The 137,787-nt window shown below is 51.8% G+C and overlaps 8 protein-coding genes and 4 long non-coding RNA genes across 16 annotated transcripts; all 12 read right to left on the reverse strand.

Moving 5' to 3' along the window:
• Positions 1-1,785: 1,785 nt before the first annotated feature.
• On the reverse strand, positions 1,786-3,019 carry LOC148390227 (janus kinase and microtubule-interacting protein 3-like). The gene is made up of 2 exons (XM_088390855.1): positions 2,659-3,019; positions 1,786-2,579 (listed from the first exon to the last, which is right to left on the reverse strand). The coding sequence occupies exons 1-2, from the start codon at positions 2,869-2,871 to the stop codon at positions 2,463-2,465; spliced, it is 330 nt and encodes a 109-aa protein (XP_088246981.1). The 5' UTR covers positions 2,872-3,019; the 3' UTR covers positions 1,786-2,462.
• A 93-nt stretch (positions 3,020-3,112) lies between these two features.
• On the reverse strand, positions 3,113-5,802 carry LOC148390228 (janus kinase and microtubule-interacting protein 3-like). Its single transcript, XM_088389623.1, has 6 exons — positions 5,399-5,802; positions 5,161-5,274; positions 3,927-4,929; positions 3,742-3,840; positions 3,419-3,652; positions 3,113-3,298 (listed from the first exon to the last, which is right to left on the reverse strand). The coding sequence occupies exons 4-6, from the start codon at positions 3,829-3,831 to the stop codon at positions 3,113-3,115; spliced, it is 510 nt and encodes a 169-aa protein (XP_088245749.1). The 5' UTR covers positions 3,832-3,840; positions 3,927-4,929; positions 5,161-5,274; positions 5,399-5,802.
• Positions 5,803-19,167: 13,365 nt separating this feature from the next.
• LOC148390229 (uncharacterized) lies at positions 19,168-21,890 on the reverse strand. Its single transcript, XR_015861414.1, has 4 exons — positions 21,314-21,890; positions 21,090-21,136; positions 20,889-20,966; positions 19,168-19,324 (listed from the first exon to the last, which is right to left on the reverse strand). It is a non-coding gene; the product is annotated as an uncharacterized LOC148390229 (long non-coding RNA).
• Positions 21,891-22,511: 621 nt separating this feature from the next.
• Positions 22,512-23,745, reverse strand: LOC148390230 (janus kinase and microtubule-interacting protein 3-like). Its single transcript, XM_088390856.1, has 2 exons — positions 23,385-23,745; positions 22,512-23,305 (listed from the first exon to the last, which is right to left on the reverse strand). Exons 1-2 carry the CDS (start codon positions 23,595-23,597, stop codon positions 23,189-23,191), a joined length of 330 nt encoding a protein of 109 aa, XP_088246982.1. The 5' UTR covers positions 23,598-23,745; the 3' UTR covers positions 22,512-23,188.
• A 93-nt stretch (positions 23,746-23,838) lies between these two features.
• LOC148390231 (janus kinase and microtubule-interacting protein 3-like) lies at positions 23,839-26,532 on the reverse strand. Its single transcript, XM_088389624.1, has 6 exons — positions 26,129-26,532; positions 25,891-26,004; positions 24,657-25,659; positions 24,472-24,570; positions 24,145-24,378; positions 23,839-24,024 (listed from the first exon to the last, which is right to left on the reverse strand). Exons 4-6 carry the CDS (start codon positions 24,559-24,561, stop codon positions 23,839-23,841), a joined length of 510 nt encoding a protein of 169 aa, XP_088245750.1. The 5' UTR covers positions 24,562-24,570; positions 24,657-25,659; positions 25,891-26,004; positions 26,129-26,532.
• Positions 26,533-34,455: 7,923 nt separating this feature from the next.
• Positions 34,456-39,347, reverse strand: LOC148390232 (uncharacterized). Its single transcript, XR_015861403.1, has 6 exons — positions 38,751-39,347; positions 38,527-38,573; positions 38,326-38,403; positions 36,596-36,761; positions 36,395-36,472; positions 34,456-34,544 (listed from the first exon to the last, which is right to left on the reverse strand). It is a non-coding gene; the product is annotated as an uncharacterized LOC148390232 (long non-coding RNA).
• A 600-nt stretch (positions 39,348-39,947) lies between these two features.
• On the reverse strand, positions 39,948-44,646 carry LOC148390233 (janus kinase and microtubule-interacting protein 3-like). Of its 3 annotated transcripts, XM_088390822.1 has the most exons (12): positions 44,017-44,646; positions 43,565-43,758; positions 43,327-43,440; positions 42,093-43,095; positions 41,908-42,006; positions 41,575-41,814; positions 41,395-41,460; positions 41,265-41,333; positions 41,111-41,188; positions 40,821-41,054; positions 40,616-40,741; positions 39,948-40,246 (listed from the first exon to the last, which is right to left on the reverse strand). In XM_088390822.1, exons 5-11 carry the CDS (start codon positions 41,995-41,997, stop codon positions 40,625-40,627), a joined length of 894 nt encoding a protein of 297 aa, XP_088246948.1. In that variant the 5' UTR covers positions 41,998-42,006; positions 42,093-43,095; positions 43,327-43,440; positions 43,565-43,758; positions 44,017-44,646; the 3' UTR covers positions 39,948-40,246; positions 40,616-40,624. The 3 variants fall into 3 exon arrangements, with proteins under 3 accessions (XP_088246948.1, XP_088246949.1, XP_088246947.1); XM_088390823.1 differs by having other exon boundaries at positions 39,948-40,741; positions 41,581-41,814; XM_088390821.1 differs by having other exon boundaries at positions 39,948-40,741.
• A 7,245-nt stretch (positions 44,647-51,891) lies between these two features.
• Positions 51,892-56,120, reverse strand: LOC148390234 (uncharacterized). Its single transcript, XR_015861156.1, has 4 exons — positions 56,042-56,120; positions 54,032-54,197; positions 53,831-53,908; positions 51,892-51,980 (listed from the first exon to the last, which is right to left on the reverse strand). It is a non-coding gene; the product is annotated as an uncharacterized LOC148390234 (long non-coding RNA).
• A 1,548-nt stretch (positions 56,121-57,668) lies between these two features.
• On the reverse strand, positions 57,669-62,363 carry LOC148390235 (janus kinase and microtubule-interacting protein 3-like). Of its 2 annotated transcripts, none has more exons than XM_088390843.1 (12): positions 61,734-62,363; positions 61,282-61,475; positions 61,044-61,157; positions 59,810-60,812; positions 59,625-59,723; positions 59,302-59,535; positions 59,116-59,181; positions 58,986-59,054; positions 58,832-58,909; positions 58,542-58,775; positions 58,337-58,462; positions 57,669-57,967 (listed from the first exon to the last, which is right to left on the reverse strand). In XM_088390843.1, the coding sequence occupies exons 5-11, from the start codon at positions 59,712-59,714 to the stop codon at positions 58,346-58,348; spliced, it is 888 nt and encodes a 295-aa protein (XP_088246969.1). In that variant the 5' UTR covers positions 59,715-59,723; positions 59,810-60,812; positions 61,044-61,157; positions 61,282-61,475; positions 61,734-62,363; the 3' UTR covers positions 57,669-57,967; positions 58,337-58,345. The 2 variants fall into 2 exon arrangements, with proteins under 2 accessions (XP_088246969.1, XP_088246968.1); XM_088390842.1 differs by having other exon boundaries at positions 59,296-59,535.
• Positions 62,364-69,608: 7,245 nt separating this feature from the next.
• Positions 69,609-73,837, reverse strand: LOC148390236 (uncharacterized). The gene is made up of 4 exons (XR_015861140.1): positions 73,759-73,837; positions 71,749-71,914; positions 71,548-71,625; positions 69,609-69,697 (listed from the first exon to the last, which is right to left on the reverse strand). It is a non-coding gene; the product is annotated as an uncharacterized LOC148390236 (long non-coding RNA).
• Positions 73,838-75,385: 1,548 nt separating this feature from the next.
• LOC148390237 (janus kinase and microtubule-interacting protein 3-like) lies at positions 75,386-77,187 on the reverse strand. Its single transcript, XM_088390502.1, has 7 exons — positions 77,019-77,187; positions 76,833-76,898; positions 76,703-76,771; positions 76,549-76,626; positions 76,259-76,492; positions 76,054-76,179; positions 75,386-75,684 (listed from the first exon to the last, which is right to left on the reverse strand). The coding sequence occupies exons 1-6, from the start codon at positions 77,049-77,051 to the stop codon at positions 76,063-76,065; spliced, it is 597 nt and encodes a 198-aa protein (XP_088246628.1). The 5' UTR covers positions 77,052-77,187; the 3' UTR covers positions 75,386-75,684; positions 76,054-76,062.
• A 67-nt stretch (positions 77,188-77,254) lies between these two features.
• LOC148390238 (janus kinase and microtubule-interacting protein 3-like) lies at positions 77,255-95,511 on the reverse strand. 2 transcript variants are annotated; one of them, XM_088390503.1, is made up of 10 exons: positions 92,486-95,511; positions 91,104-91,269; positions 90,903-90,980; positions 88,956-89,044; positions 78,492-78,562; positions 78,251-78,355; positions 77,994-78,106; positions 77,796-77,912; positions 77,519-77,581; positions 77,255-77,432 (listed from the first exon to the last, which is right to left on the reverse strand). In XM_088390503.1, the coding sequence occupies exons 8-10, from the start codon at positions 77,862-77,864 to the stop codon at positions 77,307-77,309; spliced, it is 258 nt and encodes an 85-aa protein (XP_088246629.1). In that variant the 5' UTR covers positions 77,865-77,912; positions 77,994-78,106; positions 78,251-78,355; positions 78,492-78,562; positions 88,956-89,044; positions 90,903-90,980; positions 91,104-91,269; positions 92,486-95,511; the 3' UTR covers positions 77,255-77,306. The 2 variants fall into 2 exon arrangements, 1 of the variants encoding a protein (XP_088246629.1); XR_015861411.1 differs by having other exon boundaries at positions 77,256-77,432; positions 77,796-77,838.
• Between the last annotated feature and the right edge of the window lie 42,276 nt (positions 95,512-137,787).

The following is a 137,787-nucleotide window of genomic DNA, read 5'->3' on the forward strand; positions in this document are numbered from 1 at the left end:
TTATATTACTTTGCAACAATCTACTCGGTGACAGATTAGGCAGTATAATCACATATGTTAACTTCAGTGCCCACACTGTATTTATTTATGGTTATTTGTTAAATCAAGTACTGTTAGACATGAAATAGGAAGTGTTTAACATAAATGTTATGGCTACTCACCATTGTAGCTCGCTCCTGGTCAATGATATGAGCCTCTTCTTGCAGTGGAAAACTTGCAGCCAACAAACACCGTGGAACCTAAAGGAATGAAATTAAACATTAACATTTCGCCCGGACCAACATTCACACGTACAACGCAACGCGGCTACACTTCTGCTATTACAAACGTAAATCTCCTTAAACACAACGAGTGTTACTTACCGTGTACGCTCTAGGCAAAATTGGATGTGATGCAATTCCAAATCTATCTGAAACGGCAGTTAAAAGTAGAGTTACATCAAGTTTTCTTTTTTAATCAACACAATCATTTACAACCGTTGACCAGAAAGAATCGTCGAAATTCGACGTCCCCCACAAACGCCACGCTCACTCGCTTTTCAGGGCAACAAAAGTACTTCTTTTTAAAAACGATGAGTTGTACTTACCGTGTACGCTCTGGACGGTCCAGTTGCAAGCAGAAAATAAAAATATTTCTCTTGTTAGTCGTATGTTACCATCCGCTGTGTCTTTGTCAACATCGCCGCCATTTTCCTACTTCCTGCTGCGAGCCACGCCCACGGATTTAAATTTGGGCGGAAGCTCTTTCCATTGGCGTCGTTTTCGCGTATAGCAAATCCGATTGGTTGGGAAGGGTGCACGGTTATGCAGCCGAGGGGTCCTGTGATCGGTGGGATGTAAAGTAGGCGTCGACGTCACGTCCGCGTCACGTGACCACGACGTGGCAGACGTCATATAGCAACCGCTGTTTTGTTTAGTAGACTTACAGTTGTTATGCATTGACATAATAGCGCACACACCAAATAGATTTAAATAAATTAAATAATTCTTCTGCCCACTCTCTTTTAAACAAGTTAACTCTCCCCGCGGATTTGAATTCCGGCGAAAGTTACGCCCATCGACGTCACGTATGTCACGTGACCACGACGTGGCAGATGTCATATAGCAACCGCTGTTTTGTTTAGTAGATTTACAGTTGTTATGCATTGGCATAATGGTGTGCACTCAAAATAGATTTAAATAAATTAAATATTTCTTCTGCCTACTCCCTTTTAAACAAGTTAACTCTGCCCACGTCCATTGACGTCTTGTCTGCGTCACGTGACCACGACGTAGCGACGTCATATAGTAACCGCTGTTTTGACCAGTAGACTTAGTTATTATGCGTTGACATAATGGCGCACTGGTTAGCATGGCCACCTCTTAAGCATGATGATGCGGGTTCGACGCCTGATCAATGTTAGCATGGAGTGAGCTGAAGTGCATGGCGCTGAAGATTTGAATCTTTGAAATGCGCTGAGGTCTGACATATCAGGCAGAATGGTTTGCCATCACGTTCAACAAAAAATAGAAACTTTCCCACTCTGATTAAAACGTCCTGTGTTCATCTACGTATTTTCGTTTTGCTGTGCATCTTTTCCCTGCCATTTCGAGAGCCCAATTGACACTCATAGTTTAAAGAAATGTGTTTGCCCATCCTACTTTGTGGAATTTCACCACATGCGCTTTTGACCAAAATACCAAATTGAACTCAAGTGAAGCCAACACGCACCCCCCCCCCCCCCCACACACACACACACACACACAAAAATGTTGATATGAACATAAAAGAGCCGCATGCGGTTCGTGAGTTGCGGCTTGGCCAAACCTGTACTATACAACTTTATTTGTATAAAATTTTCACAACAGCTGTCACACAAACAAAGCGGGAAAAACCGAAGACGTGCGTGTTCCGCCCACGCTGGATTTATTTGCACCTTTGAAAAGACACCGTATTGCCGCAGATGTGGCAAAGAGTACTTTTGGGCATCTGAGACGGAAGGATGTCCAAAGCATCACGTCACCTGCTCTGGTAGGCATGGTGGTGGGACGTTGAGGTCAACCGCTTTGGGGTTGGCTGAATCTTTGATCGCAGGATGCCACACACTTGAAGACAGAAGCAGAAAAGCAGAGCTAAATGCAAAATGTACTCACCGGTGACTCCAATTTTTTTCCCCCCTGAAGAAACAGCTGGACGGGTGGCCCCGGCTGGCCAGTGGGACTCTTGTTATTCTGACCCTTTTTAATGCGCGTTTGGGGCAACAACCGTTTTTTGTGGCGCTCTCTTCTGGTTCAAAAGTGCCCTGCATGTGAATTTGCTTTTCCTGCCTTCTGATTGGATGAGCGCCGGTGTGACGCGGTGCCTCTGTCACCGTGGCGGGGGGTATACGTTGGCATCGGAGCGTCTGCCAACGTCTGAGACCGGCTGGCAGTGTATCGGAGGTGTCGAGTGCGGTGCCGCTGGAGCTCACTCACCAGCTGGTGTTAGGGCCACAGAATGAAGGCCAAGGAGAAGAATAGAAAGAGAAACAGAAACTTCTCCTCCAATTGTTTGATTTGTCTCTTCTGAGCTTCGATGAATTCTTTCAGCTCTTTGTTCCTCTAGGACGGACAAATGGAAAGTGGCATTCAAAAGCCAGTAAGCGTGCAAGTAAGTGCCGGGCTGGCTTTGGGCCCTTACCTGTTGCGCGCTGTGCAGCAGATCCATTCTCTCTTGGAGGATGCAAGCGTCGCGCTCCCTCAACTCGCACATCAGGGCTCGCTTCCATTGGTCCACGGCGCTCCTAAGCTCTTCTCTCTGATCCGCCGTCAGCACGTCATTCACGCCAGCGTGGCTGGCTTTTTCGCCGTCCGTGGCGGGGCAGTCCCGCTGCGGTAGCGCCTCGTACAACATGGCCTCCAGCTCCAGGATCCTCTGGGCCGCAATCCTCGTCCATCAGTGGTCCGGCGGGAGATTTGAGGGCGGCTTACCTTATGAGCCTGGTCCATGGAACACTTCCTGAAGTCCAACTCTTCATCCAGGTAGCCCTTCTGCTTGCAGAACATATCCTAGCACAGCTCAAGGTCAGAATTGTTGGGGCACATTGCCGGAGTTCCCCTTGGCTGATGTCGCGTGTCTGTCTACCTTCTCACTTTCAATGTCCAACATCTTCTGTTGAAGTGCTGACTTGGTCACTTTGATGTATTCTAACCACTGAGGAAAGGCTGCTGTCACATAAGCAGAATGCGAGAGCGTGCGTGGACGTGCGCGTTACCTTCTCGGCTAGGGTGAGAAGGGTCCTGGCGTGAATCACGACCACCTGCTCCTCGTTGGTGAGATTCTGCAAGAGCCCAAAGGCACAGCGTCAACAAGCTTCTTTCAGCGCAAAGCCTTCCAAAAGTCACATTTGAGCCGCCGAGTCTCGTGGAGTGCGAACATAAGGAGTTCGACATACACTTACGGCGTTATAGCCCAGGATGTCCAGCTTCTTCATCAGATCACTGATGACGATGTCCGGGGGAAAGGCGCAAGGAGCAATGTAAGGTGTTCTGGGACCTCGGGTTAAGGTTAGGGTTGCGAGGGACGCCTTACGTACGCTCACGCCCTCGGCCTCGCAGTAGATCTGCAAAGGGCTGAGGCCGTCTGGGAAACGGACTTGCAGAAACTTCAAGACGGGGGAGCGCCACTCCCTCTCCTGAAAGGCAGAGGCATGCATCCGTCCGTCCGTCCGTCCGTCCGTCCGTCACATCTCTGGCCTCAACACGCTTGTGCGAGTCTTCCCACCTCCAGCTCCAGGATGCGGAACTCAAGCAGTTCGTTTTGGTCTCGGATATCCTGGATGTGCTCTTTCAGACGCGCTTCTTCCGCCTCCATCCGCCTGACCTGAAAAGACAGTCAGACCTCATCTGCGGGGCTTCCCGACAGGTGTGACGCCAAGCGACTCCGCCCAGCGCCTTTCTTTCCGTCACCTTTTCGGCCAACTGCTGATTGCTCTGACGCAGCAGCTGCTTCTCCTCCACCCACTTGACATTCTAGAAGAGACAAACGCGTGGACAGCTTTGGAATGTTGTGTCATTTTCATCCACAAATTCTTTGGTTGACTGGAAAATGACATTTGCTTTTCTCCGCATTTTCCCAGCCACGTTCGGCCACCCACCCTGTTTCTCTTAATTAAAATGCTCGTGCAGGAGCCGAGAGTCAGACTTCATTCGTACAACGGATGGACTCTCCACCTGCAGGTGTCCAAAAGAAATTACTTGTCTCCCGTGTGGTTCTTGCAAAATAAGTTGGAGCGAGCGCAACTCTAACAGGGTGCATTTTGCCACTAGCTGCCTACGGACAATGACGTCGCGCTCGCGGCTCATGGTTGACGGGCTGAGCAGCCGGGCAAGTCCGTCGTTTTCAGCGCACAGCGAGTGGCAAAGGCGCTGACAAAACGGGAGCTTTGAGCTGCTGAAAACGGCAAAACAAGTCTAAAGCGTGTTCAAACGCGTGCGCACAATGCTCCTGCTTGAAAGGTCGGAATTTAAGGGGCCAATTTTTTGGATGGCGGCCGCCGGCCAAGCTTTGGACGGAAAAGGTTTCCTGGCGACAGCGAGCGAGCGCGGCGCTGCCGTACGTGCACCGAGTCGCCTGCCTGAAGACCTTGGACAAGTCGTCGATGATGTGCCGCTGCTCCACAACTTGAAGGAACTCCATTTCACCGTCCTGCTGGCCGCAACCGCGGTCCAGGTCATTGAGCGAACTAGGCCTTCTCTGTGGAACACAAATGCAGTGGACTCTGTTGGCACGCCGCCGTTGTCCGCGTCGACTTACCAAGCTTGCCATCTCCTCGTTCTCCTGGGTGACAAAGCGCACTTTGTTTTCAAGGCGACACAGCACCAGCGAGAGTTCTTCATTCTTCCTGCTCAGGCGTTTGTTTTTGTACAGGAGTGGCAGAAACTGGCTTTCTGTTTCTCTCAGTCGCTTTAGCTGCAAGCATGAAGTGCGGGATGTGAAAGACGCACAACACGCGGGCCAGAACGTATCCATTCCTTTTGCATCGGTTTGAACGGAATCGTGGCTTTGGCTCCCAATAAAAGACATCTACCAGGCAACCGACTCGCCGCGCCGCTCAACTAATAAGCAAGCGCAATGGGTGCCTCGCTGGATGGCGCGCATCAAACGTAGCGCAAACCTTCAAGCGTGCCGTCAATAAATTACCAGTTCATTGCGCTCTTCAGAAAGCAGGGCGTTTCGATCCTCCAGTTTCCTGATGACTGCGCTGAGCTCAGCGATTTTCAGATGAAACCGTCGCGTGTCCCGATCCTCCTGAGACTGAAAACGCCCCGCAACACACACACACAAGCACTCGTTCAAAGTTCAAAACTGTTTTTGTGCTACCTTCCTCCAGCAACGAACTAAGTCATGCGTACTGCAAGTGTGTGATGAGGTGGCTTACGCAATGAAGAGGATTGCTAGTAGCGGCGTTGACCCCACTTCCAGGGTAGTTTAGGCCCGCCCTTTGGGAATCCCTCAGGGCAGCGATCTGCTGCTCGGCAGCCTGAGTCTGCAGCTGAAGGCGGTGGACGTGGCCGGCCCCAGGGCTTCATCCAAAACACTAACCGCTCTGTCTTTCAGCTTGATCTCATCCGTCTGGATGTACAAACGGGGAGCGCTCAGGCAGGCGGGCAAACTCATTTGCCAGAATTGTGACAAAAACAAAGAGAGCAACCGGCCAATTTTTTTCTTGAATCGACTAGAACACCTTTGCTGTGACAAAAGCGAAGCGAGCAACCGGACATTTTCTTCTTGTGAAATAGAATAGAATAGAATGCCTTAGGTGTCATTGCACTGCAGGTATACAACGAAATTGGGAACATAGCCACGCACCGCGCATCTGATCAGTCCTACCAGTCGGCGGATCTCCCTCTCGCAGTCTCTCTTGGTTCGGCTCAGCTCCTCCCGATGCTGGTGATGAGCCGATCGGAGCTCGGCCGCTCGGGACTGCCAGGCCTGCTGGGCCGCTGCCAGGGCTTCTTCCGCGCTCCTGGTGGAGGCGACACCGCTCGGTCTCCCGACACCGCCGCGTCTCCTCCACCTCCGCCAGCAAAGCGCCCCCCCTCCTCACCTGAGCAGACATTGCGCCACACCGGGCCGTTGAGACCGCAACGGAGCGCCGCGACGCTTACTGGGGACAAGCTACACAATACGGTCGCGGCCGCATCGAAGCCCGACGTGGCGTGCGGATAGTCAGACACGGATAGAGCGGATCACCTTGTCCATGGAGCCGTCCCTCAGGCTGAGGACCAAGGCATTCAGTCGCTGGATCTCTCCATCTTTGATTTTGATCACTCTCATCAGCTCCATTTCATGCTGCCGCAGTAATGTCTCCCTGGTAATGGCTAACTCTTTCTGCTTCTCCTCATGGAGTTTGCTTTTGAGTTCCGTCATGGCGGCGGTGGCACGGTGGTGCTCCGCCCGCAGGTCCTGACTTCTCTCTCTCTCCAGACAGCTGACCTGACATGACTTAGACTTAGACTTAGACAAACTTTATTGTCATCTTGTCTGCACATGGTGCATACAAAACGAAATTCCGTTGCATACGTCTTACAACAAAGTAGTGATATTGCAGTTGAATAGAAGTAACATATCCTATGACAATATATATATATACATATACTATATATATATATATATATATATATTAAAAATAAGTATAAAGTGCAGCAGTGATAATTATGCAATAGTGCAAGTAGGCAAAACAGTATTCAAGAGTGTGCAGAGGAATGCTAAACCATGTATTAAACTTCTATTTAAAGGGTTTATACAAGTTCAGTAAAGTTGGTAGTGCGAGATAGTGCAAGATAGAGGTCCGTAGTGTCATAAAGTACAGTTCTGTGAATGTGTGATGCAGAGTTCAGTTTAGAGCTCAACAGTTCTAGTGTTCAACAGTCTGATGACAGCAGGGAAAAAGCTGTTGCAGAACCTGGTGGACCTGCAGCGGATGCTGCAAACCTCTTCCCAGAGGGCAGCAGGGAGAACAGTCCATGGTGGGGGTGTGATGGGTCATTGATGATGTTACGGGCACGGGACATGCAGCGCTGAGATGAAATGTCCTGAATGGAGGGAAGAGGAGCCCCTATGATCCTCTCTGCTGTCCTCACCACTCTCCTCACGTTCTTCCAATCGGAGGCGGTGCAGCCTCCACACCACACAGAGAGACAGCTTGTCAGAATGCTCTCTATGGTGCTCCTGTAGAACGTCCTCATGATGGGTGGGGGCAGGTGGGCTCTCCTCATCCTCCGCAGGAAGTACAAGCGCTTCTGTGCCCTCTTGACCAGTGCCGTAGTGTTCATAGTCCAGGTGAGGTCTTCTGTGATGTGGACCCCCAGGAATTTGGTGGTGCTGACCACCTCCACAGCTGAGCTGTTGATGATCAGTGGAGCGTGGTGAGGCTGTTTTTTCCTGAAGTCGACGATGATCTCCTTCATCTTCTCCTCATTCAGGATCAGGCTGTTTTCTCTGCACCAGCCCACCAGCTGCTCCACCTCCTCTCTGTAGTCCAGGTCGTTGTTGTCTCTGATGAGCCCCACCACCGTTGTGTCGTCTGCTGACTTCACGATGTGATTGGTGGTGAACCTGAGGACGCAGTCGTGTGTCATCAGGGTGCACAGCAGGGGGCTCAGGACGCAGCCCTGAAGGGAGCCTGTGCTGAGGGTGATGACATCAGAGGTGTTCTGTCCGACCCGGACTGACTGAGGTCTGTTGGTGAGGAAGTCTAGCAGCCAGTTGCGAAGGGGGGTGTTGAAGCCCAGGTGTTCCAATTTTCCTACCAGATGCTGTGGGATGATGGTGTTAAACGCTGAGCTGAAGTCCAGGAACAGCCTCCGCACATGGGTGTTCTTCTCCTCCAGGTGAGCCAGGCTCAGGTGAAGAACGGAGGAGATGGCGTCCTGAGTGGAGCGGTTTTGCCGGTCGGCAAACTGGAACGGGTCAAATAATAGGGGGAGTCTGGAAACGATGTGACCTTTAAGCAGCCTTTCGAAGCACTTCATCATAACCGGAGTCAGTGCAACAGGCCGGTAATCATTAAATGAGGTGATTTGAGGTTTCTTCGGCACCGGAATGATGGAGGCAGTCTTAAAGCACGCCGGCACTGTGGCTTGGCCCAGCGAGGTGTTAAAAATGTCTGTGATGACCCCAGCCAGATGACTTGCACATTCCCTGAACACACGCCCAGGAATGTTGTCGGGGCCAGGGGCCTTACAGGGGTTGACTCTCCTCAGGGTCTTCAACACATCGGCGGAGTCAAGGCAGAGTACCTCCTCTTCCTGATGGGGGACAGTTTTAACTGCTGGAGTGCCGTTTAGTGCCTCGAACCTCCCAAAGAAGTTATTTAGACCATTTAGAAAGTCAGCATCAACTACACCCACCGGGGGGGGGGGAGGGTGAGTTGTAGTCTGTAATCGCCCGTATGCCTTGCCACATACTCCTGATGTTTTTGACGTCGTGGAAACGATCCTGAAATTTTCGACTGCGGTCTCGCTTCGCTATCCTGATGGCACGGTTCAAGTTGGCTCTCGCTGTCCTCAGTGTCTCCTTGTCGCCAGACTTGAAGGCAGAGTTCCGCGCTCGTAGCGTTTGACGTACCTCCTCAGTCATCCAGGGTCGTTGGTTGCCCCGGGTGATGATATTCTTAGTGGTGCTGACGTCCTCGGTGCATTTGTTGATGTAGGCTGACACAGTCATGGCACACGCATGTCTAATCTACATCGGGAAAACTGGGAGGGAGGGAGGCAGGCAGGGAGGCAGGCAGGGAGGCAGGCAGGGAGGCAGGCAGTGTCTGTCTGTTGAGGTTTTCACCTTGTTCTTCTCCTGCTGAAGTTCTAACTGGACGTCCATCAGTTTGGTTCTCAGCTCGTCATTGGCGGCCTGAAGGGCGTCCGTTCGCTCCGCCTTGGCCCGCCCTGCCGGAGCTCGTTTGGACATCTCTTACTCGAGTCTCGCCCGGTCGTCAGTCAGAGATCACAACATTTGTACCTGGAGAGCACAAACGCAGCGCTGTTTTCCACTGGCTTCGAACTCAACTTCAATCGGTACCGTAACTTACAACATCATAAACATAGAACTAGCTTGACTTATTCATTGAATAAATGCATTTGGTTCTTCAAAACTGCATCACGCAACATAGCGTGACCGAGACGGCCGTTATCCACCTGCGTGAAGTTATTTGGTGAAATGAATGAGATGTTTAAGACACCATCGTTCTGTCTCTATGTAGATGAAGGTAAATAATCGATTGCTGAAGGTCCAAAGGTGTTGTGATAAACAAATAAACATATTAGTGATTAGTGACATATTTGTGATAAACATATTAGGCAGGATAATCACATATGTTAACGTGACTGCCCACACTGTATTTATTTATGGTTATTTGTTAAATCGAGTACTGTTAGACATGAAATAGGAAGTGTTTAACATAAATGGAAGACGAAAGGGGTACTCACCATTGTAGCTCCTGCTGGTCAATGATACGAGCCTCTTCTTGCAGTGGAAAACATACAGCCAACAAACACTGTGGAACCTAAAGGAATGAAATTAAACATTAACATTTAGCCTCAACCAACATTCACAGATACAACGCAACGCAAACTACACAAACGTAAATCTTTTTAAACACAATGAGTTGTACTTACCGTGTACGCTCTAGACGGTCCACTTGCAAGCGGAAAATAAAGATATTTCTGTTGATAATCGTCGTGTTTGTATCCGGTGTCTCGCTCAAGGCCATTGCGCCCACAGATTTGAATTTTGGCGAGAGTTCAGCCTATTGACGTCATTTCCGCGGTGTAATACCCGCATATCTGAAACGGCAAAGTTAAGAGTAGAGTTAAATAAAGTTTTTAGTCAACGCAATAATTTACAACCGTTGACCAGTCGAAATAATCGTCGAAATTTGGCGTCTGTGGCTGGAAGCAGACGCCGAGTTCGACATTCCTCCCAAACGCCACACTCCCTTGCTTTTCAGGGCTAAAAAAAAACAGTTGTAATTACCTTGTACGCTCTAGACGGTCAAGTTGCAAGCTGAAAACAAAAATATTTGCCTTGTTAGTCATCGTGTTACTAACAGCTGTGTCTTGTTTGCCAGAACTGCCGCTTTCCTACTTCCTGTTGCAAGCCACGCCCACGGATTATAATTTTGCCGTGAGTTCCGCCTATTGACGTCATGTCCGCGTCACATGACTGCGACGTAATATTATCTAAAACTGTTTGTGCGGTATTGTGTTGTTCTGTGCGGTATTGTGTTATTCTGTGCGGCGTCGTGTTGTTCTGTGCGGCGTCGTGTTGTTCAGTGCGACGTCGTGTTGTTCAGTGCGGCATGGTGTTGTTCAGTGCGGCATGGTGTTGTTCAGTGCGGCATGGTGTTGTTCAGTGCGGCATAATGTTGTTCAGTGCGGCATAATGTTGTTCAGTGCGGCATGGTGTTCAGTGCGGCATGGTGTTGTTCAGTGCGGCATGGTGTTGTTCAGTGCGGCATAATGTTGTTCAGTGCGGCATAATGTTGTTCAGTGCGGCATGGTGTTGTTCAGTGCGGGATGGTGTTGTTCAGTGCAGGATGGTGTTGTTCAGTGCGGCATGGTGTTGTTCAATGCGGCATGGTGTTGTTCAGTGCGGGATGGTGTTGTTCAGTGCGGCATGGTGTTGTTCAGTGCGGCATAATGTTGTTCAGTGCGGCATGGTGTTGTTCAGTGCGGCATGGTGTTGTTCAGTGCGGCATGGTGTTGTTCAGTGCGGCATGGTGTTGTTCAGTGCGGAATGGTGTTGTTCAGTGCGGCATGGTGTTGTTCAGTCCGGGATGGTGTTGTTCAATGCGGGATCGTGTTGTTCAGTGCGGGGTGGTGTTGTTCAGTGCGGGATGGTGTTGTTCAGTGCGGCATGGTGTTGTTCAATGCGGCATGGTGTTGTTCAGTGCGGGATGGTGTTGTTCATTGCGGCATGGTGTTGTTCAGTGCGGCATGGTGTTGTTCAGTGCGGCATGGTGTTGTTCAGTGCGGCATGGTGTTGTTCAGTGCGGCATAATGTTGTTCAGTGCGGCATGGTGTTGTTCAGTGTGGAAAGGTGTTGTTCAGTGCAGGATGGTGTTGTTCAGTGCGGCATGGTGTTGTTCAATGCAGGATCGTGTTGTTCAGTGCAGCATGGTGTTGTTCAGTGCGGCATGGTGTTGTTCAATGCGGCATGGTGTTGTTCACTGCGGGATGGTGTTGTTCAATGCGGGATCGTGTTGTTCAGTGCGGCATAATGTTGTTCAGTGCAGCATGGTGTTGTTCAGTGCGGCATGGTGTTGTTCAGTGCGACATAATGTTGTTTAGTGCGGCATAATGTTGTTCAGTGTGGCATAATGTTGTTCAGTGCGGCATGGTGTTGTTCAGTGCGGCATGGTGTTGTTCAGTGCGGCATGGTGTTGTTCAGTGCAGGATGGTGTTGTTCAGTGCGGCATGGTGTTGTTCAATGCGGCATGGTGTTGTTCAGTGCGGAATGGTGTTGTTCAGTGCAGGATGGTGTTGTTCAGTGCGGCATGGTGTTGTTCAGTGCGGAATGGTGTTGTTCAGTGCGGCATGGTGTTGTTCAGTGCGGCATGGTGTTGTTCAGTGCAGGATGGTGTTGTTCAATGCGGGATCGTGTTGTTCAGTGCGGCATGGTGTTGTTCAGTGCGGCATGGTGTTGTTCAGTGCGGCATAATGTTGTTCAGTGCGGCATGGTGTTGTTCAGTGCGGCATGGTGTTGTTCAGTGCGGCATGGTGTTGTTCAGTGCGGCATGGTGTTGTTCAGTGCGGCATAATGTTGTCCAGTGCGCCATAATGTTGTTCAGTGCGGCATGGTGTTGTTTAGTGCGGGATGGTGTTGTTCAGTGCAGGATGGTGTTGTTCAGTGCGGCATGGTGTTGTTCAATGCGGCATGGTGTTGTTCAGTGCGGGATGGTTTTGTTCAGTGCGGCATGGTGTTGTTCAGTGCGGCATAATGTTGTTCAGTGCGGCATGGTGTTGTTCAGTGCGGCATGGTGTTGTTCAGTGCGGCATGGTGTTGTTCAGTGCGGCATGGTGTTGTTCAGTGCGGAATGGTGTTGTTCAGTGCGGCATGGTGTTGTTCAGTGCGGGATGGTGTTCAATGCGGGATCGTGTTGTTCAGTGCGGGGTGGTGTTGTTCAGTGCAGGATGGTGTTGTTCAGTGCAGGATGGTGTTGTTCAGTGCGGCATGGTGTTGTTCAATGCAGGATCGTGTTGTTCAGTGCAGCATAATGTTGTTCAGTGCAGCATGGTGTTGTTCAGTGCGGCATGGTGTTGTTCAATGCGGCATGGTGTTGTTCAGTGCGGGATGGTGTTGTTCAGTGCGGCATGGTGTTTTTCAGTGCGGCATAATGTTGTTCAGTGCGGCATGGTGTTGTTCAGTGCGGCATGGTGTTGTTCAGTGCGACATAATGTTGTTCAGTGCGGCATAATGTTGTTCAGTGCGGCATGGTGTTGTTCAGTGCGGCATGGTGTTGTTCAGTGCGGCATGGTGTTGTTCAGTGCGGCATGGTGTTGTTCAGTGCAGGATGGTGTTGTTCAGTGCAGGATGGTGTTGTTCAATGCGGCATGGTGTTGTTCAGTGCGGGATGGTGTTGTTCAGTGCAGGATGGTGTTGTTCAGTGCGGCATGGTGTTGTTCAGTGCGGAATGGTGTTGTTCAGTGCGGCATGGTGTTGTTCAGTGCGGCATGGTGTTGTTCAGTGCAGGATGGTGTTGTTCAATGCGGGATGGTGTTGTTCAGTGCGGGATGGTGTTGTTCAGTGCAGGATGGTGTTGTTCAGTGCGGCATGGTGTTGTTCAATGCGGCATGGTGTTGTTCAGTGCAGGATGGTGTTGTTCAGTGCGGCATGGTGTTGTTCAATGCGGCATGGTGTTGTTCAATGCGGCATGGTGTTGTTCAGTGCGGCATGGTGTTGTTCAGTGCGGCATGGTGTTGTTCAGTGCAGCGTAATGTTGTTCAGTGCGGCATGGTGTTGTTCAGTGCGGCATGGTGTTGTTCAGTGCGGCATGGTGTTGTTCAGTGCAGGATGGTGTTGTTCAGTGCGGCATGGTGTTGCTCAGTGCGGCATGGTGTTGTTCAGTGCGGGATGGTGTTGTTCATTGCGGCATGGTGTTGTTCAGTGCGGCATGGTGTTGTTCAGTGCGGCATGGTGTTGTTCAGTGCGGCATAATGTTGTTCAGTGCGCCATAATGTTGTTCAGTGCGGCATGGTGTTGTTCAGTGCGGGATGGTGTTGTTCAGTGCAGGATGGTGTTGTTCAGTGCGGCATGGTGTTGTTCAGTGCGGCATGGTGTTGTTCAGTGCGGCATAATGTTGTTCAGTGCGGCATAATGTTGTTCAGTGCGGGATGGTGTTGTTCATTGCGGCATGGTGTTGTTCAGTGCGGCATGGTGTTGTTCAGTGCGGCATGGTGTTGTTCAGTGCGGCATGGTGTTGTTCAGTGCGGCATGGTGTTGTTCAGTGCGGCAAGGTGTTGTTCAGTGCAGGATGGTGTTGTTCAGTGCGGCATGGTGTTGTTCAATGCGGCATGGTGTTGTTCAGTGCGGGATGGTGTTGTTCAGTGCAGGATGGTGTTGTTCAGTGCGGCATGGTGTTGTTCAGTGCGGAATGGTGTTGTTCAGTGCGGCATGGTGTTGTTCAGTGCGGCATGGTGTTGTTCAGTGCAGGATGGTGTTGTTCAATGCGGGATCGTGTTGTTCAGTGCGGCATGGTGTTGTTCAGTGCGGCATGGTGTTGTTCAGTGCGGCATAATGTTGTTCAGTGCGGCATGGTGTTGTTCAGTGCGGCATGGTGTTGTTCAGTGCGGCATGGTGTTGTTCAGTGCGGCATGGTGTTGTTCAGTGCGGCATAATGTTGTCCAGTGCGCCATAATGTTGTTCAGTGCGGCATGGTGTTGTTTAGTGCGGGATGGTGTTGTTCAGTGCAGGATGGTGTTGTTCAGTGCGGCATGGTGTTGTTCAATGCGGCATGGTGTTGTTCAGTGCGGGATGGTGTTGTTCAGTGCGGCATGGTGTTGTTCAGTGCGGCATAATGTTGTTCAGTGCGGCATGGTGTTGTTCAGTGCGGCATGGTGTTGTTCAGTGCGGCATGGTGTTGTTCAGTGCGGCATGGTGTTGTTCAGTGCGGAATGGTGTTGTTCAGTGCGGCATGGTGTTGTTCAGTGCGGGATGGTGTTGTTCAATGCGGGATCGTGTTGTTCAGTGCGGGGTGGTGTTGTTCAGTGCAGGATGGTGTTGTTCAGTGCAGGATGGTGTTGTTCAGTGCGGCATGGTGTTGTTCAATGCAGGATCGTGTTGTTCAGTGCAGCATAATGTTGTTCAGTGCAGCATGGTGTTGTTCAGTGCGGCATGGTGTTGTTCAATGCGGCATGGTGTTGTTCAGTGCGGGATGGTGTTGTTCAGTGCGGCATGGTGTTTTTCAGTGCGGCATAATGTTGTTCAGTGCGGCATGGTGTTGTTCAGTGCGGCATGGTGTTGTTCAGTGCGACATAATGTTGTTCAGTGCGGCATAATGTTGTTCAGTGCGGCATGGTGTTGTTCAGTGCGGCATGGTGTTGTTCAGTGCGGCATGGTGTTGTTCAGTGCGGCATGGTGTTGTTCAGTGCAGGATGGTGTTGTTCAGTGCAGGATGGTGTTGTTCAATGCGGCATGGTGTTGTTCAGTGCGGGATGGTGTTGTTCAGTGCAGGATGGTGTTGTTCAGTGCGGCATGGTGTTGTTCAGTGCGGAATGGTGTTGTTCAGTGCGGCATGGTGTTGTTCAGTGCGGCATGGTGTTGTTCAGTGCAGGATGGTGTTGTTCAATGCGGGATGGTGTTGTTCAGTGCGGGATGGTGTTGTTCAGTGCAGGATGGTGTTGTTCAGTGCGGCATGGTGTTGTTCAATGCGGCATGGTGTTGTTCAGTGCAGGATGGTGTTGTTCAGTGCGGCATGGTGTTGTTCAATGCGGCATGGTGTTGTTCAATGCGGCATGGTGTTGTTCAGTGCGGCATGGTGTTGTTCAGTGCGGCATGGTGTTGTTCAGTGCAGCGTAATGTTGTTCAGTGCGGCATGGTGTTGTTCAGTGCGGCATGGTGTTGTTCAGTGCGGCATGGTGTTGTTCAGTGCGGGATGGTGTTGTTCAGTGCGGCATGGTGTTGCTCAGTGCGGCATGGTGTTGTTCAGTGCGGGATGGTGTTGTTCATTGCGGCATGGTGTTGTGCAGTGCGGCATGGTGTTGTTCAGTGCGGCATGGTGTTGTTCAGTGCGGCATAATGTTGTTCAGTGCGCCATAATGTTGTTCAGTGCGGCATGGTGTTGTTCAGTGCGGGATGGTGTTGTTCAGTGCAGGATGGTGTTGTTCAGTGCGGCATGGTGTTGTTCAATGCGGGATCGTGTTCAGTGCGGCATGGTGTTGTTCAGTGCGGCATGGTGTTGTTCAGTGCGGCATGGTGTTGTTCAGTGCGGCATAATGTTGTTCAGTGCGGCATAATGTTGTTCAGTGCGGCATAATGTTGTTCAGTGCGGCATAATGTTGTTCAGTGCGGGATGGTGTTCATTGCGGCATGGTGTTGTTCAGTGCGGCATGGTGTTGTTCAGTGCGGGATGGTGTTGTTCAGTGCAGGATGGTGTTGTTCAGTGCGGCATGGTGTTGTTCAATGCGGCATGGTGTTGTTCAGTTCGGGATGGTGTTGTTCAGTGCGGCATGGTGTTGTTCAGTGCGGCATGGTGTTGTTCAGTGCGGCATGGTGTTGTTCAGTGCGGCATGGTGTTGTTCAGTGCAGCATAATGTTGTTCAGTGCGGCATGGTGTTGTTCAGTGCGGCATGGTGTTGTTCAGTGCGGCATGGTGTTGTTCAGTGCGGCATGGTGTTGTTCAGTGCGGCATGGTGTTATTCAGTGCGGCATGGTGTTGTTCAGTGCGGGATGGTGTTCAATGCGGGATCGTGTTGTTCAGTGCGGCATGGTGTTGTTCAGTGCGGCATGGTGTTGTTCAGTGCGGCATGGTGTTGTTCATTTCGGCATAATGTTGTTCAGTGCGGCATAATGTTGTTTAGTGCGGCATGGTGTTGTTCAGTGCGGGATGGTGTTGTTCAATGCGTTATAATGTTGTTCAGTGCGGCATGGTGTTGTTCAGTGCGGCATGGTGTTGTTCAGTGCGGCATGGTGTTGTTCAGTGCGGCATAATGTTGTTCAGTGCGGCATAATGTTGTTCAGTGCGGCATGGTGTTGTTCAGTGCGGGATGGTGTTGTTCAGTGCGGGATGGTGTTGTTCAGTGCGGCATGGTGTTCAATGCGGAATGGTGTTGTTCAGTGCAGGATGGTGTTGTTCAGTGCGGCATGGTGTTGTTCAGTGCGGCATAATGTTGTTCAGTGCGGCATGGTGTTGTTCAGTGCGGCATGGTGTTGTTCAGTGCGGCATGGTGTTGTTCAGTGCGGCATGGTGTTGTTCAGTGCGGCATAATGTTGTTCAGTGCGGCATGGTGTTGTTCAGTGCGGCATGGTGTTGTTCAGTGCGGCATAATGTTCAGTGCGGCATAATGTTGTTCAGTGCGGCATGGTGTTGTTCAGTGCGGGATGGTGTTGTTCAGTGCAGGATGGTGTTGTTCAGTGCGGCATGGTGTTCAGTGCGGGATGGTGTCTTTCAGTGCGGCATGGTGTCGTTAAGTGCGGCATGGTGTCTTTCAGTGCGGCATGGTGTCGTTCAGTGCGGCATGGTGTCTTTCAGTGCGGCATGGTGTCTTTCAGTGAGGCATGGTGTTGTTCAGTGCGGCATGGTGTTGTTTAGTGCGGCATGGTGTTGTTCAGTGCGGGATGGTGTTGTTCAGTGTGGCATGGTGTTCAGTGCGGCATGGTGTTGTTCAGTGCGGTATCGTGTTGTTCAGTGCGGTATCGTGTTTCTCAGTGCGGTATCGTGTTGTTCAGTGCAGTATTGTTGTGTTGTTCGTATTGTGTTTAACACTTAGCCTCTAACACTTAGCCTCTAACACTTAGCCTCTAGCATCTAGAAGGTAAATAAATAGGAAGGAAGGACTCACCGGTGACGCCTTCGCCCACGTCCAAGCGTTGTACTTTGTATTTTCATCCTTCTGACAGTGGAAAACATAGCCAACAAACACCGTGGAACCTAAACGAATGAAAGAAAACTATCATTTGGCCACAACCAACATTCACAGATACAACACAATGTGACGTGCGGGGTTGAGGTTAAAGGTTGAGTGAAGGGCCCTCGTTTTAAACTACTTTTTTGAAAAGGATTGGGAACAAGTAAGACGTATTTAATTTATTTAATGGGAAGTAGTAAGAGCTATATAATTTAATCTATGTATTATATTCTATTGTATTGTATTCTGTTGTATTCTTTTGGATTGTATTCACACTAACCCCACTAAAACTTCAGCCCACAAAAACTCGCCTCTGGCGCCTAGCCTCTGGCACTTAGCCTCTAACACTTAGCCTTTAACACTTAGCCTTTAACACTTAGCCTTTAACACTTAGTCTTTAACACTTAGCCTAGAAGGTGAATAAATAGGGTTAAAGGTTGAGTGAAGGGACCTCGTTTTAAACTACTTTTTTGAAAAGGAGTGGGAACAAGTAAGACGTATTTAATTTATTTAATGGGAAGTAGTAAGACTTATTAAATTTATTTAATCTACTTTTCTTCCCAGGCAAAATTTGATGTGCTGCAATTCCAAATTTCCAAAGTGAATGAAGGAATGAAGTCCTTTAAATTATGATTTTATATAAATACTAGGCATTAACACAAAATCGACGGCACAAAATGGGCAGACTTTACTTGTTTGAAAAGGACTGGTTACAAGACAGACTTTTTTAATTTATTTAATGGGAAGAAGACTTATTTAGTTTAATTGATCTATTTTTGTTCCCTGGCAAAATTCGATTTGCTGCAATTCCAAATTTCCAAAGTGAATGAAGGAAAGAAGTCGTTTAAATTATGATTTTGTTTAAATACTAGGCATAGACACAAAATCTACGGCACAAAATGGGCAGACTTTACTTGTTTGAAGAGGACTGGTTACAAGACAGACTTTTCTGATTTATTTAATGGGAAGAGGACTTATTTAGTTTATTTAATCTATTTTTGTTCCCTGGCAAAATTGGATTTGCTGAAATTGTATTTTGCCAAATCTCGATTTGAGACCTGATAGGAAGTATTAAACGCTTAGTTAAATCAATACAAGTTGGTAATAAGAGCGAGTAATGTTGGTTGAACCGATGAATGAAGGTTGAAAGCAATTTAAATTATGACTTTGTATAAATACTAGATATTAACAGAACATCTACTGCGCAAAATGGGCAGAGTTTACTTGTTTGAGAAGGAGTGGCTTATTCAAAACTAAGATTTATGTAATCTGTTTGTTCCCAGGCAAAATTGGATGTGATGCAATTCCAAATTTCACCACATGATGGTGCCCAATTTTGACTTCATAGGACATATTAAACACTTAGCTTGTTATTATGTTCAAGGTAATCAGATTTGTTTATCATTCTAATGGCCTCTTCAAAACTATTCTGGATTACTACTTTGGATCTATTCTACATTACTTGGCAACAACATACTCTGTAACAGATTAGGCAGTATAATCACATATGTTAACTTGAGAGTGCCCACACTCAATCTACTTATCGTGATGTGTTAAATCAATTACTGTTAGACATTATTTGTCTGATAATCTACCAAATCTTTGAATTGAAGAATTTGTGATTTAATTAATAGCTTGTTCAGGGTAATCAGACTTGTATATAATTCTAATGGCCTTCTTTTGAAAACTATTCTGAATTACAACTTTGGATCTTATATTACTTTGCAACAATCTACTCCGTGACAGATTAGGCAGTATAATCACATATGTTAACTTCAGTGCCCACACTGTATTTATTTATGGTTATTTGTTAAATCAAGTACTGTTAGACATGAAATAGGAAGTGTTTAACATAAATGTTATGGCTACTCACCATTGTAGCTCGCTCCTGGTCAATGATACGAGCCTCTTCTTGCAGTGGAAAACTTGCAGCCAACAAACACCGTGGAACCTAAAGGAATGAAATTAAACATTAACATTTCGCCTCGACCAATTTTCACACGTACAACGCAACGCGGCTACACTTCTGCTATTACAAACGTAAATCTCCTTAAACACAATGAGTGTTACTTACCGTGTACGCTCTAGACGGTCCAGTTGCAAGCAGAAAATAAAGATATTTCTGTTGATAATCGTCGCTGCTCAGTGGCTCACGGCCATCGCGCCAACAGATTTGAATCGGAGGTTCGGGCAATTACGTCATATCCGCGGCACATGACTGCGACGTAATACCCGCTTATCTGAAACGGCAGTTAAAAGTAGAGTTACATCAAGTTTTCTTGGAACCTAAACGAATGAAAGAAAACTATCATTTGGCCACAACCAACATTCACAGATACAACACAACGTGCGGGGTTGAGGTTAAAGATTGAGTGAAGGGCCCTCGTTTTAAACTACTGTTTTGAAAAGGAATGGGAACAAGTAAGACGTATTTAATTTATTTAATGGGAAGTAGTAAGACTTATTAAATTTATTTAATCTACTTTTCTTCCCAGGCAAAATTTGATGTGCTGCAATTCCAAATTTCCAAAGTGAATGAAGGAATGAAGTCCTTTAAATTATGATTTTGTACAAATACTAGGCATTAACACAAAATCGACGGCACAAAATGGGCAGACTTTACTTGTTTGAAAAGGACTGGTTACAAGACAGACTTTTTTAATTTATTTAATGGGAAGAAGACTTATTTAGTTTAATTGATCTATTTTTGTTCCCTGGCAAAATTCGATTTGCTGCAATTCCAAATTTCCAAAGTGAATGAAGGAAAGAAGTCGTTTAAATTATGATTTTGTTTAAATACTAGGCATAGACACAAAATCTACGGCACAAAATGGGCAGACTTTACTTGTTTGAAGAGGACTGGTTACAAGACAGACTTTTCTGATTTATTTAATGGGAAGAGGACTTATTTAGTTTATTTAATCTATTTTTGTTCCCTGGCAAAATTGGATTTGCTGAAATTGTATTTTGCCAAATCTCGATTTGAGACCTGATAGGAAGTATTAAACGCTTAGTTAAATCAATACAAGTTGGTAATAAGAGCGAGTAATGTTGGTTGAACCGATGAATGAAGGTTGAAAGCAATTTAAATTATGACTTTGTATAAATACTAGATATTAACAGAACATCTACTGCGCAAAATGGGCAGAGTTTACTTGTTTGAGAAGGAGTGGCTTATTCAAAACTAAGATTTATGTAATCTGTTTGTTCCCAGGCAAAATTGGATGTGATGCAATTCCAAATTTCACCACATGATGGTGCCCAATTTTGACTTCATAGGACATATTAAACACTTAGCTTGTTATTATGTTCAAGGTAATCAGATTTGTTTATCATTCTAATGGCCTCTTCAAAACTATTCTGGATTACTACTTTGGATCTATTCTACATTACTTGGCAACAACATACTCTGTAACAGATTAGGCAGTATAATCACATATGTTAACTTGAGAGTGCCCACACTCAATCTACTTATCGTGATGTGTTAAATCAATTACTGTTAGACATTAATTGTCTGATAATCTACCAAATCTTTGAATTGAAGAATTTGTGATTTAATTAATAGCTTGTTCAGGGTAATCAGACTTGTATATAATTCTAATGGCCTTCTTTTGAAAACTATTCTGAATTACAACTTTGGATCTTATATTACTTTGCAACAATCTACTCGGTGACAGATTAGGCAGTATAATCACATATGTTAACTTCAGTGCCCACACTGTATTTATTTATGGTTATTTGTTAAATCAAGTACTGTTAGACATGAAATAGGAAGTGTTTAACATAAATGTTATGGCTACTCACCATTGTAGCTCGCTCCTGGTCAATGATATGAGCCTCTTCTTGCAGTGGAAAACTTGCAGCCAACAAACACCGTGGAACCTAAAGGAATGAAATTAAACATTAACATTTCGCCCGGACCAACATTCACACGTACAACGCAACGCGGCTACACTTCTGCTATTACAAACGTAAATCTCCTTAAACACAACGAGTGTTACTTACCGTGTACGCTCTAGGCAAAACTGGATGTGATGCAATTCCAAATCTATCTGAAACGGCAGTTAAAAGTAGAGTTACATCAAGTTTTCTTTTTTAATCAACACAATCATTTACAACCGTTGACCAGAAAGAATCGTCGAAATTCGACGTCCCCCACAAACGCCACGCTCACTCGCTTTTCAGGGCAACAAAAGTACTTCTTTTTAAAAACGATGAGTTGTACTTACCGTGTACGCTCTGGACGGTCCAGTTGCAAGCAGAAAATAAAAATATTTCTCTTGTTAGTCGTATGTTACCATCCGCTGTGTCTTTGTCAACATCGCCGCCATTTTCCTACTTCCTGCTGCGAGCCACGCCCACGGATTTAAATTTGGGCGGAAGCTCTTTCCATTGGCGTCGTTTTCGCGTATAGCAAATCCGATTGGTTGGGAAGGGTGCACGGTTATGCAGCCGAGGGGTCCTGTGATCGGTGGGATGTAAAGTAGGCGTCGACGTCACGTCCGCGTCACGTGACCACGACGTGGCAGACGTCATATAGCAACCGCTGTTTTGTTTAGTAGACTTACGGTTGTTATGCATTGACATAATGGCGCACACACCAAATAGATTTAAATAAATTAAATAATTCTTCTGCCCACTCTCTTTTAAACAAGTTAACTCTCCCCGCGGATTTGAATTCCGGCGAAAGTTACGCCCATCGACGTCACGTATGTCACGTGACCACGACGTGGCAGATGTCATATAGCAACCGCTGTTTTGTTTAGTAGATTTACAGTTGTTATGCATTGGCATAATGGTGTGCACTCAAAATAGATTTAAATAAATTAAATATTTCTTCTGCCTACTCCCTTTTAAACAAGTTAACTCTGCCCACGTCCATTGACGTCTTGTCTGCGTCACGTGACCACGACGTAGCGACGTCATATAGTAACCGCTGTTTTGACCAGTAGACTTAGTTATTATGCGTTGACATAATGGCGCACTGGTTAGCATGGCCACCTCTTAAGCATGATGATGCGGGTTCGACGCCTGATCAATGTTAGCATGGAGTGAGCTGAAGTGCATGGCGCTGAAGATTTGAATCTTTGAAATGCGCTGAGGTCTGACATATCAGGCAGAATGGTTTGCCATCACGTTCAACAAAAAATAGAAACTTTCCCACTCTGATTAAAACGTCCTGTGTTCATCTACGTATTTTCGTTTTGCTGTGCATCTTTTCCCTGCCATTTCGAGAGCCCAATTGACACTCATAGTTTAAAGAAATGTGTTTGCCCATCCTACTTTGTGGAATTTCACCACATGCGCTTTTGACCAAAATACCAAATTGAACTCAAGTGAAGCCAACACGCACACCCCCCCCCCCCCCCCACACACACACACACACACAAATGTTGATATGAACATAAAAGAGCCGCATGCGGTTCGTGAGTTGCGGCTTGGCCAAACCTGTACTATACAACTTTATTTGTATAAAATTTTCACAACAGCTGTCACACAAACAAAGCGGGAAAAACCGAAGACGTGCGTGTTCCGCCCACGCTGGATTTATTTGCACCTTTGAAAAGACACCGTATTGCCGCAGATGTGGCAAAGAGTACTTTTGGGCATCTGAGACGGAAGGATGTCCAAAGCATCACGTCACCTGCTCTGGTAGGCATGGTGGTGGGACGTTGAGGTCAACCGCTTTGGGGTTGGCTGAATCTTTGATCGCAGGATGCCACACACTTGAAGACAGAAGCAGAAAAGCAGAGCTAAATGCAAAATGTACTCACCGGTGACTCCAATTTTTTTCCCCCCTGAAGAAACAGCTGGACGGGTGGCCCCGGCTGGCCAGTGGGACTCTTGTTATTCTGACCCTTTTTAATGCGCGTTTGGGGCAACAACCGTTTTTTGTGGCGCTCTCTTCTGGTTCAAAAGTGCCCTGCATGTGAATTTGCTTTTCCTGCCTTCTGATTGGATGAGCGCCGGTGTGACGCGGTGCCTCTGTCACCGTGGCGGGGGGTATACGTTGGCATCGGAGCGTCTGCCAACGTCTGAGACCGGCTGGCAGTGTATCGGAGGTGTCGAGTGCGGTGCCGCTGGAGCTCACTCACCAGCTGGTGTTAGGGCCACAGAATGAAGGCCAAGGAGAAGAATAGAAAGAGAAACAGAAACTTCTCCTCCAATTGTTTGATTTGTCTCTTCTGAGCTTCGATGAATTCTTTCAGCTCTTTGTTCCTCTAGGACGGACAAATGGAAAGTGGCATTCAAAAGCCAGTAAGCGTGCAAGTAAGTGCCGGGCTGGCTTTGGGCCCTTACCTGTTGCGCGCTGTGCAGCAGATCCATTCTCTCTTGGAGGATGCAAGCGTCGCGCTCCCTCAACTCGCACATCAGGGCTCGCTTCCATTGGTCCACGGCGCTCCTAAGCTCTTCTCTCTGATCCGCCGTCAGCACGTCATTCACGCCAGCGTGGCTGGCTTTTTCGCCGTCCGTGGCGGGGCAGTCCCGCTGCGGTAGCGCCTCGTACAACATGGCCTCCAGCTCCAGGATCCTCTGGGCCGCAATCCTCGTCCATCAGTGGTCCGGCGGGAGATTTGAGGGCGGCTTACCTTATGAGCCTGGTCCATGGAACACTTCCTGAAGTCCAACTCTTCATCCAGGTAGCCCTTCTGCTTGCAGAACATATCCTAGCACAGCTCAAGGTCAGAATTGTTGGGGCACATTGCCGGAGTTCCCCTTGGCTGATGTCGCGTGTCTGTCTACCTTCTCACTTTCAATGTCCAACATCTTCTGTTGAAGTGCTGACTTGGTCACTTTGATGTATTCTAACCACTGAGGAAAGGCTGCTGTCACATAAGCAGAATGCGAGAGCGTGCGTGGACGTGCGCGTTACCTTCTCGGCTAGGGTGAGAAGGGTCCTGGCGTGAATCACGACCACCTGCTCCTCGTTGGTGAGATTCTGCAAGAGCCCAAAGGCACAGCGTCAACAAGCTTCTTTCAGCGCAAAGCCTTCCAAAAGTCACATTTGAGCCGCCGAGTCTCGTGGAGTGCGAACATAAGGAGTTCGACATACACTTACGGCGTTATAGCCCAGGATGTCCAGCTTCTTCATCAGATCACTGATGACGATGTCCGGGGGAAAGGCGCAAGGAGCAATGTAAGGTGTTCTGGGACCTCGGGTTAAGGTTAGGGTTGCGAGGGACGCCTTACGTACGCTCACGCCCTCGGCCTCGCAGTAGATCTGCAAAGGGCTGAGGCCGTCTGGGAAACGGACTTGCAGAAACTTCAAGACGGGGGAGCGCCACTCCCTCTCCTGAAAGGCAGAGGCATGCATCCGTCCGTCCGTCCGTCCGTCCGTCCGTCCGTCACATCTCTGGCCTCAACACGCTTGTGCGAGTCTTCCCACCTCCAGCTCCAGGATGCGGAACTCAAGCAGTTCGTTTTGGTCTCGGATATCCTGGATGTGCTCTTTCAGACGCGCTTCTTCCGCCTCCATCCGCCTGACCTGAAAAGACAGTCAGACCTCATCTGCGGGGCTTCCCGACAGGTGTGACGCCAAGCGACTCCGCCCAGCGCCTTTCTTTCCGTCACCTTTTCGGCCAACTGCTGATTGCTCTGACGCAGCAGCTGCTTCTCCTCCACCCACTTGACATTCTAGAAGAGACAAACGCGTGGACAGCTTTGGAATGTTGTGTCATTTTCATCCACAAATTCTTTGGTTGACTGGAAAATGACATTTGCTTTTCTCCGCATTTTCCCAGCCACGTTCGGCCACCCACCCTGTTTCTCTTAATTAAAATGCTCGTGCAGGAGCCGAGAGTCAGACTTCATTCGTACAACGGATGGACTCTCCACCTGCAGGTGTCCAAAAGAACTTACTTGTCTCCCGTGTGGTTCTTGCAAAATAAGTTGGAGCGAGCGCAACTCTAACAGGGTGCATTTTGCCACTAGCTGCCTACGGACAATGACGTCGCGCTCGCGGCTCATGGTTGACGGGCTGAGCAGCCGGGCAAGTCCGTCGTTTTCAGCGCACAGCGAGTGGCAAAGGCGCTGACAAAACGGGAGCTTTGAGCTGCTGAAAACGGCAAAACAAGTCTAAAGCGTGTTCAAACGCGTGCGCACAATGCTCCTGCTTGAAAGGTCGGAATTTAAGGGGCCAATTTTTTGGATGGCGGCCGCCGGCCAAGCTTTGGACGGAAAAGGTTTCCTGGCGACAGCGAGCGAGCGCGGCGCTGCCGTACGTGCACCGAGTCGCCTGCCTGAAGACCTTGGACAAGTCGTCGATGATGTGCCGCTGCTCCACAACTTGAAGGAACTCCATTTCACCGTCCTGCTGGCCGCAACCGCGGTCCAGGTCATTGAGCGAACTAGGCCTTCTCTGTGGAACACAAATGCAGTGGACTCTGTTGGCACGCCGCCGTTGTCCGCGTCGACTTACCAAGCTTGCCATCTCCTCGTTCTCCTGGGTGACAAAGCGCACTTTGTTTTCAAGGCGACACAGCACCAGCGAGAGTTCTTCATTCTTCCTGCTCAGGCGTTTGTTTTTGTACAGGAGTGGCAGAAACTGGCTTTCTGTTTCTCTCAGTCGCTTTAGCTGCAAGCATGAAGTGCGGGATGTGAAAGACGCACAACACGCGGGCCAGAACGTATCCATTCCTTTTGCATCGGTTTGAACGGAATCGTGGCTTTGGCTCCCAATAAAAGACATCTACCAGGCAACCGACTCGCCGCGCCGCTCAACTAATAAGCAAGCGCAATGGGTGCCTCGCTGGATGGCGCGCATCAAACGTAGCGCAAACCTTCAAGCGTGCCGTCAATAAATTACCAGTTCATTGCGCTCTTCAGAAAGCAGGGCGTTTCGATCCTCCAGTTTCCTGATGACTGCGCTGAGCTCAGCGATTTTCAGATGAAACCGTCGCGTGTCCCGATCCTCCTGAGACTGAAAACGCCCCGCAACACACACACACAAGCACTCGTTCAAAGTTCAAAACTGTTTTTGTGCTACCTTCCTCCAGCAACGAACTAAGTCATGCGTACTGCAAGTGTGTGATGAGGTGGCTTACGCAATGAAGAGGATTGCTAGTAGCGGCGTTGACCCCACTTCCAGGGTAGTTTAGGCCCGCCCTTTGGGAATCCCTCAGGGCAGCGATCTGCTGCTCGGCAGCCTGAGTCTGCAGCTGAAGGCGGTGGACGTGGCCGGCCCCAGGGCTTCATCCAAAACACTAACCGCTCTGTCTTTCAGCTTGATCTCATCCGTCTGGATGTACAAACGGGGAGCGCTCAGGCAGGCGGGCAAACTCATTTGCCAGAATTGTGACAAAAACAAAGAGAGCAACCGGCCAATTTTTTTCTTGAATCGACTAGAACACCTTTGCTGTGACAAAAGCGAAGCGAGCAACCGGACATTTTCTTCTTGTGAAATAGAATAGAATAGAATGCCTTAGGTGTCATTGCACTGCAGGTATACAACGAAATTGGGAACATAGCCACGCACCGCGCATCTGATCAGTCCTACCAGTCGGCGGATCTCCCTCTCGCAGTCTCTCTTGGTTCGGCTCAGCTCCTCCCGATGCTGGTGATGAGCCGATCGGAGCTCGGCCGCTCGGGACTGCCAGGCCTGCTGGGCCGCTGCCAGGGCTTCTTCCGCGCTCCTGGTGGAGGCGACACCGCTCGGTCTCCCGACACCGCCGCGTCTCCTCCACCTCCGCCAGCAAAGCGCCCCCCCTCCTCACCTGAGCAGACATTGCGCCACACCGGGCCGTTGAGACCGCAACGGAGCGCCGCGACGCTTACTGGGGACAAGCTACACAATACGGTCGCGGCCGCATCGAAGCCCGACGTGGCGTGCGGATAGTCAGACACGGATAGAGCGGATCACCTTGTCCATGGAGCCGTCCCTCAGGCTGAGGACCAAGGCATTCAGTCGCTGGATCTCTCCATCTTTGATTTTGATCACTCTCATCAGCTCCATTTCATGCTGCCGCAGTAATGTCTCCCTGGTAATGGCTAACTCTTTCTGCTTCTCCTCATGGAGTTTGCTTTTGAGTTCCGTCATGGCGGCGGTGGCACGGTGGTGCTCCGCCCGCAGGTCCTGACTTCTCTCTCTCTCCAGACAGCTGACCTGACATGACTTAGACTTAGACTTAGACAAACTTTATTGTCATCTTGTCTGCACATGGTGCATACAAAACGAAATTCCGTTGCATACGTCTTACAACAAAGTAGTGATATTGCAGTTGAATAGAAGTAACATATCCTATGACAATATATATATATACATATACTATATATATATATATATATATATATTAAAAATAAGTATAAAGTGCAGCAGTGATAATTATGCAATAGTGCAAGTAGGCAAAACAGTATTCAAGAGTGTGCAGAGGAATGCTAAACCATGTATTAAACTTCTATTTAAAGGGTTTATACAAGTTCAGTAAAGTTGGTAGTGCGAGATAGTGCAAGATAGAGGTCCGTAGTGTCATAAAGTACAGTTCTGTGAATGTGTGATGCAGAGTTCAGTTTAGAGCTCAACAGTTCTAGTGTTCAACAGTCTGATGACAGCAGGGAAAAAGCTGTTGCAGAACCTGGTGGACCTGCAGCGGATGCTGCAAACCTCTTCCCAGAGGGCAGCAGGGAGAACAGTCCATGGTGGGGGTGTGATGGGTCATTGATGATGTTACGGGCACGGGACATGCAGCGCTGAGATGAAATGTCCTGAATGGAGGGAAGAGGAGCCCCTATGATCCTCTCTGCTGTCCTCACCACTCTCCTCACGTTCTTCCAATCGGAGGCGGTGCAGCCTCCACACCACACAGAGAGACAGCTTGTCAGAATGCTCTCTATGGTGCTCCTGTAGAACGTCCTCATGATGGGTGGGGGCAGGTGGGCTCTCCTCATCCTCCGCAGGAAGTACAAGCGCTTCTGTGCCCTCTTGACCAGTGCCGTAGTGTTCATAGTCCAGGTGAGGTCTTCTGTGATGTGGACCCCCAGGAATTTGGTGGTGCTGACCACCTCCACAGCTGAGCTGTTGATGATCAGTGGAGCGTGGTGAGGCTGTTTTTTCCTGAAGTCGACGATGATCTCCTTCATCTTCTCCTCATTCAGGATCAGGCTGTTTTCTCTGCACCAGCCCACCAGCTGCTCCACCTCCTCTCTGTAGTCCAGGTCGTTGTTGTCTCTGATGAGCCCCACCACCGTTGTGTCGTCTGCTGACTTCACGATGTGATTGGTGGTGAACCTGAGGACGCAGTCGTGTGTCATCAGGGTGCACAGCAGGGGGCTCAGGACGCAGCCCTGAAGGGAGCCTGTGCTGAGGGTGATGACATCAGAGGTGTTCTGTCCGACCCGGACTGACTGAGGTCTGTTGGTGAGGAAGTCTAGCAGCCAGTTGCGAAGGGGGGTGTTGAAGCCCAGGTGTTCCAATTTTCCTACCAGATGCTGTGGGATGATGGTGTTAAACGCTGAGCTGAAGTCCAGGAACAGCCTCCGCACATGGGTGTTCTTCTCCTCCAGGTGAGCCAGGCTCAGGTGAAGAACGGAGGAGATGGCGTCCTGAGTGGAGCGGTTTTGCCGGTCGGCAAACTGGAACGGGTCAAATAATAGGGGGAGTCTGGAAACGATGTGACCTTTAAGCAGCCTTTCGAAGCACTTCATCATAACCGGAGTCAGTGCAACAGGCCGGTAATCATTAAATGAGGTGATTTGAGGTTTCTTCGGCACCGGAATGATGGAGGCAGTCTTAAAGCACGCCGGCACTGTGGCTTGGCCCAGCGAGGTGTTAAAAATGTCTGTGATGACCCCAGCCAGATGACTTGCACATTCCCTGAACACACGCCCAGGAATGTTGTCGGGGCCAGGGGCCTTACAGGGGTTGACTCTCCTCAGGGTCTTCAACACATCGGCGGAGTCAAGGCAGAGTACCTCCTCTTCCTGATGGGGGACAGTTTTAACTGCTGGAGTGCCGTTTAGTGCCTCGAACCTCCCAAAGAAGTTATTTAGACCATTTAGAAAGTCAGCATCAACTACACCCACCGGGGGGGGGGGGAGGGTGAGTTGTAGTCTGTAATCGCCCGTATGCCTTGCCACATACTCCTGATGTTTTTGACGTCGTGGAAACGATCCTGAAATTTTCGACTGCGGTCTCGCTTCGCTATCCTGATGGCACGGTTCAAGTTGGCTCTCGCTGTCCTCAGTGTCTCCTTGTCGCCAGACTTGAAGGCAGAGTTCCGCGCTCGTAGCGTTTGACGTACCTCCTCAGTCATCCAGGGTCGTTGGTTGCCCCGGGTGATGATATTCTTAGTGGTGCTGACGTCCTCGGTGCATTTGTTGATGTAGGCTGACACAGTCATGGCACACGCATGTCTAATCTACATCGGGAAAACTGGGAGGGAGGGAGGCAGGCAGGGAGGCAGGCAGGGAGGCAGGCAGGGAGGCAGGCAGTGTCTGTCTGTTGAGGTTTTCACCTTGTTCTTCTCCTGCTGAAGTTCTAACTGGACGTCCATCAGTTTGGTTCTCAGCTCGTCATTGGCGGCCTGAAGGGCGTCCGTTCGCTCCGCCTTGGCCCGCCCTGCCGGAGCTCGTTTGGACATCTCTTACTCGAGTCTCGCCCGGTCGTCAGTCAGAGATCACAACATTTGTACCTGGAGAGCACAAACGCAGCGCTGTTTTCCACTGGCTTCGAACTCAACTTCAATCGGTACCGTAACTTACAACATCATAAACATAGAACTAGCTTGACTTATTCATTGAATAAATGCATTTGGTTCTTCAAAACTGCATCACGCAACATAGCGTGACCGAGACGGCCGTTATCCACCTGCGTGAAGTTATTTGGTGAAATGAATGAGATGTTTAAGACACCATTGTTCTGTCTCTATGTAGATGAAGGGAAATAATCGATTGCTGAAGGTCCAAAGGTGTTGTGATAAACAAATAAACATATTAGTGATTAGTGACATATTTGTGATAAACATATTAGGCAGGATAATCACATATGTTAACGTGACTGCCCACACTGTATTTATTTATGGTTATTTGTTAAATCGAGTACTGTTAGACATGAAATAGGAAGTGTTTAACATAAATGGAAGACGAAAGGGGTACTCACCATTGTAGCTCCTGCTGGTCAATGATACGAGCCTCTTCTTGCAGTGGAAAACATACAGCCAACAAACACCGTGGAACCTAAAGGAATGAAATTAAACATTAACATTTAGCCTCAACCAACATTCACAGATACAACGCAACGCAAACTACACAAACGTAAATCTTTTTAAACACAATGAGTTGTACTTACCGTGTACGCTCTAGACGGTCCACTTGCAAGCAGAAAATAAAGATATTTCTGTTGATAATCGTCGTGTTTGTATCCGGTGTCTCGCTCAAGGCCATTGCGCCCACAGATTTGAATTTTGGCGAGAGTTCAGCCTATTGACGTCATTTCCGCGGTGTAATACCCGCATATCTGAAACGGCAAAGTTAAGAGTAGAGTTAAATAAAGTTTTTAGTCAACGCAATAATTTACAACCGTTGACCAGTCGAAATAATCGTCGAAATTTGGCGTCTGTGGCTGGAAGCAGACGCCGAGTTCGACATTCCTCCCAAACGCCACACTCCCTCGCTTTTCAGGGCTAAAAAAAAACAGTTGTAATTACCTTGTACGCTCTAGACGGTCAAGTTGCAAGCTGAAAACAAAAATATTTGCCTTGTTAGTCATCGTGTTACTAACCGCTGTGTCTTGTTTGCCAGAATTGCCGCTTTCCTACTTCCTGTTGCAAGCCACGCCCACGGATTATAATTTTGCCGTGAGTTCCGCCTATTGACGTCATGTCCGCGTCACATGACTGCGACGTAATATTATCTAAAACTGTTTGTGCGGTATTGTGTTGTTCTGTGCGGTATTGTGTTATTCTGTGCGGCGTCGTGTTGTTCTGTGCGGCGTCGTGTTGTTCAGTGCGACGTCGTGTTGTTCAGTGCGGCATGGTGTTGTTCAGTGCGGCATGGTGTTGTTCAGTGCGGCATGGTGTTGTTCAGTGCGGCATAATGTTGTTCAGTGCGGCATAATGTTGTTCAGTGCGGCATGGTGTTGTTCAGTGCGGCATGGTGTTGTTCAGTGCGGCATGGTGTTGTTCAGTGCGGCATAATGTTGTTCAGTGCGCCATAATGTTGTTCAGTGCGGCATGGTGTTGTTCAGTGCGGGATGGTGTTGTTCAGTGCAGGATGGTGTTGTTCAGTGCGGCATGGTGTTGTTCAATGCGGCATGGTGTTGTTCAGTGCGGGATGGTGTTGTTCAGTGCGGCATGGTGTTGTTCAGTGCGGCATAATGTTGTTCAGTGCGGCATGGTGTTGTTCAGTGCGGCATGGTGTTGTTCAGTGCGGCATGGTGTTGTTCAGTGCGGCATGGTGTTGTTCAGTGCGGAATGGTGTTGTTCAGTGCGGCATGGTGTTGTTCAGTCCGGGATGGTGTTGTTCAATGCGGGATCGTGTTGTTCAGTGCGGGGTGGTGTTGTTCAGTGCGGGATGGTGTTGTTCAGTGCGGCATGGTGTTGTTCAATGCGGCATGGTGTTGTTCAGTGCGGGATGGTGTTGTTCATTGCGGCATGGTGTTGTTCAGTGCGGCATGGTGTTGTTCAGTGCGGCATGGTGTTGTTCAGTGCGGCATGGTGTTGTTCAGTGCGGCATAATGTTGTTCAGTGCGGCATGGTGTTGTTCAGTGTGGAAAGGTGTTGTTCAGTGCAGGATGGTGTTGTTCAGTGCGGCATGGTGTTGTTCAATGCAGGATCGTGTTGTTCAGTGCAGCATAATGTTGTTCAGTGCAGCATGGTGTTGTTCAGTGCGGCATGGTGTTGTTCAATGCGGCATGGTGTTGTTCACTGCGGGATGGTGTTGTTCAATGCGGGATCGTGTTGTTCAGTGCGGCATAATGTTGTTCAGTGCAGCATGGTGTTGTTCAGTGCGGCATGGTGTTGTTCAGTGCGACATAATGTTGTTTAGTGCGGCATAATGTTGTTCAGTGCGGCATAATGTTGTTCAGTGCGGCATGGTGTTGTTCAGTGCGGCATGGTGTTGTTCAGTGCGGCATGGTGTTGTTCAGTGCAGGATGGTGTTGTTCAGTGCGGCATGGTGTTGTTCAATGCGGCATGGTGTTGTTCAGTGCGGGATGGGGTTGTTCAGTGCAGGATGGTGTTGTTCAGTGCGGCATGGTGTTCAGTGCGGAATGGTGTTGTTCAGTGCGGCATGGTGTTGTTCAGTGCGGCATGGTGTTGTTCAGTGCAGGATGGTGTTGTTCAATGCGGGATCGTGTTGTTCAGTGCGGCATGGTGTTGTTCAGTGCGGCATGGTGTTGTTCAGTGCGGCATAATGTTGTTCAGTGCGGGATGGTGTTGTTCAGTGCAGGATGGTGTTGTTCAGTGCGGCATGGTGTTCAGTGCGGAATGGTGTTGTTCAGTGCGGCATGGTGTTGTTCAGTGCGGCATGGTGTTGTTCAGTGCAGGATGGTGTTGTTCAATGCGGGATCGTGTTGTTCAGTGCGGCATGGTGTTGTTCAGTGCGGCATGGTGTTGTTCAGTGCGGCATAATGTTGTTCAGTGCGGCATGGTGTTGTTCAGTGCGGCATGGTGTTGTTCAGTGCGGCATGGTGTTGTTCAGTGCGGCATGGTGTTGTTCAGTGCGGCATAATGTTGTCCAGTGCGCCATAATGTTGTTCAGTGCGGCATGGTGTTGTTTAGTGCGGGATGGTGTTGTTCAGTGCAGGATGGTGTTGTTCAGTGCGGCATGGTGTTGTTCAATGCGGCATGGTGTTGTTCAGTGCGGGATGGTGTTGTTCAGTGCGGCATGGTGTTGTTCAGTGCGGCATAATGTTGTTCAGTGCGGCATGGTGTTGTTCAGTGCGGCATGGTGTTGTTCAGTGCGGCATGGTGTTGTTCAGTGCGGCATGGTGTTGTTCAGTGCGGAATGGTGTTGTTCAGTGCGGCATGGTGTTGTTCAGTGCGGGATGGTGTTGTTCAATGCGGGATCGTGTTGTTCAGTGCGGGGTGGTGTTGTTCAGTGCAGGATGGTGTTGTTCAGTGCAGGATGGTGTTGTTCAGTGCGGCATGGTGTTGTTCAATGCAGGATCGTGTTGTTCAGTGCAGCATAATGTTGTTCAGTGCAGCATGGTGTTGTTCAGTGCGGCATGGTGTTGTTCAATGCGGCATGGTGTTGTTCAGTGCGGGATGGTGTTGTTCAGTGCGGCATGGTGTTGTTCAGTGCGGCATAATGTTGTTCAGTGCGGGATGGTGTTGTTCATTGCGGCATGGTGTTGTTCAGTGCGGGATGGTGTTCAATGCGGGATCGTTTTGTTCAGTGCGGCATGGTGTTGTTCAGTGCGGCATGGTGTTGTTCAGTGCGGCATGGTGTTGTTCATTTCGGCATAATGTTGTTCAGTGCGGCATAATGTTGTTTAGTGCGGCATGGTGTTGTTCAGTGCGGGATGGTGTTGTTCAGTGCGTTATAATGTTGTTCAGTGCGGCATGGTGTTGTTCAGTGCGGCATGGTGTTGTTCAGTGCGGCATGGTGTTGTTCAGTGCGGCATAATGTTGTTCAGTGCGGCATAATGTTGTTCAGTGCGGCATGGTGTTGTTCAGTGCGGGATGGTGTTGTTCAGTGCGGGATGGTGTTGTTCAGTGCGGCATGGTGTTCAATGCGGAATGGTGTTGTTCAGTGCAGGATGGTGTTGTTCAGTGCGGCATGGTGTTGTTCAGTGCGGCATAATGTTGTTCAGTGCGGCATGGTGTTGTTCAGTGCGGCATGGTGTTGTTCAGTGCGGCATGGTGTTGTTCAGTGCGGCATGGTGTTGTTCAGTGCGGCATAATGTTGTTCAGTGCGGCATGGTGTTGTTCAGTGCGGCATGGTGTTGTTCAGTGCGGCATAATGTTCAGTGCGGCATAATGTTGTTCAGTGCGGCATGGTGTTGTTCAGTGCGGGATGGTGTTGTTCAGTGCAGGATGGTGTTGTTCAGTGCGGCATGGTGTTCAGTGCGGGATGGTGTCTTTCAGTGCGGCATGGTGTCGTTCAGTGCGGCATGGTGTCTTTCAGTGCGGCATGGTGTCGTTCAGTGAGGCATGGTGTTGTTCAGTGCGGCATGGTGTTGTTTAGTGCGGCATGGTGTTGTTCAGTGCGGGATGGTGTTGTTCAGTGTGGCATGGTGTTCAGTGCGGCATGGTGTTGTTCAGTGCGGTATCGTGTTTTTCAGTGCGGTATCGTGTTTCTCAGTGCGGTATCGTGTTGTTCAGTGCAGTATCGTTGTGTTGTTCGTATTGTGTTTAACACTTAGCCTCTAACACTTAGCCTCTAACACTTAGCCTCTAGCATCTAGAAGGTAAATAAATAGGAAGGAAGGACTCACCGGTGACGCCTTCGCCCACGTCCAAGCGTTGTACTTTGTATTTTCATCCTTCTGACAGTGGAAAACATAGCCAACAAACACCGTGGAACCTAAACGAATGAAAGAAAACTATCATTTGGCCACAACCAACATTCACAGATACAACACAATGTGACGTGCGGGGTTGAGGTTAAAGGTTGAGTGAAGGGCCCTCGTTTTAAACTACTTTTTTGAAAAGGATTGGGAACAAGTAAGACGTATTTAATTTATTTAATGGGAAGTAGTAAGAGCTATATAATTTAATCTATGTATTATATTCTATTGTATTGTATTCTGTTGTATTCTTTTGGATTGTATTCACACTAACCCCACTAAAACTTCAGCCCACAAAAACTCGCCTCTGGCGCCTAGCCTCTGGCACTTAGCCTCTAACACTTAGCCTTTAACACTTAGCCTTTAACACTTAGCCTTTAACACTTAGTCTTTAACACTTAGCCTAGAAGGTGAATAAATAGGGTTAAAGGTTGAGTGAAGGGACCTCGTTTTAAACTACTTTTTTGAAAAGGAGTGGGAACAAGTAAGACGTATTTAATTTATTTAATGGGAAGTAGTAAGACTTATTAAATTTATTTAATCTACTTTTCTTCCCAGGCAAAATTTGATGTGCTGCAATTCCAAATTTCCAAAGTGAATGAAGGAATGAAGTCCTTTAAATTATGATTTTATATAAATACTAGGCATTAACACAAAATCGACGGCACAAAATGGGCAGACTTTACTTGTTTGAAAAGGACTGGTTACAAGACAGACTTTTTTAATTTATTTAATGGGAAGAAGACTTATTTAGTTTAATTGATCTATTTTTGTTCCCTGGCAAAATTCGATTTGCTGCAATTCCAAATTTCCAAAGTGAATGAAGGAAAGAAGTCGTTTAAATTATGATTTTGTTTAAATACTAGGCATAGACACAAAATCTACGGCACAAAATGGGCAGACTTTACTTGTTTGAAGAGGACTGGTTACAAGACAGACTTTTCTGATTTATTTAATGGGAAGAGGACTTATTTAGTTTATTTAATCTATTTTTGTTCCCTGGCAAAATTGGATTTGCTGAAATTGTATTTTGCCAAATCTCGATTTGAGACCTGATAGGAAGTATTAAACGCTTAGTTAAATCAATACAAGTTGGTAATAAGAGCGAGTAATGTTGGTTGAACCGATGAATGAAGGTTGAAAGCAATTTAAATTATGACTTTGTATAAATACTAGATATTAACAGAACATCTACTGCGCAAAATGGGCAGAGTTTACTTGTTTGAGAAGGAGTGGCTTATTCAAAACTAAGATTTATGTAATCTGTTTGTTCCCAGGCAAAATTGGATGTGATGCAATTCCAAATTTCACCACATGATGGTGCCCAATTTTGACTTCATAGGACATATTAAACACTTAGCTTGTTATTATGTTCAAGGTAATCAGATTTGTTTATCATTCTAATGGCCTCTTCAAAACTATTCTGGATTACTACTTTGGATCTATTCTACATTACTTGGCAACAACATACTCTGTAACAGATTAGGCAGTATAATCACATATGTTAACTTGAGAGTGCCCACACTCAATCTACTTATCGTGATGTGTTAAATCAATTACTGTTAGACATTATTTGTCTGATAATCTACCAAATCTTTGAATTGAAGAATTTGTGATTTAATTAATAGCTTGTTCAGGGTAATCAGACTTGTATATAATTCTAATGGCCTTCTTTTGAAAACTATTCTGAATTACAACTTTGGATCTTATATTACTTTGCAACAATCTACTCCGTGACAGATTAGGCAGTATAATCACATATGTTAACTTCAGTGCCCACACTGTATTTATTTATGGTTATTTGTTAAATCAAGTACTGTTAGACATGAAATAGGAAGTGTTTAACATAAATGTTATGGCTACTCACCATTGTAGCTCGCTCCTGGTCAATGATACGAGCCTCTTCTTGCAGTGGAAAACTTGCAGCCAACAAACACCGTGGAACCTAAAGGAATGAAATTAAACATTAACATTTCGCCTCGACCAATTTTCACACGTACAACGCAACGCGGCTACACTTCTGCTATTACAAACGTAAATCTCCTTAAACACAATGAGTGTTACTTACCGTGTACGCTCTAGACGGTCCAGTTGCAAGCAGAAAATAAAGATATTTCTGTTGATAATCGTCGCTGCTCAGTGGCTCACGGCCATCGCGCCAACAGATTTGAATCGGAGGTTCGGGCAATTACGTCATATCCGCGGCACATGACTGCGACGTAATACCCGCTTATCTGAAACGGCAGTTAAAAGTAGAGTTACATCAAGTTTTCTTGGAACCTAAACGAATGAAAGAAAACTATCATTTGGCCACAACCAACATTCACAGATACAACACAACGTGCGGGGTTGAGGTTAAAGATTGAGTGAAGGGCCCTCGTTTTAAACTACTGTTTTGAAAAGGAATGGGAACAAGTAAGACGTATTTAATTTATTTAATGGGAAGTAGTAAGACTTATTAAATTTATTTAATCTACTTTTCTTCCCAGGCAAAATTTGATGTGCTGCAATTCCAAATTTCCAAAGTGAATGAAGGAATGAAGTCCTTTAAATTATGATTTTGTACAAATACTAGGCATTAACACAAAATCGACGGCACAAAATGGGCAGACTTTACTTGTTTGAAAAGGACTGGTTACAAGACAGACTTTTTTAATTTATTTAATGGGAAGAAGACTTATTTAGTTTAATTGATCTATTTTTGTTCCCTGGCAAAATTCGATTTGCTGCAATTCCAAATTTCCAAAGTGAATGAAGGAAAGAAGTCGTTTAAATTATGATTTTGTTTAAATACTAGGCATAGACACAAAATCTACGGCACAAAATGGGCAGACTTTACTTGTTTGAAGAGGACTGGTTACAAGACAGACTTTTCTGATTTATTTAATGGGAAGAGGACTTATTTAGTTTATTTAATCTATTTTTGTTCCCTGGCAAAATTGGATTTGCTGAAATTGTATTTTGCCAAATCTCGATTTGAGACCTGATAGGAAGTATTAAACGCTTAGTTAAATCAATACAAGTTGGTAATAAGAGCGAGTAATGTTGGTTGAACCGATGAATGAAGGTTGAAAGCAATTTAAATTATGACTTTGTATAAATACTAGATATTAACAGAACATCTACTGCGCAAAATGGGCAGAGTTTACTTGTTTGAGAAGGAGTGGCTTATTCAAAACTAAGATTTATGTAATCTGTTTGTTCCCAGGCAAAATTGGATGTGATGCAATTCCAAATTTCACCACATGATGGTGCCCAATTTTGACTTCATAGGACATATTAAACACTTAGCTTGTTATTATGTTCAAGGTAATCAGATTTGTTTATCATTCTAATGGCCTCTTCAAAACTATTCTGGATTACTACTTTGGATCTATTCTACATTACTTGGCAACAACATACTCTGTAACAGATTAGGCAGTATAATCACATATGTTAACTTGAGAGTGCCCACACTCAATCTACTTATCGTGATGTGTTAAATCAATTACTGTTAGACATTAATTGTCTGATAATCTACCAAATCTTTGAATTGAAGAATTTGTGATTTAATTAATAGCTTGTTCAGGGTAATCAGACTTGTATATAATTCTAATGGCCTTCTTTTGAAAACTATTCTGAATTACAACTTTGGATCTTATATTACTTTGCAACAATCTACTCGGTGACAGATTAGGCAGTATAATCACATATGTTAACTTCAGTGCCCACACTGTATTTATTTATGGTTATTTGTTAAATCAAGTACTGTTAGACATGAAATAGGAAGTGTTTAACATAAATGTTATGGCTACTCACCATTGTAGCTCGCTCCTGGTCAATGATATGAGCCTCTTCTTGCAGTGGAAAACTTGCAGCCAACAAACACCGTGGAACCTAAAGGAATGAAATTAAACATTAACATTTCGCCCGGACCAACATTCACACGTACAACGCAACGCGGCTACACTTCTGCTATTACAAACGTAAATCTCCTTAAACACAACGAGTGTTACTTACCGTGTACGCTCTAGGCAAAACTGGATGTGATGCAATTCCAAATCTATCTGAAACGGCAGTTAAAAGTAGAGTTACATCAAGTTTTCTTTTTTAATCAACACAATCATTTACAACCGTTGACCAGAAAGAATCGTCGAAATTCGACGTCCCCCACAAACGCCACGCTCACTCGCTTTTCAGGGCAACAAAAGTACTTCTTTTTAAAAACGATGAGTTGTACTTACCGTGTACGCTCTGGACGGTCCAGTTGCAAGCAGAAAATAAAAATATTTCTCTTGTTAGTCGTATGTTACCATCCGCTGTGTCTTTGTCAACATCGCCGCCATTTTCCTACTTCCTGCTGCGAGCCACGCCCACGGATTTAAATTTGGGCGGAAGCTCTTTCCATTGGCGTCGTTTTCGCGTATAGCAAATCCGATTGGTTGGGAAGGGTGCACGGTTATGCAGCCGAGGGGTCCTGTGATCGGTGGGATGTAAAGTAGGCGTCGACGTCACGTCCGCGTCACGTGACCACGACGTGGCAGACGTCATATAGCAACCGCTGTTTTGTTTAGTAGACTTACGGTTGTTATGCATTGACATAATGGCGCACACACCAAATAGATTTAAATAAATTAAATAATTCTTCTGCCCACTCTCTTTTAAACAAGTTAACTCTCCCCGCGGATTTGAATTCCGGCGAAAGTTACGCCCATCGACGTCACGTATGTCACGTGACCACGACGTGGCAGATGTCATATAGCAACCGCTGTTTTGTTTAGTAGATTTACAGTTGTTATGCATTGGCATAATGGTGTGCACTCAAAATAGATTTAAATAAATTAAATATTTCTTCTGCCTACTCCCTTTTAAACAAGTTAACTCTGCCCACGTCCATTGACGTCTTGTCTGCGTCACGTGACCACGACGTAGCGACGTCATATAGTAACCGCTGTTTTGACCAGTAGACTTAGTTATTATGCGTTGACATAATGGCGCACTGGTTAGCATGGCCACCTCTTAAGCATGATGATGCGGGTTCGACGCCTGATCAATGTTAGCATGGAGTGAGCTGAAGTGCATGGCGCTGAAGATTTGAATCTTTGAAATGCGCTGAGGTCTGACATATCAGGCAGAATGGTTTGCCATCACGTTCAACAAAAAATAGAAACTTTCCCACTCTGATTAAAACGTCCTGTGTTCATCTACGTATTTTCGTTTTGCTGTGCATCTTTTCCCTGCCATTTCGAGAGCCCAATTGACACTCATAGTTTAAAGAAATGTGTTTGCCCATCCTACTTTGTGGAATTTCACCACATGCGCTTTTGACCAAAATACCAAATTGAACTCAAGTGAAGCCAACACGCACACCCCCCCCCCCCCACACACACACACACACACACAAATGTTGATATGAACATAAAAGAGCCGCATGCGGTTCGTGAGTTGCGGCTTGGCCAAACCTGTACTATACAACTTTATTTGTATAAAATTTTCACAACAGCTGTCACACAAACAAAGCGGGAAAAACCGAAGACGTGCGTGTTCCGCCCACGCTGGATTTATTTGCACCTTTGAAAAGACACCGTATTGCCGCAGATGTGGCAAAGAGTACTTTTGGGCATCTGAGACGGAAGGATGTCCAAAGCATCACGTCACCTGCTCTGGTAGGCATGGTGGTGGGACGTTGAGGTCAACCGCTTTGGGGTTGGCTGAATCTTTGATCGCAGGATGCCACACACTTGAAGACAGAAGCAGAAAAGCAGAGCTAAATGCAAAATGTACTCACCGGTGACTCCAATTTTTTTCCCCCCTGAAGAAACAGCTGGACGGGTGGCCCCGGCTGGCCAGTGGGACTCTTGTTATTCTGACCCTTTTTAATGCGCGTTTGGGGCAACAACCGTTTTTTGTGGCGCTCTCTTCTGGTTCAAAAGTGCCCTGCATGTGAATTTGCTTTTCCTGCCTTCTGATTGGATGAGCGCCGGTGTGACGCGGTGCCTCTGTCACCGTGGCGGGGGGTATACGTTGGCATCGGAGCGTCTGCCAACGTCTGAGACCGGCTGGCAGTGTATCGGAGGTGTCGAGTGCGGTGCCGCTGGAGCTCACTCACCAGCTGGTGTTAGGGCCACAGAATGAAGGCCAAGGAGAAGAATAGAAAGAGAAACAGAAACTTCTCCTCCAATTGTTTGATTTGTCTCTTCTGAGCTTCGATGAATTCTTTCAGCTCTTTGTTCCTCTAGGACGGACAAATGGAAAGTGGCATTCAAAAGCCAGTAAGCGTGCAAGTAAGTGCCGGGCTGGCTTTGGGCCCTTACCTGTTGCGCGCTGTGCAGCAGATCCATTCTCTCTTGGAGGATGCAAGCGTCGCGCTCCCTCAACTCGCACATCAGGGCTCGCTTCCATTGGTCCACGGCGCTCCTAAGCTCTTCTCTCTGATCCGCCGTCAGCACGTCATTCACGCCAGCGTGGCTGGCTTTTTCGCCGTCCGTGGCGGGGCAGTCCCGCTGCGGTAGCGCCTCGTACAACATGGCCTCCAGCTCCAGGATCCTCTGGGCCGCAATCCTCGTCCATCAGTGGTCCGGCGGGAGATTTGAGGGCGGCTTACCTTATGAGCCTGGTCCATGGAACACTTCCTGAAGTCCAACTCTTCATCCAGGTAGCCCTTCTGCTTGCAGAACATATCCTAGCACAGCTCAAGGTCAGAATTGTTGGGGCACATTGCCGGAGTTCCCCTTGGCTGATGTCGCGTGTCTGTCTACCTTCTCACTTTCAATGTCCAACATCTTCTGTTGAAGTGCTGACTTGGTCACTTTGATGTATTCTAACCACTGAGGAAAGGCTGCTGTCACATAAGCAGAATGCGAGAGCGTGCGTGGACGTGCGCGTTACCTTCTCGGCTAGGGTGAGAAGGGTCCTGGCGTGAATCACGACCACCTGCTCCTCGTTGGTGAGATTCTGCAAGAGCCCAAAGGCACAGCGTCAACAAGCTTCTTTCAGCGCAAAGCCTTCCAAAAGTCACATTTGAGCCGCCGAGTCTCGTGGAGTGCGAACATAAGGAGTTCGACATACACTTACGGCGTTATAGCCCAGGATGTCCAGCTTCTTCATCAGATCACTGATGACGATGTCCGGGGGAAAGGCGCAAGGAGCAATGTAAGGTGTTCTGGGACCTCGGGTTAAGGTTAGGGTTGCGAGGGACGCCTTACGTACGCTCACGCCCTCGGCCTCGCAGTAGATCTGCAAAGGGCTGAGGCCGTCTGGGAAACGGACTTGCAGAAACTTCAAGACGGGGGAGCGCCACTCCCTCTCCTGAAAGGCAGAGGCATGCATCCGTCCGTCCGTCCGTCCGTCCGTCCGTCCGTCACATCTCTGGCCTCAACACGCTTGTGCGAGTCTTCCCACCTCCAGCTCCAGGATGCGGAACTCAAGCAGTTCGTTTTGGTCTCGGATATCCTGGATGTGCTCTTTCAGACGCGCTTCTTCCGCCTCCATCCGCCTGACCTGAAAAGACAGTCAGACCTCATCTGCGGGGCTTCCCGACAGGTGTGACGCCAAGCGACTCCGCCCAGCGCCTTTCTTTCCGTCACCTTTTCGGCCAACTGCTGATTGCTCTGACGCAGCAGCTGCTTCTCCTCCACCCACTTGACATTCTAGAAGAGACAAACGCGTGGACAGCTTTGGAATGTTGTGTCATTTTCATCCACAAATTCTTTGGTTGACTGGAAAATGACATTTGCTTTTCTCCGCATTTTCCCAGCCACGTTCGGCCACCCACCCTGTTTCTCTTAATTAAAATGCTCGTGCAGGAGCCGAGAGTCAGACTTCATTCGTACAACGGATGGACTCTCCACCTGCAGGTGTCCAAAAGAACTTACTTGTCTCCCGTGTGGTTCTTGCAAAATAAGTTGGAGCGAGCGCAACTCTAACAGGGTGCATTTTGCCACTAGCTGCCTACGGACAATGACGTCGCGCTCGCGGCTCATGGTTGACGGGCTGAGCAGCCGGGCAAGTCCGTCGTTTTCAGCGCACAGCGAGTGGCAAAGGCGCTGACAAAACGGGAGCTTTGAGCTGCTGAAAACGGCAAAACAAGTCTAAAGCGTGTTCAAACGCGTGCGCACAATGCTCCTGCTTGAAAGGTCGGAATTTAAGGGGCCAATTTTTTGGATGGCGGCCGCCGGCCAAGCTTTGGACGGAAAAGGTTTCCTGGCGACAGCGAGCGAGCGCGGCGCTGCCGTACGTGCACCGAGTCGCCTGCCTGAAGACCTTGGACAAGTCGTCGATGATGTGCCGCTGCTCCACAACTTGAAGGAACTCCATTTCACCGTCCTGCTGGCCGCAACCGCGGTCCAGGTCATTGAGCGAACTAGGCCTTCTCTGTGGAACACAAATGCAGTGGACTCTGTTGGCACGCCGCCGTTGTCCGCGTCGACTTACCAAGCTTGCCATCTCCTCGTTCTCCTGGGTGACAAAGCGCACTTTGTTTTCAAGGCGACACAGCACCAGCGAGAGTTCTTCATTCTTCCTGCTCAGGCGTTTGTTTTTGTACAGGAGTGGCAGAAACTGGCTTTCTGTTTCTCTCAGTCGCTTTAGCTGCAAGCATGAAGTGCGGGATGTGAAAGACGCACAACACGCGGGCCAGAACGTATCCATTCCTTTTGCATCGGTTTGAACGGAATCGTGGCTTTGGCTCCCAATAAAAGACATCTACCAGGCAACCGACTCGCCGCGCCGCTCAACTAATAAGCAAGCGCAATGGGTGCCTCGCTGGATGGCGCGCATCAAACGTAGCGCAAACCTTCAAGCGTGCCGTCAATAAATTACCAGTTCATTGCGCTCTTCAGAAAGCAGGGCGTTTCGATCCTCCAGTTTCCTGATGACTGCGCTGAGCTCAGCGATTTTCAGATGAAACCGTCGCGTGTCCCGATCCTCCTGAGACTGAAAACGCCCCGCAACACACACACACAAGCACTCGTTCAAAGTTCAAAACTGTTTTTGTGCTACCTTCCTCCAGCAACGAACTAAGTCATGCGTACTGCAAGTGTGTGATGAGGTGGCTTACGCAATGAAGAGGATTGCTAGTAGCGGCGTTGACCCCACTTCCAGGGTAGTTTAGGCCCGCCCTTTGGGAATCCCTCAGGGCAGCGATCTGCTGCTCGGCAGCCTGAGTCTGCAGCTGAAGGCGGTGGACGTGGCCGGCCCCAGGGCTTCATCCAAAACACTAACCGCTCTGTCTTTCAGCTTGATCTCATCCGTCTGGATGTACAAACGGGGAGCGCTCAGGCAGGCGGGCAAACTCATTTGCCAGAATTGTGACAAAAACAAAGAGAGCAACCGGCCAATTTTTTTCTTGAATCGACTAGAACACCTTTGCTGTGACAAAAGCGAAGCGAGCAACCGGACATTTTCTTCTTGTGAAATAGAATAGAATAGAATGCCTTAGGTGTCATTGCACTGCAGGTATACAACGAAATTGGGAACATAGCCACGCACCGCGCATCTGATCAGTCCTACCAGTCGGCGGATCTCCCTCTCGCAGTCTCTCTTGGTTCGGCTCAGCTCCTCCCGATGCTGGTGATGAGCCGATCGGAGCTCGGCCGCTCGGGACTGCCAGGCCTGCTGGGCCGCTGCCAGGGCTTCTTCCGCGCTCCTGGTGGAGGCGACACCGCTCGGTCTCCCGACACCGCCGCGTCCCCTCCACCTCCGCCAGCAAAGCGCCCCCCCTCCTCACCTGAGCAGACATTGCGCCACACCGGGCCGTTGAGACCGCAACGGAGCGCCGCGACGCTTACTGGGGACAAGCTACACAATACGGTCGCGGCCGCATCGAAGCCCGACGTGGCGTGCGGATAGTCAGACACGGATAGAGCGGATCACCTTGTCCATGGAGCCGTCCCTCAGGCTGAGGACCAAGGCATTCAGTCGCTGGATCTCTCCATCTTTGATTTTGATCACTCTCATCAGCTCCATTTCATGCTGCCGCAGTAATGTCTCCCTGGTAATGGCTAACTCTTTCTGCTTCTCCTCATGGAGTTTGCTTTTGAGTTCCGTCATGGCGGCGGTGGCACGGTGGTGCTCCGCCCGCAGGTCCTGACTTCTCTCTCTCTCCAGACAGCTGACCTGACATGACTTAGACTTAGACTTAGACAAACTTTATTGTCATCTTGTCTGCACATGGTGCATACAAAACGAAATTCCGTTGCATACGTCTTACAACAAAGTAGTGATATTGCAGTTGAATAGAAGTAACATATCCTATGACAATATATATATATACATATACTATATATATATATATATATATATATTAAAAATAAGTATAAAGTGCAGCAGTGATAATTATGCAATAGTGCAAGTAGGCAAAACAGTATTCAAGAGTGTGCAGAGGAATGCTAAACCATGTATTAAACTTCTATTTAAAGGGTTTATACAAGTTCAGTAAAGTTGGTAGTGCGAGATAGTGCAAGATAGAGGTCCGTAGTGTCATAAAGTACAGTTCTGTGAATGTGTGATGCAGAGTTCAGTTTAGAGCTCAACAGTTCTAGTGTTCAACAGTCTGATGACAGCAGGGAAAAAGCTGTTGCAGAACCTGGTGGACCTGCAGCGGATGCTGCAAACCTCTTCCCAGAGGGCAGCAGGGAGAACAGTCCATGGTGGGGGTGTGATGGGTCATTGATGATGTTACGGGCACGGGACATGCAGCGCTGAGATGAAATGTCCTGAATGGAGGGAAGAGGAGCCCCTATGATCCTCTCTGCTGTCCTCACCACTCTCCTCACGTTCTTCCAATCGGAGGCGGTGCAGCCTCCACACCACACAGAGAGACAGCTTGTCAGAATGCTCTCTATGGTGCTCCTGTAGAACGTCCTCATGATGGGTGGGGGCAGGTGGGCTCTCCTCATCCTCCGCAGGAAGTACAAGCGCTTCTGTGCCCTCTTGACCAGTGCCGTAGTGTTCATAGTCCAGGTGAGGTCTTCTGTGATGTGGACCCCCAGGAATTTGGTGGTGCTGACCACCTCCACAGCTGAGCTGTTGATGATCAGTGGAGCGTGGTGAGGCTGTTTTTTCCTGAAGTCGACGATGATCTCCTTCATCTTCTCCTCATTCAGGATCAGGCTGTTTTCTCTGCACCAGCCCACCAGCTGCTCCACCTCCTCTCTGTAGTCCAGGTCGTTGTTGTCTCTGATGAGCCCCACCACCGTTGTGTCGTCTGCTGACTTCACGATGTGATTGGTGGTGAACCTGAGGACGCAGTCGTGTGTCATCAGGGTGCACAGCAGGGGGCTCAGGACGCAGCCCTGAAGGGAGCCTGTGCTGAGGGTGATGACATCAGAGGTGTTCTGTCCGACCCGGACTGACTGAGGTCTGTTGGTGAGGAAGTCTAGCAGCCAGTTGCGAAGGGGGGTGTTGAAGCCCAGGTGTTCCAATTTTCCTACCAGATGCTGTGGGATGATGGTGTTAAACGCTGAGCTGAAGTCCAGGAACAGCCTCCGCACATGGGTGTTCTTCTCCTCCAGGTGAGCCAGGCTCAGGTGAAGAACGGAGGAGATGGCGTCCTGAGTGGAGCGGTTTTGCCGGTCGGCAAACTGGAACGGGTCAAATAATAGGGGGAGTCTGGAAACGATGTGACCTTTAAGCAGCCTTTCGAAGCACTTCATCATAACCGGAGTCAGTGCAACAGGCCGGTAATCATTAAATGAGGTGATTTGAGGTTTCTTCGGCACCGGAATGATGGAGGCAGTCTTAAAGCACGCCGGCACTGTGGCTTGGCCCAGCGAGGTGTTAAAAATGTCTGTGATGACCCCAGCCAGATGACTTGCACATTCCCTGAACACACGCCCAGGAATGTTGTCGGGGCCAGGGGCCTTACAGGGGTTGACTCTCCTCAGGGTCTTCAACACATCGGCGGAGTCAAGGCAGAGTACCTCCTCTTCCTGATGGGGGACAGTTTTAACTGCTGGAGTGCCGTTTAGTGCCTCGAACCTCCCAAAGAAGTTATTTAGACCATTTAGAAAGTCAGCATCAACTACACCCACCGGGGGGGGGGGGAGGGTGAGTTGTAGTCTGTAATCGCCCGTATGCCTTGCCACATACTCCTGATGTTTTTGACGTCGTGGAAACGATCCTGAAATTTTCGACTGCGGTCTCGCTTCGCTATCCTGATGGCACGGTTCAAGTTGGCTCTCGCTGTCCTCAGTGTCTCCTTGTCGCCAGACTTGAAGGCAGAGTTCCGCGCTCGTAGCGTTTGACGTACCTCCTCAGTCATCCAGGGTCGTTGGTTGCCCCGGGTGATGATATTCTTAGTGGTGCTGACGTCCTCGGTGCATTTGTTGATGTAGGCTGACACAGTCATGGCACACGCATGTCTAATCTACATCGGGAAAACTGGGAGGGAGGGAGGCAGGCAGGGAGGCAGGCAGGGAGGCAGGCAGGGAGGCAGGCAGTGTCTGTCTGTTGAGGTTTTCACCTTGTTCTTCTCCTGCTGAAGTTCTAACTGGACGTCCATCAGTTTGGTTCTCAGCTCGTCATTGGCGGCCTGAAGGGCGTCCGTTCGCTCCGCCTTGGCCCGCCCTGCCGGAGCTCGTTTGGACATCTCTTACTCGAGTCTCGCCCGGTCGTCAGTCAGAGATCACAACATTTGTACCTGGAGAGCACAAACGCAGCGCTGTTTTCCACTGGCTTCGAACTCAACTTCAATCGGTACCGTAACTTACAACATCATAAACATAGAACTAGCTTGACTTATTCATTGAATAAATGCATTTGGTTCTTCAAAACTGCATCACGCAACATAGCGTGACCGAGACGGCCGTTATCCACCTGCGTGAAGTTATTTGGTGAAATGAATGAGATGTTTAAGACACCATTGTTCTGTCTCTATGTAGATGAAGGGAAATAATCGATTGCTGAAGGTCCAAAGGTGTTGTGATAAACAAATAAACATATTAGTGATTAGTGACATATTTGTGATAAACATATTAGGCAGGATAATCACATATGTTAACGTGACTGCCCACACTGTATTTATTTATGGTTATTTGTTAAATCGAGTACTGTTAGACATGAAATAGGAAGTGTTTAACATAAATGGAAGACGAAAGGGGTACTCACCATTGTAGCTCCTGCTGGTCAATGATACGAGCCTCTTCTTGCAGTGGAAAACATACAGCCAACAAACACCGTGGAACCTAAAGGAATGAAATTAAACATTAACATTTAGCCTCAACCAACATTCACAGATACAACGCAACGCAAACTACACAAACGTAAATCTTTTTAAACACAATGAGTTGTACTTACCGTGTACGCTCTAGACGGTCCACTTGCAAGCAGAAAATAAAGATATTTCTGTTGATAATCGTCGTGTTTGTATCCGGTGTCTCGCTCAAGGCCATTGCGCCCACAGATTTGAATTTTGGCGAGAGTTCAGCCTATTGACGTCATTTCCGCGGTGTAATACCCGCATATCTGAAACGGCAAAGTTAAGAGTAGAGTTAAATAAAGTTTTTAGTCAACGCAATAATTTACAACCGTTGACCAGTCGAAATAATCGTCGAAATTTGGCGTCTGTGGCTGGAAGCAGACGCCGAGTTCGACATTCCTCCCAAACGCCACACTCCCTCGCTTTTCAGGGCTAAAAAAAAACAGTTGTAATTACCTTGTACGCTCTAGACGGTCAAGTTGCAAGCTGAAAACAAAAATATTTGCCTTGTTAGTCATCGTGTTACTAACCGCTGTGTCTTGTTTGCCAGAATTGCCGCTTTCCTACTTCCTGTTGCAAGCCACGCCCACGGATTATAATTTTGCCGTGAGTTCCGCCTATTGACGTCATGTCCGCGTCACATGACTGCGACGTAATATTATCTAAAACTGTTTGTGCGGTATTGTGTTGTTCTGTGCGGTATTGTGTTATTCTGTGCGGCGTCGTGTTGTTCTGTGCGGCGTCGTGTTGTTCAGTGCGACGTCGTGTTGTTCAGTGCGGCATGGTGTTGTTCAGTGCGGCATGGTGTTGTTCAGTGCGGCATGGTGTTGTTCAGTGCGGCATAATGTTGTTCAGTGCGGCATAATGTTGTTCAGTGCGGCATGGTGTTGTTCAGTGCGGCATGGTGTTGTTCAGTGCGGCATGGTGTTGTTCAGTGCGGCATAATGTTGTTCAGTGCGCCATAATGTTGTTCAGTGCGGCATGGTGTTGTTCAGTGCGGGATGGTGTTGTTCAGTGCAGGATGGTGTTGTTCAGTGCGGCATGGTGTTGTTCAATGCGGCATGGTGTTGTTCAGTGCGGGATGGTGTTGTTCAGTGCGGCATGGTGTTGTTCAGTGCGGCATAATGTTGTTCAGTGCGGCATGGTGTTGTTCAGTGCGGCATGGTGTTGTTCAGTGCGGCATGGTGTTGTTCAGTGCGGCATGGTGTTGTTCAGTGCGGAATGGTGTTGTTCAGTGCGGCATGGTGTTGTTCAGTCCGGGATGGTGTTGTTCAATGCGGGATCGTGTTGTTCAGTGCGGGGTGGTGTTGTTCAGTGCGGGATGGTGTTGTTCAGTGCGGCATGGTGTTGTTCAATGCGGCATGGTGTTGTTCAGTGCGGGATGGTGTTGTTCATTGCGGCATGGTGTTGTTCAGTGCGGCATGGTGTTGTTCAGTGCGGCATGGTGTTGTTCAGTGCGGCATGGTGTTGTTCAGTGCGGCATAATGTTGTTCAGTGCGGCATGGTGTTGTTCAGTGTGGAAAGGTGTTGTTCAGTGCAGGATGGTGTTGTTCAGTGCGGCATGGTGTTGTTCAATGCAGGATCGTGTTGTTCAGTGCAGCATAATGTTGTTCAGTGCAGCATGGTGTTGTTCAGTGCGGCATGGTGTTGTTCAATGCGGCATGGTGTTGTTCACTGCGGGATGGTGTTGTTCAATGCGGGATCGTGTTGTTCAGTGCGGCATAATGTTGTTCAGTGCAGCATGGTGTTGTTCAGTGCGGCATGGTGTTGTTCAGTGCGACATAATGTTGTTTAGTGCGGCATAATGTTGTTCAGTGCGGCATAATGTTGTTCAGTGCGGCATGGTGTTGTTCAGTGCGGCATGGTGTTGTTCAGTGCGGCATGGTGTTGTTCAGTGCAGGATGGTGTTGTTCAGTGCGGCATGGTGTTGTTCAATGCGGCATGGTGTTGTTCAGTGCGGGATGGGGTTGTTCAGTGCAGGATGGTGTTGTTCAGTGCGGCATGGTGTTCAGTGCGGAATGGTGTTGTTCAGTGCGGCATGGTGTTGTTCAGTGCGGCATGGTGTTGTTCAGTGCAGGATGGTGTTGTTCAATGCGGGATCGTGTTGTTCAGTGCGGCATGGTGTTGTTCAGTGCGGCATGGTGTTGTTCAGTGCGGCATAATGTTGTTCAGTGCGGGATGGTGTTGTTCAGTGCAGGATGGTGTTGTTCAGTGCGGCATGGTGTTCAGTGCGGAATGGTGTTGTTCAGTGCGGCATGGTGTTGTTCAGTGCGGCATGGTGTTGTTCAGTGCAGGATGGTGTTGTTCAATGCGGGATCGTGTTGTTCAGTGCGGCATGGTGTTGTTCAGTGCGGCATGGTGTTGTTCAGTGCGGCATAATGTTGTTCAGTGCGGCATGGTGTTGTTCAGTGCGGCATGGTGTTGTTCAGTGCGGCATGGTGTTGTTCAGTGCGGCATGGTGTTGTTCAGTGCGGCATAATGTTGTCCAGTGCGCCATAATGTTGTTCAGTGCGGCATGGTGTTGTTTAGTGCGGGATGGTGTTGTTCAGTGCAGGATGGTGTTGTTCAGTGCGGCATGGTGTTGTTCAATGCGGCATGGTGTTGTTCAGTGCGGGATGGTGTTGTTCAGTGCGGCATGGTGTTGTTCAGTGCGGCATAATGTTGTTCAGTGCGGCATGGTGTTGTTCAGTGCGGCATGGTGTTGTTCAGTGCGGCATGGTGTTGTTCAGTGCGGCATGGTGTTGTTCAGTGCGGAATGGTGTTGTTCAGTGCGGCATGGTGTTGTTCAGTGCGGGATGGTGTTGTTCAATGCGGGATCGTGTTGTTCAGTGCGGGGTGGTGTTGTTCAGTGCAGGATGGTGTTGTTCAGTGCAGGATGGTGTTGTTCAGTGCGGCATGGTGTTGTTCAATGCAGGATCGTGTTGTTCAGTGCAGCATAATGTTGTTCAGTGCAGCATGGTGTTGTTCAGTGCGGCATGGTGTTGTTCAATGCGGCATGGTGTTGTTCAGTGCGGGATGGTGTTGTTCAGTGCGGCATGGTGTTGTTCAGTGCGGCATAATGTTGTTCAGTGCGGGATGGTGTTGTTCATTGCGGCATGGTGTTGTTCAGTGCGGGATGGTGTTCAATGCGGGATCGTTTTGTTCAGTGCGGCATGGTGTTGTTCAGTGCGGCATGGTGTTGTTCAGTGCGGCATGGTGTTGTTCATTTCGGCATAATGTTGTTCAGTGCGGCATAATGTTGTTTAGTGCGGCATGGTGTTGTTCAGTGCGGGATGGTGTTGTTCAGTGCGTTATAATGTTGTTCAGTGCGGCATGGTGTTGTTCAGTGCGGCATGGTGTTGTTCAGTGCGGCATGGTGTTGTTCAGTGCGGCATAATGTTGTTCAGTGCGGCATAATGTTGTTCAGTGCGGCATGGTGTTGTTCAGTGCGGGATGGTGTTGTTCAGTGCGGGATGGTGTTGTTCAGTGCGGCATGGTGTTCAATGCGGAATGGTGTTGTTCAGTGCAGGATGGTGTTGTTCAGTGCGGCATGGTGTTGTTCAGTGCGGCATAATGTTGTTCAGTGCGGCATGGTGTTGTTCAGTGCGGCATGGTGTTGTTCAGTGCGGCATGGTGTTGTTCAGTGCGGCATGGTGTTGTTCAGTGCGGCATAATGTTGTTCAGTGCGGCATGGTGTTGTTCAGTGCGGCATGGTGTTGTTCAGTGCGGCATAATGTTCAGTGCGGCATAATGTTGTTCAGTGCGGCATGGTGTTGTTCAGTGCGGGATGGTGTTGTTCAGTGCAGGATGGTGTTGTTCAGTGCGGCATGGTGTTCAGTGCGGGATGGTGTCTTTCAGTGCGGCATGGTGTCGTTCAGTGCGGCATGGTGTCTTTCAGTGCGGCATGGTGTCGTTCAGTGAGGCATGGTGTTGTTCAGTGCGGCATGGTGTTGTTTAGTGCGGCATGGTGTTGTTCAGTGCGGGATGGTGTTGTTCAGTGTGGCATGGTGTTCAGTGCGGCATGGTGTTGTTCAGTGCGGTATCGTGTTTTTCAGTGCGGTATCGTGTTTCTCAGTGCGGTATCGTGTTGTTCAGTGCAGTATCGTTGTGTTGTTCGTATTGTGTTTAACACTTAGCCTCTAACACTTAGCCTCTAACACTTAGCCTCTAGCATCTAGAAGGTAAATAAATAGGAAGGAAGGACTCACCGGTGACGCCTTCGCCCACGTCCAAGCGTTGTACTTTGTATTTTCATCCTTCTGACAGTGGAAAACATAGCCAACAAACACCGTGGAACCTAAACGAATGAAAGAAAACTATCATTTGGCCACAACCAACATTCACAGATACAACACAATGTGACGTGCGGGGTTGAGGTTAAAGGTTGAGTGAAGGGCCCTCGTTTTAAACTACTTTTTTGAAAAGGATTGGGAACAAGTAAGACGTATTTAATTTATTTAATGGGAAGTAGTAAGAGCTATATAATTTAATCTATGTATTATATTCTATTGTATTGTATTCTGTTGTATTCTTTTGGATTGTATTCACACTAACCCCACTAAAACTTCAGCCCACAAAAACTCGCCTCTGGCGCCTAGCCTCTGGCACTTAGCCTCTAACACTTAGCCTTTAACACTTAGCCTTTAACACTTAGCCTTTAACACTTAGCCTTTAACACTTAGCCTAGAAGGTGAATAAATAGGGTTAAAGGTTGAGTGAAGGGACCTCGTTTTAAACTACTTTTTTGAAAAGGAGTGGGAACAAGTAAGACGTATTTAATTTATTTAATGGGAAGTAGTAAGACTTATTAAATTTATTTAATCTACTTTTCTTCCCAGGCAAAATTTGATGTGCTGCAATTCCAAATTTCCAAAGTGAATGAAGGAATGAAGTCCTTTAAATTATGATTTTGTATAAATACTAGGCATTAACACAAAATCGACGGCACAAAATGGGCAGACTTTACTTGTTTGAAAAGGACTGGTTACAAGACAGACTTTTTTAATTTATTTAATGGGAAGAAGACTTATTTAGTTTAATTGATCTATTTTTGTTCCCTGGCAAAATTCGATTTGCTGCAATTCCAAATTTCCAAAGTGAATGAAGGAAAGAAGTCGTTTAAATTATGATTTTGTTTAAATACTAGGCATAGACACAAAATCTACGGCACAAAATGGGCAGACTTTACTTGTTTGAAGAGGACTGGTTACAAGACAGACTTTTCTGATTTATTTAATGGGAAGAAGACTTATTTAGTTTATTTAATCTATTTTTGTTCCCTGGCAAAATTGGATTTGCTGAAATTGTATTTTGCCAAATCTTGCCTTGAGACCTGATAGGAAGTATTAAACGCTTAGTTAAATCAATACAAGTTGGTAATAAGAGCGAGTAATGTTGGTTGAACCGATGAATGAAGGTTGAAAGCAATTTAAATTATGACTTTGTATAAATACTAGATATTAACAGAACATCTACTGCGCGAAATGGGCAGAGTTTACTTGTTTGAGAAGGAGTGGCTTATTCAAAACTAAGATTTATTTAATCTGTTTGTTCCCAGGCAAAATTGGATGTGATGCAATTCCAAATTTCACCACATGATGGTGCCCAATTTTGACTTCATAGGACATATTAAACACTTAGCTTGTTATTATGTTCAAGGTAATCAGATTTGTTTATTATTCTAATGGCCTCTTCAAAACTATTCTGGATTACTACTTTGGATCTATTCTACATTACTTGGCAACAACATACTCTGTAACAGATTAGGCAGTATAATCATATCTGTTAACTTGAGAGTGCCCACACTCAATCTACTTATCGTGATGTGTTAAATCAATTACTGTTAGACATTATTTGTCTGATAATCTACCAAATCTTTGAATTGAAGAATTTGTGATTTAATTAATAGCTTGTTCAGGGTAATCAGACTTGTATATAATTCTAATGGCCTTCTTTTGAAAACTATTCTGAATTACAACTTTGGATCTTATATTACTTTGCAACAATCTACTCCGTGACAGATTAGGCAGTATAATCACATATGTTAACTTCAGTGCCCACACTGTATTTATTTATGGTTATTTGTTAAATCAAGTACTGTTAGACATGAAATAGGAAGTGTTTAACATAAATGTTATGGCTACTCACCATTGTAGCTCGCTCCTGGTCAATGATACGAGCCTCTTCTTGCAGTGGAAAACTTGCAGCCAACAAACACCGTGGAACCTAAAGGAATGAAATTAAACATTAACATTTCGCCTCGACCAATTTTCACACGTACAACGCAACGCGGCTACACTTCTGCTATTACAAACGTAAATCTCCTTAAACACAATGAGTGTTACTTACCGTGTACGCTCTAGACGGTCCAGTTGCAAGCAGAAAATAAAGATATTTCTGTTGATAATCGTCGCTGCTCAGTGGCTCACGGCCATCGCGCCAACAGATTTGAATCGGAGGTTCGGGCAATTACGTCATATCCGCGGCACATGACTGCGACGTAATACCCGCTTATCTGAAACGGCAGTTAAAAGTAGAGTTACATCAAGTTTTCTTGGAACCTAAACGAATGAAAGAAAACTATCATTTGGCCACAACCAACATTCACAGATACAACACAACGTGCGGGGTTGAGGTTAAAGATTGAGTGAAGGGCCCTCGTTTTAAACTACTGTTTTGAAAAGGAGTGGGAACAAGTAAGACGTATTTAATTTATTTAATGGGAAGTAGTAAGACTTATTAAATTTATTTAATCTACTTTTCTTCCCAGGCAAAATTTGATGTGCTGCAATTCCAAATTTCCAAAGTGAATGAAGGAATGAAGTCCTTTAAATTATGATTTGAAGTCCCAATGATTGTCACACACACAACTGGGTGCGGTGAAATTTGTCTCTGCATTTAACCCATCCCCGAAGGGAGCAGTGGGCAGCAGCGGTGCCGCGCCCGGGAATCATTTGGTGATCTAACCCCCCAATTCCAACCCTTAATGCTGAGTGCCAAGCAGGGAGGCAATGGGTCCCATTTTTATAGTCTTTGGTATGACCCGGCCAGGGTTTGAACCCACAACCTTCCAGTCTCAGGGCGGACACTCTACCACTAGGCCACTGAGCTGGTATAAATTTTGTATAAATACTAGGCATTAACACAAAATCGACGGCACAAAATGGGCAGACTTTACTTGTTTGAAAAGGACTGGTTACAAGACAGACTTTTTTAATTTATTTAATGGGAAGAAGACTTATTTAGTTTAATTGATCTATTTTTGTTCCCTGCCAAAATTCGATTTGCTGCAATTCCAAATTTCCAAAGTGAATGAAGGAAAGAAGTCGTTTAAATTATGATTTTGTTTAAATACTAGGCATAGACACAAAATCTACGGCACAAAATGGGCAGACTTTACTTGTTTGAAGAGGACTGGTTACAAGACAGACTTTTCTGATTTATTTAATGGGAAGAGGACTTATTTAGTTTATTTAATCTATTTTTGTTCCCTGGCAAAATTGGATTTGCTGAAATTGTATTTTGCCAAATCTCGATTTGAGACCTGATAGGAAGTATTAAACGCTTAGTTAAATCAATACAAGTTGGTAATAAGAGCGAGTAATGTTGGTTGAACCGATGAATGAAGGTTGAAAGCAATTTAAATTATGACTTTGTATAAATACTAGATATTAACAGAACATCTACTGCGCAAAATGGGCAGAGTTTACTTGTTTGAGAAGGAGTGGCTTATTCAAAACTAAGATTTATGTAATCTGTTTGTTCCCAGGCAAAATTGGATGTGATGCAATTCCAAATTTCACCACATGATGGTGCCCAATTTTGACTTCATAGGACATATTAAACACTTAGCTTGTTATTATGTTCAAGGTAATCAGATTTGTTTATCATTCTAATGGCCTCTTCAAAACTATTCTGGATTACTACTTTGGATCTATTCTACATTACTTGGCAACAACATACTCTGTAACAGATTAGGCAGTATAATCACATATGTTAACTTGAGAGTGCCCACACTCAATCTACTTATCGTGATGTGTTAAATCAATTACTGTTAGACATTATTTGTCTGATAATCTACCAAATCTTTGAATTGAAGAATTTGTGATTTAATTAATAGCTTGTTCAGGGTAATCAGACTTGTATATAATTCTAATGGCCTTCTTTTGAAAACTATTCTGAATTACAACTTTGGATCTTATATTACTTTGCAACAATCTACTCGGTGACAGATTAGGCAGTATAATCACATATGTTAACTTCAGTGCCCACACTGTATTTATTTATGGTTATTTGTTAAATCAAGTACTGTTAGACATGAAATAGGAAGTGTTTAACATAAATGTTATGGCTACTCACCATTGTAGCTCGCTCCTGGTCAATGATATGAGCCTCTTCTTGCAGTGGAAAACTTGCAGCCAACAAACACCGTGGAACCTAAAGGAATGAAATTAAACATTAACATTTCGCCCGGACCAACATTCACACGTACAACGCAACGCGGCTACACTTCTGCTATTACAAACGTAAATCTCCTTAAACACAACGAGTGTTACTTACCGTGTACGCTCTAGGCAAAATTGGATGTGATGCAATTCCAAATCTATCTGAAACGGCAGTTAAAAGTAGAGTTACATCAAGTTTTCTTTTTTAATCAACACAATCATTTACAACCGTTGACCAGAAAGAATCGTCGAAATTCGACGTCCGCCACAAACGCCACGCTCACTCGCTTTTCAGGGCAACAAAAGTACTTCTTTTTAAAAACGATGAGTTGTACTTACCGTGTACGCTCTGGACGGTCCAGTTGCAAGCAGAAAATAAAAATATTTCTCTTGTTAGTCGTATGTTACCATCCGCTGTGTCTTTGTCAACATCGCCGCCATTTTCCTACTTCCTGCTGCGAGCCACGCCCACGGATTTAAATTTGGGCGGAAGCTCTTTCCATTGGCGTCGTTTTCGCGTATAGCAAATCCGATTGGTTGGGAAGGGGGCACGGTTATGCAGCCGAGGGGTCCTGTGATCGGTGGGATGTAAAGTAGGCGTCGACGTCACGTCCGCGTCACGTGACCACGACGTGGCAGACGTCATATAGCAACCGCTGTTTTGTTTAGTAGACTTACAGTTGTTATGCATTGACATAATGGCGCACACACCAAATAGATTTAAATAAATTAAATAATTCTTCTGCCCACTCTCTTTTAAACAAGTTAACTCTCCCCGCGGATTTGAATTCCGGCGAAAGTTACGCCCATCGACGTCACGTATGTCACGTGACCACGACGTGGCAGATGTCATATAGCAACCGCTGTTTTGTTTAGTAGATTTACAGTTGTTATGCATTGGCATAATGGTGTGCACTCAAAATAGATTTAAATAAATTAAATATTTCTTCTGCCTACTCCCTTTTAAACAAGTTAACTCTGCCCACGTCCATTGACGTCTTGTCTGCGTCACGTGACCACGACGTAGCGACGTCATATAGTAACCGCTGTTTTGACCAGTAGACTTAGTTATTATGCGTTGACATAATGGCGCACTGGTTAGCATGGCCACCTCTTAAGCATGATGATGCGGGTTCGACGCCTGATCAATGTTAGCATGGAGTGAGCTGAAGTGCATGGCGCTGAAGATTTGAATCTTTGAAATGCGCTGAGGTCTGACATATCAGGCAGAATGGTTTGCCATCACGTTCAACAAAAAATAGAAACTTTCCCACTCTGATTAAAACGTCCTGTGTTCATCTACGTATTTTCGTTTTGCTGTGCATCTTTTCCCTGCCATTTCGAGAGCCCAATTGACACTCATAGTTTAAAGAAATGTGTTTGCCCATCCTACTTTGTGGAATTTCACCACATGCGCTTTTGACCAAAATACCAAATTGAACTCAAGTGAAGCCAACACGCACAACCCCCCCCCCCACACACACACACACACACACACACACAAATGTTGATATGAACATAAAAGAGCCGCATGCGGTTCGTGAGTTGCGGCTTGGCCAAACCTGTACTATACAACTTTATTTGTATAAAATTTTCACAACAGCTGTCACACAAACAAAGCGGGAAAAACCGAAGACGTGCGTGTTCCGCCCACGCTGGATTTATTTGCACCTTTGAAAAGACACCGTATTGCCGCAGATGTGGCAAAGAGTACTTTTGGGCATCTGAGACGGAAGGATGTCCAAAGCATCACGTCACCTGCTCTGGTAGGCATGGTGGTGGGACGTTGAGGTCAACCGCTTTGGGGTTGGCTGAATCTTTGATCGCAGGATGCCACACACTTGAAGACAGAAGCAGAAAAGCAGAGCTAAATGCAAAATGTACTCACCGGTGACTCCAATTTTTTTCCCCCCTGAAGAAACAGCTGGACGGGTGGCCCCGGCTGGCCAGTGGGACTCTTGTTATTCTGACCCTTTTTAATGCGCGTTTGGGGCAACAACCGTTTTTTGTGGCGCTCTCTTCTGGTTCAAAAGTGCCCTTTATGTGAATTTGCTTTTCCTGCCTTCTGATTGGATGAGCGCCGGTGTGACGCGGTGCCTCTGTCACCGTGGCGGGGGGTATACGTTGGCATCGGAGCGTCTGCCAACGTCTGAGACCGGCTGGCAGTGTATCGGAGGTGTCGAGTGCGGTGCCGCTGGAGCTCACTCACCAGCTGGTGTTAGGGCCACAGAATGAAGGCCAAGGAGAAGAATAGAAAGAGAAACAGAAACTTCTCCTCCAATTGTTTGATTTGTCTCTTCTGAGCTTCGATGAATTCTTTCAGCTCTTTGTTCCTCTAGGACGGACAAATGGAAAGTGGCATTCAAAAGCCAGTAAGCGTGCAAGTAAGTGCCGGGCTGGCTTTGGGCCCTTACCTGTTGCGCGCTGTGCAGCAGATCCATTCTCTCTTGGAGGATGCAAGCGTCGCGCTCCCTCAACTCGCACATCAGGGCTCGCTTCCATTGGTCCACGGCGCTCCTAAGCTCTTCTCTCTGATCCGCCGTCAGCACGTCATTCACGCCAGCGTGGCTGGCTTTTTCGCCGTCCGTGGCGGGGCAGTCCCGCTGCGGTAGCGCCTCGTACAACATGGCCTCCAGCTCCAGGATCCTCTGGGCCGCAATCCTCGTCCATCAGTGGTCCGGCGGGAGATTTGAGGGCGGCTTACCTTATGAGCCTGGTCCATGGAACACTTCCTGAAGTCCAACTCTTCATCCAGGTAGCCCTTCTGCTTGCAGAACATATCCTAGCACAGCTCAAGGTCAGAATTGTTGGGGCACATTGCCGGAGTTCCCCTTGGCTGATGTCGCGTGTCTGTCTACCTTCTCACTTTCAATGTCCAACATCTTCTGTTGAAGTGCTGACTTGGTCACTTTGATGTATTCTAACCACTGAGGAAAGGCTGCTGTCACATAAGCAGAATGCGAGAGCGTGCGTGGACGTGCGCGTTACCTTCTCGGCTAGGGTGAGAAGGGTCCTGGCGTGAATCACGACCACCTGCTCCTCGTTGGTGAGATTCTGCAAGAGCCCAAAGGCACAGCGTCAACAAGCTTCTTTCAGCGCAAAGCCTTCCAAAAGTCTAATTTGAGCCGCCGAGTCTCGTGGAGTGCGAACATAAGGAGTTCGACATACACTTACGGCGTTATAGCCCAGGATGTCCAGCTTCTTCATCAGATCACTGATGACGATGTCCGGGGGAAAGGCGCAAGGAGCAATGTAAGGTGTTCTGGGACCTCGGGTTAAGGTTAGGGTTGCGAGGGACGCCTTACGTACGCTCACGCCCTCGGCCTCGCAGTAGATCTGCAAAGGGCTGAGGCCGTCTGGGAAACGGACTTGCAGAAACTTCAAGACGGGGGAGCGCCACTCCCTCTCCTGAAAGGCAGAGGCATGCATCCGTCCGTCCGTCCGTCCGTCCGTCCGTCACATCTCTGGCCTCAACACGCTTGTGCGAGTCTTCCCACCTCCAGCTCCAGGATGCGGAACTCAAGCAGTTCGTTTTGGTCTCGGATATCCTGGATGTGCTCTTTCAGACGCGCTTCTTCCGCCTCCATCCGCCTGACCTGAAAAGACAGTCAGACCTCATCTGCGGGGCTTCCCGACAGGTGTGACGCCAAGCGACTCCGCCCAGCGCCTTTCTTTCCGTCACCTTTTCGGCCAACTGCTGATTGCTCTGACGCAGCAGCTGCTTCTCCTCCACCCACTTGACATTCTAGAAGAGACAAACGCGTGGACAGCTTTGGAATGTTGTGTCATTTTCATCCACAAATTCTTTGGTTGACTGGAAAATGACATTTGCTTTTCTCCGCATTTTCCCAGCCACGTTCGGCCACCCACCCTGTTTCTCTTAATTAAAATGCTCGTGCAGGAGCCGAGAGTCAGACTTCATTCGTACAACGGATGGACTCTCCACCTGCAGGTGTCCAAAAGAACTTACTTGTCTCCCGTGTGGTTCTTGCAAAATAAGTTGGAGCGAGCGCAACTCTAACAGGGTGCATTTTGCCACTAGCTGCCTACGGACAATGACGTCGCGCTCGCGGCTCATGGTTGACGGGCTGAGCAGCCGGGCAAGTCCGTCGTTTTCAGCGCACAGCGAGTGGCAAAGGCGCTGACAAAACGGGAGCTTTGAGCTGCTGAAAACGGCAAAACAAGTCTAAAGCGTGTTCAAACGCGTGCGCACAATGCTCCTGCTTGAAAGGTCGGAATTTAAGGGGCCAATTTTTTGGATGGCGGCCGCCGGCCAAGCTTTGGACGGAAAAGGTTTCCTGGCGACAGCGAGCGAGCGCGGCGCTGCCGTACGTGCACCGAGTCGCCTGCCTGAAGACCTTGGACAAGTCGTCGATGATGTGCCGCTGCTCCACAACTTGAAGGAACTCCATTTCACCGTCCTGCTGGCCGCAACCGCGGTCCAGGTCATTGAGCGAACTAGGCCTTCTCTGTGGAACACAAATGCAGTGGACTCTGTTGGCACGCCGCCGTTGTCCGCGTCGACTTACCAAGCTTGCCATCTCCTCGTTCTCCTGGGTGACAAAGCGCACTTTGTTTTCAAGGCGACACAGCACCAGCGAGAGTTCTTCATTCTTCCTGCTCAGGCGTTTGTTTTTGTACAGGAGTGGCAGAAACTGGCTTTCTGTTTCTCTCAGTCGCTTTAGCTGCAAGCATGAAGTGCGGGATGTGAAAGACGCACAACACGCGGGCCAGAACGTATCCATTCCTTTTGCATCGGTTTGAACGGAATCGTGGCTTTGGCTCCCAATAAAAGACATCTACCAGGCAACCGACTCGCCGCGCCGCTCAACTAATAAGCAAGCGCAATGGGTGCCTCGCTGGATGGCGCGCATCAAACGTAGCGCAAACCTTCAAGCGTGCCGTCAATAAATTACCAGTTCATTGCGCTCTTCAGAAAGCAGGGCGTTTCGATCCTCCAGTTTCCTGATGACTGCGCTGAGCTCAGCGATTTTCAGATGAAACCGTCGCGTGTCCCGATCCTCCTGAGACTGAAAACGCCCCGCAACACACACACACAAGCACTCGTTCAAAGTTCAAAACTGTTTTTGTGCTACCTTCCTCCAGCAACGAACTAAGTCATGCGTACTGCAAGTGTGTGATGAGGTGGCTTACGCAATGAAGAGGATTGCTAGTAGCGGCGTTGACCCCACTTCCAGGGTAGTTTAGGCCCGCCCTTTGGGAATCCCTCAGGGCAGCGATCTGCTGCTCGGCAGCCTGAGTCTGCAGCTGAAGGCGGTGGACGTGGCCGGCCCCAGGGCTTCATCCAAAACACTAACCGCTCTGTCTTTCAGCTTGATCTCATCCGTCTGGATGTACAAACGGGGAGCGCTCAGGCAGGCGGGCAAACTCATTTGCCAGAATTGTGACAAAAACAAAGAGAGCAACCGGCCAATTTTTTTCTTGAATCGACTAGAACACCTTTGCTGTGACAAAAGCGAAGCGAGCAACCGGACATTTTCTTCTTGTGAAATAGAATAGAATAGAATGCCTTAGGTGTCATTGCACTGCAGGTATACAACGAAATTGGGAACATAGCCACGCACCGCGCATCTGATCAGTCCTACCAGTCGGCGGATCTCCCTCTCGCAGTCTCTCTTGGTTCGGCTCAGCTCCTCCCGATGCTGGTGATGAGCCGATCGGAGCTCGGCCGCTCGGGACTGCCAGGCCTGCTGGGCCGCTGCCAGGGCTTCTTCCGCGCTCCTGGTGGAGGCGACACCGCTCGGTCTCCCGACACCGCCGCGTCTCCTCCACCTCCGCCAGCAAAGCGCCCCCCCTCCTCACCTGAGCAGACATTGCGCCACACCGGGCCGTTGAGACCGCAACGGAGCGCCGCGACGCTTACTGGGGACAAGCTACACAATACGGTCGCGGCCGCATCGAAGCCCGACGTGGCGTGCGGATAGTCAGACACGGATAGAGCGGATCACCTTGTCCATGGAGCCGTCCCTCAGGCTGAGGACCAAGGCATTCAGTCGCTGGATCTCTCCATCTTTGATTTTGATCACTCTCATCAGCTCCATTTCATGCTGCCGCAGTAATGTCTCCCTGGTAATGGCTAACTCTTTCTGCTTCTCCTCATGGAGTTTGCTTTTGAGTTCCGTCATGGCGGCGGTGGCACGGTGGTGCTCCGCCCGCAGGTCCTGACTTCTCTCTCTCTCCAGACAGCTGACCTGACATGACTTAGACTTAGACTTAGACAAACTTTATTGTCATCTTGTCTGCACATGGTGCATACAAAACGAAATTCCGTTGCATACGTCTTACAACAAAGTAGTGATATTGCAGTTGAATAGAAGTAACATATCCTATGACAATATATATATATACATATACTATATATATATATATATATATATATTAAAAATAAGTATAAAGTGCAGCAGTGATAATTATGCAATAGTGCAAGTAGGCAAAACAGTATTCAAGAGTGTGCAGAGGAATGCTAAACCATGTATTAAACTTCTATTTAAAGGGTTTATACAAGTTCAGTAAAGTTGGTAGTGCGAGATAGTGCAAGATAGAGGTCCGTAGTGTCATAAAGTACAGTTCTGTGAATGTGTGATGCAGAGTTCAGTTTAGAGCTCAACAGTTCTAGTGTTCAACAGTCTGATGACAGCAGGGAAAAAGCTGTTGCAGAACCTGGTGGACCTGCAGCGGATGCTGCAAACCTCTTCCCAGAGGGCAGCAGGGAGAACAGTCCATGGTGGGGGTGTGATGGGTCATTGATGATGTTACGGGCACGGGACATGCAGCGCTGAGATGAAATGTCCTGAATGGAGGGAAGAGGAGCCCCTATGATCCTCTCTGCTGTCCTCACCACTCTCCTCACGTTCTTCCAATCGGAGGCGGTGCAGCCTCCACACCACACAGAGAGACAGCTTGTCAGAATGCTCTCTATGGTGCTCCTGTAGAACGTCCTCATGATGGGTGGGGGCAGGTGGGCTCTCCTCATCCTCCGCAGGAAGTACAAGCGCTTCTGTGCCCTCTTGACCAGTGCCGTAGTGTTCATAGTCCAGGTGAGGTCTTCTGTGATGTGGACCCCCAGGAATTTGGTGGTGCTGACCACCTCCACAGCTGAGCTGTTGATGATCAGTGGAGCGTGGTGAGGCTGTTTTTTCCTGAAGTCGACGATGATCTCCTTCATCTTCTCCTCATTCAGGATCAGGCTGTTTTCTCTGCACCAGCCCACCAGCTGCTCCACCTCCTCTCTGTAGTCCAGGTCGTTGTTGTCTCTGATGAGCCCCACCACCGTTGTGTCGTCTGCTGACTTCACGATGTGATTGGTGGTGAACCTGAGGACGCAGTCGTGTGTCATCAGGGTGCACAGCAGGGGGCTCAGGACGCAGCCCTGAAGGGAGCCTGTGCTGAGGGTGATGACATCAGAGGTGTTCTGTCCGACCCGGACTGACTGAGGTCTGTTGGTGAGGAAGTCTAGCAGCCAGTTGCGAAGGGGGGTGTTGAAGCCCAGGTGTTCCAATTTTCCTACCAGATGCTGTGGGATGATGGTGTTAAACGCTGAGCTGAAGTCCAGGAACAGCCTCCGCACATGGGTGTTCTTCTCCTCCAGGTGAGCCAGGCTCAGGTGAAGAACGGAGGAGATGGCGTCCTGAGTGGAGCGGTTTTGCCGGTCGGCAAACTGGAACGGGTCAAATAATAGGGGGAGTCTGGAAACGATGTGACCTTTAAGCAGCCTTTCGAAGCACTTCATCATAACCGGAGTCAGTGCAACAGGCCGGTAATCATTAAATGAGGTGATTTGAGGTTTCTTCGGCACCGGAATGATGGAGGCAGTCTTAAAGCACGCCGGCACTGTGGCTTGGCCCAGCGAGGTGTTAAAAATGTCTGTGATGACCCCAGCCAGATGACTTGCACATTCCCTGAACACACGCCCAGGAATGTTGTCGGGGCCAGGGGCCTTACAGGGGTTGACTCTCCTCAGGGTCTTCAACACATCGGCGGAGTCAAGGCAGAGTACCTCCTCTTCCTGATGGGGGACAGTTTTAACTGCTGGAGTGCCGTTTAGTGCCTCGAACCTCCCAAAGAAGTTATTTAGACCATTTAGAAAGTCAGCATCAACTACACCCACCGGGGGGGGGGGGAGGGTGAGTTGTAGTCTGTAATCGCCCGTATGCCTTGCCACATACTCCTGATGTTTTTGACGTCGTGGAAACGATCCTGAAATTTTCGACTGCGGTCTCGCTTCGCTATCCTGATGGCACGGTTCAAGTTGGCTCTCGCTGTCCTCAGTGTCTCCTTGTCGCCAGACTTGAAGGCAGAGTTCCGCGCTCGTAGCGTTTGACGTACCTCCTCAGTCATCCAGGGTCGTTGGTTGCCCCGGGTGATGATATTCTTAGTGGTGCTGACGTCCTCGGTGCATTTGTTGATGTAGGCTGACACAGTCATGGCACACGCATGTCTAATCTACATCGGGAAAACTGGGAGGGAGGGAGGCAGGCAGGGAGGCAGGCAGGGAGGCAGGCAGGGAGGCAGGCAGTGTCTGTCTGTTGAGGTTTTCACCTTGTTCTTCTCCTGCTGAAGTTCTAACTGGACGTCCATCAGTTTGGTTCTCAGCTCGTCATTGGCGGCCTGAAGGGCGTCCGTTCGCTCCGCCTTGGCCCGCCCTGCCGGAGCTCGTTTGGACATCTCTTACTCGAGTCTCGCCCGGTCGTCAGTCAGAGATCACAACATTTGTACCTGGAGAGCACAAACGCAGCGCTGTTTTCCACTGGCTTCGAACTCAACTTCAATCGGTACCGTAACTTACAACATCATAAACATAGAACTAGCTTGACTTATTCATTGAATAAATGCATTTGGTTCTTCAAAACTGCATCACGCAACATAGCGTGACCGAGACGGCCGTTATCCACCTGCGTGAAGTTATTTGGTGAAATGAATGAGATGTTTAAGACACCATTGTTCTGTCTCTATGTAGATGAAGGGAAATAATCGATTGCTGAAGGTCCAAAGGTGTTGTGATAAACAAATAAACATATTAGTGATTAGTGACATATTTGTGATAAACATATTAGGCAGGATAATCACATATGTTAACGTGACTGCCCACACTGTATTTATTTATGGTTATTTGTTAAATCGAGTACTGTTAGACATGAAATAGGAAGTGTTTAACATAAATGGAAGACGAAAGGGGTACTCACCATTGTAGCTCCTGCTGGTCAATGATACGAGCCTCTTCTTGCAGTGGAAAACATACAGCCAACAAACACCGTGGAACCTAAAGGAATGAAATTAAACATTAACATTTAGCCTCAACCAACATTCACAGATACAACGCAACGCAAACTACACAAACGTAAATCTTTTTAAACACAATGAGTTGTACTTACCGTGTACGCTCTAGACGGTCCACTTGCAAGCAGAAAATAAAGATATTTCTGTTGATAATCGTCGTGTTTGTATCCGGTGTCTCGCTCAAGGCCATTGCGCCCACAGATTTGAATTTTGGCGAGAGTTCAGCCTATTGACGTCATTTCCGCGGTGTAATACCCGCATATCTGAAACGGCAAAGTTAAGAGTAGAGTTAAATAAAGTTTTTAGTCAACGCAATAATTTACAACCGTTGACCAGTCGAAATAATCGTCGAAATTTGGCGTCTGTGGCTGGAAGCAGACGCCGAGTTCGACATTCCTCCCAAACGCCACACTCCCTCGCTTTTCAGGGCTAAAAAAAAACAGTTGTAATTACCTTGTACGCTCTAGACGGTCAAGTTGCAAGCTGAAAACAAAAATATTTGCCTTGTTAGTCATCGTGTTACTAACCGCTGTGTCTTGTTTGCCAGAATTGCCGCTTTCCTACTTCCTGTTGCAAGCCACGCCCACGGATTATAATTTTGCCGTGAGTTCCGCCTATTGACGTCATGTCCGCGTCACATGACTGCGACGTAATATTATCTAAAACTGTTTGTGCGGTATTGTGTTGTTCTGTGCGGTATTGTGTTATTCTGTGCGGCGTCGTGTTGTTCTGTGCGGCGTCGTGTTGTTCAGTGCGACGTCGTGTTGTTCAGTGCGGCATGGTGTTGTTCAGTGCGGCATGGTGTTGTTCAGTGCGGCATGGTGTTGTTCAGTGCGGCATAATGTTGTTCAGTGCGGCATAATGTTGTTCAGTGCGGCATGGTGTTGTTCAGTGCGGCATGGTGTTGTTCAGTGCGGCATGGTGTTGTTCAGTGCGGCATAATGTTGTTCAGTGCGCCATAATGTTGTTCAGTGCGGCATGGTGTTGTTCAGTGCGGGATGGTGTTGTTCAGTGCAGGATGGTGTTGTTCAGTGCGGCATGGTGTTGTTCAATGCGGCATGGTGTTGTTCAGTGCGGGATGGTGTTGTTCAGTGCGGCATGGTGTTGTTCAGTGCGGCATAATGTTGTTCAGTGCGGCATGGTGTTGTTCAGTGCGGCATGGTGTTGTTCAGTGCGGCATGGTGTTGTTCAGTGCGGCATGGTGTTGTTCAGTGCGGAATGGTGTTGTTCAGTGCGGCATGGTGTTGTTCAGTCCGGGATGGTGTTGTTCAATGCGGGATCGTGTTGTTCAGTGCGGGGTGGTGTTGTTCAGTGCGGGATGGTGTTGTTCAGTGCGGCATGGTGTTGTTCAATGCGGCATGGTGTTGTTCAGTGCGGGATGGTGTTGTTCATTGCGGCATGGTGTTGTTCAGTGCGGCATGGTGTTGTTCAGTGCGGCATGGTGTTGTTCAGTGCGGCATGGTGTTGTTCAGTGCGGCATAATGTTGTTCAGTGCGGCATGGTGTTGTTCAGTGTGGAAAGGTGTTGTTCAGTGCAGGATGGTGTTGTTCAGTGCGGCATGGTGTTGTTCAATGCAGGATCGTGTTGTTCAGTGCAGCATAATGTTGTTCAGTGCAGCATGGTGTTGTTCAGTGCGGCATGGTGTTGTTCAATGCGGCATGGTGTTGTTCACTGCGGGATGGTGTTGTTCAATGCGGGATCGTGTTGTTCAGTGCGGCATAATGTTGTTCAGTGCAGCATGGTGTTGTTCAGTGCGGCATGGTGTTGTTCAGTGCGACATAATGTTGTTTAGTGCGGCATAATGTTGTTCAGTGCGGCATAATGTTGTTCAGTGCGGCATGGTGTTGTTCAGTGCGGCATGGTGTTGTTCAGTGCGGCATGGTGTTGTTCAGTGCAGGATGGTGTTGTTCAGTGCGGCATGGTGTTGTTCAATGCGGCATGGTGTTGTTCAGTGCGGGATGGGGTTGTTCAGTGCAGGATGGTGTTGTTCAGTGCGGCATGGTGTTCAGTGCGGAATGGTGTTGTTCAGTGCGGCATGGTGTTGTTCAGTGCGGCATGGTGTTGTTCAGTGCAGGATGGTGTTGTTCAATGCGGGATCGTGTTGTTCAGTGCGGCATGGTGTTGTTCAGTGCGGCATGGTGTTGTTCAGTGCGGCATAATGTTGTTCAGTGCGGGATGGTGTTGTTCAGTGCAGGATGGTGTTGTTCAGTGCGGCATGGTGTTCAGTGCGGAATGGTGTTGTTCAGTGCGGCATGGTGTTGTTCAGTGCGGCATGGTGTTGTTCAGTGCAGGATGGTGTTGTTCAATGCGGGATCGTGTTGTTCAGTGCGGCATGGTGTTGTTCAGTGCGGCATGGTGTTGTTCAGTGCGGCATAATGTTGTTCAGTGCGGCATGGTGTTGTTCAGTGCGGCATGGTGTTGTTCAGTGCGGCATGGTGTTGTTCAGTGCGGCATGGTGTTGTTCAGTGCGGCATAATGTTGTCCAGTGCGCCATAATGTTGTTCAGTGCGGCATGGTGTTGTTTAGTGCGGGATGGTGTTGTTCAGTGCAGGATGGTGTTGTTCAGTGCGGCATGGTGTTGTTCAATGCGGCATGGTGTTGTTCAATGCGGGATGGTGTTGTTCAGTGCGGCATGGTGTTGTTCAGTGCGGCATAATGTTGTTCAGTGCGGCATGGTGTTGTTCAGTGCGGCATGGTGTTGTTCAGTGCGGCATGGTGTTGTTCAGTGCGGCATGGTGTTGTTCAGTGCGGAATGGTGTTGTTCAGTGCGGCATGGTGTTGTTCAGTGCGGGATGGTGTTGTTCAATGCGGGATCGTGTTGTTCAGTGCGGGGTGGTGTTGTTCAGTGCAGGATGGTGTTGTTCAGTGCAGGATGGTGTTGTTCAGTGCGGCATGGTGTTGTTCAATGCAGGATCGTGTTGTTCAGTGCAGCATAATGTTGTTCAGTGCAGCATGGTGTTGTTCAGTGCGGCATGGTGTTGTTCAATGCGGCATGGTGTTGTTCAGTGCGGGATGGTGTTGTTCAGTGCGGCATGGTGTTGTTCAGTGCGGCATAATGTTGTTCAGTGCGGGATGGTGTTGTTCATTGCGGCATGGTGTTGTTCAGTGCGGGATGGTGTTCAATGCGGGATCGTTTTGTTCAGTGCGGCATGGTGTTGTTCAGTGCGGCATGGTGTTGTTCAGTGCGGCATGGTGTTGTTCATTTCGGCATAATGTTGTTCAGTGCGGCATAATGTTGTTTAGTGCGGCATGGTGTTGTTCAGTGCGGGATGGTGTTGTTCAGTGCGTTATAATGTTGTTCAGTGCGGCATGGTGTTGTTCAGTGCGGCATGGTGTTGTTCAGTGCGGCATGGTGTTGTTCAGTGCGGCATAATGTTGTTCAGTGCGGCATAATGTTGTTCAGTGCGGCATGGTGTTGTTCAGTGCGGGATGGTGTTGTTCAGTGCGGGATGGTGTTGTTCAGTGCGGCATGGTGTTCAATGCGGAATGGTGTTGTTCAGTGCAGGATGGTGTTGTTCAGTGCGGCATGGTGTTGTTCAGTGCGGCATAATGTTGTTCAGTGCGGCATGGTGTTGTTCAGTGCGGCATGGTGTTGTTCAGTGCGGCATGGTGTTGTTCAGTGCGGCATGGTGTTGTTCAGTGCGGCATAATGTTGTTCAGTGCGGCATGGTGTTGTTCAGTGCGGCATGGTGTTGTTCAGTGCGGCATAATGTTCAGTGCGGCATAATGTTGTTCAGTGCGGCATGGTGTTGTTCAGTGCGGGATGGTGTTGTTCAGTGCAGGATGGTGTTGTTCAGTGCGGCATGGTGTTCAGTGCGGGATGGTGTCTTTCAGTGCGGCATGGTGTCGTTCAGTGCGGCATGGTGTCTTTCAGTGCGGCATGGTGTCGTTCAGTGAGGCATGGTGTTGTTCAGTGCGGCATGGTGTTGTTTAGTGCGGCATGGTGTTGTTCAGTGCGGGATGGTGTTGTTCAGTGTGGCATGGTGTTCAGTGCGGCATGGTGTTGTTCAGTGCGGTATCGTGTTTTTCAGTGCGGTATCGTGTTTCTCAGTGCGGTATCGTGTTGTTCAGTGCAGTATCGTTGTGTTGTTCGTATTGTGTTTAACACTTAGCCTCTAACACTTAGCCTCTAACACTTAGCCTCTAGCATCTAGAAGGTAAATAAATAGGAAGGAAGGACTCACCGGTGACGCCTTCGCCCACGTCCAAGCGTTGTACTTTGTATTTTCATCCTTCTGACAGTGGAAAACATAGCCAACAAACACCGTGGAACCTAAACGAATGAAAGAAAACTATCATTTGGCCACAACCAACATTCACAGATACAACACAATGTGACGTGCGGGGTTGAGGTTAAAGGTTGAGTGAAGGGCCCTCGTTTTAAACTACTTTTTTGAAAAGGATTGGGAACAAGTAAGACGTATTTAATTTATTTAATGGGAAGTAGTAAGAGCTATATAATTTAATCTATGTATTATATTCTATTGTATTGTATTCTGTTGTATTCTTTTGGATTGTATTCACACTAACCCCACTAAAACTTCAGCCCACAAAAACTCGCCTCTGGCGCCTAGCCTCTGGCACTTAGCCTCTAACACTTAGCCTTTAACACTTAGCCTTTAACACTTAGCCTTTAACACTTAGCCTTTAACACTTAGCCTAGAAGGTGAATAAATAGGGTTAAAGGTTGAGTGAAGGGACCTCGTTTTAAACTACTTTTTTGAAAAGGAGTGGGAACAAGTAAGACGTATTTAATTTATTTAATGGGAAGTAGTAAGACTTATTAAATTTATTTAATCTACTTTTCTTCCCAGGCAAAATTTGATGTGCTGCAATTCCAAATTTCCAAAGTGAATGAAGGAATGAAGTCCTTTAAATTATGATTTTGTATAAATACTAGGCATTAACACAAAATCGACGGCACAAAATGGGCAGACTTTACTTGTTTGAAAAGGACTGGTTACAAGACAGACTTTTTTAATTTATTTAATGGGAAGAAGACTTATTTAGTTTAATTGATCTATTTTTGTTCCCTGGCAAAATTCGATTTGCTGCAATTCCAAATTTCCAAAGTGAATGAAGGAAAGAAGTCGTTTAAATTATGATTTTGTTTAAATACTAGGCATAGACACAAAATCTACGGCACAAAATGGGCAGACTTTACTTGTTTGAAGAGGACTGGTTACAAGACAGACTTTTCTGATTTATTTAATGGGAAGAAGACTTATTTAGTTTATTTAATCTATTTTTGTTCCCTGGCAAAATTGGATTTGCTGAAATTGTATTTTGCCAAATCTTGCCTTGAGACCTGATAGGAAGTATTAAACGCTTAGTTAAATCAATACAAGTTGGTAATAAGAGCGAGTAATGTTGGTTGAACCGATGAATGAAGGTTGAAAGCAATTTAAATTATGACTTTGTATAAATACTAGATATTAACAGAACATCTACTGCGCGAAATGGGCAGAGTTTACTTGTTTGAGAAGGAGTGGCTTATTCAAAACTAAGATTTATTTAATCTGTTTGTTCCCAGGCAAAATTGGATGTGATGCAATTCCAAATTTCACCACATGATGGTGCCCAATTTTGACTTCATAGGACATATTAAACACTTAGCTTGTTATTATGTTCAAGGTAATCAGATTTGTTTATTATTCTAATGGCCTCTTCAAAACTATTCTGGATTACTACTTTGGATCTATTCTACATTACTTGGCAACAACATACTCTGTAACAGATTAGGCAGTATAATCATATCTGTTAACTTGAGAGTGCCCACACTCAATCTACTTATCGTGATGTGTTAAATCAATTACTGTTAGACATTATTTGTCTGATAATCTACCAAATCTTTGAATTGAAGAATTTGTGATTTAATTAATAGCTTGTTCAGGGTAATCAGACTTGTATATAATTCTAATGGCCTTCTTTTGAAAACTATTCTGAATTACAACTTTGGATCTTATATTACTTTGCAACAATCTACTCCGTGACAGATTAGGCAGTATAATCACATATGTTAACTTCAGTGCCCACACTGTATTTATTTATGGTTATTTGTTAAATCAAGTACTGTTAGACATGAAATAGGAAGTGTTTAACATAAATGTTATGGCTACTCACCATTGTAGCTCGCTCCTGGTCAATGATACGAGCCTCTTCTTGCAGTGGAAAACTTGCAGCCAACAAACACCGTGGAACCTAAAGGAATGAAATTAAACATTAACATTTCGCCTCGACCAATTTTCACACGTACAACGCAACGCGGCTACACTTCTGCTATTACAAACGTAAATCTCCTTAAACACAATGAGTGTTACTTACCGTGTACGCTCTAGACGGTCCAGTTGCAAGCAGAAAATAAAGATATTTCTGTTGATAATCGTCGCTGCTCAGTGGCTCACGGCCATCGCGCCAACAGATTTGAATCGGAGGTTCGGGCAATTACGTCATATCCGCGGCACATGACTGCGACGTAATACCCGCTTATCTGAAACGGCAGTTAAAAGTAGAGTTACATCAAGTTTTCTTGGAACCTAAACGAATGAAAGAAAACTATCATTTGGCCACAACCAACATTCACAGATACAACACAACGTGCGGGGTTGAGGTTAAAGATTGAGTGAAGGGCCCTCGTTTTAAACTACTGTTTTGAAAAGGAGTGGGAACAAGTAAGACGTATTTAATTTATTTAATGGGAAGTAGTAAGACTTATTAAATTTATTTAATCTACTTTTCTTCCCAGGCAAAATTTGATGTGCTGCAATTCCAAATTTCCAAAGTGAATGAAGGAATGAAGTCCTTTAAATTATGATTTGAAGTCCCAATGATTGTCACACACACAACTGGGTGCGGTGAAATTTGTCTCTGCATTTAACCCATCCCCGAAGGGAGCAGTGGGCAGCAGCGGTGCCGCGCCCGGGAATCATTTGGTGATCTAACCCCCCAATTCCAACCCTTAATGCTGAGTGCCAAGCAGGGAGGCAATGGGTCCCATTTTTATAGTCTTTGGTATGACCCGGCCAGGGTTTGAACCCACAACCTTCCAGTCTCAGGGCGGACACTCTACCACTAGGCCACTGAGCTGGTATAAATTTTGTATAAATACTAGGCATTAACACAAAATCGACGGCACAAAATGGGCAGACTTTACTTGTTTGAAAAGGACTGGTTACAAGACAGACTTTTTTAATTTATTTAATGGGAAGAAGACTTATTTAGTTTAATTGATCTATTTTTGTTCCCTGCCAAAATTCGATTTGCTGCAATTCCAAATTTCCAAAGTGAATGAAGGAAAGAAGTCGTTTAAATTATGATTTTGTTTAAATACTAGGCATAGACACAAAATCTACGGCACAAAATGGGCAGACTTTACTTGTTTGAAGAGGACTGGTTACAAGACAGACTTTTCTGATTTATTTAATGGGAAGAGGACTTATTTAGTTTATTTAATCTATTTTTGTTCCCTGGCAAAATTGGATTTGCTGAAATTGTATTTTGCCAAATCTCGATTTGAGACCTGATAGGAAGTATTAAACGCTTAGTTAAATCAATACAAGTTGGTAATAAGAGCGAGTAATGTTGGTTGAACCGATGAATGAAGGTTGAAAGCAATTTAAATTATGACTTTGTATAAATACTAGATATTAACAGAACATCTACTGCGCAAAATGGGCAGAGTTTACTTGTTTGAGAAGGAGTGGCTTATTCAAAACTAAGATTTATGTAATCTGTTTGTTCCCAGGCAAAATTGGATGTGATGCAATTCCAAATTTCACCACATGATGGTGCCCAATTTTGACTTCATAGGACATATTAAACACTTAGCTTGTTATTATGTTCAAGGTAATCAGATTTGTTTATCATTCTAATGGCCTCTTCAAAACTATTCTGGATTACTACTTTGGATCTATTCTACATTACTTGGCAACAACATACTCTGTAACAGATTAGGCAGTATAATCACATATGTTAACTTGAGAGTGCCCACACTCAATCTACTTATCGTGATGTGTTAAATCAATTACTGTTAGACATTATTTGTCTGATAATCTACCAAATCTTTGAATTGAAGAATTTGTGATTTAATTAATAGCTTGTTCAGGGTAATCAGACTTGTATATAATTCTAATGGCCTTCTTTTGAAAACTATTCTGAATTACAACTTTGGATCTTATATTACTTTGCAACAATCTACTCGGTGACAGATTAGGCAGTATAATCACATATGTTAACTTCAGTGCCCACACTGTATTTATTTATGGTTATTTGTTAAATCAAGTACTGTTAGACATGAAATAGGAAGTGTTTAACATAAATGTTATGGCTACTCACCATTGTAGCTCGCTCCTGGTCAATGATATGAGCCTCTTCTTGCAGTGGAAAACTTGCAGCCAACAAACACCGTGGAACCTAAAGGAATGAAATTAAACATTAACATTTCGCCCGGACCAACATTCACACGTACAACGCAACGCGGCTACACTTCTGCTATTACAAACGTAAATCTCCTTAAACACAACGAGTGTTACTTACCGTGTACGCTCTAGGCAAAATTGGATGTGATGCAATTCCAAATCTATCTGAAACGGCAGTTAAAAGTAGAGTTACATCAAGTTTTCTTTTTTAATCAACACAATCATTTACAACCGTTGACCAGAAAGAATCGTCGAAATTCGACGTCCGCCACAAACGCCACGCTCACTCGCTTTTCAGGGCAACAAAAGTACTTCTTTTTAAAAACGATGAGTTGTACTTACCGTGTACGCTCTGGACGGTCCAGTTGCAAGCAGAAAATAAAAATATTTCTCTTGTTAGTCGTATGTTACCATCCGCTGTGTCTTTGTCAACATCGCCGCCATTTTCCTACTTCCTGCTGCGAGCCACGCCCACGGATTTAAATTTGGGCGGAAGCTCTTTCCATTGGCGTCGTTTTCGCGTATAGCAAATCCGATTGGTTGGGAAGGGGGCACGGTTATGCAGCCGAGGGGTCCTGTGATCGGTGGGATGTAAAGTAGGCGTCGACGTCACGTCCGCGTCACGTGACCACGACGTGGCAGACGTCATATAGCAACCGCTGTTTTGTTTAGTAGACTTACAGTTGTTATGCATTGACATAATGGCGCACACACCAAATAGATTTAAATAAATTAAATAATTCTTCTGCCCACTCTCTTTTAAACAAGTTAACTCTCCCCGCGGATTTGAATTCCGGCGAAAGTTACGCCCATCGACGTCACGTATGTCACGTGACCACGACGTGGCAGATGTCATATAGCAACCGCTGTTTTGTTTAGTAGATTTACAGTTGTTATGCATTGGCATAATGGTGTGCACTCAAAATAGATTTAAATAAATTAAATATTTCTTCTGCCTACTCCCTTTTAAACAAGTTAACTCTGCCCACGTCCATTGACGTCTTGTCTGCGTCACGTGACCACGACGTAGCGACGTCATATAGTAACCGCTGTTTTGACCAGTAGACTTAGTTATTATGCGTTGACATAATGGCGCACTGGTTAGCATGGCCACCTCTTAAGCATGATGATGCGGGTTCGACGCCTGATCAATGTTAGCATGGAGTGAGCTGAAGTGCATGGCGCTGAAGATTTGAATCTTTGAAATGCGCTGAGGTCTGACATATCAGGCAGAATGGTTTGCCATCACGTTCAACAAAAAATAGAAACTTTCCCACTCTGATTAAAACGTCCTGTGTTCATCTACGTATTTTCGTTTTGCTGTGCATCTTTTCCCTGCCATTTCGAGAGCCCAATTGACACTCATAGTTTAAAGAAATGTGTTTGCCCATCCTACTTTGTGGAATTTCACCACATGCGCTTTTGACCAAAATACCAAATTGAACTCAAGTGAAGCCAACACGCACAACCCCCCCCCCCCCACACACACACACACACACACACACAAATGTTGATATGAACATAAAAGAGCCGCATGCGGTTCGTGAGTTGCGGCTTGGCCAAACCTGTACTATACAACTTTATTTGTATAAAATTTTCACAACAGCTGTCACACAAACAAAGCGGGAAAAACCGAAGACGTGCGTGTTCCGCCCACGCTGGATTTATTTGCACCTTTGAAAAGACACCGTATTGCCGCAGATGTGGCAAAGAGTACTTTTGGGCATCTGAGACGGAAGGATGTCCAAAGCATCACGTCACCTGCTCTGGTAGGCATGGTGGTGGGACGTTGAGGTCAACCGCTTTGGGGTTGGCTGAATCTTTGATCGCAGGATGCCACACACTTGAAGACAGAAGCAGAAAAGCAGAGCTAAATGCAAAATGTACTCACCGGTGACTCCAATTTTTTTCCCCCCTGAAGAAACAGCTGGACGGGTGGCCCCGGCTGGCCAGTGGGACTCTTGTTATTCTGACCCTTTTTAATGCGCGTTTGGGGCAACAACCGTTTTTTGTGGCGCTCTCTTCTGGTTCAAAAGTGCCCTTTATGTGAATTTGCTTTTCCTGCCTTCTGATTGGATGAGCGCCGGTGTGACGCGGTGCCTCTGTCACCGTGGCGGGGGGTATACGTTGGCATCGGAGCGTCTGCCAACGTCTGAGACCGGCTGGCAGTGTATCGGAGGTGTCGAGTGCGGTGCCGCTGGAGCTCACTCACCAGCTGGTGTTAGGGCCACAGAATGAAGGCCAAGGAGAAGAATAGAAAGAGAAACAGAAACTTCTCCTCCAATTGTTTGATTTGTCTCTTCTGAGCTTCGATGAATTCTTTCAGCTCTTTGTTCCTCTAGGACGGACAAATGGAAAGTGGCATTCAAAAGCCAGTAAGCGTGCAAGTAAGTGCCGGGCTGGCTTTGGGCCCTTACCTGTTGCGCGCTGTGCAGCAGATCCATTCTCTCTTGGAGGATGCAAGCGTCGCGCTCCCTCAACTCGCACATCAGGGCTCGCTTCCATTGGTCCACGGCGCTCCTAAGCTCTTCTCTCTGATCCGCCGTCAGCACGTCATTCACGCCAGCGTGGCTGGCTTTTTCGCCGTCCGTGGCGGGGCAGTCCCGCTGCGGTAGCGCCTCGTACAACATGGCCTCCAGCTCCAGGATCCTCTGGGCCGCAATCCTCGTCCATCAGTGGTCCGGCGGGAGATTTGAGGGCGGCTTACCTTATGAGCCTGGTCCATGGAACACTTCCTGAAGTCCAACTCTTCATCCAGGTAGCCCTTCTGCTTGCAGAACATATCCTAGCACAGCTCAAGGTCAGAATTGTTGGGGCACATTGCCGGAGTTCCCCTTGGCTGATGTCGCGTGTCTGTCTACCTTCTCACTTTCAATGTCCAACATCTTCTGTTGAAGTGCTGACTTGGTCACTTTGATGTATTCTAACCACTGAGGAAAGGCTGCTGTCACATAAGCAGAATGCGAGAGCGTGCGTGGACGTGCGCGTTACCTTCTCGGCTAGGGTGAGAAGGGTCCTGGCGTGAATCACGACCACCTGCTCCTCGTTGGTGAGATTCTGCAAGAGCCCAAAGGCACAGCGTCAACAAGCTTCTTTCAGCGCAAAGCCTTCCAAAAGTCTAATTTGAGCCGCCGAGTCTCGTGGAGTGCGAACATAAGGAGTTCGACATACACTTACGGCGTTATAGCCCAGGATGTCCAGCTTCTTCATCAGATCACTGATGACGACGGGGGAAAGGCGCAAGGAGCAATGTAAGGTGTTCTGGGACCTCGGGTTAAGGTTAGGGTTGCGAGGGACGCCTTACGTACGCTCACGCCCTCGGCCTCGCAGTAGATCTGCAAAGGGCTGAGGCCGTCTGGGAAACGGACTTGCAGAAACTTCAAGACGGAGGAGCGCCACTCCCTCTCCTGAAAGGCAGAGGCATGCATCCGTCCGTCCGTCCGTCCGTCCGTCACATCTCTGGCCTCAACACGCTTGTGCGAGTCTTCCCACCTCCAGCTCCAGGATGCGGAACTCAAGCAGTTCGTTTTGGTCTCGGATATCCTGGATGTGCTCTTTCAGACGCGCTTCTTCCGCCTCCATCCGCCTGACCTGAAAAGACAGTCAGACCTCATCTGCGGGGCTTCCCGACAGGTGTGACGCCAAGCGACTCCGCCCAGCGCCTTTCTTTCCGTCACCTTTTCGGCCAACTGCTGATTGCTCTGACGCAGCAGCTGCTTCTCCTCCACCCACTTGACATTCTAGAAGAGACAAACGCGTGGACAGCTTTGGAATGTTGTGTCATTTTCATCCACAAATTCTTTGGTTGACTGGAAAATGACATTTGCTTTTCTCCGCATTTTCCCAGCCACGTTCGGGGGGGGGGGGGGTTGGTCCAGTAATGCCAGACGGATGAGTGACTGAAGAATGTAGCTATTTTGTCTGAGAAAAAGGTGTGCTCATTGATGAGCTTACCTGTCCTTGTTGCTTCAGCGCTGACTCCAGATCTGCTACTCTGCTTTGATAGTGACCCATTTCTACCATCAGCTTTTCTCTGGTCTGAAAGGAGGAGGAGGGAGGCTCCTCCTCCTCCTTTCAGACCAGAGAACACCCGAGGCTGGGTGAGAACGGGGAGGCTGCGACCCGGCCGGGGGTTGCGGGAAGGGGCGCCACCTTGATCTCCTTCTCGGCGTCGTAGTCCCCTTCGCTGGTCTGGGCTAGCAGAGCGTAGGCTCGTTGCAGCGCTTGATATTCTTGCGTCAGCTGGCGGTAGCGAAGCTCCGCCTCTTCATGCACACACCAATGCAACACAGCACTAGTACCAGAATCAGTCAGACCGGCGACAAAGCACCCGCGACGCAAAGACGAGTCCGATTCCAGGCTGAAGAGGAATGTTTGGTGCCAATACGCTGGCAGAAATGGCGGGCTACCTCTTCGGGTTCCGTGTCGGGGGTTCTGTCGGTGTGAAAAGACAAGGACGATCCGTCCGAGTCCACCAACACGTCTTCGTCGTAGCCGTAAAATGTTTCGATGACCTGCGGGCGCGGAAGCAAACATCTCTCTGAACAAACTGAAGCGACACCTCACGATGAATCGACGAGAGGAACGATAGCGAGAAAAAGGCCATTTCATCTTGCGCAACACCAAGCAGCCGCAAACAAACAGACTCACCTTGCAGGACCTCACGCTTTGTTCCTCCTCAGAGATTCTCGACGTCGGTATCGTAGCAGCAAATCTCTCTCCTGTCGACACAAATAATCCGCCTTTGAGATTCTTTGGATGCAAAGGGAACGAACGGCTCCGGCGCAGAAACAAACGCGACTCACAATGACATTTCTGACATGAGCTCCTGTCTCCAGAGCCTGAAAAACACGTCACCGGCGATGATTGGAGGGACGCTCGTCTTTTCCAAAAGTGACAACTACAGGGTGTGTCAGGGTTTTCCAGATTATCTTTATCGTATCATTGTGTTGCTTTGACTTTGACTGCGACCTGTAATAAATAATATTATTTATCCCTTATTTATCCCTATCGCTTATCCCTTCCTACACAAAGTTGTAAAACACCCCTTGCTATGTTTTGACTAGAGGTCAAGGGCTTCCTCTATTCAATCCACTCTTACACCCACCCTGTTTCTCTTAATTAAAATGCTCGTGCAGGAGCCGAGAGTCAGACTTCATTCGTACAACGGATGGACTCTCCACCTGCAGGTGTCCAAAAGAACTTACTTGTCTCCCGTGTGGTTCTTGCAAAATAAGTTGGAGCGAGCGCAACTCTAACAGGGTGCATTTTGCCACTAGCTGCCTACGGACAATGACGTCACGCTCGCGGCTCATGGTTGACGGGCTGAGCAGCCGGGCAAGTCCGTCGTTTTCAGCGCACAGCGAGTGGCAAAGGCGCTGACAAAACGGGAGCTTTGAGCTGCTGAAAACGGCAAAACAAGTCTAAAGCGTGTTCAAACGCGTGCGCACAATGCTCCTGCTTGAAAGGTCGGAATTTAAGGGGCCAATTTTTTGGATGGCGGCCGCCGGCCAAGCTTTGGACGGAAAAGGTTTCCTGGCGACAGCGAGCGAGCGCGGCGCTGCCGTACGTGCACCGAGTCGCCTGCCTGAAGACCTTGGACAAGTCGTCGATGATGTGCCGCTGCTCCACAACTTGAAGGAACTCCATTTCACCGTCCTGCTGGCCGCAACCGCGGTCCAGGTCATTGAGCGAACTAGGCCTTCTCTGTGGAACACAAATGCAGTGGACTCTGTTGGCGCGCCGCCGTTGTCCGCGTCGACTTACCAAGCTTGCCATCTCCTCGTTCTCCTGGGTGACAAAGCGCACTTTGTTTTCAAGGCGACACAGCACCAGCGAGAGTTCTTCATTCTTCCTGCTCAGGCGTTTGTTTTTGTACAGGAGTGGCAGAAACTGGCTTTCTGTTTCTCTCAGTCGCTTTAGCTGCAAGCATGAAGTGCGGGATGTGAAAGACGCACAACACGCGGGCCAGAACGTATCCATTCCTTTTGCATCGGTTTGAACGGAATCGTGGCTTTGGCTCCCAATAAAAGACATCTACCAGGCAACCGACTCGCCGCGCCGCTCAACTAATAAGCAAGCGCAATGGGTGCCTCGCTGGATGGCGCGCATCAAACGTAGCGCAAACCTTCAAGCGTGCCGTCAATAAATTACCAGTTCATTGCGCTCTTCAGAAAGCAGGGCGTTTCGATCCTCCAGTTTCCTGATGACTGCGCTGAACTCAGCGATTTTCAGATGAAACCGTCGCGTGTCCCGATCCTCCTGAGACTGAAAACGCCCCGCAACACACACACACAAGCACTCGTTCAAAGTTCAAAACTGTTTTTGTGCTACCTTCCTCCAGCAACGAACTAAGTCATGCGTACTGCAAGTGTGTGATGAGGTGGCTTACGCAATGAAGAGGATTGCTAGTAGCGGCGTTGACCCCACTTCCAGGGTAGTTTAGGCCCGCCCTTTGGGAATCCCTCAGGGCAGCGATCTGCTGCTCGGCAGCCTGAGTCTGCAGCTGAAGGCGGTGGACGTGGCCGGCCCCAGGGCTTCATCCAAAACACTAACCGCTCTGTCTTTCAGCTTGATCTCATCCGTCTGGATGTACAAACGGGGAGCGCTCAGGCAGGCGGGCAAACTCATTTGCCAGAATTGTGACAAAAACAAAGAGAGCAACCGGCCAATTTTTTTCTTGAATCGACTAGAACACCTTTGCTGTGACAAAAGCGAAGCGAGCAACCGGACATTTTCTTCTTGTGAAATAGAATAGAATAGAATGCCTTAGGTGTCATTGCACTGCAGGTATACAACGAAATTGGGAACATAGCCACGCACCGCGCATCTGATCAGTCCTACCAGTCGGCGGATCTCCCTCTCGCAGTCTCTCTTGGTTCGGCTCAGCTCCTCCCGATGCTGGTGATGAGCCGATCGGAGCTCGGCCGCTCGGGACTGCCAGGCCTGCTGGGCCGCTGCCAGGGCTTCTTCCGCGCTCCTGGTGGAGGCGACACCGCTCGGTCTCCCGACACCGCCGCGTCTCCTCCACCTCCGCCAGCAAAGCGCCCCCCCTCCTCACCTGAGCAGACATTGCGCCACACCGGGCCGTTGAGACCGCAACGGAGCGCCGCGACGCTTACTGGGGACAAGCTACACAATACGGTAGCGGCCGCATCGAAGCCCGACGTGGCGTGCGGATAGTCAGACACGGATAGAGCGGATCACCTTGTCCATGGAGCCGTCCCTCAGGCTGAGGACCAAGGCATTCAGTCGCTGGATCTCTCCATCTTTGATTTTGATCACTCTCATCAGCTCCATTTCATGCTGCCGCAGTAATGTCTCCCTGGTAATGGCTAACTCTTTCTGCTTCTCCTCATGGAGTTTGCTTTTGAGTTCCGTCATGGCGGCGGTGGCACGGTGGTGCTCCGCCCGCAGGTCCTGACTTCTCTCTCTCTCCAGACAGCTGACCTGACATGACTTAGACTTAGACTTAGACAAACTTTATTGTCATCTTGTCTGCACATGGTGCATACAAAACGAAATTCCGTTGCATACGTCTTACAACAAAGTAGTGATATTGCAGTTGAATAGAAGTAACATATCCTATGAAAATATATATATATACATATATACTATATATATATATATATATATTAAAAATAAGTATAAAGTGCAGCAGTGATAATTATGCAATAGTGCAAGTAGGCAAAACAGTATTCAAGAGTGTGCAGAGGAATGCTAAACCATGTATTAAACTTCTATTTAAAGGGTTTATACAAGTTCAGTAAAGTTGGTAGTGCGAGATAGTGCAAGATAGAGGTCCGTAGTGTCATAAAGTACAGTTCTGTGAATGTGTGATGCAGAGTTCAGTTTAGAGCTCAACAGTTCTAGTGTTCAACAGTCTGATGACAGCAGGGAAAAAGCTGTTGCAGAACCTGGTGGACCTGCAGCGGATGCTGCAAACCTCTTCCCAGAGGGCAGCAGGGAGAACAGTCCATGGTGGGGGTGTGATGGGTCATTGATGATGTTACGGGCACGGGACATGCAGCGCTGAGATGAAATGTCCTGAATGGAGGGAAGAGGAGCCCCTATGATCCTCTCTGCTGTCCTCACCACTCTCCTCACGTTCTTCCAATCGGAGGCGGTGCAGCCTCCACACCACACAGAGAGACAGCTTGTCAGAATGCTCTCTATGGTGCTCCTGTAGAACGTCCTCATGATGGGTGGGGGCAGGTGGGCTCTCCTCATCCTCCGCAGGAAGTACAAGCGCTTCTGTGCCCTCTTGACCAGTGCCGTAGTGTTCATAGTCCAGGTGAGGTCTTCTGTGATGTGGACCCCCAGGAATTTGGTGGTGCTGACCACCTCCACAGCTGAGCTGTTGATGATCAGTGGAGCGTGGTGAGGCTGTTTTTTCCTGAAGTCGACGATGATCTCCTTCATCTTCTCCTCATTCAGGATCAGGCTGTTTTCTCTGCACCAGCCCACCAGCTGCTCCACCTCCTCTCTGTAGTCCAGGTCGTTGTTGTCTCTGATGAGCCCCACCACCGTTGTGTCGTCTGCTGACTTCACGATGTGATTGGTGGTGAACCTGAGGACGCAGTCGTGTGTCATCAGGGTGCACAGCAGGGGGCTCAGGACGCAGCCCTGAAGGGAGCCTGTGCTGAGGGTGATGACATCAGAGGTGTTCCGTCCGACCCGGACTGACTGAGGTCTGTTGGTGAGGAAGTCTAGCAGCCAGTTGCGAAGGGGGGTGTTGAAGCCCAGGTGTTCCAATTTTCCTACCAGATGCTGTGGGATGATGGTGTTAAACGCTGAGCTGAAGTCCAGGAACAGCCTCCGCACATGGGTGTTCTTCTCCTCCAGGTGAGCCAGGCTCAGGTGAAGAACGGAGGAGATGGCGTCCTGAGTGGAGCGGTTTTGCCGGTCGGCAAACTGGAACGGGTCAAATAATAGGGGGAGTCTGGAAACGATGTGACCTTTAAGCAGCCTTTCGAAGCACTTCATCATAACCGGAGTCAGTGCAACAGGCCGGTAATCATTAAATGAGGTGATTTGAGGTTTCTTCGGCACCGGAATGATGGAGGCAGTCTTAAAGCACGCCGGCACTGTGGCTTGGCCCAGCGAGGTGTTAAAAATGTCTGTGATGACCCCAGCCAGATGACTTGCACATTCCCTGAACACACGCCCAGGAATGTTGTCGGGGCCAGGGGCCTTACAGGGGTTGACTCTCCTCAGGGTCTTCAACACATCGGCGGAGTCAAGGCAGAGTACCTCCTCTTCCTGATGGGGGACTGCTGGAGTGCCGTTTAGTGCCTCGAACCTCCCAAAGAAGTTATTTAGACCATTTAGAAAGTCAGCATCAACTACACCCACCGGGGGGGGGGAGGGTGAGTTGTAGTCTGTAATCGCCCGTATGCCTTGCCACATACTCCTGATGTTTTTGACGTCGTGGAAACGATCCTGAAATTTTCGACTGCGGCCTCGCTTCGCTATCCTGATGGCACGGTTCAAGTTGGCTCTCGCTGTCCTCAGTGTCTCCTTGTCGCCAGACTTGAAGGCAGAGTTCCGCGCTCGTAGCGTTTGACGTACCTCCTCAGTCATCCAGGGTCGTTGGTTGCCCCGGGTGATGATATTCTTAGTGGTGCTGACGTCCTCGGTGCATTTGTTGATGTAGGCTGACACAGTCATGGCACACGCATGTCTAATCTACATCGGGAAAACTGGGAGGGAGGGAGGCAGGCAGGGAGGCAGGCAGGGAGGCAGGCAGGGAGGCAGGCAGTGTCTGTCTGTTGAGGTTTTCACCTTGTTCTTCTCCTGCTGAAGTTCTAACTGGACGTCCATCAGTTTGGTTCTCAGCTCGTCATTGGCGGCCTGAAGGGCGTCCGTTCGCTCCGCCTTGGCCCGCCCTGCCGGAGCTCGTTTGGACATCTCTTACTCGAGTCTCGCCCGGTCGTCAGTCAGAGATCACAACATTTGTACCTGGAGAGCACAAACGCAGCGCTGTTTTCCACTGGCTTCGAACTCAACTTCAATCGGTACCGTAACTTACAACATCATAAACATAGAACTAGCTTGACTTATTCATTGAATAAATGCATTTGGTTCTTCAAAACTGCATCACGCAACATAGCGTGACCGAGACGGCCGTTATCCACCTGCGTGAAGTTATTTGGTGAAATGAATGAGATGTTTAAGACACCATCGTTCTGTCTCTATGTAGATGAAGGGAAATAATCGATTGCTGAAGGTCCAAAGGTGTTGTGATAAACAAATAAACATATTAGTGATTAGTGACATATTTGTGATAAACATATTAGGCAGGATAATCACATATGTTAACGTGACTGCCCACACTGTATTTATTTATGGTTATTTGTTAAATCGAGTACTGTTAGACATGAAATAGGAAGTGTTTAACATAAATGGAAGACGAAAGGGGTACTCACCATTGTAGCTCCTGCTGGTCAATGATACGAGCCTCTTCTTGCAGTGGAAAACATACAGCCAACAAACACCGTGGAACCTAAAGGAATGAAATTAAACATTAACATTTAGCCTCAACCAACATTCACAGATACAACGCAACGCAAACTACACAAACGTAAATCTTTTTAAACACAATGAGTTGTACTTACCGTGTACGCTCTAGACGGTCCATTTGCAAGCAGAAAATAAAGATATTTCTGTTGATAATCGTCGTGTTTGTATCCGGTGTCTCGCTCAAGGCCATTGCGCCCACAGATTTGAATTTTGGCGAGAGTTCAGCCTATTGACGTCATTTCCGCGGTGTAATACCCGCATATCTGAAACGGCAAAGTTAAGAGTAGAGTTAAATAAAGTTTTTAGTCAACGCAATAATTTACAACCGTTGACCAGTCGAAATAATCGTCGAAATTTGGCGTCTGTGGCTGGAAGCAGACGCCGAGTTCGACATTCCTCCCAAACGCCACACTCCCTCGCTTTTCAGGGCTAAAAAAAAACAGTTGTAATTACCTTGTACGCTCTAGACGGTCAAGTTGCAAGCTGAAAACAAAAATATTTGCCTTGTTAGTCATCGTGTTACTAACCGCTGTGTCTTGTTTGCCAGAATTGCCGCTTTCCTACTTCCTGTTGCAAGCCACGCCCACGGATTATAATTTTGCCGTGAGTTCCGCCTATTGACGTCATGTCCGCGTCACATGACTGCGACCTAATATTATCTAAAACGGTTTGTGCGGTATTGTGTTGTTCTGTGCGGCATTGTGTTATTCTGTGCGGCGTCGTGTTGTTCTGTGCGGCGTCGTGTTGTTCAGTGCGACGTCGTGTTGTTCAGTGCGGCATGGTGTTGTTCAGTGCGGCATGGTGTTGTTCAGTGCGGCATGGTGTTGTTCAGTGCGGCATAATGTTGTTCAGTGCGGCATAATGTTGTTCAGTGCGGCATGGTGTTGTTCAGTGCGGCATGGTGTTGTTCAGTGCGGCATGGTGTTGTTCAGTGCGGCATAATGTTGTTCAGTGCGCCATAATGTTGTTCAGTGCGGCATGGTGTTGTTCAGTGCGGGATGGTGTTGTTCAGTGCAGGATGGTGTTGTTCAGTGCGGCATGGTGTTGTTCAATGCGGCATGGTGTTGTTCAGTGCGGGATGGTGTTGTTCAGTGCGGCATGGTGTTGTTCAGTGCGGCATAATGTTGTTCAGTGCGGCATGGTGTTGTTCAGTGCGGCATGGTGTTGTTCAGTGCGGCATGGTGTTGTTCAGTGCGGCATGGTGTTGTTCAGTGCGGAATGGTGTTGTTCAGTGCGGCATGGTGTTGTTCAGTCCGGGATGGTGTTGTTCAATGCGGGATCGTGTTGTTCAGTGCGGGGTGGTGTTGTTCAGTGCGGGATGGTGTTGTTCAGTGCGGCATGGTGTTGTTCAATGCGGCATGGTGTTGTTCAGTGCGGGATGGTGTTGTTCATTGCGGCATGGTGTTGTTCAGTGCGGCATGGTGTTGTTCAGTGCGGCATGGTGTTGTTCAGTGCGGCATAATGTTGTTCAGTGCGGCATGGTGTTGTTCAGTGTGGAAAGGTGTTGTTCAGTGCAGGATGGTGTTGTTCAGTGCGGCATGGTGTTGTTCAATGCGGGATCGTGTTGTTCAGTGCAGCATAATGTTGTTCAGTGCAGCATGGTGTTGTTCAGTGCGGCATGGTGTTGTTCAATGCGGCATGGTGTTGTTCACTGCGGGATGGTGTTGTTCAATGCGGGATCGTGTTGTTCAGTGCGGCATAATGTTGTTCAGTGCAGCATGGTGTTGTTCAGTGCGGCATGGTGTTGTTCAGTGCGACAATGTTGTTCAGTGCGGCATAATGTTGTTCAGTGCGGCATAATGTTGTTCAGTGCGGCATGGTGTTGTTCAGTGCGGCATGGTGTTGTTCAGTGCGGCATGGTGTTGTTCAGTGCAGGATGGTGTTGTTCAGTGCGGCATGGTGTTGTTCAATGCGGCATGGTGTTGTTCAGTGCGGGATGGTGTTGTTCAGTGCAGGATGGTGTTGTTCAGTGCGGCATGGTGTTGTTCAGTGCGGAATGGTGTTGTTCAGTGCGGCATGGTGTTGTTCAGTGCGGCATGGTGTTGTTCAGTGCGGCATGGTGTTGTTCAGTGCAGGATGGTGTTGTTCAGTGCGGGATCGTGTTGTTCAGTGCGGCATGGTGTTGTTCAGTGCGGCATGGTGTTGTTCAGTGCGGCATGGTGTTGTTCAGTGCGGCATGGTGTTGTTCAGTGCGGCATGGTGTTGTTCAGTGCGGCATGGTGTTGTTCAGTGCGGCATAATGTTGTTCAGTGCGGCATGGTGTTGTTTAGTGCGGGATGGTGTTGTTCAGTGCAGGATGGTGTTGTTCAGTGCGGCATGGTGTTGTTCAATGCGGGATGGTGTTGTTCAGTGCGGCATGGTGTTGTTCAGTGCGGCATAATGTTGTTCAGTGCGGCATAATGTTGTTCAGTGCGGCATGGTGTTGTTCAGTGCGGCATGGTGTTGTTCAGTGCGGCATGGTGTTGTTCAGTGCGGCATGGTGTTGTTCAGTGCGGCATGGTGTTGTTCAGTGCGGGATGGTGTTGTTCAGTGCAGGACTGTGTTGTTCAGTGCGGCATGGTGTTGTTCAATGCGGCATGGTGTTGTTCAGTGCGGGATGGTGTTGTTCAGTGCGGCATGGTGTTGTTCAGTGCGGCATAATGTTGTTCAGTGCGGCATGGTGTTGTTCAGTGCGGCATGGTGTTGTTCAGTGCGGCATGGTGTTGTTCAGTGCGGCATGGTGTTGTTCAGTGCGGAATGGTGTTGTTCAGTGCGGCATGGTGTTGTTCAGTGCGGGATCGTGTTGTTCAATGCGGGATCGTGTTGTTCAGTGCGGGGTGGTGTTGTTCAGTGCAGGATGGTGTTGTTCAGTGCAGGATGGTGTTGTTCAGTGCGGCATGGTGTTGTTCAATGCAGGATCGTGTTGTTCAGTGCAGCATGGTGTTGTTCAGTGCAGCATGGTGTTGTTCAGTGCGGCATGGTGTTGTTCAGTGCGGCATGGTGTTGTTCAGTGCGGCATGGTGTTGTTCAGTGCGGTATGGTGTTTTTCAGTGCGGCATGGTGTTGTTCAGTGCGGCATGGTGTTGTTCAGTGCGGCATGGTGTTGTTCAGTGCGACATAATGTTGTTCAGTGCGGCATAATGTTGTTCAGTGCGGCATGGTGTTGTTCAGTGCGGCATGGTGTTGTTCAGTGCGGCATGGTGTTGTTCAGTGCGGCATGGTGTTGTTCAGTGCAGGATGGTGTTGTTCAGTGCAGGATGGTGTTGTTCAATGCGGCATGGTGTTGTTCAGTGCGGGATGGTGTTGTTCAGTGCGGGATGGTGTTGTTCAGTGCGGCATGGTGTTGTTCAGTGCGGAATGGTGTTGTTCAGTGCGGCATGGTGTTGTTCAGTGCGGCATGGTGTTGTTCAGTGCAGGATGGTGTTGTTCAATGCGGGATGGTGTTGTTCAGTGCGGGATGGTGTTGTTCAGTGCAGGATGGTGTTGTTCAGTGCGGCATGGTGTTGTTCAATGCGGCATGGTGTTGTTCAGTGCAGGATGGTGTTGTTCAGTGCGGCATGGTGTTGTTCAATGCGGCATGGTGTTGTTCAGTGCGGCATGGTGTTGTTCAGTGCGGCATGGTGTTGTTCATTTCGGCATAATGTTGTTTAGTGCGGCATGGTGTTGTTCAGTGCGGGATGGTGTTGTTCAGTGCGTTATAATGTTCAGTGCGGCATGGTGTTGTTCAGTGCGGCATGGTGTTGTTCAGTGCGGCATGGTGTTGTTCAGTGCGGCATGGTGTTGTTCAGTGCGGCATAATGTTGTTCAGTGCGGCATAATGTTGTTCAGTGCGGCATGGTGTTGTTCAGTGTGGGATGGTGTTGTTCAGTGCGGGATGGTGTTGTTCAGTGCGGCATGGTGTTCAATGCGGAATGGTGTTGTTCAGTGCAGGATGGTGCTGTTCAGTGCGGCATGGCATGGTGTTGTTCAGTGCGGCATAATGTTGTTCAGTGCGGCATGGTGTTGTTCAGTGCGGCATGGTGTTGTTCAGTGCGGCATGGTGTTGTTCAGTGCGGCATGGTGTTGTTCAGTGCGGCATAATGTTGTTCAGTGCGGCATGGTGTTGTTCAGTGCGGCATGGTGTTGTTCAGTGCGGCATAATGTTCAGTGCGGCATAATGTTGTTCAGTGCGGCATGGTGTTGTTCAGTGCGGGATGGTGTTGTTCAGTGCAGGATGGTGTTGTTCAGTGCGGCATGGTGTTCAGTGCGGGATGGTGTCTTTCAGTGCGGCATGGTGTCGTTCAGTGCGGCATGGTGTCTTTCAGTGCGGCATGGTGTCGTTCAGTGAGGCATGGTGTTGTTCAGTGCGGCATGGTGTTGTTTAGTGCGGCATGGTGTTGTTCAGTGCGGGATGGTGTTGTTCAGTGTGGCATGGTGTTCAGTGCGGCATGGTGTTGTTCAGTGCGGTATCGTGTTGTTCAGTGCGGTATCGTGTTTCTCAGTGCGGTATCGTGTTGTTCAGTGCAGTATCGTTGTGTTGTTCGTATTGTGTTTAACACTTAGCCTCTAACACTTAGCCTCTAACACTTAGCCTCTAGCATCTAGAAGGTAAATAAATAGGAAGGAAGGACTCACCGGTGACGCCTTCGCCCACGTCCAAGCGTTGTACTTTGTATTTTCATCCTTCTGACAGTGGAAAACATAGCCAACAAACACCGTGGAACCTAAACGAATGAAAGAAAACTATCATTTGGCCACAACCAACATTCACAGATACAACACAATGTGACGTGCGGGGTTGAGGTTAAAGGTTGAGTGAAGGGCCCTCGTTTTAAACTACTTTTTTGAAAAGGATTGGGAACAAGTAAGACGTATTTAATTTATTTAATGGGAAGTAGTAAGAGCTATATAATTTAATCTATGTATTATATTCTATTGTATTGTATTCTGTTGTATTCTTTTGGATTGTATTCACACTAACCCCACTAAAACTTCAGCCCACAAAAACTCGCCTCTGGCGCCTAGCCTCTGGCACTTAGCCTCTAACACTTAGCCTTTAACACTTAGCCTTTAACACTTAGCCTTTAACACTTAGCCTTTAACACTTAGCCGAGAAGGTGAATAAATAGGGTTAAAGGTTGAGTGAAGGGACCTCGTTTTAAACTACTTTTTTGAAAAGGAGTGGGAACAAGTAAGACGTATTTAATTTATTTAATGGGAAGTAGTAAGACTTATTAAATTTATTTAATCTACTTTTCTTCCCAGGCAAAATTTGATGTGCTGCAATTCCAAATTTCCAAAGTGAATGAAGGAATGAAGTCCTTTAAATTATGATTTTGTATAAATACTAGGCATTAACACAAAATCGACGGCACAAAATGGGCAGACTTTACTTGTTTGAAAAGGACTGGTTACAAGACAGACTTTTTTAATTTATTTAATGGGAAGAAGACTTATTTAGTTTAATTGATCTATTTTTGTTCCCTGGCAAAATTCGATTTGCTGCAATTCCAAATTTCCAAAGTGAATGAAGGAAAGAAGTCGTTTAAATTATGATTTTGTTTAAATACTAGGCATAGACACAAAATCTACGGCACAAAATGGGCAGACTTTACTTGTTTGAAGAGGACTGGTTACAAGACAGACTTTTCTGATTTATTTAATGGGAAGAAGACTTATTTAGTTTATTTAATCTATTTTTGTTCCCTGGCAAAATTGGATTTGCTGAAATTGTATTTTGCCAAATCTTGCCTTGAGACCTGATAGGAAGTATTAAACACTTAGTTAAATCAATACAAGTTGGTAATAAGAGCGAGTAATGTTGGTTGAACCGATGAATGAAGGTTGAAAGCAATTTAAATTATGACTTTGTATAAATACTAGATATTAACAGAACATCTACTGCGCGAAATGGGCAGAGTTTACTTGTTTGAGAAGGAGTGGCTTATTCAAAACTAAGATTTATTTAATCTGTTTGTTCCCAGGCAAAATTGGATGTGATGCAATTCCAAATTTCACCACATGATGGTGCCCAATTTTGACTTCATAGGACATATTAAACACTTAGCTTGTTATTATGTTCAAGGTAATCAGATTTGTTTATTATTCTAATGGCCTCTTCAAAACTATTCTGGATTACTACTTTGGATCTATTCTACATTACTTGGCAACAACATACTCTGTAACAGATTAGGCAGTATAATCATATCTGTTAACTTGAGAGTGCCCACACTCAATCTACTTATCGTGATGTGTTAAATCAATTACTGTTAGACATTATTTGTCTGATAATCTACCAAATCTTTGAATTGAAGAATTTGTGATTTAATTAATAGCTTGTTGTTATGTTAAGGGTAATCAGACTTGTATATAATTCTAATGGCCTTCTTTTGAAAACTATTCTGAATTACAACTTTGGATCTTATATTACTTTGCAACAATCTACTCCGTGACAGATTAGGCAGTATAATCACATATGTTAACTTCAGTGCCCACACTGTATTTATTTATGGTTATTTGTTAAATCAAGTACTGTTAGACATGAAATAGGAAGTGTTTAACATAAATGTTATGGCTACTCACCATTGTAGCTCGCTCCTGGTCAATGATACGAGCCTCTTCTTGCAGTGGAAAACTTGCAGCCAACAAACACCGTGGAACCTAAAGGAATGAAATTAAACATTAACATTTCGCCTCGACCAATTTTCACACGTACAACGCAACGCGGCTACACTTCTGCTATTACAAACGTAAATCTCCTTAAACACAATGAGTGTTACTTACCGTGTACGCTCTAGACGGTCCAGTTGCAAGCAAAAAATAAAGATATTTCTGTTGATAATCGTCGCTGCTCAGTGGCTCACGGCCATCGCGCCAACAGATTTGAATCGGAGGTTCGGGCAATTACGTCATATCCGCGGCACATGACTGCGACGTAATACCCGCTTATCTGAAACGGCAGTTAAAAGTAGAGTTACATCAAGTTTTCTTGGAACCTAAACGAATGAAAGAAAACTATCATTTGGCCACAACCAACATTCACAGATACAACACAACGTGCGGGGTTGAGGTTAAAGATTGAGTGAAGGGCCCTCGTTTTAAACTACTGTTTTGAAAAGGAGTGGGAACAAGTAAGGGTTAGGGTTAGGGTTAGGGTTAGGGTTAGGTATTTTGAGTTTTACTCGCTAAACCTTCCCCAAAGGGTCCGCCGACCCTGTCGGTTAGATAGAAGGCAACGGAAGGCACGGGCCTACGCATGTCTCACCAGTAAACCTCGCCGTACCAGGTCACATAAAATCTGGATTGGGTACGAAGGACGGCGAAGTGAGACTGCACTCCTGCCAGAACCTCCCCCGAGTAGCTGAGGCGCCACCCAGGTCTTCGGCCAGCAAGATGGAAATACAGTGAAAAGCGAAGGTCACATAAAATCTGGATTGGGTACGAAGGACGGCGAAGTGAGACTGCACTCCTGCCAGAACCTCCCCCGAGTAGCTGAGGCGCCACCCAGGTCTTCGGCCAGCAAGATGGAAATACAGTGAAAAGCGACAGAAAAGTACTGACCTATGAGACTACCCTTGTCTTAAATTGTGTCTATTAACTCTTAGTTGTGTTTGAACTAATATATTTTTTTTATTATATATTGTTTTAAAACCAACCGTTTTGTTTACAAAGAGTCCCATTAAGTCGTCCTTGTTGTGGGTAATTTGAACGTCATAATTTTGTAGACACGTCATCAGTAGTGGACCTTGGGGTCACAGAGTGTTTCGGCCATTATCACCAGACACCCTCGCCCAAGGGAGGCCCCGCCGGGGTTGATCGAGCCCCGGTGTGTGTCTACCTAGTCAATTAAAATTAGTTATTTGTCAAGTCAACTGTCCAGCTTTAACGCAGACAGAAAAGATCAATAGGTCAGTCTTTGCCTCTTTTAATTTATTGATTCATTGAATTTAAACCATCATTACGTAGGTTTGTATTTAACTCGATGTTATATTATTTCATTTAAGTTTCTGGCCAAGTTTATCAGCATAATTGGAGGTCTGCCTGTAGTCCAGTTGTGATGTAAAACCCTTTAAACCATTATATCCACGTAATTAATATTATTTTATCAAAGGGACTGTGTTTGTGTCATCCGTTTAACTGACATTTATCAACCGGAAAACTCTTACCTTAGGAGATTGTCATTCCCAGCGCCACTTTCTTGGTTCACGGTGTCACTGTCAAATTCCCATGAGCCTTTGCGAAGTGTCACGGCGGCTCGTCAACCAATCCCGTCCCTAAACCTATCTAACAATGTAATAAGCACTAAATAAAGTTAGATAAAACACATTTGTGCCGTTTAATTGTGTTAACTGTTCCCCTGCAACCGCAAATTTAATTCGCAACAACCTATTTGAAAATAAATCGATTAACGCAAATCGCGGCTATATAGCATTAGCAAGCCGGAAAACTCATACCACAGTGTTAAAAAGCGAATAAACTTCCATTAAGGTCATTGGTATTATTCAAATGTATTAACCGGTCCCATTTATCCGTAAATTCAATTGCTAACATTAATAAGATCGCATATTTAGGACGAAATCGCTCTTCCTCCTTCTTCTTCTCTTTTCTTTTTTGGCGTACCGGCGCCAACGTCGTGAGCATTAGCAACCCGGAAGTACCCTCGCACTAGCAACCCGGAAGTACCTATAACCCCTGCAAAATGTCGTAGTGGACCCCGTTAATCGAAAATATTATTAAAATTACCCATCCCAGTGATAATAACAGAATACATTTCGATTGCTATTGTTAACTCGCACTACCCGGTCACTATTGTCCGTAAATCCACTCGCCCACCACAATAATAAAACCGTGCAATTAAAACGAAATAGCCGTGCGCGTCAAGTGGCTAGTAAACGTTAGCCAAGCCGGAAGTATCCGTGATGACGCTTACATTGTCATGGCAACCAACTCTCCCCAAGCGTATTTATTACAATATCCACCCCAACATCAAAATCAAACAAAATGTTAAAAAACAATTTAATACTATCTATTAGCGTTTTCCCCACTTATTTATTTCTACATTTAAAAGATAATAATAACCAATTAGTGATTCTATCCAACTAAGCCCTGTTTGCCAGACAGCCATTTTATGTGTCTATGGCGCCCTCCTGTGTACTCTCCCGGCCTCTATCTTCTCTTTTAGTCTGGAAAGAAAACTCCCTTAGAATTTTGTTCGAGTTAAGAATAGTCTGATTAAAGTTTAGACTTTTCTTTTTTATTTTGGTCAACATTAAAAAAAAGAAGAGAGAGAGAGAGAGCGAGAGAGAGAGAGAGAGAGAGAGAGAGAGAGAGAGAGAGAGAGAGAGAGAGAGAGAGAGAGAGAGAGAGAGAGAGAAAGAGAGAGCGAGAGAGCGAGAGAGGGAGAGAGGGAGAGAGAGAAAGAGAAAACGAGAGAGCGAGAGAGCAAGAGAGAGAGAGAGAGAGAGAGAGAGAGAGAGCGAAAGAGAGAGAGAGAGAGAGAGAGAGAGAGGTTAAGGTTAGGATTAGGGTCAGGGTTAGGGTTAGAGAGAAAGAGAGAGAGAGAGAGAGAGAGAGAGAGAGAGAGAGAGAGAGAGAGAGAGAGAGAGAGAGAGAGAGAGAGAGAGAGAGAGAGAGAGAGGTTAAGGTTAGGATTAGGGTCAGGGTTAGGGTTAGAGAGAAAGAGAGAGAGAGAGAGAGAGCGAGAGAGAGAGAGAAAGAGAGAGAGAGAGAAAAAAAGAGAGAGAGAGAGAGAACGAGAGAGCGAGAGAGCAAGAGATATAGAGAGAGAGAGAGGGGAGGGTTAGGGTTAGAGAGAAAGAGAGAAAGAGAGAGAGAGAGAGCAAGAGAGCAAGAGAGAGAGAGAGAGAGAGAGAGGGAGAGAGAAAAAAAGAGAGAATGAGAGAACGAGAGAATGAGAGAGAGAGAGAGAGAGAGAGAGAGAGAGAGAGAGAGAGAGAGAGAGAAAAAGACAGAGAGAGAGAAAAAAAGTGGGTCCTAACCAGGCAATGGGAAATGCGAGCATCTCAACCAAAACCCGCAGATACCACGGAAAGGCAATGGGAAATGCAAGCATCTCAACCAAAACCCGCAAAGTATGTGACCCGATAATTTGGCTTAAGGTAATACTGGGATGTCCGAAGGGCACTGGCTGGTTAGGTATTTTGAGTTTTACTCGCTAAACCTTCCCCAAAGGGTCCGCCGACCCTGTCGGTTAGATAGAAGGCAACGGAAGGCACGGGCCTACGCATGTCTCACCAGTAAACCTCGCCGTACCAGGTCACATAAAATCTGGATTGGGTACGAAGGACGGCGAAGTGAGACTGCACTCCTGCCAGAACCTCCCCCGAGTAGCTGAGGCGCCACCCAGGTCTTCGGCCAGCAAGATGGAAATACAGTGAAAAGCAAAGGTCACATAAAATCTGGATTGGGTACGAAGGACGGCGAAGTGAGAATGCACTCCTGCCAGAACCTCCCCCGAGTAGCTGAGGCGCCACCCAGGTCTTCGGCCAGCAAGATGGAAATACAGTGAAAAGCGACAGAAAAGTACTGACCTATGAGACTACCCTTGTCTTAAATTGTGTCTATTAACTCTTAGTTGTGTTTGAACTAATATATTTTTTTTATTATATATTGTTTTAAAACCAACCGTTTTGTTTACAAAGAGTCCCATTAAGTCGTCCTTGTTGTGGGTAATTTGAACGTCATAATTTTGTAGACACGTCATCAGTAGTGGACCTTGGGGTCACAGAGTGTTTCGACCATTATCACCAGACACCCTCGCCCAAGGGAGGCCCCGCCGGGGTTGATCGAGCCCCGGTGTGTGTCTACCTAGTCAATTAAAATTAGTTATTTGTCAAGTCAACTGTCCAGCTTTAACGCAGACAGAAAAGATCAATAGGTCAGTCTTTGCCTCTTTTAATTTATTGATTCATTGAATTTAAACCATCATTACGTAGGTTTGTATTTAACTCGATGTTATATTATTTCATTTAAGTTTCTGGCCAAGTTTATCAGCATAATTGGAGGTCTGCCTGTAGTCCAGTTGTGATGTAAAACCCTTTAAACCATTATATCCACGTAATTAATATTATTTTATCAAAGGGACTGTGTTTGTGTCATCCGTTTAACTGACATTTATCAACCGGAAAACTCTTACCTTAGGAGATTGTCATTCCCAGCGCCACTTTCTTGGTTCACGGAGGCCGTGCGCACGCGCCAAGTGGCCGAAATAAGCTCCCGCCTAGCGGAGCCGCTGTTTATAAGCACCGCGGAGGAGATCGCGGAGCCTCATTGCACTTCCAGCGGCAAGCACACTCGCACACGCCGCCCAACTCCACCGGAAGGCCGTGCGCACGCGCCAAGTGGCCGAAATAAATTCCTGCCTAGCGGATCGGCAATTATAAGCACCACGGAGGAGATCGCGGAGCCTCATTGCAATTCCAGCGGCCAGCACACTCGCGCACACCACCCGGTTCCAACGGGAGGCCGTGCACACGCGCCAAGTGGCCGAAATAAGCTCCCGCCGAGCGGATCGGCTGTTTATAAGCACCGCGGAGGAGATCGCGGAGCCTCATTGCACTTCCAGCGGCAAGCATACTCGCGCACGCCGCCCGGAACAACCGGGAGGCCGTGTGCATGCGCTAAGTGGCCGAAATAAGATCCCGCCTAGCGGATCGGCTGTTTATAAGCACCGCGGAGGAGATAGCAGAGCCTCATTGCACTTCCAGCGGCCAGCACACTCGCGCACGCTTCCCGGTTCCACCGGGAGGCCGTGCGCACGCACCAAGATGCCGAAATAAGCTCCCGCCTAGCGGACCGGCTGTTTATAAGCACCGCGGAGGAGACCGCAGAGCCTCATTGCACTTCCAGCGGCCAGCACACTCGCACACGCCGCCCGATTCCACCTTGAGGCCGTGCGCACGAGCCAAGTGGCCGAAATAAGCTCCCGCCTAGCGGATCGGCTGTTTATAAGCACCGCGGAGGAGACCGCAGAGCCTCATTGCACTTCCAGCGGCAAGCATACTCGCGCACGCCGCCCGGAACAACCGGGAGGCCGTGCGCATGCGCTAAGTGGCCGAAATAAGAACCCTTCTAGCGGATTGGCTGTTTATAAGCACCGCGGAGGAGATCGCAGAGCCTCATTGCACTTCCAGCGGCCAGCACACTCACGCACACCGCCCGGCTCCACCGGGAGGCCGTGCGCACGCGCCGTGGCCGAAATAAGCTCCCGCCTAGCGGATCGGCTGTTTATAAGCACCGCGGAGGAGATCGCGGAGCCTCATTGCACTTCCAGCGGCAAGCACACTCGCGCACGCCGCCCGGAACAACCGGGAGGACGTGCGCATGCGCCAAGTGGCCGAAATAAGCTCCCGCCTACCGGAGCGGCTGTTTATAAGCACCGCAGAGGAGATCGCGGAGCCTCATTGCACTTCCAGCGGCAAGCACACTCGCACACGCCGCCCAACTCCACCGGAAGCCCGTGCGCACGCGCCAAGTGGGCGAAATAAATTCCCGCCTAGCGGATCGGCTGTTTATAAGCACCGCGGAGGAGATCGTGGAGCCTCATTGCACTTCCAGCGGCAAGCACACTCGCGCACGCCGCCCGGAACAACCGGGAGGCCGTGTACATGCGCCAAGTGGCCGAAATAAGCTCCCGCCTAGCGGATCGGCTGTTTATGAGCACCGCGGAGGAGACTGCAGAGCCTCATTGCACTTCCAGCGGCCAGCACACTCGCGCACGCCGCCTGGAACAACCGGGAGGCCGTGCGCATGCGCTAAGTGGACGAAATAAGATCCCGCCTAGCGGATCAGCTGTTTATAAGCACCGCGGAGGAGATAGCGGAGCCTCATTGCACTTCCAGCGGCCAGCACACTCGCGCACGCTTCCCGGTTCCACCAGGAGGCCGTGCGCACGCGCCGTGGCCGAAATAAGCTCCCGCCTAGCGAATCGGCTGTTTATGAGCTCCGCGGAGGAGACTGCAGAGCCTCATTGCACTTCCAGCGGCCAGCACACTCGCGCACACCACCCGGTTCCACCGGGAGGCCGTGCACACGCGCCAAGTGGCCGAAATAAGCTCCCGCCGAGCGGATCGGCTGTTTATAAGCACCGCTGAGCAGATCGCGGAGCCTCATTGCACTTCCAGCGGCAAGCATACTCGCGCACGCCGCCGGAACAACCGGGAGGCCGTGCGCATGCGCTAGGTGGACGAAATAAGATCCCGCCTAGCGGATCAGCTGTTTATAAGCACCGCGGAGGAGATAGCGGAGCCTCATTGCACTTCCAGCGGCCAGCACACTCGCGCACGCTTCCCGGTTCCACCGGGAGGCCGTGCGCACGCGCCAGGTGGCCGAAATAAGCTCCCGCCTAGCGGATCGGCTGTTTATAAGCACCGCGGAAGAGATCGCGGAGCCTCATTGCACTTCCAGCGGCAAGCACACTCGCGCACGCCGCCCGGAACAACCGGGAGGACGTGCGCATGCGCCAAGTGGCCGAAATAAGCTCCCGCCTCTCGGAGCGGCTGTTTATAAGCACCGCGGAGGAGTTCGCGGAGCCTGATTGCACTTCCAGCGGCCGGCACACTCGCGCACGCTTCCTGGTTCCACCGGGAGGCCGTGCGCACGCGCCAAGTGGCCGAAATAAGCTCCCGCCTAGCGGACCGGCTGTTTATAAGCACCGCGGAGGAGACCGCAGAGCCTCATTGCACTTCCAGCGGCAAGCATACTCGCGAACGCCGCCCGGAACAACCGGGAGGCCGTGCGCATGCGCTAAGTGGCCGAAATAAGAACCCTTCTAGCGGATTGGCTGTTTATAAGCACCGCGGAGGAGATCGCAGAGCCTCATTGCACTTCCAGCGGCCAGCACACTCACGCACACCGCCCGGCTCCACCGGGAGGCCGTGCGCACGCGCCGTGGCCGAAATAAGCTCCCGCCTAGCGGATCGGCTGTTTATAAGCACCGCGGAGGAGATCGCGGAGCCTCATTGCACTTCCAGCGGCAAGCACACTCGCGCACGCCGCCCGGAACAACCGGGAGGACGTGCGCATGCGCCAAGTGGCCGAAATAAGCTCCCGCCTACCGGAGCGGCTGTTTATAAGCACCGCAGAGGAGATCGCGGAGCCTCATTGCACTTCCAGCGGCAAGCACACTCGCACACGCCGCCCAACTCCACCGGAAGCCCGTGCGCACGCGCCAAGTGGGCGAAATAAATTCCCGCCTAGCGGATCGGCTGTTTATAAGCACCGCGGAGGAGATCGTGGAGCCTCATTGCACTTCCAGCGGCAAGCACACTCGCGCACGCCGCCCGGAACAACCGGGAGGCCGTGTACATGCGCCAAGTGGCCGAAATAAGCTCCCGCCTAGCGGATCGGCTGTTTATGAGCACCGCGGAGGAGACTGCAGAGCCTCATTGCACTTCCAGCGGCCAGCACACTCGCGCACGCCGCCTGGAACAACCGGGAGGCCGTGCGCATGCGCTAAGTGGACGAAATAAGATCCCGCCTAGCGGATCAGCTGTTTATAAGCACCGCGGAGGAGATAGCGGAGCCTCATTGCACTTCCAGCGGCCAGCACACTCGCGCACGCTTCCCGGTTCCACCAGGAGGCCGTGCGCACGCGCCGTGGCCGAAATAAGCTCCCGCCTAGCGAATCGGCTGTTTATGAGCTCCGCGGAGGAGACTGCAGAGCCTCATTGCACTTCCAGCGGCCAGCACACTCGCGCACACCACCCGGTTCCACCGGGAGGCCGTGCACACGCGCCAAGTGGCCGAAATAAGCTCCCGCCGAGCGGATCGGCTGTTTATAAGCACCGCTGAGCAGATCGCGGAGCCTCATTGCACTTCCAGCGGCAAGCATACTCGCGCACGCCGCCGGAACAACCGGGAGGCCGTGCGCATGCGCTAGGTGGACGAAATAAGATCCCGCCTAGCGGATCAGCTGTTTATAAGCACCGCGGAGGAGATAGCGGAGCCTCATTGCACTTCCAGCGGCCAGCACACTCGCGCACGCTTCCCGGTTCCACCGGGAGGCCGTGCGCACGCGCCAGGTGGCCGAAATAAGCTCCCGCCTAGCGGATCGGCTGTTTATAAGCACCGCGGAAGAGATCGCGGAGCCTCATTGCACTTCCAGCGGCAAGCACACTCGCGCACGCCGCCCGGAACAACCGGGAGGACGTGCGCATGCGCCAAGTGGCCGAAATAAGCTCCCGCCTCTCGGAGCGGCTGTTTATAAGCACCGCGGAGGAGTTCGCGGAGCCTGATTGCACTTCCAGCGGCCGGCACACTCGTGCACGCTTCCTGGTTCCACCGGGAGGCCGTGCGCACGCGCCAAGTGGCCGAAATAAGCTCCCGCCTAGCGGACCGGCTGTTTATAAGCACCGCGGAGGAGACCGCAGAGCCTCATTGCACTTCCAGCGGCAAGCATACTCGCGAACGCCGCCCGGAACAACCGGGAGGCCGTGCGCATGCGCTAAGTGGCCGAAAAAAGATCCCGCCTAGCGGACCGGCTGTTTATAAGCACCGCGGAGGAGACCGCAGAGCCTCATTGCACTTCCAGCGGCCAGCACACTCGCACACGCCGCCCGATTCCACCTTGAGGCCGTGCGCACGAGCCAAGTGGCCGAAATAAGCTCCCTTCTAGCGGATTGGCTGTTTATAAGCACCGCGGAGGAGATCGCAGAGCCTCATTGCACTTCCAGCGGCCAGCACACTCGCGCACACCGCCCGGCTCCACCGGGAGGCCGTGCGCACGCGCCGTGGCCGAAATAAGCTCCCGCCTAGCGGATCGGCTGTTTATAAGCACCGCGGAGGAGATCGCGGAGCCTCATTGCACTTCCAGCGGCAAGCACACTCGCGCACGCCGCCCGGAACAACCGGGAGGGGCGCATGCGCCAAGTGGCCGAAATAAGGTCCCGCCTCTCGGAGCGGCTGTTTATAAGCACCGCGGAGGAGTTCGCGGAGCCTGATTGCACTTCCAGCGGCCGGCACACTCGCGCACGCTTCCTGGTTCCACCGGGAGGCCGTGCGCACTAGCCAAGTGGCCGAAATAAGCTCCCGCCTAGCGGATCGGCTGTTTATAAGCACCGCGGAGGAAATCGCGGAGCCTCATTGCACTTCCAGCGGCAAGCACACTCGCGCACGCCGCCCGGAACAACCGGGAGGACGTGCGCATGCGCCAAGTGGCCGAAATAAGCTCCCGCCTAGCGGATTGGCTGTTTATAAGCACCGCGGAGGAGATCGCGGAGCCTCATTGCACTTCCAGCGGCCAGCACACTCGCGCACGCCGCCCGGAACAACCGGGAGGCGGTGTGCACGCGCAAAGTGGCCGAAATAAGCTCCCGCCTAGCGGATCGGCTGTTTATAAGTACTGCGGAGGAGACTGCAGAGCCTCATTGCACTTCCAGCGGCCAGCACACTCGCGCACACCACCCGGTTCCACCAGGAGGCCGTGCGCACGCGCCAAGTGGCCGAAATAAGCTCCCGCCGAGCAGATCGGCTGTTTATAAGCACCGCAGAGGAGATCGCGGAGCCTCATTGCACTTCCAGCGGCAAGCATACTCGCGCACGCCGCCCGGAACAACCGGGAGGCCGTGCGCATGCGCTAAGTGGCCGAAATAAGATCCCGCCTAGCGGATCGACTGTTTATAAGCACTGCGGAGGAGATAGCGGAGCCTCATTGCACTTCCAGCGGCCAGCACACTCGTGCACGCTTCCCGGTTCCACCGGGAGGCCGTGCGCACGCACCAAGTGGCCGAAATAAGCTCCCGCCTAGCGGACCGGCTGTTTATAAGCACCGCGGAGGAGACCGCAGAGCCTCATTGCACTTCCAGCGGCCAGCACACTCGCACACGCCGCCCGATTCCACCTTGAGGCCGTGCGCACGAGCCAAGTGGCCGAAATAAGCTCCCGCCTAGCGGATCGGCTGTTTACAAGCACCGCGGAGGAGATTGCGGAGCCTCATTGCACTTCCAGCGGCCAGCACACTCGCGCACGCTTCCCGGTTCCACCGGGAGGCCGTGCGCACGCGCCAGGTGGACGAAATAAGCTCCCTTCTAGCGGATTGGCTGTTTATAAGCACCGCGGAGGAGACCGCAGAGCCTCATTGCACTTCCAGCGGCAAGCACACTCGCGCACGCCGCCCGGAACAACCGGGAGGACGTGCGCATGCGCCAAGTGGCCGAAATAAGCTCCCGCCTCTCGGAGCGGCTGTTTATAAGCACCGCGGAGGAGTTCGCGGAGCCTGATTGCACTTCCAGCGGCCGGCACACTCGCGCACGCTTCCTGGTTCCACCGGGAGGCCGTGCGCACGCGCCAAGTGGCCGAAATAAGCTCCCGCCTAGCGGACCGGCTGTTTATAAGCACCGCGGAGGAGACCGCAGAGCCTCATTGCACTTCCAGCGGCAAGCATACTCGCGCACGCCGCCCGGAAAAACCGGGAGGCCGTGCGCATGCGCCAAGTGGCCGAAATAAGCTCCCGCCTCTCGGAGCGGCTGTTTATATACACCGCGGAGGAGTTCGCGGAGCCTGATTGCACTTCCAGCGGCCGGCACACTCGCGCACGCTTCCTGGTTCCACCGGGAGGCCGTGCGCACGCGCCAAGTGGCCGAAATAAGCTCCCGCCTAGCGGACCGGCTGTTTATAAGCAGCGCGGAGGAGACCGCAGAGCCTCATTGCACTTCCAGCGGCAAGCATACTCGCGCACGCCGCCCGGAACAACCGGGAGGCCGTGTGCATGCGCTAAGTGGCCGAAATAAGATCCCGCCTAGCGGATCGGCTGTTTATAAGCACCGCGGAGGAGATAGCAGAGCCTCATTGCACTTCCAGCGGCCAGCACACTCGCGCACACCACCCGGTTCCACCGGGAGGCCGTGCACACGCGCCACGTGGCCGAAATAAGCTCCCGCCGAGCGGATCGGCTGTTTATAAGCACCGCGGAGGAGATCGCGGAGCCTCATTGCACTTCCAGCGGCCAGCACACTCGCGCACGCTTCCCGGTTCCACCGGGAGGCCGTGCGCATGCGCCAGGTGGCCGAAATAAGATCCCGCCTAGCGGATTGGCTGTTTATAAGCACCGCGGAGGAGATCGCAGAGCCTCATTGTGCTTCCAGCGGCCAGCACACTCGCGCACACCACCCGGCTCCACCGGGAGGCCGTGCGCACGCGCCAAGTGGCCGAAATAAGCTCCCGCCTAGCGGAGCCGCTGTTTATAAGCACCGCGGAGGAGATCGCGGAGCCTCATTGCACTTCCAGCGGCAAGCACACTCGCACACGCCGCCCAACTCCACCGGAAGGCCGTGCGCACGCGCCAAGTGGCCGAAATAAATTCCTGCCTAGCGGATCGGCAATTATAAGCACCACGGAGGAGATCGCGGAGCCTCATTGCAATTCCAGCGGCCAGCACACTCGCGCACACCACCCGGTTCCAACGGGAGGCCGTGCACACGCGCCAAGTGGCCGAAATAAGCTCCCGCCGAGCGGATCGGCTGTTTATAAGCACCGCGGAGGAGATCGCGGAGCCTCATTGCTCTTCCAGCGGCAAGCATACTCGCGCACGCCGCCCGGAACAACCGGGAGGCCGTGTGCATGCGCTAAGTGGCCGAAATAAGATCCCGCCTAGCGGATCGGCTGTTTATAAGCACCGCGGAGGAGATAGCAGAGCCTCATTGCACTTCCAGCGGCCAGCACACTCGCGCACGCTTCCCGGTTCCACCGGGAGGCCGTGCGCACGCACCAAGATGCCGAAATAAGCTCCCGTCTAGCGGACCGGCTGTTTATAAGCACCGCGGAGGAGACCGCAGAGCCTCATTGCACTTCCAGCGGCCAGCACACTCGCACACGCCGCCCGATTCCACCTTGAGGCCGTGCGCACGAGCCAAGTGGCCGAAATAAGCTCCCGCCTAGCGGATCGGCTGTTTATAAGCACCGCGGAGGAGACCGCAGAGCCTCATTGCACTTCCAGCGGCAAGCATACTCGCGCACGCCGCCCGGAACAACCGGGAGGCCGTGCGCATGCGCTAAGTGGCCGAAATAAGAACCCTTCTAGCGGATTGGCTGTTTATAAGCACCGCGGAGGAGATCGCAGAGCCTCATTGCACTTCCAGCGGCCAGCACACTCACGCACACCGCCCGGCTCCACCGGGAGGCCGTGCGCACGCGCCTTGGCCGAAATAAGCTCCCGCCTAGCGGATCGGCTGTTTATAAGCACCGCGGAGGAGATCGCGGAGCCTCATTGCACTTCCAGCGGCAAGCACACTCGCGCACGCCGCCCGGAACAACCGGGAGGACGTGCGCATGCGCCAAGTGGCCGAAATAAGCTCCCGCCTACCGGAGCGGCTGTTTATAAGCACCGCAGAGGAGATCGCGGAGCCTCATTGCACTTCCAGCGGCAAGCACACTCGCACACGCCGCCCAACTCCACCGGAAGCCCGTGCGCACGCGCCAAGTGGGCGAAATAAATTCCCGCCTAGCGGATCGGCTGTTTATAAGCACCGCGGAGGAGATCGTGGAGCCTCATTGCACTTCCAGCGGCAAGCACACTCGCGCACGCCGCCCGGAACAACCGGGAGGCCGTGTACATGCGCCAAGTGGCCGAAATAAGCTCCCGCCTAGCGGATCGGCTGTTTATGAGCACCGCGGAGGAGACTGCAGAGCCTCATTGCACTTCCAGCGGCCAGCACACTCGCGCACGCCGCCTGGAACAACCGGGAGGCCGTGCGCATGCGCTAAGTGGACGAAATAAGATCCCGCCTAGCGGATCAGCTGTTTATAAGCACCGCGGAGGAGATCGCGGAGCCTCATTGCACTTCCAGCGGCCAGCACACTCGCGCACGCTTCCTGGTTCCACCAGGAGGCCGTGCGCACGCGCCAAGTGGCCGAAATAAATTCCTGCCTAGCGGATCGGCAATTATAAGCACCACGGAGGAGATCGCGGAGCCTCATTGCAATTCCAGCGGCCAGCACACTCGCGCACACCACCCGGTTCCAACGGGAGGCCGTGCACACGCGCCAAGTGGCCGAAATAAGCTCCCGCCGAGCGGATCGGCTGTTTATAAGCACCGCGGAGGAGATCGCGGAGCCTCATTGCACTTCCAGCGGCAAGCATACTCGCGCACGCCGCCCGGAACAACCGGGAGGTCGTGTGCATGCGCTAAGTGGCCGAAATAAGATCCCGCCTAGCGGATCGGCTGTTTATAAGCACCGCGGAGGAGATAGCAGAGCCTCATTGCACTTCCAGCGGCCAGCACACTCGCGCACGCTTCCCGGTTCCACCGGGAGGCCGTGCGCACGCACCAAGATGCCGAAATAAGCTCCCGCCTAGCGGACCGGCTGTTTATAAGCACCGCGGAGGAGACCGCAGAGCCTCATTGCACTTCCAGCGGCCAGCACACTCGCACACGCCGCCCGATTCCACCTTGAGGCCGTGCGCACGAGCCAAGTGGCCGAAATAAGCTCCCGCCTAGCGGATCGGCTGTTTATAAGCACCGCGGAGGAGACCGCAGAGCCTCATTGCACTTCCAGCGGCAAGCATACTCGCGCACGCCGGCCGGAACAACCGGGAGGCCGTGCGCATGCGCTAAGTGGCCGAAATAAGAACCCTTCTAGCGGATTGGCTGTTTATAAGCACCGCGGAGGAGATCGCAGAGCCTCATTGCACTTCCAGCGGCCAGCACACTCACGCACACCGCCCGGCTCCACCGGGAGGCCGTGCGCACGCGCCGTGGCCGAAATAAGCTCCCGCCTAGCGGATCGGCTGTTTATAAGCACCGCGGAGGAGATCGCGGAGCCTCATTGCACTTCCAGCGGCAAGCACACTCGCGCACGCCGCCCGGAACAACCGGGAGGACGTGCGCATGCGCCAAGTGGCCGAAATAAGCTCCCGCCTACCGGAGCGGCTGTTTATAAGCACCGCAGAGGAGATCGCGGAGCCTCATTGCACTTCCAGCGGCAAGCACACTCGCACACGCCGCCCAACTCCACCGGAAGCCCGTGCGCACGCGCCAAGTGGGCGAAATAAATTCCCGCCTAGCGGATCGGCTGTTTATAAGCACCGCGGAGGAGATCGTGGAGCCTCATTGCACTTCCAGCGGCAAGCACACTCGCGCACGCCGCCCGGAACAACCGGGAGGCCGTGTACATGCGCCAAGTGGCCGAAATAAGCTCCCGCCTAGCGGATCGGCTGTTTATGAGCACCGCGGAGGAGACTGCAGAGCCTCATTGCACTTCCAGCGGCCAGCACACTCGCGCACGCCGCCTGGAACAACCGGGAGGCCGTGCGCATGCGCTAAGTGGACGAAATAAGATCCCGCCTAGCGGATCAGCTGTTTATAAGCACCGCGGAGGAGATAGCGGAGCCTCATTGCACTTCCAGCGGCCAGCACACTCGCGCACGCTTCCCGGTTCCACCAGGAGGCCGTGCGCACGCGCCGTGGCCGAAATAAGCTCCCGCCTAGCGAATCGGCTGTTTATGAGCTCCGCGGAGGAGACTGCAGAGCCTCATTGCACTTCCAGCGGCCAGCACACTCGCGCACACCACCCGGTTCCACCGGGAGGCCGTGCACACGCGCCAAGTGGCCGAAATAAGCTCCCGCCGAGCGGATCGGCTGTTTATAAGCACCGCTGAGCAGATCGCGGAGCCTCATTGCACTTCCAGCGGCAAGCATACTCGCGCACGCCGCCGGAACAACCGGGAGGCCGTGCGCATGCGCTAGGTGGACGAAATAAGATCCCGCCTAGCGGATCAGCTGTTTATAAGCACCGCGGAGGAGATAGCGGAGCCTCATTGCACTTCCAGCGGCCAGCACACTCGCGCACGCTTCCCGGTTCCACCGGGAGGCCGTGCGCACGCGCCAGGTGGCCGAAATAAGCTCCCGCCTAGCGGATCGGCTGTTTATAAGCACCGCGGAAGAGATCGCGGAGCCTCATTGCACTTCCAGCGGCAAGCACACTCGCGCACGCCGCCCGGAACAACCGGGAGGACGTGCGCATGCGCCAAGTGGCCGAAATAAGCTCCCGCCTCTCGGAGCGGCTGTTTATAAGCACCGCGGAGGAGTTCGCGGAGCCTGATTGCACTTCCAGCGGCCGGCACACTCGCGCACGCTTCCTGGTTCCACCGGGAGGCCGTGCGCACGCGCCAAGTGGCCGAAATAAGCTCCCGCCTAGCGGACCGGCTGTTTATAAGCACCGCGGAGGAGACCGCAGAGCCTCATTGCACTTCCAGCGGCAAGCATACTCGCGAACGCCGCCCGGAACAACCGGGAGGCCGTGCGCATGCGCTAAGTGGCCGAAATAAGAACCCTTCTAGCGGATTGGCTGTTTATAAGCACCGCGGAGGAGATCGCAGAGCCTCATTGCACTTCCAGCGGCCAGCACACTCACGCACACCGCCCGGCTCCACCGGGAGGCCGTGCGCACGCGCCGTGGCCGAAATAAGCTCCCGCCTAGCGGATCGGCTGTTTATAAGCACCGCGGAGGAGATCGCGGAGCCTCATTGCACTTCCAGCGGCAAGCACACTCGCGCACGCCGCCCGGAACAACCGGGAGGACGTGCGCATGCGCCAAGTGGCCGAAATAAGCTCCCGCCTACCGGAGCGGCTGTTTATAAGCACCGCAGAGGAGATCGCGGAGCCTCATTGCACTTCCAGCGGCAAGCACACTCGCACACGCCGCCCAACTCCACCGGAAGCCCGTGCGCACGCGCCAAGTGGGCGAAATAAATTCCCGCCTAGCGGATCGGCTGTTTATAAGCACCGCGGAGGAGATCGTGGAGCCTCATTGCACTTCCAGCGGCAAGCACACTCGCGCACGCCGCCCGGAACAACCGGGAGGCCGTGTACATGCGCCAAGTGGCCGAAATAAGCTCCCGCCTAGCGGATCGGCTGTTTATGAGCACCGCGGAGGAGACTGCAGAGCCTCATTGCACTTCCAGCGGCCAGCACACTCGCGCACGCCGCCTGGAACAACCGGGAGGCCGTGCGCATGCGCTAAGTGGACGAAATAAGATCCCGCCTAGCGGATCAGCTGTTTATAAGCACCGCGGAGGAGATAGCGGAGCCTCATTGCACTTCCAGCGGCCAGCACACTCGCGCACGCTTCCCGGTTCCACCAGGAGGCCGTGCGCACGCGCCGTGGCCGAAATAAGCTCCCGCCTAGCGAATCGGCTGTTTATGAGCTCCGCGGAGGAGACTGCAGAGCCTCATTGCACTTCCAGCGGCCAGCACACTCGCGCACACCACCCGGTTCCACCGGGAGGCCGTGCACACGCGCCAAGTGGCCGAAATAAGCTCCCGCCGAGCGGATCGGCTGTTTATAAGCACCGCTGAGCAGATCGCGGAGCCTCATTGCACTTCCAGCGGCAAGCATACTCGCGCACGCCGCCGGAACAACCGGGAGGCCGTGCGCATGCGCTAGGTGGACGAAATAAGATCCCGCCTAGCGGATCAGCTGTTTATAAGCACCGCGGAGGAGATAGCGGAGCCTCATTGCACTTCCAGCGGCCAGCACACTCGCGCACGCTTCCCGGTTCCACCGGGAGGCCGTGCGCACGCGCCAGGTGGCCGAAATAAGCTCCCGCCTAGCGGATCGGCTGTTTATAAGCACCGCGGAAGAGATCGCGGAGCCTCATTGCACTTCCAGCGGCAAGCACACTCGCGCACGCCGCCCGGAACAACCGGGAGGACGTGCGCATGCGCCAAGTGGCCGAAATAAGCTCCCGCCTCTCGGAGCGGCTGTTTATAAGCACCGCGGAGGAGTTCGCGGAGCCTGATTGCACTTCCAGCGGCCGGCACACTCGTGCACGCTTCCTGGTTCCACCGGGAGGCCGTGCGCACGCGCCAAGTGGCCGAAATAAGCTCCCGCCTAGCGGACCGGCTGTTTATAAGCACCGCGGAGGAGACCGCAGAGCCTCATTGCACTTCCAGCGGCAAGCATACTCGCGAACGCCGCCCGGAACAACCGGGAGGCCGTGCGCATGCGCTAAGTGGCCGAAAAAAGATCCCGCCTAGCGGACCGGCTGTTTATAAGCACCGCGGAGGAGACCGCAGAGCCTCATTGCACTTCCAGCGGCCAGCACACTCGCACACGCCGCCCGATTCCACCTTGAGGCCGTGCGCACGAGCCAAGTGGCCGAAATAAGCTCCCTTCTAGCGGATTGGCTGTTTATAAGCACCGCGGAGGAGATCGCAGAGCCTCATTGCACTTCCAGCGGCCAGCACACTCGCGCACACCGCCCGGCTCCACCGGGAGGCCGTGCGCACGCGCCGTGGCCGAAATAAGCTCCCGCCTAGCGGATCGGCTGTTTATAAGCACCGCGGAGGAGATCGCGGAGCCTCATTGCACTTCCAGCGGCAAGCACACTCGCGCACGCCGCCCGGAACAACCGGGAGGGGCGCATGCGCCAAGTGGCCGAAATAAGGTCCCGCCTCTCGGAGCGGCTGTTTATAAGCACCGCGGAGGAGTTCGCGGAGCCTGATTGCACTTCCAGCGGCCGGCACACTCGCGCACGCTTCCTGGTTCCACCGGGAGGCCGTGCGCACTAGCCAAGTGGCCGAAATAAGCTCCCGCCTAGCGGATCGGCTGTTTATAAGCACCGCGGAGGAAATCGCGGAGCCTCATTGCACTTCCAGCGGCAAGCACACTCGCGCACGCCGCCCGGAACAACCGGGAGGACGTGCGCATGCGCCAAGTGGCCGAAATAAGCTCCCGCCTAGCGGATTGGCTGTTTATAAGCACCGCGGAGGAGATCGCGGAGCCTCATTGCACTTCCAGCGGCCAGCACACTCGCGCACGCCGCCCGGAACAACCGGGAGGCGGTGTGCACGCGCAAAGTGGCCGAAATAAGCTCCCGCCTAGCGGATCGGCTGTTTATAAGTACTGCGGAGGAGACTGCAGAGCCTCATTGCACTTCCAGCGGCCAGCACACTCGCGCACACCACCCGGTTCCACCAGGAGGCCGTGCGCACGCGCCAAGTGGCCGAAATAAGCTCCCGCCGAGCAGATCGGCTGTTTATAAGCACCGCAGAGGAGATCGCGGAGCCTCATTGCACTTCCAGCGGCAAGCATACTCGCGCACGCCGCCCGGAACAACCGGGAGGCCGTGCGCATGCGCTAAGTGGCCGAAATAAGATCCCGCCTAGCGGATCGACTGTTTATAAGCACTGCGGAGGAGATAGCGGAGCCTCATTGCACTTCCAGCGGCCAGCACACTCGTGCACGCTTCCCGGTTCCACCGGGAGGCCGTGCGCACGCACCAAGTGGCCGAAATAAGCTCCCGCCTAGCGGACCGGCTGTTTATAAGCACCGCGGAGGAGACCGCAGAGCCTCATTGCACTTCCAGCGGCCAGCACACTCGCACACGCCGCCCGATTCCACCTTGAGGCCGTGCGCACGAGCCAAGTGGCCGAAATAAGCTCCCGCCTAGCGGATCGGCTGTTTACAAGCACCGCGGAGGAGATTGCGGAGCCTCATTGCACTTCCAGCGGCCAGCACACTCGCGCACGCTTCCCGGTTCCACCGGGAGGCCGTGCGCACGCGCCAGGTGGACGAAATAAGCTCCCTTCTAGCGGATTGGCTGTTTATAAGCACCGCGGAGGAGACCGCAGAGCCTCATTGCACTTCCAGCGGCAAGCACACTCGCGCACGCCGCCCGGAACAACCGGGAGGACGTGCGCATGCGCCAAGTGGCCGAAATAAGCTCCCGCCTCTCGGAGCGGCTGTTTATAAGCACCGCGGAGGAGTTCGCGGAGCCTGATTGCACTTCCAGCGGCCGGCACACTCGCGCACGCTTCCTGGTTCCACCGGGAGGCCGTGCGCACGCGCCAAGTGGCCGAAATAAGCTCCCGCCTAGCGGACCGGCTGTTTATAAGCACCGCGGAGGAGACCGCAGAGCCTCATTGCACTTCCAGCGGCAAGCATACTCGCGCACGCCGCCCGGAAAAACCGGGAGGCCGTGCGCATGCGCCAAGTGGCCGAAATAAGCTCCCGCCTCTCGGAGCGGCTGTTTATATACACCGCGGAGGAGTTCGCGGAGCCTGATTGCACTTCCAGCGGCCGGCACACTCGCGCACGCTTCCTGGTTCCACCGGGAGGCCGTGCGCACGCGCCAAGTGGCCGAAATAAGCTCCCGCCTAGCGGACCGGCTGTTTATAAGCAGCGCGGAGGAGACCGCAGAGCCTCATTGCACTTCCAGCGGCAAGCATACTCGCGCACGCCGCCCGGAACAACCGGGAGGCCGTGTGCATGCGCTAAGTGGCCGAAATAAGATCCCGCCTAGCGGATCGGCTGTTTATAAGCACCGCGGAGGAGATAGCAGAGCCTCATTGCACTTCCAGCGGCCAGCACACTCGCGCACACCACCCGGTTCCACCGGGAGGCCGTGCACACGCGCCACGTGGCCGAAATAAGCTCCCGCCGAGCGGATCGGCTGTTTATAAGCACCGCGGAGGAGATCGCGGAGCCTCATTGCACTTCCAGCGGCCAGCACACTCGCGCACGCTTCCCGGTTCCACCGGGAGGCCGTGCGCATGCGCCAGGTGGCCGAAATAAGATCCCGCCTAGCGGATTGGCTGTTTATAAGCACCGCGGAGGAGATCGCAGAGCCTCATTGTGCTTCCAGCGGCCAGCACACTCGCGCACACCACCCGGCTCCACCGGGAGGCCGTGCGCACGCGCCAAGTGGCCGAAATAAGCTCCCGCCTAGCGGAGCCGCTGTTTATAAGCACCGCGGAGGAGATCGCGGAGCCTCATTGCACTTCCAGCGGCAAGCACACTCGCACACGCCGCCCAACTCCACCGGAAGGCCGTGCGCACGCGCCAAGTGGCCGAAATAAATTCCTGCCTAGCGGATCGGCAATTATAAGCACCACGGAGGAGATCGCGGAGCCTCATTGCAATTCCAGCGGCCAGCACACTCGCGCACACCACCCGGTTCCAACGGGAGGCCGTGCACACGCGCCAAGTGGCCGAAATAAGCTCCCGCCGAGCGGATCGGCTGTTTATAAGCACCGCGGAGGAGATCGCGGAGCCTCATTGCTCTTCCAGCGGCAAGCATACTCGCGCACGCCGCCCGGAACAACCGGGAGGCCGTGTGCATGCGCTAAGTGGCCGAAATAAGATCCCGCCTAGCGGATCGGCTGTTTATAAGCACCGCGGAGGAGATAGCAGAGCCTCATTGCACTTCCAGCGGCCAGCACACTCGCGCACGCTTCCCGGTTCCACCGGGAGGCCGTGCGCACGCACCAAGATGCCGAAATAAGCTCCCGTCTAGCGGACCGGCTGTTTATAAGCACCGCGGAGGAGACCGCAGAGCCTCATTGCACTTCCAGCGGCCAGCACACTCGCACACGCCGCCCGATTCCACCTTGAGGCCGTGCGCACGAGCCAAGTGGCCGAAATAAGCTCCCGCCTAGCGGATCGGCTGTTTATAAGCACCGCGGAGGAGACCGCAGAGCCTCATTGCACTTCCAGCGGCAAGCATACTCGCGCACGCCGCCCGGAACAACCGGGAGGCCGTGCGCATGCGCTAAGTGGCCGAAATAAGAACCCTTCTAGCGGATTGGCTGTTTATAAGCACCGCGGAGGAGATCGCAGAGCCTCATTGCACTTCCAGCGGCCAGCACACTCACGCACACCGCCCGGCTCCACCGGGAGGCCGTGCGCACGCGCCTTGGCCGAAATAAGCTCCCGCCTAGCGGATCGGCTGTTTATAAGCACCGCGGAGGAGATCGCGGAGCCTCATTGCACTTCCAGCGGCAAGCACACTCGCGCACGCCGCCCGGAACAACCGGGAGGACGTGCGCATGCGCCAAGTGGCCGAAATAAGCTCCCGCCTACCGGAGCGGCTGTTTATAAGCACCGCAGAGGAGATCGCGGAGCCTCATTGCACTTCCAGCGGCAAGCACACTCGCACACGCCGCCCAACTCCACCGGAAGCCCGTGCGCACGCGCCAAGTGGGCGAAATAAATTCCCGCCTAGCGGATCGGCTGTTTATAAGCACCGCGGAGGAGATCGTGGAGCCTCATTGCACTTCCAGCGGCAAGCACACTCGCGCACGCCGCCCGGAACAACCGGGAGGCCGTGTACATGCGCCAAGTGGCCGAAATAAGCTCCCGCCTAGCGGATCGGCTGTTTATGAGCACCGCGGAGGAGACTGCAGAGCCTCATTGCACTTCCAGCGGCCAGCACACTCGCGCACGCCGCCTGGAACAACCGGGAGGCCGTGCGCATGCGCTAAGTGGACGAAATAAGATCCCGCCTAGCGGATCAGCTGTTTATAAGCACCGCGGAGGAGATCGCGGAGCCTCATTGCACTTCCAGCGGCCAGCACACTCGCGCACGCTTCCCGGTTCCACCAGGAGGCCGTGCGCACGCGCCAAGTGGCCGAAATAAATTCCTGCCTAGCGGATCGGCAATTATAAGCACCACGGAGGAGATCGCGGAGCCTCATTGCAATTCCAGCGGCCAGCACACTCGCGCACACCACCCGGTTCCAACGGGAGGCCGTGCACACGCGCCAAGTGGCCGAAATAAGCTCCCGCCGAGCGGATCGGCTGTTTATAAGCACCGCGGAGGAGATCGCGGAGCCTCATTGCACTTCCAGCGGCAAGCATACTCGCGCACGCCGCCCGGAACAACCGGGAGGTCGTGTGCATGCGCTAAGTGGCCGAAATAAGATCCCGCCTAGCGGATCGGCTGTTTATAAGCACCGCGGAGGAGATAGCAGAGCCTCATTGCACTTCCAGCGGCCAGCACACTCGCGCACGCTTCCCGGTTCCACCGGGAGGCCGTGCGCACGCACCAAGATGCCGAAATAAGCTCCCGCCTAGCGGACCGGCTGTTTATAAGCACCGCGGAGGAGACCGCAGAGCCTCATTGCACTTCCAGCGGCCAGCACACTCGCACACGCCGCCCGATTCCACCTTGAGGCCGTGCGCACGAGCCAAGTGGCCGAAATAAGCTCCCGCCTAGCGGATCGGCTGTTTATAAGCACCGCGGAGGAGACCGCAGAGCCTCATTGCACTTCCAGCGGCAAGCATACTCGCGCACGCCGGCCGGAACAACCGGGAGGCCGTGCGCATGCGCTAAGTGGCCGAAATAAGAACCCTTCTAGCGGATTGGCTGTTTATAAGCACCGCGGAGGAGATCGCAGAGCCTCATTGCACTTCCAGCGGCCAGCACACTCACGCACACCGCCCGGCTCCACCGGGAGGCCGTGCGCACGCGCCGTGGCCGAAATAAGCTCCCGCCTAGCGGATCGGCTGTTTATAAGCACCGCGGAGGAGATCGCGGAGCCTCATTGCACTTCCAGCGGCAAGCACACTCGCGCACGCCGCCCGGAACAACCGGGAGGACGTGCGCATGCGCCAAGTGGCCGAAATAAGCTCCCGCCTACCGGAGCGGCTGTTTATAAGCACCGCAGAGGAGATCGCGGAGCCTCATTGCACTTCCAGCGGCAAGCACACTCGCACACGCCGCCCAACTCCACCGGAAGCCCGTGCGCACGCGCCAAGTGGGCGAAATAAATTCCCGCCTAGCGGATCGGCTGTTTATAAGCACCGCGGAGGAGATCGTGGAGCCTCATTGCACTTCCAGCGGCAAGCACACTCGCGCACGCCGCCCGGAACAACCGGGAGGCCGTGTACATGCGCCAAGTGGCCGAAATAAGCTCCCGCCTAGCGGATCGGCTGTTTATGAGCACCGCGGAGGAGACTGCAGAGCCTCATTGCACTTCCAGCGGCCAGCACACTCGCGCACGCCGCCTGGAACAACCGGGAGGCCGTGCGCATGCGCTAAGTGGACGAAATAAGATCCCGCCTAGCGGATCAGCTGTTTATAAGCACCGCGGAGGAGATAGCGGAGCCTCATTGCACTTCCAGCGGCCAGCACACTCGCGCACGCTTCCCGGTTCCACCAGGAGGCCGTGCGCACGCGCCGTGGCCGAAATAAGCTCCCGCCTAGCGAATCGGCTGTTTATGAGCTCCGCGGAGGAGACTGCAGAGCCTCATTGCACTTCCAGCGGCCAGCACACTCGCGCACACCACCTGGTTCCACCGGGAGGCCGTGCACACGCGCCAAGTGGCCGAAATAAGCTCCCGCCGAGCGGATCGGCTGTTTATAAGCACCGCTGAGCAGATCGCGGAGCCTCATTGCACTTCCAGCGGCAAGCATACTCGCGCACGCCGCCGGAACAACCGGGAGGCCGTGCGCATGCGCTAGGTGGACGAAATAAGATCCCGCCTAGCGGATCAGCTGTTTATAAGCACCGCGGAGGAGATAGCGGAGCCTCATTGCACTTCCAGCGGCCAGCACACTCGCGCACGCTTCCCGGTTCCACCGGGAGGCCGTGCGCACGCACCAAGTGGCCGAAATAAGCTCCCGCCTAGCGGACCGGCTGTTTATAAGCACCGCGGAGGAGACCGCAGAGCCTCATTGCACTTCCAGCGGCCAGCACACTCGCACACGCCGCCCGATTCCACCTTGAGGCCGTGCGCACGAGCCAAGTGGCCGAAATAAGCTCCCGCCTAGCGGATCGGCTGTTTACAAGCACCGCGGAGGAGATTGCGGAGCCTCATTGCACTTCCAGCGGCCAGCACACTCGCGCACGCTTCCCGGTTCCACCGGGAGGCCGTGCGCACGCGCCAGGTGGCCGAAATAAGCTCCCGCCTAGCGGATCGGCTGTTTATAAGCACCGCGGAGGAGATCGCGGAGCCTCATTGCACTTCCAGCGGCAAGCACACTCGCGCACGCCGCCCGGAACAACCGGGAGGACGTGCGCATGCGCCAAGTGGCCGAAATAAGCTCCCGCCTCTCGGAGCGGCTGTTTATAAGCACCGCGGAGGAGTTCGCGGAGCCTGATTGCACTTCCAGCGGCCGGCACACTCGCGCACGCTTCCTGGTTCCACCGGGAGGCCGTGCGCACGCGCCAAGTGGCCGAAATAAGCTCCCGCCTAGCGGACCGGCTGTTTATAAGCACCGCGGAGGAGACCGCAGAGCCTCATTGCACTTCCAGCGGCAAGCATACTCGCGCACGCCGCCCGGAACAACCGGGAGGCCGTGCGCATGCGCTAAGTGGCCGAAAAAAGATCCCGCCTAGCGGACCGGCTGTTTATAAGCACCGCGGAGGAGACCGCAGAGCCTCATTGCACTTCCAGCGGCCAGCACACTCGCACACGCCGCCCGATTCCACCTTGAGGCCGTGCGCACGAGCCAAGTGGCCGAAATAAGCTCCCTTCTAGCGGATTGGCTGTTTATAAGCACCGCGGAGGAGATCGCAGAGCCTCATTGCACTTCCAGCGGCCAGCACACTCGCGCACACCGCCCGGCTCCACCGGGAGGCCGTGCGCACGCGCCGTGGCCGAAATAAGCTCCCGCCTAGCGGATCGGCTGTTTATAAGCACCGCGGAGGAGATCGCGGAGCCTCATTGCACTTCCAGCGGCAAGCACACTCGCGCACGCCGCCCGGAACAACCGGGAGGGGCGCATGCGCCAAGTGGCCGAAATAAGGTCCCGCCTCTCGGAGCGGCTGTTTATAAGCACCGCGGAGGAGTTCGCGGAGCCTGATTGCACTTCCAGCGGCCGGCACACTCGCGCACGCTTCCTGGTTCCACCGGGAGGCCGTGCGCACGCGCCAAGTGGCCGAAATAAGCTCCCGCCTAGCGGATCGGCTGTTTATAAGCACCGTGGAGGAAATCGCGGAGCCTCATTGCACTTCCAGCGGCAAGCACACTCGCGCACGCCGCCCGGAACAACCGGGAGGACGTGCGCATGCGCCAAGTGGCCGAAATAAGCTCCCGCCTAGCGGATTGGCTGTTTATAAGCACCGCGGAGGAGATCGCGGAGCCTCATTGCACTTCCAGCGGCCAGCACACTCGCGCACGCCGCCCGGAACAACCGGGAGGCGGTGTGCACGCGCAAAGTGGCCGAAATAAGCTCCCGCCTAGCGGATCGGCTGTTTATAAGTACTGCGGAGGAGACTGCAGAGCCTCATTGCACTTCCAGCGGCCAGCACACTCGCGCACACCACCCGGTTCCACCAGGAGGCCGTGCGCAAGCGCCAAGTGGCCGAAATAAGCTCCCGCCGAGCAGATCGGCTGTTTATAAGCACCGCAGAGGAGATCGCGGAGCCTCATTGCACTTCCAGCGGCAAGCACACTCGCGCACGCCGCCCGGAACAACCGGGAGGACGTGCGCACGCGCGAAGTGGTCGAAATAAGCTCCCGCCTAGCGGATCGGCTGTTTATAAGCACCGCGTAGGAGATCGCGGAGCCTCATTGCACTTCCAGCGGCCAGCACACTCGCGCACTCCGCCCGGCTCCACCTTGAGGCCGTGCGCACTAGCCAAGTGGCCGAAATAAGCTCCCGCCTAGCGGATCGGCTGTTTATAAGCACCGCGGAGGAAATCGCGGAGCCTCATTGCACTTCCAGCGGCAAGCACACTCGCGCACGCCGCCCGGAACAACCGGGAGGACGTGCGCATGCGCCAAGTGGCCGAAATAAGCTCCCGCCTAGCGGATTGGCTGTTTATAAGCACCGCGGAGGAGATCGCGGAGCCTCATTGCACTTCCAGCGGCCAGCACACTCGCGCACGCCGCCCGGAACAACCGGGAGGCGGTGTGCACGCGCAAAGTGGCCGAAATAAGCTCCCGCCTAGCGGATCGGCTGTTTATAAGTACTGCGGAGGAGACTGCAGAGCCTCATTGCACTTCCAGCGGCCAGCACACTCGCGCACACCACCCGGTTCCACCAGGAGGCCGTGCGCACGCGCCAAGTGGCCGAAATAAGCTCCCGCCGAGCAGATCGGCTGTTTATAAGCACCGCAGAGGAGATCGCGGAGCCTCATTGCACTTCCAGCGGCAAGCATACTCGCGCACGCCGCCCGGAACAACCGGGAGGCCGTGCGCATGCGCTAAGTGGCCGAAATAAGATCCCGCCTAGCGGATCGACTGTTTATAAGCACTGCGGAGGAGATAGCGGAGCCTCATTGCACTTCCAGCGGCCAGCACACTCGTGCACGCTTCCCGGTTCCACCGGGAGGCCGTGCGCACGCACCAAGTGGCCGAAATAAGCTCCCGCCTAGCGGACCGGCTGTTTATAAGCACCGCGGAGGAGACCGCAGAGCCTCATTGCACTTCCAGCGGCCAGCACACTCGCACACGCCGCCCGATTCCACCTTGAGGCCGTGCGCACGAGCCAAGTGGCCGAAATAAGCTCCCGCCTAGCGGATCGGCTGTTTACAAGCACCGCGGAGGAGATTGCGGAGCCTCATTGCACTTCCAGCGGCCAGCACACTCGCGCACGCTTCCCGGTTCCACCGGGAGGCCGTGCGCACGCGCCAGGTGGACGAAATAAGCTCCCTTCTAGCGGATTGGCTGTTTATAAGCACCGCGGAGGAGACCGCAGAGCCTCATTGCACTTCCAGCGGCAAGCACACTCGCGCACGCCGCCCGGAACAACCGGGAGGACGTGCGCATGCGCCAAGTGGCCGAAATAAGCTCCCGCCTCTCGGAGCGGCTGTTTATAAGCACCGCGGAGGAGTTCGCGGAGCCTGATTGCACTTCCAGCGGCCGGCACACTCGCGCACGCTTCCTGGTTCCACCGGGAGGCCGTGCGCACGCGCCAAGTGGCCGAAATAAGCTCCCGCCTAGCGGACCGGCTGTTTATAAGCACCGCGGAGGAGACCGCAGAGCCTCATTGCACTTCCAGCGGCAAGCATACTCGCGCACGCCGCCCGGAAAAACCGGGAGGCCGTGCGCATGCGCCAAGTGGCCGAAATAAGCTCCCGCCTCTCGGAGCGGCTGTTTATATACACCGCGGAGGAGTTCGCGGAGCCTGATTGCACTTCCAGCGGCCGGCACACTCGCGCACGCTTCCTGGTTCCACCGGGAGGCAGTGCGCACGCGCCAAGTGGCCGAAATAAGCTCCCGCCTAGCGGACCGGCTGTTTATAAGCAGCGCGGAGGAGACCGCAGAGCCTCATTGCACTTCCAGCGGCAAGCATACTCGCGCACGCCGCCCGGAACAACCGGGAGGCCGTGTGCATGCGCTAAGTGGCCGAAATAAGATCCCGCCTAGCGGATCGGCTGTTTATAAGCACCGCGGAGGAGATAGCAGAGCCTCATTGCACTTCCAGCGGCCAGCACACTCGCGCACACCACCCGGTTCCACCGGGAGGCCGTGCACACGCGCCACGTGGCCGAAATAAGCTCCCGCCGAGCGGATCGGCTGTTTATAAGCACCGCGGAGGAGATCGCGGAGCCTCATTGCACTTCCAGCGGCCAGCACACTCGCGCACGCTTCCCGGTGTTGTGCTCGATTTGGTTCCCCCGTGAGATTTTGTTCCCCCTGCCGCGGGAGCGCGCACAGCTTGTTTGGAAAGCGAAAAACCGATGCCGTACGGCGTCGTACGGCGTCAGCACTATGTTGTTTTCAATAAAAACATGAAGAACTCACGTTTGCGTCAGTCAATTTTAATTTTTATAAGGGATTATTGTCATTTGATGTCTTTAAATTCATCCGCGTTCTGCCATTGAAGCGGGGTGCATTCAAAGACCAGTCGTAAAGACGGAACACTCACTCACTTCACCAAAAAGCAAGGATATAATTACGTGAGCTCTTTGCATAAACCTCGATGCAAAGAAACTCCTCCTTTTGGGTACCGTTACATGCTACAAGGAGTATATATTACAAAGGAGACTTTATTCTTAATTGTAATCATCATTCATCCATCCATTTTATTACTCAGGTATTTTCAAAGCAAATTAATATTGTTGCATTTATTAATTTGCTTTAAAATGACCGCGCAATATAATTAAAAGCTGACACTCTAGCAATGTCAAACGTGTTAGTTTAAGAAAAAGCCAAGATTGTGATCAAATCTTTCATAACGACAATGATTTGAGTGAATTGATTTGAATGAATAATTGAGAAGACATTTCAGTTCTGAAGGCTCCTTTTGTCCCAAGCAAAGTGAAAGGTGGTGGGATAAAAATTGTAACAGGAACGCTATAAAAAATGTCAAGCCATGAATATTTGTGCCCCCCTCCCATTTTGAGAACGGTGAGTCCTGGACATCGACTGGCTTTTTTTCTGTCTTCCTGGGGGTCTGCTCAGGTAGTGTGGCAAATTTGAACAGGTTCCCTCATTCCTGGCCCAAGTTACAGGGGGGGAACAAATCCTCACGGGTGCCCCGTGAGGATATGTTCCCCCCCCTTATTTTGAGAACGGTGAGTCCTAGACTCCAGCTGTTTTTTTTCTGTCTTCCTGGGGGTCTGCTCAGGTAGTGTGGCAAATTTGAACAGGTTCCCTCATTCCTGGCCCAAGTTACAGGGGGGGAACAAATCCTCACGGGTGCCCCGTGAGGATATGTTCCCCCCCCTTATTTTGAGAACGGTGAGTCCTAGACTCCAGCTGTTTTTTTTTCTGTCTTCCTGGGGGTCTGCTCAGGTAGTGTGGCAAATTTGAACAAGTTCCCTCATTCCTGGCCCAAGTTACAGGGGGGGAACAAATCCTCACGGGTGCCCCGTGAGGATATGTTCCCCCCCCCTTATTTTGAGAACGGTGAGTCCTAGACTCCAGCTGTTTTTTTTCTGTCTTCCTGGGGGTCTGCTCAGGTAGTGTGGCAAATTTGAACAAGTTCCCTCATTCCTGGCCCAAGTTACAGGGGGGGAACAAATCCTCACGGGTGCCCCGTGAGGATATGTTCCCCCCCCTTATTTTGAGAACGGTGAGTCCTAGACTCCAGCTGTTTTTTTTCTGTCTTCCTGGGGGTCTGCTCAGGTAGTGTGGCAAATTTGAACAGGTTCCCTCATTCCTGGCCCAAGTTACAGGGGGGGAACAAATCCTCACGGGTGCCCCGTGAGGATATGTTCCCCCCCCTTATTTTGAGAACGGTGAGTCCTAGACTCCAGCTGTTTTTTTTCTGTCTTCCTGGGGGTCTGCTCAGGTAGTGTGGCAAATTTGAACAAGTTCCCTCATTCCTGGCCCAAGTTACAGGGGGGGAACAAATCCTCACGGGTGCCCCGTGAGGATATGTTCCCCCCCCTTATTTTGAGAACGGTGAGTCCTAGACTCCAGCTGTTTTTTTTCTGTCTTCCTGGGGGTCTGCTCAGGTAGTGTGGCAAATTTGAACAGGTTCCCTCATTCCTGGCCCAAGTTACAGGGGGGGAACAAATCCTCACGGGTGCCCCGTGAGGATATGTTCCCCCCCCTTATTTTGAGAACGGTGAGTCCTAGACTCCAGCTGTTTTTTTTTCTGTCTTCCTGGGGGTCTGCTCAGGTAGTGTGGCAAATTTGAATAAGTTCCCTCATTCCTGGCCCAAGTTACAGGGGGGGAACAAATCCTCACGGGTGCCCCGTGAGGATATGTTCCCCCCCCTTATTTTGAGAACGGTGAGTCCTAGACTCCAGCTGATTTTTTTCTGTCTTCCTGGGGGTCTGCTCAGGTAGTGTGGCAAATTTGAACAGGTTCCCTCATTCCTGGCCCAAGTTACAGGGGGGGAACAAATCCTCACGGGTGCCCCGTGAGGATATGTCCCCCCCCCTTATTTTGAGAACGGTGAGTCCTAGACTCCAGCTGTTTTTTTTCTGTCTTCCTGGGGGTCTGCTCAGGTAGTGTGGCAAATCTGAACAGGTTCCCTCATTCCTAGCCCAAGTTACAGGGGGGGAACATATCCTCAGCTGTTTTTTTTCTGATGATTTGTGCAGTGATACTGTTATTAATGCACTTTATCAACGTCTTTGGCCTTATTTGGGTCAAACAACTTTGTTTCTTTATCATATAACATACATAAAAATAATGACTTTAAACTTTATTAAGAAAAAAATATATATTTTTTTAAATAATGAAATAAAAAAATAAAAAATATTAATAAAACAAAAAGCAAAATGGTCTTCAAGCAAGGTTCAAATATTTAGCATTTATTTTCTTTACATGCTGCACACAAAAAACAGCCTTCGGTTGAAGGCTCCCCGACACATAAAAGATGGAACCACCTGCAACACTCGTCACACTGAATCTGGTAAACAAAGAAAAAAGCAAGATCATACAATGCAGCACATTTACAATAATTTACAACGCATGTGTCATTCAATATATTTCTTAATCATCACATGCATTAGTTAACAAGACCTGACATAATTACCCATCTGTCGTCTGTGTCATGTGTAGCTTCCCCACAAACAAAGCACAAGTCAGATAAATCATCTGTGAAAACTATTGAAATTATTGAAGTTGTCAAAGTTGTTTGACCCAAATAAGGCCAAAGACGTTGATAAAGTGCATTAATAACAGTATCACTGCACAAATCATCAGAAAAAAAACAGCTGAGGATATGTTCCCCCCCTGTAACTTGGGCTAGGAATGAGGGAACCTGTTCAAATTTGCCACACTACCTGAGCAGACCCCCAGGAAGACAGAACAAAAACAGCTGGAGTCTAGGACTCACCGTTCTCAAAATAAGGGGGGGGAACATATCCTCACGGGGCACCCGTGAGGATTTGTTCCCCCCCTGTAACTTGGGCCAGGAATGAGGGAACCTGTTCAGATTTGCCACACTACCTGAGCAGACCCCCAGGAAGACAGAAAAAAATCAGCTGGAGTCTAGGACTCACCGTTCTCAAAATAAGGGGGGGGAACATATCCTCACGGGGCACCCGTGAGGATTTGTTCCCCCCCTGTAACTTGGGCCAGGAATGAGGGAACCTGTTCAGATTTGCCACACTACCTGAGCAGACCCCCAGGAAGACAGAAAAAAATCAGCTGGAGTCTAGGACTCACCGTTCTCAAAATAAGGGGGGGGAACATATCCTCACGGGGCACCCGTGAGGATTTGTTCCCCCCCTGTAACTTGGGCCAGGAATGAGGGAACCTGTTCAAATTTGCCACACTACCTGAGCAGACCCCCAGGAAGGCAGAAAAAAAACAGCTGGAGTCTAGGACTCACCGTTCTCAAAATAAGGGGGGGGAACAAATCCTCACGGGTGCCCCGTGAGGATTTGTTCCCCCCCTGTAACTTGGGCCAGGAATGAGGGAACCTGTTCAAATTTGCCACACTACCTGAGCAGACCCCCAGGAAGACAGAAAAAAAGCCAGTCGATGTCCAGGACTCACCGTTCTCAAAATGGGAGGGGGGCACAAATATTCACGGCTTGACATTTTTTATAGCGTTCCTGTTACAATTTTTATCCCACCACCTTTCACTTTGCTTGGGACAAAAGGAGCCTTCAGAACTGAAATGTCTTCTCAATTATTCATTCAAATCAATTCACTCAAATCATTGTCGTTATGAAAGATTTGATCACAATCTTGGCTTTTTCTTAAACTAACACGTTTGACATTGCTAGAGTGTCAGCTTTTAATTATATTGCGCTGTCATTTTAAAGCAAATTAATAAATGCAACAATATTAATTTGCTTTGAAAATACCTGAGTAATAAAATGGATGGATGAATGATGATTACAATTAAGAATAAAGTCTCCTTTGTAATATATACTCCTTGTAGCATGTAACGGTACCCAAAAGGAGGAGTTTCTTTGCATCGAGGTTTATGCAAAGAGCTCACGTAATTATATCCTTGCTTTTTGGTGAAGTGAGTGAGTGTTCCGTCTTTACGACTGGTCTTTGAATGCACCCCGCTTCAATGGCAGAACGCGGATGAATTTAAAGACATCAAATGACAATAATCCCTTATAAAAATTAAAATTGACTGACGCAAACGTGAGTTCTTCATGTTTTTATTGAAAAAACATAGTGCTGACGCCGTACGACGCCGTACGGCATCGGTTTTTCGCTTTCCAAACAAGCTGTGCGCGCTCCCGCGGCAGGGGGAACAAAATCTCACGGGGGAACCAAATCGAGCACAACAGGTTCCACCGGGAGGCCGTGCGCATGCGCCAGGTGGCCGAAATAAGATCCCGCCTAGCGGATTGGCTGTTTATAAGCACCGCGGAGGAGATCGCAGAGCCTCATTGCACTTCCAGCGGCCAGCACACTCGCGCACACCACCCGGCTCCACCGGGAGGCCGTGCGCACGCGCCAAGTGGCCGAAATAAGCTCCCGCCTAGCGGAGCCGCTGTTTATAAGCACCGCGGAGGAGATCGCGGAGCCTCATTGCACTTCCAGCGGCAAGCACACTCGCACACGCCGCCCAACTCCACCGGAAGGCCGTGCGCACGCGCCAAGTGGCCGAAATAAATTCCTGCCTAGCGGATCGGCAATTATAAGCACCACGGAGGAGATCGCGGAGCCTCATTGCAATTCCAGCGGCCAGCACACTCGCGCACACCACCCGGTTCCAACGGGAGGCCGTGCACACGCGCCAAGTGGCCGAAATAAGCTCCCGCCGAGCGGATCGGCTGTTTATAAGCACCGCGGAGGAGATCGCGGAGCCTCATTGCTCTTCCAGCGGCAAGCATACTCGCGCACGCCGCCCGGAACAACCGGGAGGCCGTGTGCATGCGCTAAGTGGCCGAAATAAGATCCCGCCTAGCGGATCGGCTGTTTATAAGCACCGCGGAGGAGATAGCAGAGCCTCATTGCACTTCCAGCGGCCAGCACACTCGCGCACGCTTCCCGGTTCCACCGGGAGGCCGTGCGCACGCACCAAGATGCCGAAATAAGCTCCCGTCTAGCGGACCGGCTGTTTATAAGCACCGCGGAGGAGACCGCAGAGCCTCATTGCACTTCCAGCGGCCAGCACACTCGCACACGCCGCCCGATTCCACCTTGAGGCCGTGCGCACGAGCCAAGTGGCCGAAATAAGCTCCCGCCTAGCGGATCGGCTGTTTATAAGCACCGCGGAGGAGACCGCAGAGCCTCATTGCACTTCCAGCGGCAAGCATACTCGCGCACGCCGCCCGGAACAACCGGGAGGCCGTGCGCATGCGCTAAGTGGCCGAAATAAGAACCCTTCTAGCGGATTGGCTGTTTATAAGCACCGCGGAGGAGATCGCAGAGCCTCATTGCACTTCCAGCGGCCAGCACACTCACGCACACCGCCCGGCTCCACCGGGAGGCCGTGCGCACGCGCCTTGGCCGAAATAAGCTCCCGCCTAGCGGATCGGCTGTTTATAAGCACCGCGGAGGAGATCGCGGAGCCTCATTGCACTTCCAGCGGCAAGCACACTCGCGCACGCCGCCCGGAACAACCGGGAGGACGTGCGCATGCGCCAAGTGGCCGAAATAAGCTCCCGCCTACCGGAGCGGCTGTTTATAAGCACCGCAGAGGAGATCGCGGAGCCTCATTGCACTTCCAGCGGCAAGCACACTCGCACACGCCGCCCAACTCCACCGGAAGCCCGTGCGCACGCGCCAAGTGGGCGAAATAAATTCCCGCCTAGCGGATCGGCTGTTTATAAGCACCGCGGAGGAGATCGTGGAGCCTCATTGCACTTCCAGCGGCAAGCACACTCGCGCACGCCGCCCGGAACAACCGGGAGGCCGTGTACATGCGCCAAGTGGCCGAAATAAGCTCCCGCCTAGCGGATCGGCTGTTTATGAGCACCGCGGAGGAGACTGCAGAGCCTCATTGCACTTCCAGCGGCCAGCACACTCGCGCACGCCGCCTGGAACAACCGGGAGGCCGTGCGCATGCGCTAAGTGGACGAAATAAGATCCCGCCTAGCGGATCAGCTGTTTATAAGCACCGCGGAGGAGATAGCGGAGCCTCATTGCACTTCCAGCGGCCAGCACACTCGCGCACGCTTCCCGGTTCCACCAGGAGGCCGTGCGCACGCGCCGTGGCCGAAATAAGCTCCCGCCTAGCGAATCGGCTGTTTATGAGCTCCGCGGAGGAGACTGCAGAGCCTCATTGCACTTCCAGCGGCCAGCACACTCGCGCACACCACCCGGTTCCACCGGGAGGCCGTGCACACGCGCCAAGTGGCCGAAATAAGCTCCCGCCTAGCGGAGCCGCTGTTTATAAGCACCGCGGAGGAGATCGCGGAGCCTCATTGCACTTCCAGCGGCAAGCACACTCGCACACGCCGCCCAACTCCACCGGAAGGCCGTGCGCACGCGCCAAGTGGCCGAAATAAATTCCTGCCTAGCGGATCGGCAATTATAAGCACCACGGAGGAGATCGCGGAGCCTCATTGCAATTCCAGCGGCCAGCACACTCGCGCACACCACCCGGTTCCAACGGGAGGCCGTGCACACGCGCCAAGTGGCCGAAATAAGCTCCCGCCGAGCGGATCGGCTGTTTATAAGCACCGCGGAGGAGATCGCGGAGCCTCATTGCACTTCCAGCGGCAAGCATACTCGCGCACGCCGCCCGGAACAACCGGGAGGCCGTGTGCATGCGCTAAGTGGCCGAAATAAGATCCCGCCTAGCGGATCGGCTGTTTATAAGCACCGCGGAGGAGATAGCAGAGCCTCATTGCACTTCCAGCGGCCAGCACACTCGCGCACGCTTCCCGGTTCCACCGGGAGGCCGTGCGCACGCACCAAGATGCCGAAATAAGCTCCCGCCTAGCGGACCGGCTGTTTATAAGCACCGCGGAGGAGACCGCAGAGCCTCATTGCACTTCCAGCGGCCAGCACACTCGCACACGCCGCCCGATTCCACCTTGAGGCCGTGCGCACGAGCCAAGTGGCCGAAATAAGCTCCCGCCTAGCGGATCGGCTGTTTATAAGCACCGCGGAGGAGACCGCAGAGCCTCATTGCACTTCCAGCGGCAAGCATACTCGCGCACGCCGCCCGGAACAACCGGGAGGCCGTGCGCATGCGCTAAGTGGCCGAAATAAGAACCCTTCTAGCGGATTGGCTGTTTATAAGCACCGCGGAGGAGATCGCAGAGCCTCATTGCACTTCCAGCGGCCAGCACACTCACGCACACCGCCCGGCTCCACCGGGAGGCCGTGCGCACGCGCCGTGGCCGAAATAAGCTCCCGCCTAGCGGATCGGCTGTTTATAAGCACCGCGGAGGAGATCGCGGAGCCTCATTGCACTTCCAGCGGCAAGCACACTCGCGCACGCCGCCCGGAACAACCGGGAGGACGTGCGCATGCGCCAAGTGGCCGAAATAAGCTCCCGCCTACCGGAGCGGCTGTTTATAAGCACCGCAGAGGAGATCGCGGAGCCTCATTGCACTTCCAGCGGCAAGCACACTCGCACACGCCGCCCAACTCCACCGGAAGCCCGTGCGCACGCGCCAAGTGGGCGAAATAAATTCCCGCCTAGCGGATCGGCTGTTTATAAGCACCGCGGAGGAGATCGTGGAGCCTCATTGCACTTCCAGCGGCAAGCACACTCGCGCACGCCGCCCGGAACAACCGGGAGGCCGTGTACATGCGCCAAGTGGCCGAAATAAGCTCCCGCCTAGCGGATCGGCTGTTTATGAGCACCGCGGAGGAGACTGCAGAGCCTCATTGCACTTCCAGCGGCCAGCACACTCGCGCACGCCGCCTGGAACAACCGGGAGGCCGTGCGCATGCGCTAAGTGGACGAAATAAGATCCCGCCTAGCGGATCAGCTGTTTATAAGCACCGCGGAGGAGATAGCGGAGCCTCATTGCACTTCCAGCGGCCAGCACACTCGCGCACGCTTCCCGGTTCCACCAGGAGGCCGTGCGCACGCGCCGTGGCCGAAATAAGCTCCCGCCTAGCGAATCGGCTGTTTATGAGCTCCGCGGAGGAGACTGCAGAGCCTCATTGCACTTCCAGCGGCCAGCACACTCGCGCACACCACCCGGTTCCACCGGGAGGCCGTGCACACGCGCCAAGTGGCCGAAATAAGCTCCCGCCGAGCGGATCGGCTGTTTATAAGCACCGCTGAGCAGATCGCGGAGCCTCATTGCACTTCCAGCGGCAAGCATACTCGCGCACGCCGCCGGAACAACCGGGAGGCCGTGCGCATGCGCTAGGTGGACGAAATAAGATCCCGCCTAGCGGATCAGCTGTTTATAAGCACCGCGGAGGAGATAGCGGAGCCTCATTGCACTTCCAGCGGCCAGCACACTCGCGCACGCTTCCCGGTTCCACCGGGAGGCCGTGCGCACGCACCAAGTGGCCGAAATAAGCTCCCGCCTAGCGGACCGGCTGTTTATAAGCACCGCGGAGGAGACCGCAGAGCCTCATTGCACTTCCAGCGGCCAGCACACTCGCACACGCCGCCCGATTCCACCTTGAGGCCGTGCGCACGAGCCAAGTGGCCGAAATAAGCTCCCGCCTAGCGGATCGGCTGTTTACAAGCACCGCGGAGGAGATTGCGGAGCCTCATTGCACTTCCAGCGGCCAGCACACTCGCGCACGCTTCCCGGTTCCACCGGGAGGCCGTGCGCACGCGCCAGGTGGCCGAAATAAGCTCCCGCCTAGCGGATCGGCTGTTTATAAGCACCGCGGAGGAGATCGCGGAGCCTCATTGCACTTCCAGCGGCAAGCACACTCGCGCACGCCGCCCGGAACAACCGGGAGGACGTGCGCATGCGCCAAGTGGCCGAAATAAGCTCCCGCCTCTCGGAGCGGCTGTTTATAAGCACCGCGGAGGAGTTCGCGGAGCCTGATTGCACTTCCAGCGGCCGGCACACTCGCGCACGCTTCCTGGTTCCACCGGGAGGCCGTGCGCACGCGCCAAGTGGCCGAAATAAGCTCCCGCCTAGCGGACCGGCTGTTTATAAGCACCGCGGAGGAGACCGCAGAGCCTCATTGCACTTCCAGCGGCAAGCATACTCGCGCACGCCGCCCGGAACAACCGGGAGGCCGTGCGCATGCGCTAAGTGGCCGAAAAAAGATCCCGCCTAGCGGACCGGCTGTTTATAAGCACCGCGGAGGAGACCGCAGAGCCTCATTGCACTTCCAGCGGCCAGCACACTCGCACACGCCGCCCGATTCCACCTTGAGGCCGTGCGCACGAGCCAAGTGGCCGAAATAAGCTCCCTTCTAGCGGATTGGCTGTTTATAAGCACCGCGGAGGAGATCGCAGAGCCTCATTGCACTTGCAGCGGCCAGCACACTCGCGCACACCGCCCGGCTCCACCGGGAGGCCGTGCGCACGCGCCGTGGCCGAAATAAGCTCCCGCCTAGCGGATCGGCTGTTTATAAGCACCGCGGAGGAGATCGCGGAGCCTCATTGCACTTCCAGCGGCAAGCACACTCGCGCACGCCGCCCGGAACAACCGGGAGGGGCGCATGCGCCAAGTGGCCGAAATAAGGTCCCGCCTCTCGGAGCGGCTGTTTATAAGCACCGCGGAGGAGTTCGCGGAGCCTGATTGCACTTCCAGCGGCCGGCACACTCGCGCACGCTTCCTGGTTCCACCGGGAGGCCGTGCGCACGCGCCAAGTGGCCGAAATAAGCTCCCGCCTAGCGGATCGGCTGTTTATAAGCACCGCGGAGGAAATCGCGGAGCCTCATTGCACTTCCAGCGGCAAGCACACTCGCGCACGCCGCCCGGAACAACCGGGAGGACGTGCGCATGCGCCAAGTGGCCGAAATAAGCTCCCGCCTAGCGGATTGGCTGTTTATAAGCACCGCGGAGGAGATCGCGGAGCCTCATTGCACTTCCAGCGGCCAGCACACTCGCGCACGCCGCCCGGAACAACCGGGAGGCGGTGTGCACGCGCAAAGTGGCCGAAATAAGCTCCCGCCTAGCGGATCGGCTGTTTATAAGTACTGCGGAGGAGACTGCAGAGCCTCATTGCACTTCCAGCGGCCAGCACACTCGCGCACACCACCCGGTTCCACCAGGAGGCCGTGCGCAAGCGCCAAGTGGCCGAAATAAGCTCCCGCCGAGCAGATCGGCTGTTTATAAGCACCGCAGAGGAGATCGCGGAGCCTCATTGCACTTCCAGCGGCAAGCACACTCGCGCACGCCGCCCGGAACAACCGGGAGGACGTGCGCACGCGCGAAGTGGTCGAAATAAGCTCCCGCCTAGCGGATCGGCTGTTTATAAGCACCGCGTAGGAGATCGCGGAGCCTCATTGCACTTCCAGCGGCCAGCACACTCGCGCACTCCGCCCGGCTCCACCTTGAGGCCGTGCGCACTAGCCAAGTGGCCGAAATAAGCTCCCGCCTAGCGGATCGGCTGTTTATAAGCACCGCGGAGGAAATCGCGGAGCCTCATTGCACTTCCAGCGGCAAGCACACTCGCGCACGCCGCCCGGAACAACCGGGAGGACGTGCGCATGCGCCAAGTGGCCGAAATAAGCTCCCGCCTAGCGGATTGGCTGTTTATAAGCACCGCGGAGGAGATCGCGGAGCCTCATTGCACTTCCAGCGGCCAGCACACTCGCGCACGCCGCCCGGAACAACCGGGAGGCGGTGTGCACGCGCAAAGTGGCCGAAATAAGCTCCCGCCTAGCGGATCGGCTGTTTATAAGTACTGCGGAGGAGACTGCAGAGCCTCATTGCACTTCCAGCGGCCAGCACACTCGCGCACACCACCCGGTTCCACCAGGAGGCCGTGCGCACGCGCCAAGTGGCCGAAATAAGCTCCCGCCGAGCAGATCGGCTGTTTATAAGCACCGCAGAGGAGATCGCGGAGCCTCATTGCACTTCCAGCGGCAAGCATACTCGCGCACGCCGCCCGGAACAACCGGGAGGCCGTGCGCATGCGCTAAGTGGCCGAAATAAGATCCCGCCTAGCGGATCGACTGTTTATAAGCACTGCGGAGGAGATAGCGGAGCCTCATTGCACTTCCAGCGGCCAGCACACTCGTGCACGCTTCCCGGTTCCACCGGGAGGCCGTGCGCACGCACCAAGTGGCCGAAATAAGCTCCCGCCTAGCGGACCGGCTGTTTATAAGCACCGCGGAGGAGACCGCAGAGCCTCATTGCACTTCCAGCGGCCAGCACACTCGCACACGCCGCCCGATTCCACCTTGAGGCCGTGCGCACGAGCCAAGTGGCCGAAATAAGCTCCCGCCTAGCGGATCGGCTGTTTACAAGCACCGCGGAGGAGATTGCGGAGCCTCATTGCACTTCCAGCGGCCAGCACACTCGCGCACGCTTCCCGGTTCCACCGGGAGGCCGTGCGCACGCGCCAGGTGGACGAAATAAGCTCCCTTCTAGCGGATTGGCTGTTTATAAGCACCGCGGAGGAGACCGCAGAGCCTCATTGCACTTCCAGCGGCAAGCACACTCGCGCACGCCGCCCGGAACAACCGGGAGGACGTGCGCATGCGCCAAGTGGCCGAAATAAGCTCCCGCCTCTCGGAGCGGCTGTTTATAAGCACCGCGGAGGAGTTCGCGGAGCCTGATTGCACTTCCAGCGGCCGGCACACTCGCGCACGCTTCCTGGTTCCACCGGGAGGCCGTGCGCACGCGCCAAGTGGCCGAAATAAGCTCCCGCCTAGCGGACCGGCTGTTTATAAGCACCGCGGAGGAGACCGCAGAGCCTCATTGCACTTCCAGCGGCAAGCATACTCGCGCACGCCGCCCGGAAAAACCGGGAGGCCGTGCGCATGCGCCAAGTGGCCGAAATAAGCTCCCGCCTCTCGGAGCGGCTGTTTATATACACCGCGGAGGAGTTCGCGGAGCCTGATTGCACTTCCAGCGGCCGGCACACTCGCGCACGCTACCTGGTTCCACCGGGAGGCCGTGCGCACGCGCCAAGTGGCCGAAATAAGCTCCCGCCTAGCGGACCGGCTGTTTATAAGCAGCGCGGAGGAGACCGCAGAGCCTCATTGCACTTCCAGCGGCAAGCATACTCGCGCACGCCGCCCGGAACAACCGGGAGGCCGTGTGCATGCGCTAAGTGGCCGAAATAAGATCCCGCCTAGCGGATCGGCTGTTTATAAGCACCGCGGAGGAGATAGCAGAGCCTCATTGCACTTCCAGCGGCCAGCACACTCGCGCACACCACCCGGTTCCACCGGGAGGCCGTGCACACGCGCCACGTGGCCGAAATAAGCTCCCGCCGAGCGGATCGGCTGTTTATAAGCACCGCGGAGGAGATCGCGGAGCCTCATTGCACTTCCAGCGGCCAGCACACTCGCGCACGCTTCCCGGTTCCACCGGGAGGCCGTGCGCATGCGCCAGGTGGCCGAAATAAGATCCCGCCTAGCGGATTGGCTGTTTATAAGCACCGCGGAGGAGATCGCAGAGCCTCATTGCACTTCCAGCGGCCAGCACACTCGCGCACACCACCCGGCTCCACCGGGAGGCCGTGCGCACGCGCCAAGTGGCCGAAATAAGCTCCCGCCTAGCGGAGCCGCTGTTTATAAGCACCGCGGAGGAGATCGCGGAGCCTCATTGCACTTCCAGCGGCAAGCACACTCGCACACGCCGCCCAACTCCACCGGAAGGCCGTGCGCACGCGCCAAGTGGCCGAAATAAATTCCTGCCTAGCGGATCGGCAATTATAAGCACCACGGAGGAGATCGCGGAGCCTCATTGCAATTCCAGCGGCCAGCACACTCGCGCACACCACCCGGTTCCAACGGGAGGCCGTGCACACGCGCCAAGTGGCCGAAATAAGCTCCCGCCGAGCGGATCGGCTGTTTATAAGCACCGCGGAGGAGATCGCGGAGCCTCATTGCTCTTCCAGCGGCAAGCATACTCGCGCACGCCGCCCGGAACAACCGGGAGGCCGTGTGCATGCGCTAAGTGGCCGAAATAAGATCCCGCCTAGCGGATCGGCTGTTTATAAGCACCGCGGAGGAGATAGCAGAGCCTCATTGCACTTCCAGCGGCCAGCACACTCGCGCACGCTTCCCGGTTCCACCGGGAGGCCGTGCGCACGCACCAAGATGCCGAAATAAGCTCCCGTCTAGCGGACCGGCTGTTTATAAGCACCGCGGAGGAGACCGCAGAGCCTCATTGCACTTCCAGCGGCCAGCACACTCGCACACGCCGCCCGATTCCACCTTGAGGCCGTGCGCACGAGCCAAGTGGCCGAAATAAGCTCCCGCCTAGCGGATCGGCTGTTTATAAGCACCGCGGAGGAGACCGCAGAGCCTCATTGCACTTCCAGCGGCAAGCATACTCGCGCACGCCGCCCGGAACAACCGGGAGGCCGTGCGCATGCGCTAAGTGGCCGAAATAAGAACCCTTCTAGCGGATTGGCTGTTTATAAGCACCGCGGAGGAGATCGCAGAGCCTCATTGCACTTCCAGCGGCCAGCACACTCACGCACACCGCCCGGCTCCACCGGGAGGCCGTGCGCACGCGCCTTGGCCGAAATAAGCTCCCGCCTAGCGGATCGGCTGTTTATAAGCACCGCGGAGGAGATCGCGGAGCCTCATTGCACTTCCAGCGGCAAGCACACTCGCGCACGCCGCCCGGAACAACCGGGAGGACGTGCGCATGCGCCAAGTGGCCGAAATAAGCTCCCGCCTACCGGAGCGGCTGTTTATAAGCACCGCAGAGGAGATCGCGGAGCCTCATTGCACTTCCAGCGGCAAGCACACTCGCACACGCCGCCCAACTCCACCGGAAGCCCGTGCGCACGCGCCAAGTGGGCGAAATAAATTCCCGCCTAGCGGATCGGCTGTTTATAAGCACCGCGGAGGAGATCGTGGAGCCTCATTGCACTTCCAGCGGCAAGCACACTCGCGCACGCCGCCCGGAACAACCGGGAGGCCGTGTACATGCGCCAAGTGGCCGAAATAAGCTCCCGCCTAGCGGATCGGCTGTTTATGAGCACCGCGGAGGAGACTGCAGAGCCTCATTGCACTTCCAGCGGCCAGCACACTCGCGCACGCCGCCTGGAACAACCGGGAGGCCGTGCGCATGCGCTAAGTGGACGAAATAAGATCCCGCCTAGCGGATCAGCTTTTTATAAGCACCGCGGAGGAGATAGCGGAGCCTCATTGCACTTCCAGCGGCCAGCACACTCGCGCACGCTTCCCGGTTCCACCAGGAGGCCGTGCGCACGCGCCGTGGCCGAAATAAGCTCCCGCCTAGCGAATCGGCTGTTTATGAGCTCCGCGGAGGAGACTGCAGAGCCTCATTGCACTTCCAGCGGCCAGCACACTCGCGCACACCACCCGGTTCCACCGGGAGGCCGTGCACACGCGCCAAGTGGCCGAAATAAGCTCCCGCCGAGCGGATCGGCTGTTTATAAGCACCGCTGAGCAGATCGCGGAGCCTCATTGCACTTCCAGCGGCAAGCATACTCGCGCACGCCGCCGGAACAACCGGGAGGCCGTGCGCATGCGCTAAGTGGACGAAATAAGATCCCGCCTAGCGGATCAGCTGTTTATAAGCACCGCGGAGGAGATAGCGGAGCCTCATTGCACTTCCAGCGGCCAGCACACTCGCGCACGCTTCCCGGTTCCACCGGGAGGCCGTGCGCACGCACCAAGTGGCCGAAATAAGCTCCCGCCTAGCGGACCGGCTGTTTATAAGCACCGCGGAGGAGACCGCAGAGCCTCATTGCACTTCCAGCGGCCAGCACACTCGCACACGCCGCCCGATTCCACCTTGAGGCCGTGCGCACGAGCCAAGTGGCCGAAATAAGCTCCCGCCTAGCGGATCGGCTGTTTACAAGCACCGCGGAGGAGATTGCGGAGCCTCATTGCACTTTGAGCGGCCAGCACACTCGCGCACGCTTCCCGGTTCCACCGGGAGGCCGTGCGCACGCGCCAGGTGGCCGAAATAAGCTCCCGCCTAGCGGATCGGCTGTTTATAAGCACCGCGGAGGAGATCGCGGAGCCTCATTGCACTTCCAGCGGCAAGCACACTCGCGCACGCCGCCCGGAACAACCGGGAGGACGTGCGCATGCGCCAAGTGGCCGAAATAAGCTCCCGCCTCTCGGAGCGGCTGTTTATAAGCACCGCAGAGGAGATCGCGGAGCCTCATTGCACTTCCAGCGGCAAGCACACTCGCACACGCCGCCCAACTCCACCGGAAGCCCGTGCGCACGCGCCAAGTGGGCGAAATAAATTCCCGCCTAGCGGATCGGCTGTTTATAAGCACCGCGGAGGAGATCGTGGAGCCTCATTGCACTTCCAGCGGCAAGCACTCTCGCGCACGCCGCCCGGAACAACCGGGAGGCCGTGTACATGCGCCAAGTGGCCGAAATAAGCTCCCGCCTAGCGGATCGGCTGTTTATGAGCACCGCGGAGGAGACTGCAGAGCCTCATTGCACTTCCAGCGGCCAGCACACTCGCGCACGCCGCTTGGAACAACCGGGAGGCCGTGCGCATGCGCTAAGTGGACGAAATAAGATCCCGCCTAGCGGATCAGCTGTTTATAAGCACCGCGGAGGAGATAGCGGAGCCTCATTGCACTTCCAGCGGCCAGCACACTCGCGCACGCTTCCCGGTTCCACCAGGAGGCCGTGCGCACGCGCCGTGGCCGAAATAAGCTCCCGCCTAGCGAATCGGCTGTTTATGAGCTCCGAGGAGGAGACTGCAGAGCCTCATTGCACTTCCAGCGGCCAGCACACTCGCGCACACCACCCGGTTCCACCGGGAGGCCGTGCACACGCGCCAAGTGGCCGAAATAAGCTCCCGCCGAGCGGATCGGCTGTTTATAAGCACCGCTGAGCAGATCGCGGAGCCTCATTGCACTTCCAGCGGCAAGCATACTCGCGCACGCCGCCGGAACAACCGGGAGGCCGTGCGCATGCGCTAAGTGGACGAAATAAGATCCCGCCTAGCGGATCAGCTGTTTATAAGCACCGCGGAGGAGATAGCGGAGCCTCATTGCACTTCCAGCGGCCAGCACACTCGCGCACGCTTCCCGGTTCCACCGGGAGGCCGTGCGCACGCACCAAGTGGCCGAAATAAGCTCCCGCCTAGCGGACCGGCTGTTTATAAGCACCGCGGAGGAGACCGCAGAGCCTCAATGCACTTCCAGCGGCCAGCACACTCGCACACGCCGCCCGATTCCACCTTGAGGCCGTGCGCACGAGCCAAGTGGCCGAAATAAGCTCCCGCCTAGCGGATCGGCTGTTTACAAGCACCGCGGAGGAGATTGCGGAGCCTCATTGCACTTCCAGCGGCCAGCACACTCGCGCACGCTTCCCGGTTCCACCGGGAGGCCGTGCGCACGCGCCAGGTGGCCGAAATAAGCTCCCGCCTAGCGGATCGGCTGTTTATAAGCACCGCGGAGGAGATCGCGGAGCCTCATTGCACTTCCAGCGGCAAGCACACTCGCGCACGCCGCCCGGAACAACCGGGAGGACGTGCGTATGCGCCAAGTGGCCGAAATAAGCTCCCGCCTCTCGGAGCGGCTGTTTATAAGCACCGCGGAGGAGTTCGCGGAGCCTGATTGCACTTCCAGCGGCCGGCACACTCGCGCACGCTTCCTGGTTCCACCGGGAGGCCGTGCGCACGCGCCAAGTGGCCGAAATAAGCTCCCGCCTAGCGGACCGGCTGTTTATAAGCACCGCGGAGGAGACCGCAGAGCCTCATTGCACTTCCAGCGGCAAGCATACTCGCGCACGCCGCCCGGAAAAACCGGGAGGCCGTGCGCATGCGCCAAGTGGCCGAAATAAGCTCCCGCCTCTCGGAGCGGCTGTTTATAAGCACCGCGGAGGAGTTCGCGGAGCCTGATTGCACTTCCAGCGGCCGGCACACTCGCGCACGCTTCCTGGTTCCACCTGGAGGCCCTGCGCACGCACCAAGTGGCCGAAATAAGCTCCCGCCTAGCGGACCGGCTGTTTATAAGCACCGCGGAGGAGACCGCAGAGCCTCATTGCACTTCCAGCGGCAAGCATACTCGCGCACGCCGCCCGGAACAACCGGGAGGCCGTGCGCATGCGCTAAGTGGCCGAAAAAAGATCCCGCCTAGCGGATCGGCTGTTTATAAGCACCGCGGAGGAGATAGCGGAGCCTCGTTGCACTTCCAGCGGCCAGCACACTCGCGCACGCTTCCCGGTTCCACCGGGAGAACGTGCGCACGCACCAAGTGGCCGAAATAAGCTCCCGCCTAGCGGACCGGCTGTTTATAAGCACCGCGGAGGAGACCGCAGAGCCTCATTGCACTTCCAGCGGCCAGCACACTCGCACACGCCGCCCGATTCCACCTTGAGGCCGTGCGCACGAGCCAAGTGGCCGAAATAAGCTCCCTTCTAGCGGATTGGCTGTTCATAAGCACCGCGGAGGAGATCGCAGAGCCTCATTGCACTTCCAGCGGCCAGCACACTCGCGCACACCGCCCGGCTCCACCGGGAGGCCGTGCGCACGCGCCGTGACCGAAATAAGCTCCCGCCTAGCGGATCGGCTGTTTATAAGCACCGCGGAGGAGATCCTGGAGCCTCATTGCACTTCCAGCGGCAAGCACACTCGCGCACGCCGCCCGGAACAACCGGGAGGGGCGCATGCGCCAAGTGGCCGAAATAAGCTCCCGCCTCTCGGAGCGGCTGTTTATAAGCACCGCGGAGGAGTTCGCGGAGCCTGATTGCACTTCCAGCGGCCGGCACACTCGCGCACGCTTCCTGGTTCCACCGGGAGGCCGTGCTCACGCGCCAAGTGGCCGAAATAAGCTCCCGCCTAGCGGATCGGCTGTTTATAAGCACCGCGGAGGAAATCGCGGAGCCTCATTGCACTTCCAGCGGCAAGCACACTCGCGCACGCCGCCCGGAACAACCGGGAGGACGTGCGCATGCGCCAAGTGGCCGAAATAAGCTCCCGCCTAGCGGATTGGCTGTTTATAAGCACCGCGGAGGAGATCGCGGAGCCTCATTGCACTTCCAGCGGCCAGCACACTCGCGCACGCCGCCCGGAACAACCGGGAGGCGGTGTGCACGCGCAAAGTGGCCGAAATAAGCTCCCGCCTAGCGGATCGGCTGTTTATAAGTACTGCGGAGGAGACTGCAGAGCCTCATTGCACTTCCAGCGGCCAGCACACTCGCGCACACCACCCGGTTCCACCAGGAGGCCGTGCGCAAGCGCCAAGTGGCCGAAATAAGCTCCCGCCGAGCAGATCGGCTGTTTATAAGCACCGCAGAGGAGATCGCGGAGCCTCATTGCACTTCCAGCGGCCAGCACACTCGCGCACGCTTCCCGGTTCCACCGGGAGGCCGTGCGCATGCGCCAGGTGGCCGAAATAAGATCCCGCCTAGCGGATTGGCTGTTTATAAGCACCGCGGAGGAGATCGCAGAGCCTCATTGCACTTCCAGCGGCCAGCACACTCGCGCACACCGCCCGGCTCCACCGGGAGGCCGTGCGCACGCGCCAAGTGGCCGAAATAAGCTCCCGCCTAGCGGAGCCGCTGTTTATAAGCACCGCGGAGGAGATCGCGGAGCCTCATTGCACTTCCAGCGGCAAGCACACTCGCACACGCCGCCCAACTCCACCGGAAGGCCGTGCGCACGCGCCAAGTGGCCGAAATAAATTCCTGCCTAGCGGATCGGCAATTATAAGCACCACGGAGGAGATCGCGGAGCCTCATTGCAATTCCAGCGGCCAGCACACTCGCGCACACCACCCGGTTCCAACGGGAGGCCGTGCACACGCGCCAAGTGGCCGAAATAAGCTCCCGCCGAGCGGATCGGCTGTTTATAAGCACCGCGGAGGAGATCGCGGAGCCTCATTGCTCTTCCAGCGGCAAGCATACTCGCGCACGCCGCCCGGAACAACCGGGAGGCCGTGTGCATG

The sequence above is a fragment of the Syngnathus floridae genome, chromosome 11 (assembly GCF_059516105.1).
Source record: "Syngnathus floridae isolate MCC-2025c chromosome 11, RoL_Sflo_1.0, whole genome shotgun sequence".
Taxonomy (NCBI): Eukaryota; Metazoa; Chordata; class Actinopteri; order Syngnathiformes; family Syngnathidae; genus Syngnathus; species Syngnathus floridae.

Bases quoted from the DNA above. Each gene is read 5' to 3' on its own strand.
- LOC148390227 (XM_088390855.1), bottom strand. From the start codon at position 2,871: ATGTTGTACGAGGCGCTACCGCAGCGGGACTGCCCCGCCACGGACGGC. The intron at 2,580-2,658 runs GTAAGGGCCCAA...TGTCCGTCCTAG, and splicing joins TGCTGCACAGCGCGCAACAG to AGGAACAAAGAGCTGAAAGA.
- LOC148390228 (XM_088389623.1), bottom strand. From the start codon at position 3,831: ATGGAGGCGGAAGAAGCGCGTCTGAAAGAGCACATCCAGGATATCCGA. The intron at 3,653-3,741 runs GTGGGAAGACTC...TCTGCCTTTCAG, and splicing joins TCCGCATCCTGGAGCTGGAG to GAGAGGGAGTGGCGCTCCCC. The intron at 3,299-3,418 runs GTAAGTGTATGT...GGGCTCTTGCAG, and splicing joins ACATCCTGGGCTATAACGCC to AATCTCACCAACGAGGAGCA.
- LOC148390230 (XM_088390856.1), bottom strand. From the start codon at position 23,597: ATGTTGTACGAGGCGCTACCGCAGCGGGACTGCCCCGCCACGGACGGC. The intron at 23,306-23,384 runs GTAAGGGCCCAA...TGTCCGTCCTAG, and splicing joins TGCTGCACAGCGCGCAACAG to AGGAACAAAGAGCTGAAAGA.
- LOC148390231 (XM_088389624.1), bottom strand. From the start codon at position 24,561: ATGGAGGCGGAAGAAGCGCGTCTGAAAGAGCACATCCAGGATATCCGA. The intron at 24,379-24,471 runs GTGGGAAGACTC...TCTGCCTTTCAG, and splicing joins TCCGCATCCTGGAGCTGGAG to GAGAGGGAGTGGCGCTCCCC. The intron at 24,025-24,144 runs GTAAGTGTATGT...GGGCTCTTGCAG, and splicing joins ACATCCTGGGCTATAACGCC to AATCTCACCAACGAGGAGCA.
- LOC148390233 (XM_088390822.1), bottom strand. From the start codon at position 41,997: ATGGAGGCGGAAGAAGCGCGTCTGAAAGAGCACATCCAGGATATCCGA. The intron at 41,189-41,264 runs GTAGACAGACAC...GAGCTGTGCTAG, and splicing joins TGGACATTGAAAGTGAGAAG to GATATGTTCTGCAAGCAGAA. The intron at 41,055-41,110 runs GTAAGCCGCCCT...ATTGCGGCCCAG, and splicing joins CCATGGACCAGGCTCATAAG to AGGATCCTGGAGCTGGAGGC.
- LOC148390235 (XM_088390842.1), bottom strand. From the start codon at position 59,714: ATGGAGGCGGAAGAAGCGCGTCTGAAAGAGCACATCCAGGATATCCGA. The intron at 59,536-59,624 runs GTGGGAAGACTC...TCTGCCTTTCAG, and splicing joins TCCGCATCCTGGAGCTGGAG to GAGAGGGAGTGGCGCTCCCC. The intron at 58,910-58,985 runs GTAGACAGACAC...GAGCTGTGCTAG, and splicing joins TGGACATTGAAAGTGAGAAG to GATATGTTCTGCAAGCAGAA.
- LOC148390237 (XM_088390502.1), bottom strand. From the start codon at position 77,051: ATGAAGAAGCTGGACATCCTGGGCTATAACGCC. The intron at 76,899-77,018 runs GTAAGTGTATGT...GGGCTCTTGCAG, and splicing joins ACATCCTGGGCTATAACGCC to AATCTCACCAACGAGGAGCA. The intron at 76,180-76,258 runs GTAAGGGCCCAA...TGTCCGTCCTAG, and splicing joins TGCTGCACAGCGCGCAACAG to AGGAACAAAGAGCTGAAAGA.
- LOC148390238 (XM_088390503.1), bottom strand. From the start codon at position 77,864: ATGGTAGAAATGGGTCACTATCAAAGCAGAGTAGCAGATCTGGAGTCA. The intron at 77,582-77,795 runs GTAAGCTCATCA...TGTCTCTTCTAG, and splicing joins CGCTGAAGCAACAAGGACAG to AATGTCAAGTGGGTGGAGGA. The intron at 77,433-77,518 runs GTGACGGAAAGA...CTGTCTTTTCAG, and splicing joins ATCAGCAGTTGGCCGAAAAG to GTCAGGCGGATGGAGGCGGA.